A 144,179-nucleotide genomic window follows, 5' to 3' on the forward strand; every position below is an offset into this window, starting at 1 on the left:
GAGCTGAGGGGGATGGAACAGCACAAGCCTGGGCTCTAAGGTTGAGCAGTTATTTTAAAAATGGGCTCGGGGCATCCGTACACTTGCCTGGGCGGGCCAGAAGCAGGCACCATCCTCTGAGCTATAAAACACAAAAGCTACCATCCCGAGGAAAGGTGCCGGTGGCTCAGCGCCCTCCCAGGAAACCGCCCGCTGGCGATCTCTCGGCGCGGCGCCAGCTAACGGCCCGTTTCTTCAGTCCACCAAGCGGAACCTGCGGGAGGCTCCCGCACCTGCCCGGCCCAGAGCTGCAGCCCTCAGCTCCGGCGGCTGCAGCGGCGTTCCGGTGCGCGCGCGCGCTCAGCCAATAGCGTGCTCGCCCGCCCCCAGCCGCCGCGGTGAGGCTGGCGCCGGGAAGAGGAAGAGGAACATTCGCCCTCCTCCTCCCAGCGCGCGGGCGGCGGCGGCAGCGGCACCGGGGTCACGAACTCTGACCTTTCACTGACAAAAACAATAACAAAGCGCGGTCCCTCCACGACCCCGGCGGCGGTAGGGCCCAGCCCGCCGCCCCGTACCGCACCGGCCCGCCGCGGCGTCCCGGCCGCCCGAGCCCCCCCACCCCCTCGCCGGGCTCCTGCCCTCCGGCGCTGGCCCGGCCCGCGCCCTGCCCTCCGTGCCGGGGGCGCCCGCCGCAGACACGGGACCTGCTCCGCTGCTGTTGTGGCGTCCGACCCTGAGGTAAGAGCGAGCTGCCGGGGCCGGGCCGCGGGGAGGCGGCGCGGCGGAGGGCGGGCCTGCGCCGCCATGGAGGCCGCGGAGGCTGAACGCGGCCTTTTACCTTTGCCACGGGGCGGTGGCGGCGGCGGCGGCGGCGGCGGCGGCGGCGGGCGCTTTGCATAGTGGGCCGGGCCGCGCCCTCCCCTCCCCTCCCTTCCACTCCCCTCCCCGCCCGCGGCCGAGCCCGGAGAGCCGCTGTCCTGACCGGGCCGGCCGCGCGCCGCGGGGGCGGAGGGGGAATGTCCGCGGCCCCGCCTCACGCCTGGCCTTCCGCCAGCGCCGCCATCTTGTCCCCGCGGCGCCAGCCGGCCGGCCGGCCGGGCTCCCTTCCGCGCTCTTGGCCCGCTCGCTTCTTCCTGTGTTTCCCCCGCTCCTCACCCCCAGCATTCCCCGCCTGCCGTTGGCTGCCACCCCGGCCCAACCGCCGTTTTTCCTGACTGGAAGGGTGGAGGGGACAGGAGGGAGGCGTGGGCAGGGCGCGACCTCTTGAGTGACGTTCGGGCTGACCAATCGCCCCCCCGTATAGGAGGGCCGCGGCCTGCGGCGCCGCCCCCGGGGCTGTGCTGGTTGGTTCAGGCAGTAGAGGGAGGTCCCCGGGGGCCGCTAGTGCAGGGTGTGAGGCCGGGAGGGCGAGCCCGTGTGAGCAGCTTGGTAGGTCTCGGACCGGGAACTTGAGGATGCTTTTTGAGCCCATGGCGAGGCCTGGAGGCAAGAGCTCGTTGGCACGCGGAGGCTGCTCGGGGTTAGCGTTTTCCTCACGACGCTGGACGGAATCCCTCTCGCGGGCTCAGTGTCAGTCAATGATGTTGGGACGCCTGGCATTCTTGCCAAACCACGCTCCTCTCTTTGCTCAGCATTGTTTGATGGACTGTTCTCAGGAAATGGAGTCCGGGCTACTCTGCGAGCCTCAAAGTAATTTGCAAATGGTGCTGTTAGTTATTTTTTTCTTACTGTGGTGCTGGGGACGGCTCTACCATTGAGATACATCCCTAGCTCCCGAATGGTGATGTGGAGAAATACGATATGGAACCAGCTAAAGTGGAAAGCTTGTGAGGTGATTGTCTTCCCTTCGTTCATTAAACACAGATGTACTTAGTTTTAGGCACTTCCGGAGATTTAACTGGTCAAGGAGCCGTTCTCCCCCAGGGTGTTGGATGCTGAGTGGGTACGTAGGCTCAGAGAAGAAACGGCATTAGTTTAGATTGGAGGACGAGGAAGGCAGGCTTCGCTGAGAATGAGTTGCTTAAATAGAGTTCAGGGAAAGAGCAGGGGCCTAGATAGCAAGCCTGAAGATGGGAAGGGAAGGCTTTGGACATGAATGCCTGGGATATGGAAATGACCAAGACATGGATTCCCTGAAAATGTGCCTGTTGTCTATATGTGTGAATTCTAACACTGGAGGCACACAAAATGGAAACTAACCATTGAGATTGCTCAGTTGACTAAACACTTTGATTTGGGGCAAGTTACTTAGCTGATTTTGAGTCTTAGCATTTTCGTCTGAACAAAAAATAGAACTGTGCCTCCAGAATTGAGCGTTAAATGAGTAAGTATTGAATAATAATCATTATGAAGCAGTAGTTACCTGTTTAGGATATTGGCTTAGACAGCATAGTGTAGGAGCAAAGGCACTGGGATTTGACCCCTATCTTCAACTACTTGTTTAGCTCCCAATACAAAAGTTTATTTAGAAAACTATGGACCCAGCAGTATTAACACAAGTATGGTATGCTTTAGAACTTGCAAGTAACAGTAGTGGTAGAAGCCCTTTTCCAGAAACCGTTCTGATGCTTGCCATGGGTTTCTTATCCCTCGGCTTTCAAGTTTGCTGTGCTGTAGACACAGAAGCCCACCTTCGTCTTTGACAGTGTGACTTACTATATTTCCCAGGACTTTAAACCTGATAGCAAATGTCTGCCTCTCATATTCTTCTCCCCCCCCCCCCCCCCCCCCAACGCCCATCCTAGTTATGCAGTTTCCATCAGAGTCCTTTCTCAAAGATGTCCTCCTTGGTTCCTAATGCCAGTCTAGGGGAGCTTCTTTTTTTGGTTGTTGTTGTTTTTGTTTTTCGAGAGAGGGTTTCTCTGTGTAGCCTTGGCTGTCCTGGACTCAATTTGTAGACCAGGCTGGCCTCAAACTCACAGAGATCCATCTGCCTCTACCTCCTGAGTGCCTCTAGGGCAGATTCTTTATATTGTGTTCCTTTAGAGCTTTTAGCTCACTTTGTAGTTACTCCCTTATGTGATTCCTTGATTAATGTCTAGCCCCACAAGTACACTATCAGCTTTAGGCAGGCAGAATTATTTTGCAAATCACTATGCATCTAGTACTTAGAAGAATACCTGACACTTTTTGTTGAGTAAATTGTTAATTGGTGATACTGGTGATAACTAAGTGCTACATTTTTGTTTGGTGCCTTTTTACCTGCACTTAGCAGTTAGGTAAGCAGGACTATCGATAAAATATCCATTATACTTCGCAGGGAATTTGAATTGAACTTTAGTAGATAGTCCTTTAATATATTTATTTTTCCCAGAGATAAAACTGATTGATGCTATGAAGTTATTGAAAATCCCATCTTGTTTGCCAAAATGAAAAGCAAATTTTACAAAATAGAATGTCAGGCTTCCATTGGAAAGTCTGATAATTAAAATATTTGTATATAACATACTAGGAAGGACTGGCTAGCATGCAAGAAGCCTGAAGTTCCATCCCTAGCACTGCAAAAACTTGGTGTAGTGGTGCATATCTGTAATCCCAGCACTAGGTAGGTGAAGTCATGATCAGAAGTTTCAGTGTCATCCTGGCTACATAGAGTTTGAGGCCAGTCCTACATGATGAGATCCTTGCTGCCACCCTCCCCTCAAGTGCAAATATTTAAAATTAAACAACAGTATCTTTTAAAATAACATTAGCAGTCACAGTTTTAATTCTTTCTTTGAATGTTTCAAGGGACAGTTTAGGTTAAGACAAACATTTCCAAAAAGAGATTGGAATAGGCTATCTCAAAGTGACTTGCAACCCAATGCGTTCTACATTGCAATTTTAAAGTTCCTGAATATTTATGAGGTGATAGAATGTTCATGGAGCAAGGTGACCTTTTCCCCCTCCCCAAGCATGGTAGCTTTTCCTTTTGGGCTTTCTCTTTCCAAAAGCTGAAGGTGTCAAAAGCACAATGTAATTGATACTGTAATGATATTAGATCTTTTGAGGATGCAGACCCTTCTTTCATGCACTTAGTGAGAAAGTTACCTTAGTTTCTGATATAGCAAGGACAGCATAATTTCAGCTTCAAGGCTGTTTAACCACAAAGGGGTTATTCTAATAGGAGACACAGCTACCAAGATGCAGCTGCAGTTTTCCCCCAGTTACTTTGTATCTAACTCCTTGTCAGTCTGTACTCAGTCGCCTTAAGCAAGAGACCCATCCAGGTGTGGTGGTGCCTCAAGACTTTGATTCCTACACAAGGGAGGCGGAGGCAGGTGTATCTCTGAGTCCTAGGGTAGCCAGGGCTGCATAATGAGAACTCATGTTGAGTTTAGGAGTAGGGTCTGAGTCAACAGTCTTTTCATGAGATGTTGTCTGGGTTGGCCTTTTAACCCTGCCCCTAGTGATCCTCTTGTGTTAGCCTCTGAGCAGCTGGGACTACAGGCAGGTCTGTGTGCTACAGGTGGGGAAGTTTTTAATACAAGGAGCCAAGTGACCTGGTGTGGCAGAAGGAGCGTGGGCTGTAGAGTCAGAACAACTTGGCTCCAGAGTCTTGAGTAAGTAATCTTTGAGGTTCATACATTTGTAACTGGGGAATAGGGAGACAACACTAAGATGGTGAGAGAGTCAGGTGAAGGTTGTCCCAGTGACTTCAGACAACGAAGATGAGCCTGTGGTGAGATGGCCTGTATCTTGCTTTTGAGTGTCTCAACATACTGAGGCTCACATTTGGGTATTTGTCTTGAGTTCTGTGTGCCATTTGCCCCAAAGATTTCAAGCATCAGAGTGGCGCCTGTGTGGTCCTAATAAATACTGACAGGGGCCATCTATGAAGGGACCTTAGCACCTCAAGGGTGAGAAGTGAACAAGGAAACTGAAGCCAGTCTGGCCCCATAATGAGTTTTAGGCCTGCAACTCTTGTCTTGATAAAGTAGGAAATGGCCCTGAAGCTCATTGAAACTAGTTTCACACCTGATATAAATTCCTTCCATTTTAGTGAGTCTTCCTTTATTGCTGTCTATGAAGAGCTGATTTCTTATTTTTTGAGACAAGATTTCATTATGTAGCCCTGGTTAGCCTGAAACTATCAGAGATCCACTTGCCTTTGCCTCTTGAGTGCTGGGTAGGATCAAAAGTGCGTGTCACTATATCTCACTTAACTGCTGACCTTTTCTTCTATGTGTGATCATCTGAAATTCATTCATGTTCCTGTCACTGATGAAGATGGTTTTTCTTTGGTCTTTGGAGGTTTAGCTTGCTTAGAGGCTGATATTCTCTGTCATTCTTTGCTATCCTGTTGTTCCTTTCCCATAACCTTTGCTAGTTTCTTCAAATCCTGGTAGCTAGGATACTCCTCTTAATTACAGTTGCCCTGAATGGTTGTTTTGAAACAGGAAGAGCTTTTTACCTAAAGGCATGACAGCCAGGGAACACTTTCAAATAGCATAGCTCATAGTGATGAGAAGGAGGTGTATATAATGGGAACTGTGTGTAAAAATACGGGCTTTCTATGCTCGCTCTAGCTCCCAAATAATGACACGGAGACCTTTATATTTATTAATAATAGATTTCAGCACCATAGCTGGGCAGATTCTCAGTTAGCTTAATCTAAATTAACATGACTAATTCTGACACTGGCCTACTTCTCAGCTATGTGGCCTGTCGGCCTGCCATCTTAGTCTCACCCTGGCTGCTCCTGTTCTCATGGCAACTCCCTTATGGTGACTTCCAATCCCCACCTGAGACCCTTTCTGTCTCTCTGGGCCCCAGAAGTCCCACCCTATCCTCTCCTGCTCAGTTGTTGGCTATTTAGATCTTTATTAACCAATCAGAGGGTGAAGAAGAACAATTGAGACCGGAGATGCTTCATAGAAATGACAATGCCAACTTCCAGACCTCTGGGTACAGAAATCAGCATTTGAATACACGGTGCACAAAACATCCTTCAACAACCGAGGCCTAACTCAGGACGTTGGCGTGGACATTTGTTTAGGGATAGTTAACCAGGTTCACACCCTGCCATCTGAGCATCTTGGAGAGATGGGAAGTGAAATGTTATGGACAGGAAAAGAAAAAGTTAGTGCAGACTTTTAACTGGACTTGATGAAGCAGTCTTGGACTTTAGGAAGCGTATGTCAGTGAAAGTCAGTTTCAGGGCAAAGAATGATGTATAGGCAATATAAACTGCCTCCTCTATTATGATTAGAGGCTTAAAACCCATTAATAGGAAGTGACATCATCTATTTTGTATTTAGTGATAACTCCAAAGGTTTTTGGAGATGTTAGAATGTAAGAGGAATTTCATTGCAACATTGTAGTGTTCTCCAGTTTGGATTCAGGGGGGATGTGAAAGAAGATGCTGAGGTGTGGAGAAGAGGGCAGCTCTTAGGAGAAGTGAGACTGTACTCAAAGGGGAGAGCTCTCCAGGGAACCTCCGTGTTTACCTTTATTCCTCTGTGTAGTGATAACAGCTTTCCAGGAAGTAAGAAAAGGTTCCTACCAAGCTGACTATAGGTGCCATTTACATTCTAGCACTGGCTGATTGGCTGCCTCTTGAGTAATTGCTCAATGCTAGAAAGGTTCAACATGTATTTTCCCCCAGGGCCTTTTAATCTACAGTGAATCTGATTGTGTATTAATAGAACATTTCAGAAATGCCATTTGTATTGCTCACCCCCATTCTCTCCCACTTTCCCACACCCCCATTCTGCAGTAATACAAGATTTACTAGGTTGATAAGGTGAATACCTAGTAATTACTGTCTTGTTTACCAAGGTGAAAGATCCTCAGTTGAAAAAGCTGGTGACTATATATTTATTGACTTACCTAATACAAATTTTTAAAGAAATGAAATTACTATAATTATGCTTTTCTGAAGAAGTACAAGATAGCCCCTTACAGGGTGTGTGATTGAACCAGATTTAATAGTGCACACCTGTGATCCTAGCTCTGCTTCTAGTATGTGATAGGAGCATGAATGAATAAAAGATAGTGATCATACAGTGAATCAGTAATACTTACTGTAGCTGTCGACAAAGTACAAGACACTAAAATCTGGAGATACACAGAATGAGGGGCCTGCCTCAGGTGTGAGGCAGGAGGATAGCATGTTTGAAGCCAACCTGGGCTACCTAGTGAAATCCTGTCTCAGAACAGCAAAAACTAAAAGTAAATGAAAATAAATAAAAGGGTTTGGGAGTGGAAGACAGTGGTAGAGCTTGTACTTAGAAAGTAAGATCTGGGCATGGTGGCTTACACCCACTGATTCCAGGACAGACAATGAATAACTTGAGTTAAAGACAAGCCAGGGCAAGATCTGTTACTATAAGGCCTGAGTAAAACTATTCGCAGAAGCACTGGTCATAAAAGCTCCAGACACCTGCTGCAAATGAGTGGATTGTGGTGTAGTCATATGTTAGAATCCTAGACAGTAATGAAAATGGACTGCTCATGGTTTTCACAAAAATTATGATGAACACGAGAAGCTAGAAACATATAAAGCATAATACATATAGTTCAAAAACATACAAAAATCATCCTTGATAATAGATATTAGGAAAAGAAAGTTAATGACCACAGGGGAGGTGCACCAGGCACCTGGAATTGTATTCTGTTAGTAGTCAGTCATCACAGTGCTTAGTTTGAGCACTTTATATTTGCATGTTGTAGTTCAGTAAACTTTTTACTTAAAAGTGTTAAAAATTGCCAGGCAGTGCTGGCACTGCCTTTAATCCCAGCACTTCGGAGGCAGAGGCGGGGAATCTCTTGAGTTTGAGGGCAGCCTGGTCTACAAAGTTGTAGGACAGCCAGGGCTACACAAAGAAAACTTGTTTCAAAAAAGAAATAACAAAACAAAAAACCCCTCACTGTTCTACTTATTTTCTGTCTTTACAATTATGATCAGTATAATTACACTATAGCTAAAATATTAAAAGTATGTATGATAGAGCTGGAACATAAATCCAGTACTGAAGTGTGTAACATTTAGAGATTAGCAGTTGCTTAAATTATTTATTAAATGGTCTAGCCTAAGGGTGAAAGAGGTAAGAAATTGATACTGTTACTATTTTTCTTCCTTGACTTTTTTTTCCCCCTTGGGAAGTTATTTTGAAGAGTACTGTGATAGTTTAAGTTTTAAAGTCAGAGAGGTATGAATTGGAATACTAACATTTCATTAACAGCTTGATCACTTTAAACACTTGTGAGTTCTTCTGCCTTCCTTCTTGGAGTTTATGCTCCATGCTTCTATGCCAAGGATCAAAGCATACCTAATTTGACACAATATGACTTATGTGCTCAGAAGTCTGTCCTGCCTTTCTAGTTGACTTATACTAACAGAAACAGAATTGGCATCACCATTATTCCACTTGAGTGTTTGGTAAGATAAGGAAGTCACCCACAGTGTGAACATTTTAGGAGCAGTCTCCACAGTCTCCACACAGAGACCTGTAGCAGTGCTCCAGTAGCATATAAACAGCATGGCTGTGAAAGCTTCTGCTTTTCCCTGCTCTCCATTCCTTGTTCTCCCTCCCCCACAGGAATATTATTTCTCCTTTTTACTAGAAGAAACAAGTTTCCTTTGGATGGGCATGGTGGACAGGAAATCACATGACCTGTGATATTATCTTTGAGTCTTGAAAAGCAGGATTTTGATGATTGGATGTAGAGTTAAACTTGGCCTTAGAGACACCTAAGGAGCATGTTTTCTATTGAGGAACATTTGTAATATATTAAACCTTGACTTTTTTCATTACCTAATTTCAAATCCTAATCTGACATCTAACCTGTGGCTCTATGTTTCTCATATTCTTTTTAGGTCATCCAGATTTTTATTTTCCCATGAATATGAATAGGTTTCTACATGTGTCTGACCTAGGCCCTTTCCATATATATTATGGTTGTGTAGCTTGATCTTGTGGAACTCCTAACAGTGGGAGCTGGGCTGTCTCTGACTCTTTTGCCCACTTTTGGAACCCTTTTCTCCTACTGGGTTGCTTGTCCAGCCTTAATATGAGGGAGGTGCCTAGTTTCATTGCATTGATATTCCTGAGAGGCCTGCCCTTTTCTGAAGGAGAGTAGAGGACTGGAAAGGGAGGAGGGAGTGAAACTGTGCTTGGGATGTAAAATATGAGAGAATAAATAAAAAATTAAAATGTAATAAAGAATAAATAGGTTTCTAACAGAGCATACTTGAAAAACTATATCATGAAATTCTATCTAGTAGTATCCTTTCTTCTCTTTTCTTCCTCTTCCTCCTTTCTTTCTTTTTTTCCCCTCACTATGTAGATCAGGGTAGCCTTGAATTCATAGGCATTGGTCTACCTCTACCTCCTAAATGCTGGGATAAAGAAAGACGTGTGCCATCACATTGACCTGCCTTTTTCCCCCTCTTTCTCTGCCTCCCCCCTTTCTCTTTTTCTTTTTCAAATAGTCATAAGATAATGACATTTTATTTTTATTTTACAGTTTCTTATTTCAAACTCAGAGATCCACCTGCCTCTGCCTCCTAAGTACTGGGATCAAAGGCATGCACACTATGTCTGAATCTTTTTAATTATTTGAGATTATACCCTAATTCAAGCCCTTTCATTTTGCCCAGCTTGTATTTTAACGTTGTGACTTATAGTTGGCCTTTTGGCCATTTATACAGTGTACATGCAGTTCAATCTTGGGTAGATCTTAAGGTATGTCTCATAACTTTAGTTGTTTTTGTTTTTTGCTTTTGTTTTGAGAAGGTAAAAGCAGCACCTTCAACAAATAGTAGCTGCAACATATTGAGAGTTCTAGGTCAAATATAAATATATTTTATATCTAGATGTGGTTAGCATAGTCAGCTTAGTGCCTGAACCTCAGAACCAGGGATACTTGCTCAGGACAGTAGGTACTTAGATGTGAAGTTCTGGATAAGGCAGGCAGTGCATAAGCATGAGTGATTTGAATCACTTAATCATGGAAGGGAAATTAGGCTCCTAGACTCCTATTACTAAAGACAGTTTGTCTGTGGCTGAGTGGCATAGCTACACTCCTTGGTGCTGTGAGAGACCAGGTGACCCATCAAGAATGATTGATTGTGTTAGTCTTGTAAGCTTGCTTAACTGAAGACAGGGTCTCATCAGCTTCGGCCTTTGAGTCTGGAAGAGTTCGTTTGTGCTCTTTCTACCCTGTGGTCTGCACCACAATTTTTACTTACTGTTCTCTGCTGTCATTCATGTGCTGTCCAGGACAAACTCTTTAGTTTTAATTACATTTAAGGATCTATCTTTACTTCTTAACTGTTGTCATGGATTCCTTACTGGCCCCTGTCTGCAAAATTACTTTTTCTGTCACTTCTACCCTGCTATCAAAACAAAACAAAAGAAAACAAACAAACATGTTGAAAATCAGGTATGATCATGTTAAAATGCCTTTTATCCCAGCACTCGGGAGGCAGAGGCAGGTGGATCACTGAGTTGGAGGTCCACCTGGTCTGCAAAGGGAGTCCAGGACAACCAAGGCTACACAGAGAAATTGTCTCAAAAAACCATACCAAACCAAACCAACCCAAAACCCCAAAAACTATTGATTCCTCAGCATCCACAATGTCAGCTTCTAACCTCTCCCATGTGTTTTGGCATAGTGCATGCTGTTCCTCAAATACCCAATTCTATGTCAGACTTGATCATTTCCTTTCTGCTTAGAATAATCTCTGTTCTCCCTTTAACAAGTTTCCACTTTTCAAAACCTAGTTTAAATATATCTTTAAGATTTTAAATTTATTTATTTTGTATTTGTACAGAGGAGGGGAACATACATGTGGAAGACAACTTGAGGGAATTGATTCTCTCCTTTTACCATGTGGATCCTGGGGATCTAACTCAGGTTGTCAGGCTTGAGGGTAAGTGCCTTCACCCACTGAGGCATCTCACTCTCTCCTCTTTAAGGTCTTCATTAGCTCCCCCAGCAGAAGAAGTTACTTCTTCCTTGGGACACGCAACCATAGCCATGTTTTGTTAATTCTCAACCTTTAGCTCATTGTCTGGTCATAGCAGTTACTTAATAAGGGCTGGTGGGCTAGTTGGGACTTACCAAGTTTTTATTTACAGTGCTGTGTCTTTGTGGCTGTTTTGGCAAATAGTTGGGTTCTCTCCCATCAACATAGCTCTGGGTACAATCTGAAGATTAGCTAACTAAATGAGTCATCTTCAGGTGTCTATAGCCAGAACTAGCTGTGTTCCGTCCATAGTGCTTATTAATACAACACCAGCTGCTGGTTACTGTTGGTGTTGCCAACCTTATCTTCACAAGACTTTCTTTAAAAGCTATTATTTCTAGATTTCAATTATGAAGTTAGTGGCCATGAGTTCTCAAACTACCACTGTTCTTTGGAGCTTACCGTTTTGGGAAGGGAGATGCCCTCTAATTGAAAACTAATGTTCTGTGCTTGGTTCCAAGGGCTCTAACTTCTCTCCCCTGTGTGACTTTTGCATCTGTGGGATGTCCTGTGGTTGTATAGTGGTAAGAGAGTCTTGCCCACGTTATCTTTATTTCAGGAGCACTGAGTTAAAGGGACCCCACAGCCCTGCTTCTTGACATCACCTGAGATTTTGTTTTACTTTTAGCATTGTGATGTCCTGCAAGAAGAGGCTTCCTCTGTACACAAGAATAGGATTTGGTTTACAACAACATATTTTCTAGCATGGTTAAATGCAGTTTTGAAACCCCTTCTCATTTATATGCTCTTCTTGGATATAAATCTTTCTGTTGGAATCATAGTTATCTGCAAGTTTCTCTGCTTGTTCTTACTTTGATGGTCTCTGCTTGTCTTTTTAGAAGGCATACATTTCTCCTCTTTTATTTTTCTTTAGAAGTTGATGGCTGAAGCTGTTTGGGAGGTAGAAACCAACATTGAGATTAAGAATTACAGAATTCAAAAGATGGTCCAGGAAGTGGGCAAGGCCTATAAAGCTGTGACAGTGAAATAATGGTGGTAGCAAATAGAAAGGTAAATAGCCAGTAGAGTGATACAGAACCTGGCCGTATGTCCACACTCAGAAGGAAACCTGAGTTTTGGCAGAGATGACAACATAGATCAGTGATGAAAAGAATAAGTGGTTCAGTGCATGGTGTTGAAAAATTGATGTCTGTGAATGACTCATCAAACTAAAAAAAACTAATAGGCAGATGTATTAAGAGCTTATAATGTGAATGATAACACTTCAACATTTATAATAGTAAAATACGTACTATGGTATTTATAATTCTAGGGTCCTTAAAACAAATATGCAGGATGCCAGGGCTGGCAGGATGGCTTGGGGTAGATGCTTGCAAGCCTAATGATCTGAGTTCAGTCTTTAGAACCCTTGTAAAGGCAGAAAAAAATCAACTGCAAATTGTCCTCTAACCTCCATATGTGCACCACCACACAAACACCCATTGTATGCTAATAAGTGAAAAAATTAATAAAAAACTGTCCAAATATTGATCTATTCATCATTATTATACCACTCATAATCATCAAGACACGTTCAAGAATGTGCAAAGACATTTACAAATGTTACAGTCACATAGTATCCAGAATGTTTAGCTTTTAAAAAGCCTAACAGTTGTACTATTTTCTGACTTAATATTAATAGAAACAGTTATTAGAATTATATTCGAGACTCATAACTCTACCTTAAGTTGATTGGCCTTGCCGATTTAAAGTGATTCAGGGTAGGGGTGCAGTTCGGTGATAGAGTGCTTCCGATTCAGGTTTAAGGCTGTGCATTTGTTCCTTAACAATATAAAAGAAAAGCAAAAAGAAACCATAAAGTGGGGGGTGGAGAGATGGCTCAGAGGTTAAGCACCCTGCCTGCTCTTCCAAAGGTCCTGAGTTCAATTCCCAGCAACCACATGGTGCCTCACAACCATCTATAATGTGATCTGATGCCCTCTTCTGGCATATAAGCATAATGCAGGTAAAACACTGTATACTTAATAAATAAATCTTAAAAAAAAAAACAAAGTGTACCATTGCAGTAAGTTTTCTGGGTTACTAAACTTTAAATTCAAACAGTTGTCTAGAGGGTCTTCTCAGAAACCTTATGGAAAGATAAGTCTTTTAAAGAATGTTCTGATATTTCTATAGTATTAGGAATAATTCTCTACCAGTGTTCCAGTGTATTCAGAGTCACTTATTTATTTATTTATTTTTTAACTCAAACTATAGCTAGCAGCAGAAACACTGATAATGTTTCAGAGATGTAAATGATCAGTTGTGGCTGTCTGTCTGGATTTTAGTTCTTGCTATGTTACTTATTGACTCTCATTTACTCTGAGTTATTTTCTAGTTGAAGAGTGCAATTCTAGACCTCACACATGTAGTTGTGTGTCACAGCTCACTTTTCTGTATGTCATCTGATGTGCTGCTTTCCTTTTTCTGTTTCTCTTAAGTTGGAACCAATCATTGCAAAGATGAAAAAAAAAAAATCAAAAAATCCAGAACAACAATAATAAAAACCTGAAGAGTTCCATTGCATCTTGTTTCTTTAAAAAAAAAAAAAAAAAGATTTATTTATTTACTTTATGTATATGAGCACTTTATCTGCATTTACACTTGCATGTGAGAAGAGGTTGTGAGCCACCATGTGGTTGCTGGAAATTGAACCCAGGATCTCTGGAAGAGCAGATAGTGCTCTTAATTGCTGAGCCATCCATCTCTCCAGCCCCTCATCTTGTGTGTGTGTGTGTGATTTTTTTTAAACAAAAATTGTACCCACTTATTAAAAAATAAACAGTCTAGTAATGTAGCTCAATGGTAGAACATGTTTAACATGTGTGATAGGCTCTAAATTTGGTCCGCAGTCCCATATAGCCTGAATGAAAGAAAACACTTCAGAGTAAGAAGGCATTATGTTTAACAATTAAGGCAATAAGATATAAGGTAAGATAAGGTATAAGGTAATAAGGTATAGTAAGGTACTCGGCAGCAGATGTTATGTTGTAGAGGAGTTTATTAAACGAGCATGGGCGGGGAGAAGGAAAAAGGGGGAAGGGTACCCCAGAGAGAGACAGACAGAGACAGGAAGAGAGTGTAGAGAAAGAAAGTAAGAGTAGAGAGAAGAGAGGGCCACATGGATGGTTTGTCCTTTTATATGGCCCTGGGCAGGGCCAAGAGCCTTCCCCCGACACCCACACCCCGTGGCAGGTAAGCAATGACATCATAGGTAGGCGGACTGAAGCAGAATGCTAGCATTAGGAATGACTAACCCCTACAGCTTATGCTTGGCCATGTCGAGGTGAATTACTGATATATCTGTGACCTGGTATCATGCCTCTGTTGATGGCAGTACCTGCACTTACAGGTTCTAGGTCTTTCTATGTTGTCAACCAGTTTCATACTTCATTTGACACTGTTTAGGCAGCACAACAATCTTAATGGGAATTAAAGTAATAGAAGTGGCTACCTAATAGTGAGTAGAAAAATACATAAAATGGTTACAGTTAAAGCTTGGAGATATGTGCCCTGTAGGTAGGAATGCTATAGAAAGGTGCTTTGTGAAATTGTATTCATTGTATAATAGCCCAACCATGCAAATGAACTATGTGAATACATCTGTGTACATTACACACAGATACACTGTACAGTTTTAATATACAAATCTTGAACATAATTCTGCTAGAGCTTGTTTTCCTGTTTAGCCTGAGATCTGTCCAGATGATAATGAATCATCCCAAATAAACCCTAGCTTCTATGTAGTAAAGTTACTGAAAAGTGTTTAGAGAGTACTCAGGGAGCTGTCTTGTTTGTGATCAGAAGAGATGGAGAGTCGGCAGGGACTGTGTTTAAATGATTTTGACCTAGAAGGATAGCGGGTTTTTTGGTTTTCAGATGATCTTCCTCAAATTTTACAAATGATGGCCTCAAATATACTTTTATTTTTACTAGTGGAAAACTATAGACTTAAATATGTGTATAGCCAAGTGTGATGGTGTGCTCCTTTAATCCCAGCACTTGGGAGGCAGAGACATGTGTGGATCTCTAAGTTTGAGGCTAACTTGGTTTACATAGCAAGTTCCAGGTCAGCTAGAGCTATACAGTGAGACCCTGTCACAAATATATATTAATGAATTGATGGGTACCTTGTTATTATTAGCATATTCTTTTGTCTCTTTTTCTTGGTGATTACTGTTTGTCTTTCAGTATTGTTTGCTGGTAAGTGAGGTGTGTAACCCGGGCATGGTTTTGCTTCTCATATTGCCACTAGTAATAAAAGCTTAGTTGATAGCAATCTAGCAAGCTAGTAATCTATCACAAGTTGACCTCACACTTTTCTCAGATAGCTACCTTTTTACTCAGTGTATTGTGACTAAGAGTTACCCAAAAAGGTATGTGAGGTTCCCACCGCCCTGAGAGGGCAACCCAGTTGTCAAAATCAAGAAGATCTGATAGGTAAAGTCCTTCATTCCTCTGCATTTATATCTGCCAAGAGAAATTTTCCAATTGAAATGTTTCTACAAATTTTGGTACATTAATCTTATGGCATATCCAGATGCTCTGCTGGCTTTGTCTCCTGCAAAAGGCACAGCCCTTGTAAGACATATCAAAGATGAATTTTAATGAGTGATAATTTTCAAGTAGCCTGGTTTTCTACACCTGATAGAAGTTGCTGCATTTTTCCAAACAGGTTCTCTAATGATCTTGCTTCACCATGGCTACACAAATATGGAGGGGCTGGTTCAGCACAGAGTGGGGACCCAGCAGGTGGCTGAGGTGAGTGACAGGGGCTAGCACAATAGCTGGCACCCTTGCTTTTGAAAGGGTAGAAATCAGTGTGCTCTGTGGTTTTCAAAACAGTCCCAAGGAAGTCAGCACATGACTCAGATCCAAAGTAGGATGCTAACACTAAATAAAAATAAAAATGAGAAGAGCCTCTGTTGGTAAGATTTTTCTGCATGGGTAGGGTGATTGTGTACAATAAGGTGACTTGAAATTTTATCTCAGCCCCAAGTCAACAAATCTTATTCTTATTGTGCACTAGTTTTAACTCGTAGGCTGTGTCTTAGTTTCTTATATACATCTTGTTACTGTGCAATTGTAGACCAGATTGTTTAACTACTTGCTACTGTCCGTAGTACTGAAACACAGGTGTGCTCACCAGACCCAGTTAAGAGGTACCACTAAGTATAACAGCATGTGCACTAGATGGCTCTTCAATGACAAGCATTTTTCAGACAGGCCCAGGTAAGTGTAGTGAGGAATTTTGTGGCAGATTCTGGAGAGGTTAACATGAGGAAAAACTTAGGAAAAGGGATTGAGGCATGAAACAGCCTGATATCTGTAGGCAACATGAGGTGTATAGGGGCATCGTCAGGGCGAGACCTTGAAAAGTGTCATTACTCTGTCTATCATCACTAGGATCATGAATGAATATTCAGTAAACCAGACCCTATTCAAGAATAATTCTGATGATAACCTTTTGAGGTTGGTACTGTTATTGTTACCATTTTATAGATGAGAAACCAAGCCTCAAAAAAAGTTCTTGATGGTCAAGAACTTATTGTAGCAGAAATGAGATCCTGACCCAGGCCTTTGTACTTTTTATAAACCTCCCCAGTTTATACTATAACCACATACCCCTAGAAGAAACAAAGATGTGTATTTATTTTTCAGTTACATTCCAGAAACAAAGGCAAAATTACCAAAGAATGGACATTCAAAGAAAAGACATGTGTGAATGTATGTGTGTTTTGCTTGAATATATGTCTACAGCACATGTGTACAGTGCCTGTAGAGGTCAGAGGAGGGCATTGGATCCCCTGGAACTAGAGTTACAGGTGGTTGTGAGCTGTCATGTGGGTTCTAAGAATTGAACCCCAGTCCTGGAGAGCAGCCAGTGCTTTTAAACAGGGAGCCATTTCTCCAGCCCCTAGAAATGTATTTTTTAAAAAATAGTAGAACTATAAAAATAGTAAGGCTTAAATGCTTGTATTGCTTTAATTTGTGATAATTGTTGGTTTTTTCAAGTATTTAGGATTATTTTACATTTAATAAGGATTTTCTGTTGAGGCTGATTCTTTATGTATGTACACAATACTAAAAAGCCATCATGAATTCTTCAGGGGAAGAAACTGACATTAGTATCAATTCCATGTCTACATTCATTGAGCCATACATAAAAGCTAGGTAAAGTTTACTCCTAGGTACCATTCCTAGCCTCATAGTCCCTCTTTGATCAGTAAAGAAAGTCTGTCTTAACAACTTTCATTGTTCTTTTATCATCAGGGCTTATATCTTCATTGCATAAAACTTACTGTTTCCATGTAAGGGAATATTTGAAAATGGAGCTCTCCTAGCTCTGAAACAGTAGTTAGTACCAGCAAGGACACATCTTCAAAGGGAAGAAAGCAATCATTCCTCTGGTGTCAGGTTTCTCAGTCTTGGATTGTCCAAGTTTTATGAGTAAATTTTATTTTTCTGGCATCTTAGGAACTAGACATACAATTTCCCATGTCCTTGTCAAAGCAGTACATACATATCATATGAGTTTAGCCCAATATTACTATAGTTTTGAAGCAGCAAACATAGTAGGCTCCTGAGCCAGGCCTACATCACCATATCCCTACCCCTAAATTTGATATCTTAATTTACATTCTGGTTATAAAAATGTCTTTGCCCTGTTAGTTCTTCACTTATCAAGTGTAGACAATGTCTTTTTTTTTTTTTTAAAGAACTTTTTTCTTTGAGATAAAAATATACAGAACTTAATATTCTTATTTGAACCATTTTTATTACTGTAAAATAGATGTAGTAGGTTCCGTCTGAACTAGGAGTCCAGCTCAGTGGCTAGACTTAAGATTCTCATTTTAAGCCAGGCAGTTGTGGTGCACACCTTTAATCCCAACACTCATGGAGGCAGAGGCAGGTTTATCTCTGTGAGTTCAAGGCCAGCCTGGTCTACAAAGAACTCCAGGATAGCCAAGGCTACACAGAAAATCCTGTCTCGGACACCCCTCCCCCCCAAAAAAAGAAATTCTCATTTTAACCATTTTTATTACTTTAAAATAGACATAGTAGGTTCCATCTGAACCAGAAGTCTAGATCAGTGGTTCACATATTGTACAAACCCATTTCCAGAACTTTGTCATTACACCAAACAGAAACTCTGTTCCTGTTAAATACTGATATACTCCTCCCCACATACACGCTTATGTCTCTAGTAATGACTTATGTCTCTGTGAATTTGGTTATTCTAGGTACTTTGTATTAACAGAATCATGGATTTATCATTTTGTATCTGGCTTACTTGACCCAGCATAATATCCATATGATTGTTCTATATTGTCACATGTGTCATGATTTCTTTCCTTTTTAAGTCTGAATAATGTTTGGTTGCAGCTGTATACCATATTTTTGTTTTTTTGTTCACTCATCGATAGACATTTGGGTTGCTTGCTTTCTCCTCTTCACTACTGTAATGCTGCTATGAAATACCTAAGTCTTTGCTTCCAATTTTATTACAGTGAAATTACTGGATCATTCTGTGCTTCAAATTTTAGAGACCACCTTTACTGTTTTCCACAGTGATCACACCATTTTCATTTCCAGCAGGAGAACACAAATGTTGCCTTCATGTCCTCAGTAGCAGTTGTTTTCTGTTTGTTCTGGTGTTTTGATCAATGCCGTTCTAATAAATGTAATATGGTGTCTCACTGTGGTTTTCATTTGTGCTTCCCTAACAAGCAGCAACATCCAGCAGCATTCATGTGCTTATTGATCACATTATTGTTGTCTTTGGATAAATGCCTATTCACTCTCTTTGGCTGTATGATGATGATGATGATGATGATGATGATGATGATGCCTATTCACTCTCTTTGGCTGTATGATGATGATGATGATGATGATGATGATGATGATGATTATTATCAGCAGCAGCAGCATATATTTGATTTGCAAATAGTGGGTCCTGTTCTATAACTTGCTCTTTTATTCTCTCAATAGTGTCCCGTGATTTTAAAAAATCTTTTTTAAAGATTTATTTATTTTTATATATGGGTATGTGTGCCTGTGTGAGTTTATATGCTCACAGAGGCTCTGGAGCTGGATTTACAGGTGGTTGTGAGCCATTTGAATAATGCTCTATTAAGCTTTACACCATGCTTTGTTAATTAATTTAGTGCTCATCAACCCACATTTTCCATTCTTCTTACTTTCTCTACCTACCCTCACCAAAAGTTTATTTTTGGTGAATTCTAATTTTTTTTCCATTTGGTTCCTCGATTTTATATCATACCCAAGGATATATTGCAAAACTCAATGTCATGAAGGCTTTCCTGTGATTTTACAATTTGTCTATGGTATAAGGCATGGACCTGGCAACATTCTTTTTCTTTGTTTTGTTCTTAGCACAACTTTCTGGGAAAAAAAATTTTTTTTCTGCCATTGAATGGCTTATGATCCTTGTCAAGAAACATTTGATACTTCTGCAGAGATTTATTTCTGAGCTTTCCTTGCTCCACTACCCTTATTAGTAAAAACCACGTGGTGTGACATTTAGTAAACAGCAATACTTTGTTCTCAGCCCCGGCCGACAATATATCATCATACTGTGAACTTAATGGAGCTAGTACCTTTGTGGCTGGCTTAGTTCACTTAGCTTAATGTCCTTAAGGCTTAAGTTCTGTTTAGTTTCATCAGTTTGTCATTATGACAGTACCACACTGTTTTGGTAAAGTGCGAAACAATCCAACTTTCTCTTTTTCAGGACGGTCTCTTCCTTCTTGTTTTGGATTCTTTGATCCTTGAAGTCCCATTGGTTTTGTTTTTTGCCTTCATGCAAAAAGGATGCTTCATAGGTGGTTTTATCTAAAAAATGTGTTTTTATTTATGTTCCCATATTTAGTGATCATTTAGGGAGAAAATCTGTGTTAAATAGTTTTGTATCAAAATTTCAAAGGCATCATTTTAATGTCTATCTGCTTTTAATTTTGCTTTTGAAAAGGTCAATGTCAATGAAGAGGCCATTCTCATTCTTTTTTTTTTTAATTGATATTTTTCTTCCTTCTCTCTTCCCTTCCTTCTTTCTTTTTTCCTCCCTCCTTCTTTCTCTCTTTATTCCTTCCTCCCTCTCTCCTTCCCTCCCTCTCTGTCTCTCTTTCCTTCCTTCCTAACTTCCTTGACAGGTTCTTGCTGTATTGCCCATACTAGTCTTGAACTCTTGGACATAAATGATCCTCTCGCCTCGGCCTCCCAGGAGGCTGGCAAGCACTCTTGCACATGTTCCCCTTCCAATCCTTCCCTGTTTCTCTACCTCCCTCTCTTTGCCACACATTGTGGTACCAGGAAGGGACTGAATACTTTATTCATGCTTGGTAAGTAATTCAGCACTGAATTTTTATCTACCTTTTTCCCTTCATAATTTTGAGTCATGGTTCCACTATACAGCTCAAGATGGCCTGGAACTCAGGATTCTGCTGCCTCAGCATCTGCCTCCTTCCTGGGACCTACAGCCTCCTGCCACCAGCTACACCTGGTTTTATAGCATTTGTATTCTCCATCTTCATAGGTTACCTCTTCCTTTGCCTCTCCCAAGTTCTTAAGATCTTCCCTTTAGAGCCATTTATGGTAATGACCTTTAGTGTACATAGTATACATATGTGATACTGGGTATTCAGAGGGTCCTTTCAATTTGGTAGCCAAAGCTCTAGGAGATTGTTTTTTATTGGTTTTCTGGTTATTTCTTCCTTCAGTGTTTTCTAATCTCCGCAGAATTCCTACCTAGTTAGTTGGATGCTGGATCTCTTGAATCTCCTTTCTTCATCTTTTCTCTACTATTTTCCCCTGTTTGCTTCTTCTCTAATAGATGTTTTGGTGTGCATCTGTAGCACTTACTAGTGCTGATGCTTGAGCATATTGCTTTGTTTGTGCCTGTTTGTAAAATCTGCTTAAGAAAGTTTTGTCTCAAATTCTATTATGGAAGTTTAAAAGGTATGCTTTTTAAATTTAGGCCTTTACCTTCTGGAACTGACATTTGCTTGTAAGGTGAAGATTTAGAATGGTCAAGTTTCACTAATTTTTCTTCATTTTTAAATAATATTTTATATTTTCATGGTCCTGTGATTCTCAGTATAAAAATTTAAATTAGTTCTTTAGATTATATACATAAAGAAGTAAAAATTCCTGTCTTTTAAAAATTGGAATTGTGACATCCAAGGCTACACAGAGAAACCCTTTCTCAAAAAACCTAATCATAATAGTAGTAGTAGTAATAATAATAGATATTTAATGAATCTATTTAGAGAGAAGTGCCCCCTTTTTCTTTTGTTTCATTTTTCTGTTATGTAGCTCCTACCATCTTGGAATTCACTATGGACAGTAGGCTAGCCTCAAACTCCCAGAGATTCGCCTGCCTCTGCCTCCTGAATGTTGGGATTAAAGACATATGCCACCACATCTGGCAAGAATTGTCTTTTTGAATATTTAATTTTGAGTCTTGTGAGTCATCATGATAGCTCTCCATTTATTTAGACTTTTTAACTTTTTAAAATTTATTTTTATGTATATAAGTAGTTTGCCTTCATTGTGTTTCTGTGTATCATATATGTGCCTGGTGTGTAAGGAGGCCAGAAGAGGGCATCTAATCTCCGGGGTCTGGAGTTACAGACTTTTGAGAGCTGCCATGTAGGTTCTAGGAATGAAACCTGGGTCTCTGGTAAGAGCAGCCAGTGCTCTTGATCACTGAGCCATTTTTCAAGCCCTAGACTTTATTTTAAAGTAGTAAATTCTGGAGCTGGGGAGATGGCTCAGTTGGTAAAGTGCTTGCACACTACATAAGTTTGAGGACATGAGTTCAGATACCTCACACCCACATATAAAAGCAGGATGTGGCACTGAATACCTGTAATTCCAGCAACAGGGAGTTGGAGAAAGGGGCAAGCTCTTGAGGACTTCCTGGCTAGGCAATCTGAATCCATGAGCTCTAGGTTTAGTGAGAGACCCTATCTCAAAAAACTACAAAAACTAATGTGGGTGTCTGGGAGATGCCTGAGTTTCTAAGTTACTTTTTTGGGCGGGTAAAAATGCTCTGACAAAAGCCACTTAAGAAAGTATGGTAGTTTTGAATGGGAATTGTCCCCACTCTTGGTCCCCAGTTATGGTGCTGTGTGGTGAGATGATGCAGTCTTGGTATGGGCTTTGAGAGTTCTTTGCCTCCTTCACTTCCAGCCCACTCTCTCTGCTTTGTGTTTTTAGTTGAAGTTGTGATTTGTCAGTTTCTCCTCCAGCCGCCTGCTCTAATACCTCTCGCACTGTTATGGAATCTCTCTGGAACCATAAACCACAATAAACCACCTTCCTTAAGTTGCCTCTGGTCTTGGTATTTTATCCCAGAAACAGGAAAGTAACTAATACAGGAAGGAAGGTTCATTCTGGCTCACAATTGGAGGTACAGGTCATTATGGCATGGAGGTTAAGGCAGTAAGAGTTTGGAGCACTTGGTTACCTAGTAACCACAGTTAGGAAGCAGACTATGCTGGATCATGTGCTCAGCTCACTTTCTCTTTTTTATACAGTTGAGGATCCTAGCCCACAGAATAGTATCCAGAGAAGGCAGATCTTCCCACCCAGTTAACCTCATTAAGACAACGTGGAGCTAGAGAGATGGCTCAAAGGGGGAAATTTTTTTTCCAGAGGACAGGTTTAATTTCCACCACCCACATGGTTGTGTACAACCATTCAATATGATCTTCAAACTTTTGTGGGCACCAGGAATGTGTGTGGTGCATAGACATACATGCAGGCAAAACACTTATATACAGTAAAATAAAATAAATAAATTTGAGGGGGGAGGGAATGCTGGGCATGCTTTAATCTTAGCACTAGGGAAATAGAGGCAGTCCGATCACTTATAAGTTGGAGGTCAGCTTGATCCACATAGAGAGTTCCAGGATAGCCAAAGCTACATAGTGAGACTTCGTCTCAAAATAAAACAAAACAGGATAAGCTTCTACAAACATACCTAAAAGCCCATCTCCTAGATTATTCTAGAATGAAAGCTGACGATTGAGGTTACCAATCATAGTGGATCAGAGTGCTTGTTGTACAAGCAATGAAACCTAAGTTTAAATTTCAAGTAGCCAGCTAGGCAGTGATGGTACACACCTTTAATCTCAGGACTCAGGAGGCAGAGGCAAGTGAATCTCTCAGTTCAAGGCCAGCCTGGTCTACAGAGTGATTCCTGGACAGCCAAGGCCACACACAGAGAAATCTTTGTCTTGAAAAACCAACAATAAGAGCCATGGGTGGTGGTGCACACCTTTAATCCCACCGCTCAGGGAGGCAGAGGCAAGTGGATCTCTGTGAGTTCCAGGCCAGCCTGGTCTACAAAGTGAGTCCAGGATAGCCAAGGCTACACAGAGAAACCCTGTCTTTAAAACAACAACAATATAAAAATGAAAAGATTGCAAGTAGCCATGTAAAAGTTAGTCATGGCAGCCTCATACCTTTAACCTCAGAACTTTGAGGGATACAGATGGAAGGATTGCTGAGACATTTGACCACTAGCCTAGCTCTAGGATCAGTGAAAGACCATCTGAAGGGAGAATAGACGACACCCGATATCCTTTTCAGACTTCTGTATACAGAGACACGGATGCACACCACACACACAAAGAAAGTACGGATGGAAGGATATGTCTCAGGGTTTCTATTGCTGTGAAGAAACACCATGACCATGGCAACTTTTATCAAACAAACAAGCATATAATTGGGGCTAGCTTGCAGTTTCAGAGGTTTGTTAGTTCATTATCCTCTGGTGGAAAGCATGGTGGCATGTAGGCAGACATGCGGCTAAAGCTGCCAAATTCTGCTGCTTGCTGGGGCTGGAACATGGCCCTCTCATTTAAGGACATCTTCACCAGCTTTTGTTTTTAATGGTGTCCTTCATCACCTAAGCTTGGCTGTCCTCAAACGCTCTCTGTGAACTAGGCAGGCCTTGAACTCTGAAATCCACCAGTCCCTGCTTTCCCAGTGGTGGGATCAAAGGCCTGTGTGTCACCTTTACTAGCCCTAAACTTTTCCTTAATTATTCTTCACAAATTGGAAGCTTAGCTAGGTGGGATCTTGCCTTGAGGTCACCACTCCCTTTATTACATTTAACATCAGGCTTTTCTTTAATCCTCTTATCTCCTTGAACACAGGATTAAGATTTATTTCACATCCTGGCACACCTTATCTCCTCACATTGTACATTTTGTATTTTTCCTTGCTCAGCTTGCTCCTTTTCATTTGTATAAGGGTGAACACTAATAACCACACTACAGAGTCAATACTAAGCTGTTTTGAGATTTCCTTTGTTAAAGCAATTAGTCCATAACTTTTTAATTTAGCCACAAAAACAAAAACCAGAAAGCAGCCACATTCTTTACAAAATATCACAAGAATAGTTTGTAGCCCGCATATTAATGTTGTCCTTTGAAACCTCTTGAGCCTGGTCCCCACAGTTTAAATCACCCTCAGCACCACTGAATTCTATGTTCTTATTAAGTATTACTTAAAGCATTCCATAGCTTTCCTAACCTAAAGCCCACATTCCCCCAAACAAAAAGCATGGTCAGGCATCACAGCAATACTTAGGAGTCATTCTGCACAGGTAATTCATTGGTGTAGCATTCTGACCAGTGGTAAGCTGTCAGAAGCTTATTCTCTTATTCATTGATTTGTCATCATAAAGATAATACTTTCATAAGTATTTAAAAAAAAAAACTTTGCAGGGCATTTTGGTGCATGCTTTTAAAACAGCACTGAGGAGGTAGAGGAAGGCAGATCTCTGTGAGATTGAGGCCAGTCTGGTTTACAAATTGAGTCTAGGACAGCCAGGCCCCTGTTACAAAGAGGAAACCCTGTCTTACAAAAACAAAAACAAAACAAAAAACAAAACCACAAACCAAACAAACAAAAACCCCAAAACAGAACTCAAAACCCAAAAAACTTTAATTCCGTTATGCTGACACTTCTTGTTTTGTTTTGCTTTGAGACAGGATTTCTCTGTGTAGCCTGGACTCATTTTGTAGACTAGACTAGTGTTGAATTTACTGTTATACAACTATATTTGTTTCTCTTAGCTTATTTCTTAACCCAGCTATCACAAAAATTATGAGACTCTTTTATAATACGAGGCTTCACAACACAATCTGAGCAGCTTAAGTCTGTTCTTAACCCTTTATGCTATTTTGTCTTACTCCCAGTGATACTTGTACTTCTGTAGCTTTCCTTGGCTCCAGCTCCTTCCTCCTCAACTTCCTTCCTCTTCTCCTTGTGGCTCCTTCCCCAACTCCTCTCCTGGCTGCCAGGAAATCCAGCCCTATTCTCTCCCCTGCTCATTGATTGGCTGTAAACTGCTTTATTGACTTAACAGATGGACATTCGGGGAACAGAGTTTACACAACATTTAGACAGAAAATCAGAATTTAAACTACACAATAACCTTATGCCTACATTTCCCACTTTTAGTCTAATAAAAGGCTCGTTTTCTTACAGTAATGAACTATGGAACATAACAATTGTGAAAATTATTAGATAAGACTTGTATTTGTATAAAGTATTTTACTGTCTATCAATTTCTATCATCCTAAACAAATTAAATTTAACTGTGAGACTATAACTGTCTAGTCTCAACCCCATCAGAGACTCAAGAAGGAATAAATATTACCTAAGTATGTAGGTTGTGCAGGCAAGCAGCTTCCAAAAGTATAGACATGACAGAGATATTTAGCTGCCTGGATAGTCCCTCAAATTTTTTCTATAGCATTAGAGCATCATCTTCAGCCTTTTGGCCCAGAATATTTGATAGACTTTTCTGTGTAGCAGGGATTATAAAGGACTTGCCTACCTTGTCCTTACAAAGCACTCAGTCAACTCTCCTGCATCCAGTCTGTCCTGTTTGGACAGTATTCTGTACGTAATTGATACAATGGCATTCATATGTAGCTTGCCACATATGAAGAAGCCTTTGATGCCCTTTGAAGTAGAATGCCCGGAGCAGATCTGTCTCGTGCCAAACAAAAAAAGAAAACCTTTAAGTAACTACAATCTTTAAATGCCATATTCTGTAGATCTCTGAGGTTTTTGAAGACATCTATCTATCTATCTATCTCTCTATCTATCTATCTATCTGAATTGCTTGTTTCTAGGAAACACATTTCTGTAATTAAGCTAGTATCTAACATGAAAATGAGTTTGATTGTCTGACTAATATATATTTCTTATCCTAAACAGTTTGTAATAGTAGTTTTAAAAATGACTAGAACTTAGCATTGCAGTTTTAAGAATTACATAGATACAATACTTTAGCATGTTGTAACAAAAGATAATGCCAAGATCTATACCAATGTAAGAATTTTGGCTTATAAATGTTCTTTGGTCTAAAAGTAGATTCAATAATCTACCCTTTTACTTATTATTTCTATAACCAACCCCTTTAAACAATAACAAACATCTGTTATCCATAGAATAACCAAAAACCATCCACCACCACCCACTCCCGCATGTGAATGGCACATAGATTTTTTGGGGGGAGGGCTAAGAAAATTGGGATATTGTCTAGTCTCAAGAAAACTAGCTGAAACATTTGCTGTCCAGTCTTTGAATGCTGAGGAAGTTCAAAACTTAACTGACGTCCTGACTGGAGTCTGTGATGCTGGGTGATTTAGACAGCCATTTTGAAATTGTCCCAGATGAAGATTTTCAAGAAAACATTGTCATTGAGGCCATCTGTGAGGTAGGCTCACCTGGGCTACTTGTCTTGTCTTTTCTTGGTGTCTTGTTCTTTTGCTCTGTAAAATTCAACTTTGAAAGGTATTACACATTTTTGTATTAATATATGTATGGGCTGTTCACTGAGCACAGTTCAGTTTAAGATGATTCTTTGTAAAAACAAATTTTTATCTATGCCAGCTCAAAGAATGGCTTTATAAGTTCAGAGGATTTTATAGCCAGAAGCTTATTGCCGTGTATAAATGAAGTCTTGGCTGGAGACATTTTCATGTCTCAGTCAGTCTCAGAGCTGTTCCCATGTGGAGGGATCAACAAATTATGTTACCTGTATGGCAGTTTGAAGTCATATAAGTATAGACTGCTATAATTTAGCAGTCTCCTTTTTACCAAGGTCTGTTTTATTTTGACCACTCTCAAAGGGGATATATATTACCATTTATCATGTTGAAATCAAAGCAAGGTTGTATAGATCTAAATATACTCTCTGGGTTCTCGGGCCAAGCTGCTACCTGTCTCTCATAAGAAGGCCTCATGTTTAAAGAGACAAGCCAGTTGCCATGAGCAATAGAAAAGGCATATGTTTTAAATAAACCTTATATAAACTCTTTTTCAATTTTAGAGTTTAAGCATACCCTAGGAATCTTGTACCTGGGTTTTTACATTTGTTGTGGCTATTTTTGTCCCACCTCCTTTTTCCATATAGGATGGACGGTTCTGCCTTTTAAGGATATAAATTGTAGCCTTTGAGTTTTTTGGGACCTAACTAGACTGGTGTGTGCTTTGCCACCTGTATAGTCCCCTGTGTCTATTTGCATCAGGCGTGACCACCAACTGTCCACCATGAAAATGTCTCATGTTTAGAGGGATAAGCCAGCTGCCAGAGCAGTGACACCTCAACTTAGCATACAAACGCTTTTTGACTTGGGAGGTGTGCAGCTTGCATGTGTGTCTCCCAGCCCAACTTCGGGTCATTGCGTTGACTAATAGAACATATCTCTCAAATGCCCTTTGGCACCAGTTCTCCCCTGGAAGCCCCACTTTCTAAGGATATTGGCTGGCCTTTTTAGAGCAGTGTGACACCATTTCTCATTACATAAAGCTAAGATTAATGTGTATCTGTCCTTTAGATCAGTAAAGGCATGTCAAAAAGAACTTACATAGTAACTTTTAAGGAAAAGATTGTCATTTTGAATCCTAGGCTGTCTTTGTAAGTGACTTATCAGCAGGGAGTTCCCACCCAGATTTTGTTGTGTAAATCAGGCTGATCCAGAACTCCAAGATCTCTCAATTTCATATCATTGTAACTCAAACCTTAGACAAAAATCAAGCAAAGAAACAAACAAACAAATCTTAAGTTTTAGGTCGATTCAATAAGGGAAGCCCTGTTCATCATTTTTTGGAATGTAATTGTTAAAACATATAGGTGGACCCTTTCCAGAAATAGCTGACAAGCACCTTGTAGCTAGAGAGCCCTGAGCTCCATCTGCTGTCATTCTCTATCGGGAAGAGTTTGGTCTTCTTGATTTCTCTCTTGTGTGTGTGCATGATCTTCAAGAGGCCTTCCTCTATCATATCTGATTTTTATCAGTTTTGATGGAGCTCATAATTTCTCCTTTCCTGTATGAACATACACAAAACCTCTACCCCAGCGTAACCCACTTCCTGTTCTCCACTTTGAGGTCAGGGTGTCCTTGAAGTAGACAGGCTGATCTAACTCAGCAGATTGTTCTATCATCCAATGTCTCTCAGCAGCCATTGTTTTTGTTCATTAGCATTAAAAAAAATTAAGGTCAATAAGGCATTATGTAATCTATCTCTGGGGGATCACCTTTGAAACCCATCTTTGTTTGGTAAGCATTTCTTTTAAAGTATGATTGGATCTTTCAATGACTGCTTGTCCTATAGGATTATGTGGAATATCTGTAACATGGTTAAGTTATAATACGTTAAAAAATGTTTCATTCTATTAGAGACATATGATGGAGCATTATCAGTCTTAATTTGGTTAGGTGTACTCATAATTGCCATAACTTCTAATGTGTAATAACAGTATCAGCTTATTGAAATCTTGAATATGTGTCTATAGTACGGTGCACATACTGCATTTTCCGGTGTGTAAGATGACTCCCAACTTTAACTTTACCTTTAACTTTTCCAGTTAAAATATAGATTAAAAAATATGCATACATACATATATACATACATACATACACACTTGCCATATAAGACTACCCTCTTCCAACACACACCCTGTGCAGCAGAATCAGGCTGCAAACTCTGTTTTAACTGGAAAGTTAAGTTAAAGTTGGGGTTGTCTTATACACCAGTTTACCAAGCTCTGTAAAATGAAATGCATCCATTTACCAAATTTTATTTCTTTGACTACCTTTAAGGTTACTTCCTGAAGGTAATGGAGTTTGTTTATATAAAGAACAAGTAGGACATTATCTCATAATTTCCTTGGCTTGTTGTTAAATGATAGAAAATTCCTTCTTTAAACCTTTGCTATTAACATGGTGGTTGTTTTGTTTTAATGAAACTCTGAAGCTGCTAACACACTTTCTATCAATAGTTGATGAATTTCATCATTACCTTATATTAGAGGGCCTGGTAGACCTGTATGAGATCTTATATGTGTTAGATACAGTGGATGATTTCTATTTCTGATCACTTGTAATTGATTAATAGTGAAGTTAAATGGAAATCATCCTGAGGTAGATCGGCAGTTTCTATATGCAAAACAACTCTTTCAGCATACTGACAGTCTGTTACAATATTAGGAGATTCTTTAGACTCTGATAACATCATCAGAGTTGCATATAACTCAGATTTTTTAACAGAATCATAAGGACTCTCAACCACCTCTGTTTTCTGACTTATAACCTGCCTTTTTTTTTTTTTTAAACTTGCATCAGCGTAAGATGTAGGAGCATCAGAAATTGAAATTCTCTTTACTATGCAAGGAAGAATCTAATTAGTTCTTTTTTGAATTGAAGTCACTTGCTTTTGGGGTATCTGTTGTTAATTTCTCCCAAAAAAGATCACTGCAAGCTCTCTGCTAATGTTCATTGTTTGCTCAATGTAAAAGGTACTACAATCTCAGCTGGATCTATTCCAGCTAATTGACAAAGTCTCATTTTTCCCTTTATGATCAATTCAGAAACCTTTTCTATGTAGATTTAAAATTTTTTACTTTGTTTATGTGATAAAAATATCCATTCGAAGATACAATTTTGTCTCTGTGTAAGAATTCTTGTGAGAGAATGAATAGAAGGCAAGATAACCAAAATATAGTATGTGTTTGGATCAAGGCAGTCTATATGTGAGTGTTGTAATTTCCTTTCTACCAGAGCCAATTCCTTTTCAGCTTCAGCTGATAACTTTCTTGGGCTATTTAAGTATTTTAAGTCCTTAGCACCTTGTAAGGTTTCAAAGAAATTACTTAGCTCTTGGGTAGTCAAACCAATTGTAGGCTACAGCCAGTTAGTATCTCCTAGCAATTTTTGAAAGTTATTAAGAGTCATTAATTGGTCTCTCCTGATTTTTACTTTCTATGTTCTAATTTTCTGTAGGCCTATTTTGTATCCTAGATAAGAAACAGAATCTCCTCTTTGTATTTTTTTAGGGAACAATCTGTAATCCCCAATAAGGCAACGCTCTAGTTATTTCATCAAAAATCTTTTCTAATATACTCATACTCGCATCTGAATCAGCCAATAAGATATCATCCATATAGTGGTAAATTATGGGCTAAGGAAATTTCTTACAAATCATCTCCATGGCTGTTGCACGGAATATTGACACATGGTAGGACTATTTTAACATTCTGGTGAAACTTTTCAATGATATCTCTTTACTGGGCAGCTTCTATTAAAAGTAGATACTGAGTTCTCTATCGGGTTCATGTAAAAGAATTGTGAAAAAGCTATCCTTTAGATCAATCACTATAATAGGCCATTCCTTAGGTAACAAGGATTCTGGATTGTAAAGTTCTCTTTGGCTGAATAATTTTATTAATTGCTCTGAGATCTGTTAATGATCCTCCATTTGCCAGATTTCTTTTTGATGACCAATACAGGAGAATTCCAAGGGCTGTTAGACTCCTATATGTTGAGCCTCCAGCTGTTCTAGTGCCTGTAAATTTTCTTTAGGCATAGACCATTGTTCAATCCAAATAAGTTTGTCAGTCAACCACTTTAGTGGCAAGGCGGTAGGTGTTTTATCAGCAGTGGTTCACCAATATAAAGTAGAAGATTCAGCCCTTGTTGTATCTTGCTTATGGACAGCTTGGATAGTCTGTAACTGTCTTTAATAACCCTTTTTATAATCTTAACTTTTTTTAAAATCAGGAGTGTCACCTGTTTTCTGCCTTGTCTCCGAAATTAGAGGGATGTTAATCCAGGTTTTCCATTGTTGTAACAGATCTCTTCCCCATAAGTTTATGGCTATATCACCTCCGTATGGCCTTAATTTTCCTATTTGACCTTCTAGCTCTGTACATTTAAGTCATCTGACACTTTGTCTTATTTGAGACAATGTTCTAATCCCTAGGAACTGTGTAGATACTTTTTGAAGTGGCCAAACTGGATGCCCCATTATCCAGTAACCCCTCAAATTCAATGCCAGCTAACTGTAATTTTAACTTTGGCCTCTCATCATTTATAGTAGTTTGCCAAAATACTTGGGTTTTGGTATCTTCAGCACCTCTCATTTTACCCCTAGGAGCAGCCTTATCTCCATTAAATGGTTTTTCTTTTTCTTTGTTTGTTTTTTGTTTTTGTTTGTTTTGATTTTTTTTTTTTTTTTTTAAGGCAGAGTTTCTCTGTGTAGACTTGGCTGTCCTGGACTCGCTTTGTACATAGGCTGGCCTCAAACTCACAGCAATCCACATGCCTCTGTCTCCCAAGTGCTGGGATTACAGGTGTGCACCACTATGCTTGGCCCAAGGCTTGGAGTTTAAATGGCCTTTAAAAACTGCTAAATGGTTTTTCTAAGTCTTCAGTGGCCCTGTTTGTCCTATCAGACTGTGAATTGTCTTGTTCTTTAGGATAATCCTATTTTTGGTGGACAGGAAATGAGTGGCTCATCTTGGCCAGCCATAACTCTGCATTAATCATTGTTCACTACAAAAACAAGCATTTGACCAATGCCAGGGGCAGAACAATCTAAAGATATATGCTATCATGAATAACCAGAATTATGTGTTCTTCATCACAAATTACTTATGGAGATATCTTCTACCAATCTTTGGCTTAAATTAAAACAAAGATAGATAGATAGATAGAGTGTGTATGTATGCATGTGTGCACACAAGTGTAAGAGTATATATACACTTGCCATAGCACAAGGACAGAGCATAGGAGTTGGTTCTCTTTACCAGATAGGTCCTGGCAAGTGAACTCAGTTGTTAGGCTTGGCAGAAGTGCTTTTACTTGCAAGATGCCAGCCCCTGTCTTGTCTTTGAATTTTGACATATCTAAAGAACAAAATGTTTTTATTTTAGTGACAAGTTATTTTATGAATTAGACTTTTGATTTTATATCTAAAACCTTTACCTAACCTAAGGCCACAGGATCTTCTCTCCTTGGAAGTTTTATAGTTCTAGAGTTAACATTAATAATCTTTACATTTTATACTTAGTTACAATACAGTCAGCATCTGATGTGTCTGGGGAACTTCTTTGACATTTTAGTTTGATGTGTTCACTTCCAGCCTTCCCTGTATACATGAATGCTGTGTAATTTAGAAGCCTCCAGGTTTCCTTGTTGGGGTGTTGCTTTGCTTTAATGGTCATAGAGATGGAACCCAGGGCTTATATGTATGCAGATAAGTGTTCTACCACTGACTTGCCCTTCAAACCCAAGAAACAAAGTTTTTAAGTTCAACATAAGTGTATGCTCCACTGCTCATCAGGAGTAGCCAGTTAACTTGGTGTTGGTTTTTAGTGGCTTCAGATATGGACACCCTGGTTTTCCTTGCCATATTGTAATGTTCCATGGGGTTGGATCTTTATTTGTCCACTCCATTGTGATACACATTTAAGTTTTTTTTTCAAAGTTTCTCATGTAAATAGTGCTGCAAAGAACATCTTTGTATACTTCCTTGGGCTTACGTGTGGGAGTATTTCTTTAAGACTAAAAGTTGAGTTGCTAAATCAAGATCTATGAGAGTCAAATTGGATCTCTTGGGTGTTTATTCTTAATAGTTTAAAAAAAAATTATATAACTTTACCTGCAAGAAGTAGATAGACCACAATTTACCTCAAATTTAATATATAATTCATTGAGTATGAATTGTAATTGATTTCCTTCTAATCCAGTGCCCTCTTTATATACTGGTATTTTTTATTATCTAAAAATGATATTAATAGAAAATATAGCCATTTATAAACAAATAATAATATTGCAACTACCTTCAGAGAAGAAGTAAAAGGAAAAAAGTATTTTTATTGCATGTTTCATGTTAGTCAGGCCTAGGTATCATAGCTGATAGGATGGGAGAGGTCAGGTGATGCGCATCTTTAAAAAAGCTGTGTGACCTAAGAGCAGTAAGAAAATGAAAAGCATACTGTTGAACTGTAATAGAACTGAGGTTAGAAAAAGTAAGGCTAGATTTGTGTTATGAGAAATGAGTAGACTAGAGGAGTTGTCAGAAGGGAGAAAATGAGGAAGCTTGGTGCCCTTGCACAAGAGTTGTAGCTTATGTAGAAGTATGCCAAAAATCATGTCTGTGCTGTGTCTTGGCACAAAGAAATGCTGCTTTTTTTTTTTTTTTTTTGTAGAGAGTACCAGCTGTCTTGGATTTTCATTGCATTGGAGGTATGTGGTTAGTGTGCAATCCTTTAAAAAGATTTGAGAAATTGTACAATTTTACTTGCTACAGGAAATAGTGAATTTAGTCCTCTCAATGAAGCAAGGAGGCATTAAGCTCAGTTTTAGGCAGAGAGTTAGCATATCAAATGGGCCCAAAGCTTCCTACAAGGAAGCCATGATACTTAGTTTGGATGGTTTCAATGAACTAAGCTGCTCGTTGGATGGTTCTGTCTAACTTTGTAGGTAAAGAAACAGCCTAGTTTTTAAAAGTCTTCAGTGGCAACCCTTTAATAGTCACAAGGACAGAATACTTTTATACCTTATCTTAATAAAAATAAAAAGTTTTATTGCTTCCTAGATGGGCTACAAGACAAGTTTTTTGTTTTTGTTTTTTTCAACTCGTTGGGATGGTTCTGTCTAACTTTATAGGTAAAGAAACAGCCTAGTTTTTAAAAGTCTTCAGTGGCAACCCTTTAATAGTCACAAGGAGAGAATACTTTATCTTAATAATAATAAAAGGGTTTATTGCTTCCTAGATGGGCTACAAGTTTTTTTTCCAAATAAGGAAAAATATTTTAGATTTGTAAAAAATAAGGGTATTCAAAGTACCAAAGTTTAGCAATATATGTGGTTTGGGAGGGTAACCTTCATGGGAAGTTCTTTAATTATAAGAAGAACATCAGATATAAGATGGCCACTACCTGTATCCCCTCACCCACCTCCTCTACCCCAATTATGGTTGCTGTTTTCCTCTGTGAGTTTTTTTGTTTTTTGTTTTATCTACAGGCCTAGCCCTTTACCATATAAAAGATAAGCTTTAGGAAGGCCAGAGCCTTTGTTATGTTTGCTGCTGTGTTCCCTGGGCCCTGTATATTTTCTTGGAGTATAGTGAGCACTACTTTTTGCTTGTTGGGCTAGGCATACTAGTGCGCTTCTATCACTTGGGAAGCAGGTAAGGTATATTTGAGGCCAGCCTGATATTACATAGCTTCAGGCCAGCCAGAGCTGTGTAATGAGACCTGTCTCTAAAAGCAAAATAGAATTTGCTTATTGGATGAATAAATTTATATGCATTTATTCAATTGTAACCATAGTGTGCATACTACTTTGTGTTTCCATGATGCTGTTTCACAGAATATTCTATCTGCAGCTTCCTATATGGCCTGCAAGAACATAATTTCTCGTAGCTGTACTATACTGTATAATAGAATATAGCATACCATACCAACCCATTACCTGGCGTGGGGCATATACATTATTCTACCTTTCTCTGTCATAAATTAACACCAACACATGTATCCATTCTTTACTAGTCAAAGTGTCTAATAGCAAATAAGGGAAACCAACTGTTGCTATTTTTTAAGTAGTAACTCTTAAAGAATATTGAATTATGTGGAAGTGGATGGATGGACAGAAAGAGTGAGATAAGTGTTGCATAAATGAGGCAGAAAGAGCCAGTTTTAATTGCTTGAGTATCTGAAGGGCTGCCATGGAACTATAAATAATCTGGCATTTTCTGCTTCTGTAGCTGGTGGTATGCTTTTTCCCACCCGACCTTTAATGAGGAGTCCCTTTTTATATCTTTGAAAGATAATTGGGGCTAAAGCCATTTTTGTGCAGAAGTTTGGTCCTGGAGTTTCTTACCTCTCCTTGTCCCTCTTTTCTTTCATAGGCACTTACTGGCTATAACTAGTGGGTTCTTGGAACTATAAGTAATTGTTGATGGAGGGAATTTCAGTCCATTTTCTCTAAAAGAGACTTCATCTTCTTTCTGAAATATTCTTTTGGAGTATAGTATCTGAGTTTAACTTACATTGCTTTAAATTAATGCACATACAAACTTCTGAAATGGGAAAGTTTTTTTTGTTTTGTTGTTTTTTGTTTTGTTTTTTGAGGTGAAGCCTTATGTATGTATCACTCAAGCTGGAGCTAGAACTCACTATGTAGCCAAAGATGCCCTTGAACTTCTGATGGCCTTGTCTTTGCCTCTCCAAGTGCTGAGACCACAAGCCTTTGTTACCATGCCTGGTTTATGCAGTGCTGGGAATCTAACTAACCTAGGCCATACTGAATGCTAGGCAAGCAGTCTCTGGACTGTTCTACTTCCCTAGCTCAACTTGAACTTAAATTTTAAAATTTGCTATCTCCACTTCATCTCCAACCCATTTTTAAAAACAAAAACAGCTCACTGAACCTCTTTCTTCCTTTTCCTTAGACTTTTGTTTATATTTTAATGATTGTGACCATTAATTTGTACTAATTGTTTGTTGAAATGGTGTGTGCCTGGATTAAGCAGGAGACTACCCTTTGGCCTTATAGCAGATGCTTATGTCTCAAAGCCAAAGAGTCTTTTTTTTTTTTTTTTATTCTTGTTACATCTCAATGGTTATCCCATCCCTTGTATCCTCCCATTCTTCCCTCCCTCCCATTTTCCCCTATGACTGTTCCTGAGGGGGATTTCCTCCCCCTGTATATGCTCATAGGGTATCAAGTCTCTTCTTGGTAACCTGCTGTCCTTCCTTTGAGTGCCACCAGGTCTCCCCCTCCAGGGGACATGGTCAAATATGAGGCACCAGAGTTCCTGTGAAAGTCATACCCCACTCTCCACTCAACTGTGGAGAATGTTCTGTCCATTGGCTAGATCTGAGCCAAAGAGTCTTTGTGTTAGTGTTTGTAAAATTGCACCTCTAAACTTATTGGTGTCTCAGGAGCTCTCTTTCCTCAGTAGCCTTGGACAAAGAGTTGGCTAAACTTGAAGCAATCCTGTGCACCTCTGGCATCCTTTATGCAACTGACAAATTTGTTACCCATCTTCCTACCCAGACTTGAGACTGGGGCTTCAGCTCTGCCTTGTGTTTGTGTTCAGGGCATGTGTTTGGTGAATGTAGGTAATGTTAAATCTGAAAATTACAAGGAGAAAGGCCAAATCCATGAGCCAGACATGGTGGCACACACCTTTAATCCCAGCACTTTGGAGGCATAGGCAGGCGAATCGATGTGAGTTCGAGGCTAGCCTGGCTTACAAAGTGAGTCTAGGACAGCCAAGCTACACAGAGAAACCCTGTGTTAAATAACAAAAACAAACAAAAATCCATGGTTGTCCAATTGAAGCAAGCTTTATTAAATACTGGTCAGGAAGATGGACACTGGCCAGGTCTATAGCTAGGATTCCCAGAGAAATGCCAATGAGTTAGGTTAGTCTGGTCTTATATAGGCAGGACCCACAAAGCTATGGTACTTCCAGCTGTTGTGCAACCAGGGGCAAGCATACATCCTGACATCCTTCCTGCCTATATACCTCCCAACTGCACATCATGTGCAGTTCATGAACAACAGCCCCCAGCATTCCAGGAAGTTTTCTGCCCATGGGCAAATGAGGCTTACAGGTTAGTTAACCTTAGCTCTTGTAGACCGTAAACAAGTTCATTCTGTTCTTGGAGTGGTTTTTGTATGTAGTGCAGAACATTTGTTGTTGTCTGTGCTTCAAAGATTCTATATCTGTAGAAATATTAGCTCAGACATAGTAAAGTTACTACTGTATGCAAAACATCCGTGTTTTCCAAATCTGCTCGCTATTCCATGTAGTTTTAAAATTGCTTCTAGTTGTTTGTTCTCCATGGTAACATTCTGTGAGCTCACTAAAGAAAGGTGATCTGTAAAGGGAAAGGTGTTGGGGTTTAACAAAGGAAGGCTTGGTAATGTAGTATACATCTTTCCAGAAGCAGGCATGCAGTCAATAGACTGCTTCAGCAGCTGGCAGAACAGCAGGAACACTTCCAATTTTGCTTCCTTGGAAATGATAGTATGTCCTTGACCTTCAGTAAAGCGGGCTCACAGAAAGGGCATCATCTTTTTTTGTTTGTTTTTTGAGACAGGGTTTCACCATGTAGCCTTAAAAGAGCATTTTTAAACAGCTCTGTGTGGTATGGTAAATGGAATGTGCACAGGAGAGTTTGAAGGGACAGGTCTGCAGACTCTACTCGCCAACCCCTGGCTGGTTTGGTTATTATTTGGCTTGGGAAGTTGCTGAGGAAAAAAATGTAAATAAAGCTGCTGAGAACAATTGGCTGGGGTGTTTGTGTGTGTGTGTCTGTGTGTGTGTGTCTGTGTGTGTGTTTTGGTAGAGTAGGGAGGAGTAGAAGAAAGCAAACCTGTGGGGTAGCACAGGAAATCTTCTCTACTTGTGTGTCCTGTCTGTCTTCAAGTAAGACCATCTTTATGCTGCTTCTGACATTGTGATGTTTGGCCTTAATTGTCAACTTACCAGAATTGAGAAATGGACAATCAGTAAAAAGTACACAGCTATTGTATCAGTAGCATTTCATGAACCAGATAAGGAAGGCACTGACCTGACAAATTGATTCATCCCTTGATGGAGGCATAATATGAAGACATTGGTGGGAAGTGGTGAAATGTAGGAGGTGGTGGTTTGTTGCAGGAGTTAAGTCATAGGAGTGTGTTCTTGGGGCTGTAGTTCTGTGGCCCCTTTCCCTGTATTTTCCTGTTTCTTGCTTACCAAGTGAGAGCAGCTCTATGCTGCCTCATTGCCTCTATGATGATTGAAAGCTCTGAAACAGCGAGATAAAATAATTCCTCCATTTACATTATTTTTTTATTATTTGTTATAGCAGCACAAAAAGCATAGCACAGCTACTATATTCTATTTCCAAGGGCTCAGGAGTCTAGACTACTAGCCTTATCACTTCCAGAACTGTGCATCCCTACACTGATTCCCAAGGATGCTTGAAGCTATTTTCTCAACCTAAATTTAATACTGAACTCACTGCCAGTAAAAGAACAAATAATAGCAGGAAGATAGCATCAAACCAGTTTCTTATAAACATCTAGTAGAAACTAATTTAGGAAGCCCTTTAAGACAGACAGCTGGCTTTACCCCCACCAATTGTAGGCAGAACAGTGTGTCTCTCTGGGGTTAGGCTTCCAAGCACAAGAACACATAGCAACAAAGAGAGATGGCATCAAATTGGGTACTTACCACATCCAGCAGAAATAGACTGGAGAGAGAGGCAGAGACAGGTGGATCTCTGTGAGTTCGAGGCCAGCCTGGTCTACAAAGTGAGTCCAGGACAGCCAAGGCTACATAGAGAAACCCTGTCTCGAAAAGAAAAAAAAATAGACTGGAGAAGTTGGAGCATTCAGCCGAAATTCCACCTTGAGGGCTGAGCTTCCCCTTGGCTGAACTCCTTGCCTTGTCTTAACTTCTCCTAACTGTACTTTCTTTATCCATCATCTATTAATGGCACTTGGGTGAGCCCATAACTTGGTTGTCTTGAATACTATACTGAAATACAGACATCTCCCATAAATTGATTTCCTATCTCATGTAGATAAATACCAGGATTGAGAGTGGTGGATCGCCACATTGCTTTGATTACTATAGGTTTTAGAATGTTTAAAATGGAAGATTGTTTTGTTCTGGGTTCCTTGCATTTCACCTGAATGTTAGGAACAACAGATCAATTTGTGGAGGTGGAAAAACAGCACCTGGGTTTTCAGCAGGGATGACATTAAATCTGTCAGTTTAGGGAACAGTGCCTATTAGCATTCTGTTCTGGTCTGTGAACATGGATAAAACTTAGGCTGTTTTAATTCTTTCAGTGGTATTTTCTGGGTATTTTAAATTTTTCTTTGCTTGCTTTTTTGGAGAGGGGGATGGGGGCAAGTTCTCACTCTATAGCCCAATCTAGCCTGTATAGAGCTTATGTATCTCTGGTTGGCTTCAGACTAACAGCAATCCACCACTGCTTCAAGTTTCTGGGATTATATGTATGAACACATGACTTGTTTATACTTTGCTAAATTTATTCCCATGTTTTGTTCTTTTTTTTATATCATCAATGAGATTATTTTCTTAATTTTGTTCTCATATTGTGTATTGCCAATGTATAGAAATACAGTTGATCTTATACTTGTAACATTGGAACTCCAGCCAGTTATGAGGGAATTTTTGTGGATTCTGTAAGATTTTTATGTAAGAACATTTAATATGCATATGGAGATAGTTTTACTTTTTCTTTACAACCATGATATATGTCTTCTTTCTTGAGTTTTCATCCTTTCTTTCCCCTTCTCCTTCTTTTAGTTTTCTCCTCTCTCTAACTAATTTCCCTGCTAGCAGTTCCAGTACATTTACACAGTGGTGAAAACATACCTGATATTCTCATCTTGGGGAAAAGCTTTTGTCCTCTTTTATTAGATGAATGCCTTCCTAATTTCTAATTTATTGAGTTTTGTTTTTAAATCATGAAAGGGTGTTAGGTTTTGTCAAATGCCTTCTGTCTGTTCTGTCCATTAAGTGATCTTGCAGCTCTTGCCAAACTGATTTCCATGCACTGAACCAGCCTTGTGTTCCTTAGATAAGCTGCACTTAGGCATGCTACTGGATTCAATTTGCTTTGTTGTTGTTGTTTTTGTTTTTGTTGTTGAGGTTTTACATCTATATTTGTAAGGTAATTTTCATTACATCTTTAGGTGTTGAGCAATATTGGCCTCACAGAATAAATTAGTGAAGCATTTTTAGGGGGTGGGAGCCATGTCACCTTTGTATGGTTTATGATATGCTTTTAATTTAGGAAAATACTGTCTTTTTACTTCAGGTACCCAGGTGACCACTCAGCACGTTGATCTTCGCCTTTGGTAGGTATTGACTAAGTATGAGACCTGTGTTCACAGTAACCTTTGCCCAACTGCATTCTGCCTGAATTTAGGAAGTTGTTAAGACCCTTCCTTAAGTGCTGCTCCTAATAATTTTCAGGGCTGCACTGGCTCTGTTTGCCATCCATCTCTTGCAGCGATGGGAATGCCTTTCTATGAAAAATCATCACAAAAGAGGGTTTCACAGCTGGCTTTGGAAACAGTGGAAAAAATTCAAAGAGCCTCTCTAAAAAAGTTTCTTTTGATAGCTTTTTTAAAAAGGTCATGAAAAGCACTGATTTGGTTTGTCCTTGTGTTTTCAATGTCAGAAACAGCTATTTTAAGGTGTTATTTCCTTGGGACCATCATGGGCAGTATCTCACCATTTCCTTTGCTGTTGTCTTGTGTTGATACCTCAAAGTTTAAGTTTGTATTCAAGGCATAGCAAGAACAACAGGCATGCTCCTGCTGGGCATGGTAGTGCACACCTCTAATCCTGGTGCTTGGGAGATAGAAACAGGAGGGTCAGTAGTTCAATAGTTCAAGGCCAGCATGAACTTTATAAGACCCTTTAAGAAGGAAAAGAGAAGTCCATAGGAAATCACTGGGTAACTTCCTAAACCCTATGTTCTCACCCACAGGTACCACGTACACAGACCTCTCGGCCGGAATCTCCAGGGATGACCAGCCCCTCCCCGCGCATCCAGATAATTTCCACCGACTCTGCGGTAGCCTCACCTCAGCGCATTCAGGTACTCATGTCAATTCTAGTGGGTTTCTCCATTCTGTATAAAAGCAAACTTGCCTAAGAGTTCTACTACAGAATATATATACCACTTGGCACTGAGTGCAGGGTGAGCTCATTTACTTAGAAAGCAGCAGGTAAAAGTTTATATGTTTGTTACTTTTAAAGCAAAAGTATAAACTGTTGCTTCAAAATACCAGATGACATACCATTTATTATTTACTTGCTTCCAAATTGAGAGGCAATATGTATCCTACTAGGATCAGGCACCCCATGCTTGTAATCACATCCAGGCTTTTCAGTTGAAGCAATTACAATTTTAATGCTTCACTTTTCTATTTGTTAAGTATATATAATAATAGATCTTTCCCTGAATCAGCAAGTTTAATGCTTTTAAAATACTTAGAAAGGTATCTTGTACATAATCATGCTCAATTTGTGTTATCTACACATGGTAACTATTATTACTATTATTTTTATTACTACTATTATTATTAGCTACTGTTACTTAAGCAAGGTCAGGGCTGTGAATCCGCCTTTAATTCACGGAATATCTTTCTACTTTTTTGAACAAAAGATCTTTGGAAATTATGGCAAGAGACTGTGAGGAAAGAATAATGTATTGCTGTTTGATTGCCCAGCTGAATCAGAACTCATGAACAGAGATGAACACCTGGTACATGGGTGTGAAAAATAGCAACAGCAAGTAAAGTAAATAGCCTCAGCAAGTACAGACACCTGTCAAGGAACCATGGTGACTTGAGCTCAGTCCCTGAACCAACACTGGAAGGAGGAAAGAACAGACTCCCAAAAGATGACCTCAGATCTCTACATGGGCATTATAGCGTGCATGCACCTTCATTCATACATGCATCATATGCATGCACATGCGCACACGCGTGCGTGTGCGCATGCACACACACACACACACACAAACTCACAATGATAAAAAAAAAATTAAGAATTTTTTTTTTAAAGTAAAATAATTTCTGTGTTTTCAGTGTTAGTACAGATGGCCTCAGTGACATCCTTGTTCTTAGCCCATGTTTTGTCGTGAATGTTGCATCTCCTGGAGCCTGAAAAGAGAATGCACTTTTAACATTTTAGTGTATGACAGCAATGCTTAGAACCTAAATAGTGGCTTCTCAGGTAAGGTTAAGAGGGAAAGATGTCAGATTAGACAATGTTTAGCCTGAATTAAGAGACTTAGGATCCAGTCTTGTGACCAATCAGCTATATGACCCAGGCAGTTTCCAAAACCTTTGCTTCTGTACAGTGTCACTGTGGATACACACGTGCAGAAGGATGAAGTGTGGTAAGGACTGCAGCCCTTCCAATGAGCACCAAGAAAAGCTAGCAGCTATGCTGTAGGTGGTCTCCTATAGCTAAGGCTGACCTCAAACTTTCTTTGTTTCTTAGGTTGGCCTTGAACTTCTGATTCTTCTCCCTCCATATCCCCAGTACTGGAATTACAGGCTAGTGCTAACACACCTAGTTTTTGTACTATGGCTTTTAATGCCATATTTTTATACTGCTTCAAATATATAGATATAATAAATAAAATTCTGTTATAGCCTTTACTCAGATTCACTGTTTGCCATCCAATCCTGAATGTATGTTATATATATATATATTTTCTTATTGATTTGATCACAAACTATAGGCATCATTTCTTTGCACTGGGTCAATCACAGATTTCTTAAAAAAGATGATGTTCTCTTACATAATCATAATTATGTAAAGAAATACTAATACTGAAAAATGCCATTGTAGGATCCATAATTCTCATCGCACAACCTCCAGAGTTGTTTTTTATGAGTGTTCTGGGATTTTTTTGAAAGTCATTATTGGTTATGATAATTGTAATTAGATGCCAGGCAACACAGGGTAGCACAGGTGACTAGAAGCATTGCTGGTGTTCTTTGTGTGTATGGCCCTAATGGTGCAAAGATTTTAAGAAGGAAGAAGAACACAGTCTCTCAGTAGAGAAAGGGCTGGGCCTGAGAGCTGCTGTTTGGGGGATAGAAATGTAAGGCAGGAGTTGTGGAGATGATGGAGGACACAGGAAACATTAGGCACAATATTTTACCTTTTAATTCAGCTACTAAAAGGAAGATAAGTTAAAAGTGAAAAGGTATTGCATACCATTCCATTTTGGAGATGATTAAGATTTTTCTGCCTTGTTCATTCTTTAGTGGTAGACTTTGTAAGAATTCTGTGTTTTCATAACAGGGCCATATGCTCAACCATGTTCATAGCTGCTCTATACATAATAGCCAGAACATGGAAACAGCCTAAGTGTCCCTCAATAGAAGAATGGACTAAGAAACTGTGGTATATTTACACGATGGAATACTACTCAGCTATTAAAAACGAGGAATTCCCAAAATTTGTGGACAAATGGATTCATCTGGAAATTATCATAATGAGTGAGTTCACCCGAAGCAAAAAGAGACAAACGGTATATACTCACTTATATCAAGACACTAGTCCAAGGGATACGTACCATCAAAATCTTTACTTACCAAGAAAGTGGGTCAGAGGAGAGGATATCCGATTGAAACTTTAGGCAAGAGTAGCATGGAAGAATGGGGAAATAGTAGGACCCACAGGGTCCTGGAAATCTACAATAAGAACTTTATGACAGGCAGATCTGGATCCTGGGGTCCTCCTCAAACTAAGCACCAGCCAAGGAGAATATAGACAGTAAGCTTCGAACCCCTACCAAGACCTAGCCGACGAACATGATATTCTCCACCGTTGAGTGGAGAGTGAGCTCTGACTCTCACACGAACTCTGGTGCCCCTTTTCTGACCGTGTCCCCCGGATGGGGAGACCTGGTGGCACTCAGAGGAAGGATAGCTAGTTACCAAGAAGAGACTTGATATTCTGAGAGCATATATAGGGGGAGGAAGTCTCCCTCAGTCACAGACATAGGGGAGGGGAGAAGGGGAGAAATGGGAGGGAGGGAAGAATGGGAGGAAACAGGGGAAGGGCTAACAATCGAGATGTAATATGAATAAATTAATAAAAAAAAAAAGAATTCTGTGTTTTGAGCGTCTCCTGGGGTGATCTCCATCTTCCCTTTTTTCATTTGATGCTTTTCAAGAAAGCATTATTGTGACCATTGATGGACTTAAGTGTTTCTTTAAAAAAAAAAAAAAAAAAAAAAAAAAAAATATATATATATATATATATATATATATATATATATTATATTGACATTCATGTACAAATTTGGTAGGAAGCACTTTGTGCAGTTACATGTATTGTTTTTTTCCTTTTTGAAAGTTTAAGATCTTCCTTGTAGTCTGTAAGGCTTCTAGGGCTCTAACAGCCTTTCTATACCTGCTTCCCACTTTCCAGTGGCATTGTGTTTTGTGCTTTCTTTCCCACCACTTTCTGTTGTTTCTTTCTCACTCTGATATGCCAGTGATCCCTCTTATGTACTCAGAAGAGTTGTTGCTTGCCTGAGGGGGTTGGGTAGGTAATATGTACATGATGTACTAAAGTCCCACCAAGGCACAGGGTGGAAATAGGACTTTCTCAATAGAATGGTCTTTCTTTCTTCCCTTTTTCCATTTGAAGAAAATCTATATAAAAACTCATTGTGTAACTGAGGATACCTTGACTATCCACATCATGCCTCCTGATGTAATTACAAGTGTGTGGCAACACAGTGTTTGTGGTGCTTGAGGGTCAGTTGTAGGGCATGTGCATGTCAGGCACGCACTCTTTAATCAAGTGAGTCACATTTCTAGCCCTTCTTTAAAAAAAAATGCTTAAGGAATTTTATTTTTAATTTGATATTATAATTTGAGACGAGGACTCTCATAAAATCTGGAACTTGCAGTTTTGACTAACTTACCTGGGATCTACCTATCTCTACAGCCCAGTTCTCCAGTGCTGTGGTTACAGGTATTCTTTGCTATCCCCAGCTACTCCATGCGTGTTGGGAATCTGACCTCAGGTCCTGGTGCTTGCACTGGAGTCACTGCAGGGACTGAGCCATCTCCTCAGCTCTTTTTACTTTTTCAGAGAAGGATCAATGTTATGTGCGTCTTCTGTCCCTTGGTCTTCTTTTTTTTTTTTTTAAAGTGGTTTCATATTGTCTTGGTTAGGCTTCTCTTTCTATGATAGAACACAATGTGACCAAAAGCAACTTGGGAAGGAAATGGCTTTATTGGGCTTACACTTCCATGACAGTCTTATCATCTAAGGAAGTCAGGGCAGGAACCAAAGCAAATCAAGGAGGGACAGGTTTTACTGGCTTGCTTACCTTCACTATCCTGTACAGCCCAGGACACCTGCCCAGAGATGGCTGGACCCTCTTGTATAAATCATTAATAGAGAAAATGGTCCTCAGGCTTGTCTACAAGCCAATCTTATGAGGCATTTTTCTCAATTAAGGTTTCCACCTTCCTAGATAAGTGTAGGTTTGTGTTAAGTTGACAGAAAACCAGCTGTCACACATATGGTGCAAAGCAGATGCCTGTGTTTCTGTTGAGCAACTGGTTGATATCCCATTTATGTTCCCAACAATCAATCCATCCTAGAAGCATGCATCTGTTTCACCATACTTAATATCATATTGTACTTTTAAATGTCAGTTTGCTAAATGATATGTTAGTGATGTGTAGTTTTTATACTTGTAATGTCTATGTAAATGTACATAGTAAACAAAATGAACTATTGTTTTTGTGTATATTTTCAGTTTTGTTTTGTTTTGTTTGTTTGTTTTTGTTTTTCAAGACAGGGTTTCTCTGTGTAGCTTTGGCTGTCCTGGACTCCCTTTGTAGACCAGGCTGGCCTCGAACTCACAGCAATCTACCTGCCTCTGCCTCCTGATGCTGGGTATGTAACAAAAAAGTAGTGTTTTTCCCATCCTTTCCTGTACTACCACTTTTCAACCAATAGGCCTTTTGAAAATGATTCCTAATTTTGTTAAAAAGCATTTAAATATACTTTGTGATCCAAAGGGTAAGTGGCTATGCCTTTCCATAACTACTGCTCTGAAGTATCCCTGATCTTTTAGCTGAGTATACACCTTGCAGGAGAGACTAATACTTATATAGGAAATGGTATGGAGACCATCTGTAAAATGGGGAATAGTTCTGGTTTAATTGTAGTACTGGCTGTAGTCTTATTACTACCCTTCCTCTCTCCCTAATGGAAAATGTTGAAGTTCTAACAGAGTTATACTTTGGGGTGTTTGCTCCAACTGTTTGTATTGGCTGTAGCTGAGCAGATGGATTTAGGTGTCATTATTCATGTGACTAGCCATTGTCTTATTGCCTTCTCCTGTGATCCCCACTTAGGCTAAGGTAAAATTGCTCTTATGACTGTGCCTTCAGCCTGTGTTCTATTCAGAAGTATACTGTTTTGATTTCTGCTTCTATCTCATTAAATTTGAAAACATACTTCATATGCTTTCCACGCTATAAACTTTTTTACAGTGCATTTTAAGAGCCAGAATGTAGTTTCTGTTTGTGACTATCCTGTGCAAGTCTGAGAAGTAGAGGTATTGTGGGTATTAGAGGGATTGTCATATGAATGCCATTTATGTCAAGCTGATCATGCTGCTTAGCCTACTAGTTCCTTATTAGTTTGTATGCCTGCTTGCTGGTATTTACAGGAAGGCATCAGCATCTCCAGCCATAGCTCTGGACTTATGCCTCCCTCCCTATAGTTCTGTCTGGGTTTGTCTTGTTTGCCTGATTGTTTTGGGAGTTTGGTTCTAGTATGGAACCTAGGGTCTTGTACCTATGGATATGGATTTAGGATTATTACACCTTTCTTTGAGAACTGAATCTCATTATGCAGTCCCTTTTTTTTTTTTTTTTTTTCCCAGTCCCTTTTTATAGGGCCTGATAGTTTCCTTGTTTTGAAGCTTATTTTGTTTGAGATTAATGTATTTACTCCTTTTTTTATTGTTTTTCTGGTTTTTTTGTTTTGTTTTGTTTTGTTTTGTTTTTATGTACTAGGTACATCTTCATCTCTTCATCTGTGTCTTTGTATATGAAATGTGTTCAGTCTTGTTTTACCTAATAACCTCTATAGTTTATTGGGTGTATGAAAACTATTCATACTTATGAGATTATCAGTAATTTAAGATTAATATCACCCTTTTGTGTAAATTCTATGTTAATTGGCAGAGGTTTCTCTTTCTGGTTTTAATAGAGATGTTTATATGATTTCTTTTGTTGCCTATCAAATATCTTTTAAATGTGCTTTCAGTTAGCTGTGCAGTGGTGGTGCATGCCTTTAATCCCAGCACTTGGGAGGAAGAGGCAGGTAGATCTCTCCAAGTTTGAAGCCTGGTCTACAGAGCAAGTTTCAGGACAGCCAAAGCCACACAGGAAAAACCCTGTCACGAGGGGAGGGGATGCTTTCATTTGCTGCCCTAGTGCTCACAATTAATATTTTAATATGTTAAGACCACCTAAAAATGATACATAATTGTTAGTGAAATGCACATTACAAAAAAGAAAAAAAATTTTTAAGTGCACTTCAGTAGCATTGTGGTCTGTTTGCCATGTTGTGTCACCCCCACCTTATTTATTTTGTTCTACCCCACTGTACTCAAAAAGCAGTTTTCTACCCATTGTCTACCACCTTATTCCCTGGAACCAACATTCTGCAGAAAAACACTAGAGGTGAGTTGTGCTCAGCTCTTTCACTAATGTGCAATACGTACCTATCAGCTCTGAATGGGTAAAAAGTCTCAGAGAAAAGGATCTCTCCTCTTCAGTCATCTCCGCCTCAGTTCTGGTGGGCAGAGGGCATGGATGTTTGTTTCAAGTAGGGAAATTTAGACTTCTCTCTTTATTATAAGCTTCCTAAGACTGCAGTACAAGCTTCCCCAAACTTTGCGACTTAACAGAAATGAGTTTTGCCACTGCTCTGGGGCCAAGCATGTGAATAAGGTCGAGGTGCTATGGGGTCTGAGAAAGCCCCTTCTTAGCTTACCTGTTTACTTGTAGCTATTTCTAAGCTTGCTTCAGTTGTCTCGTGGTCTTTTGTAAACTTAAGTCAAGGGCAGGTGTGAGACTTGTGCAACACTCCAAGCTAAAAGTTGTGTTCTGTGTTTACTTAGTGTTCCTCATAGAATAAATGGTACATAAAAGCCAAGTGTGATGTAATCCCACCTGTAATGCCAGCCCTTGAGAGTCTAAGGGAAAAGAATTATGAGTTGAAGGAAGAAGAGACTTAGTCTTCAAGGAACTGGAGTCAGGCTTTCTCCTGAGTCAGTGCATCTCACAGTCTTTTATTATCTTCTCTCCATGTGCCAGGCCTCTAAGAAATCTCAGAGTCCAAAAATGGAGTGGGCTGGTGATGACTCACAACAGAAAGCTAAGTGAATTCTGCCACCCAATACAAGGTTCCTTACAGGACTTTCCCTTCAAAAGTATCACTTCTTTAAAACAACCGTCTCCAGATTTTTGAAGAGTTAGGACTGCCTTCTCTTTTGACTATTACAGGACTGGGGCTTTTGAGTTTTTTTTTCGAGACAAGGTGTCTCTGTGAAGGTAGCTTTAGTTGTCCTGGAAATCGCTCTGTAGACCAGGCTGGGCTCAAACTCAGAGATCTACTTATCTCTGCCTCCCAAGTGCTAGGATTAAAGGTGTGTACCACAACCACCCACCCCATCCCCCTTTAAAAAAATATTTATGCCTATTGTTTGATTGTCTTCATAAAGGGACTTTTAATTCTAAAAATAGTAAAAATAGGATACTAGAATAAAATAATTTATGAAAAACTCACTATATATTTTATCTTATTTTGCCATGGAACTTGTGTGTTACTTTTCTTAATGTTTTGGCAAAGCACCAGGCAAAGTAAACTTACAAAAGGAAGGGCTTTTATTTTGGTTCACAGATTTAGGGTAGAGTCATTATGGTACAAAAATTATGGCAGCAGAAAGAAAGACAAGATGGCTGGTCACATTACATCCATAGTGAGGAAGCAGAACAGACTGAGTGCTGGTGCTCAGTTCACTTTCTTTTTTATTCTGTTCCATCCAGGGTCCCAGTTCATGGTATGGCACTACTCACATTCAGGGTGGGTCTTCCTTGTATTGACACTCAGAGGTGTGTTTCATAGTGCTTTTAAACCCTAACAAGTTGACAATGAAGATCAGTCATCACAACTGGTGAAATACATCTTAGACCAATACTGATTCTAGTGATTGTCTCCTGAGTGCTGCCTACAAGTACACCGTGCAAAGGGGCTTCTGTGTTGTATCTTGTAGATTGTAACAGACCAGCAGACAGGACAGAAGATCCAGATAGTCACCGCAGTGGACACCTCTGGATCCTCCAAACAGCAGTTCATCCTGACCAGCCCAGATGGAGCTGGAACTGGGAAGGTGATCCTGGCTTCTCCGGAGACATCCAGTGCCAAGCAGCTCATATTCACCACCTCAGACAACCTTGTCCCTGGCAGGATCCAGGTAAAGCCTGGGTAACAGGTGGTTGTTTCTGTACTTGATACTGAAGCACTTCTCAGCTCTGTGTTGCCTGCCTTGGAAGCCAGATCCACCCTAGGGGATCCCTTTGGGGATTTTCAAGCATGGCAGGATTTTACAAGCTAAAGTAAAAACCAGTAAGTTAAATGGCCATAGCCAGTAGACAATATTCAGGAACAATAAGAAAGGATAGAAGCTAATCCAAGGAAAAGACACAGGCATAGGCTAGGTGATAATGAAACCACTGGAGAATTGCTCTTAAAAGGCTACATAGTGGAAACCATTAGCCTCTGATATCTTTAAAAGCACCTCCTAGAGGTCAGACTAGAACACCTGCTCTTACCTATGTCTCATGTAGGCCAAGTCTGGACCAGCTCTTCATTCTGATCTCACGTATTTCCAGGAACTGCTCTCTACTTCCTATCTCCAGCTCTGTCTTACTTTTCTCTGTTCTGAGAGGGAGAAGCAAGATGGGATTGGGAGCAGCCACAAAAAATGAGCAGACACTGAAGGAAAACAAATCAGGGCCAGTTGTGAAGTGTGGAGGCTCAATACCAGTGTCCTAGAGTGATCAGGCATGGACATGTTCTTGACAAGGTCAAGTGGGAATCTATGTTTTGTTTTAATTTTGAGACAGGGTCTCTATATAGCCCTGGCTATCCTAGAACTCATCACTTTGTAGACCATGCTGGCCTTGAACTCACAAAGATCTCCCAGCCTCTGCTTCCTGAATGCTGGGATTAAAGATACACATCACCATGCCTGGCTTGTTATTTATTTATTTATTTACTTACTTATTGGTTTTTCAAGGCAGGGTTTCTCTGCATTGCATTAGCTGTTCTAGACTCACTTTATAGACCACAGCAATCCTCCTGCCTCTGCCTCCTGAGCACTGGGATTAAAGGCGTGTGCCACCACACCTGGCCTGGTTTTTACTTTTTAATTTGTGGTAAATTGTACATAATATAAAATTTACCATATTAGCCATTATTGTACCTCTGTCTGTAACTTTTTTCATCTTCCCAAAGTGAATCTCTGTACCTATTGGGGCTCCCACACATAAGCCACAGGGAAGAGATGTAAGAAGTTAGTGTTCTGTTCTCTTTCCCTCAGGCCCCCTCCTCTGTCAACTTCCTGCCCCTTGCCTCACTCCCCCACCCATGTGAGTGTCTGTGTGGGGTATGTCAAAGTGATTATTTTTTGTATATTTAGATGCCCACAGAAGCCTGAGAGGTGTTTGGATCTCTCTAGAGCTAGAGTTGTAAGCAGTTGTGAACTGCTCAAATTTGAGTCCTCCACAAGAGCATTATTCACTGTTAACTGCTAAGCCATCTCTTTAGACTCATATTTGTTCAAAATCTTTTGATGTGTTTTTATATTGGACATATTTTTATATATTATATATGACATATTATTTTTTGAGATATCTCTCAGTGAACCTAGAATACATTAATTTGGAGAGGCTGCCTGGCTGGCCAGTAAGCCTGATGATGCAAGCTTAGGTCTTGTGCTTATACAGCTCTTTACTGACTGACCTATCTACTCAGCCCTGCTTGTATCATTTCATCTCTTGGTAGCTACCTGGATTAGTCCCACTGTTTGGCTGTTACTGTTGTGGAGCATTCTTTCTACTATAGAGAAACTTGGGAACTTATTTTTTCCCTGATGAGCTAGATTTAGACTGTCAGTGTGTTCTGCTTTCAGAAATGTCCTCTAAGACAGCTAGAAAGCATTATCTGTCTCATCCTCCCTCTCCCAGAGTGTGTTCTGATCTTATGATGTTAAACTATCCCAATTTGTTAAAAGCACAGATTTGTCAAAGACTGGTTTCTGATGTTGTCACATTTCACAGGTGATTTTACCTGATTTCTGTATATGGTCCCACCATGTGAGATTCATTTGAAGGTTTATTGTATGCACGAATTAAGTACATTTTAAATAACTGCTATTTAAGCTTTCTCAGGTTAATATTAGTTGTTTTCTCCTAGATAGACTACTGTTTGTCATTTAGAGAGTTACCTACAAGTGAGAGGAAACAGCAGGGCTGGTTCTGCTGTCATCTGTACTAGACCATCATCAGGTGCTTCAACACGCAGTCTAGTCAGGAAAGCCGAGGTATAACCGACAAACACACCAGAGTGCATATTTCCATGTTGTTTGATGGGATGACAAACATAGCTGAAGAACCTTGCCTGTCTTTACCTTAGAGAATCTGTTTGTGATTCCTCTGTGGCCTCCAGTCCTGGTGATGGTTACAAGATAGGAGAGCAATCACTGACATATGCAGACCACTGGGGAAGCAGAATTGCCTGGCTGTTGAATGAAGGTGTCAGTCAGAGTAATCTCAGTTCTGTTCAGAGTTATTTTGTTTAGATACCCAAGAATGTACGACTAGATGTTACTTTACTTAGTTATCTAGCTTTTAATTGGCACTGTTTGTTTGCCGACATCTTAGATCGTCACGGATTCTGCTTCTGTGGAGCGTTTGCTGGGGAAGGCAGACGTCCAGCGGCCCCAGGTGGTGGAATACTGTGTGGTCTGTGGCGACAAAGCCTCTGGTATGTGACTCCGGCTTCTCGCACGTATCATGGAGCAACAATATGACTTTTTATAGGGTAGGGAAATGGTTAGTTGAGAAAGAACTTATATATACATTTCAAACATGGACCCCACATAATAAGCAAAGTACTTTGTCAGATTATTCAAACTGATAGGAAAAGTCAAGAAACTGATTTGTTTCCAAGTGTTTATATGCTATTAAGTAAAACTTTGTTTCATCTTATTCAGTTCTCCTAAAGTGTGTTTTGTATATAATTCTCCTCATCCAAACTATCTCACTTTTCTTTTTATCCTTTCACTGTACCCTGTGTGATAAGCTTCTATAATGGAGAAGTAGGAACCATGCAGTTCCCCCTGGGAAAGTGTACACAGGTTCGCACGCACGCACGCACGCATACATGTTGAGTGAAGACCCAAGACCTCTAAGGAGTTTTTTAAATCTGTGCTTATGGTGTCCTTCAAGGAGAGCCCAAAAGTTTCCGCAATTAGATCTCTGGTGAAGGGAGACAGGAGGCTTGCTAGCACTGGGTAGTTATGGAGGGTAAGTGAGGCAGTAAAGGCATGTAGTGGGGTTGGAGACATTCAGCTCAGAGAATCTGGGGCATAGACTGGAGTTCTGAGGCAGCTTTGTTCCACTCACAGGAAGTCTGGAGGTTTTGTTGTCCTAGATTTTATTTTGTCTTTTTGAAAAGGAAGTTGGACCAAACTTAGGAAGATGCTTAATTAAGCATCTTCAGAAGCTCTTGATTTTTCCCTTTAAACTGGTGTACTATTTCTCTACCATTGATACCTGCTTCTGATGCTACCTTTTCTTTGTCTTGGTAAAGCCAGCTCATCCTACCATTTAAAGCCCCATCTTCCCTCTGGGAGCAGGCAGACAGTGCTGCTACTGGTCCTGATTGCCTTTCTCTAGACTGTTTTGGGCATCTTGCACAATCTCCTGTAATGGTTAGGACTTTGCCATTGGAGTGTTTGAGGGAAATGTATGCCTGCTAAAAACAAGGAGACACACTTTGCAAATTTTGTGTACATGAAGCAGGAACAGAAACAGCCAAAGACTGTCTGGTTTCCTTATTGATCAGGGCTCTTCTGAGCTCCAAGGAAAGGCCTCATCACATAGCCTTATAGTACCACTGTCTGCAGCTCTTAGAAGTCACTCAGAGATACCAAGTTCAAGGAGACACTGCAAGGAAGGTCAAGCCAAATGTTGACGAGGGGTCATTTCGGTACCATGGTGCATCAAAGGGAAAGGAAAATGAGATTCTGCAATTTACCTCTGTAGTCAGTGTGAAGAGTGATGCTGTGAAGTGTCCTAACAGTTGAGCTATAGTCTGGGGCTCTGGAAGCAAGAGAAGTCCAGTAATGGGCAATCTTAGCTGCAAGGTTCTCCTGATGTACAGCAGCACTTTATCAGCTTGGAAGGGTGAGCTGATATGCCATTTACTAAAGGCCACTATACTGAGTAGAGAAGTAAACTGTGATTTATAACCTGTTCCTTGAAGGGCCTGAGTAGTTCACTCAAGGGGATGCTTAGGGACAAGGACATGACTCAAAGAGAGTAAGAAAAATGTAGGAATCACATAGGCTGTTTAGTCTGGCAGTAAAGGTGGCACCAAGTGCTTCTATAGCCAAGGTGTGCACACTGGAGCAGTGTTGCCTGAGCTTCTCTATGTGTTAGGATGCTTGTGTGCCAAGGGCAGTCATGTTATTTATGAGCTTTGGGTTTCCGTCATGACCTTGTAAGGTTACTGTAGCAATATAGACACATGAGGTAGACATAATGTCAGGTTGCCATGATGAACCAGACCATGTGCTCACTCATTTCCCTTCAGGCCGTCACTATGGGGCTGTCAGTTGTGAAGGTTGCAAAGGTTTCTTCAAAAGGAGTGTAAGGAAGAATCTGACCTACAGCTGCCGGAGTAGCCAAGACTGCATCATCAACAAGCACCACCGCAACCGCTGCCAGTTCTGTCGGCTGAAGAAGTGCCTAGAGATGGGCATGAAGATGGAATGTGAGTAGCAGGCCCATCACACTTGTAAACGCTTGCTTAGTAAGGTGTTTACTTTTGACTTTAAATGAAGAAATACATAAGCTAGGTGTAGGTGTCTATGTGTACTGTGTACATGTGAATGCAAGTAAGTACCTATGGAGGCCTTGGATCTCCCTGGAGCTGAAGTTACAGGAAGTTGTCAGTTGTCTGAAATGAGTGCTAGGAATTGAATTCTAGTCCTCTTCAAGAGTAAGATGTTCTTAACTGCTGAGCCTTCTCCGCCTCCTATATACGCATTCTTACACTGGGTTGCTGGGAGAGAATTTGCTGTATACAATTAACAGCCTTCAGTTTGCTGAAGTTCTTCCGGCTTGAAGTGGACTCCAGGAAGATTGCTCTCCTATTTGTGACATGGGATAATGTATGTGAAGGTTCCACTTGAAAATAGGCATCTCTTAGGCTGAATCCAAGTGATCAGTGATAGAAGTTACAAACAAACAAAAACCCCAGCGGACCATGTTGGCCTTCTTAGGTGACACCAGAGTGCCAGTTTTTCAGCAGGCAACATCTGTCATCTTGAGCCCTCTGTATACCTTTAGGTTTGCATTGGGGTTATTTGATTTTGACTCTTTACATTGACTGGAAAGTCCTTGGTGACCAAACACCAGAGTTAGAGATTTTCTAAGAGACAACTTTACAGTGTTACGGTGTTTATTTGTTTGACTCTTTCTCTCTAAACGTGAATATATAATTTAAGCTGTACAGAGTGAACGAAAGCCTTTTGATGTGCAACGAGAGAAACCAAGCAATTGTGCTGCTTCAACTGAGAAGATCTATATCCGGAAAGACCTGAGAAGTCCTCTGATAGCCACTCCCACATTTGTGGCAGACAAAGATGGAACAAGGTCAGTCTCCTGTTCGAACAGAACAGAACAGAACAGCACTGGGATTGGCCTCCAAACTGGTCCAAGGAAGAGCAGATAACCCTGGGAAGGGCGCACACATGGCTCTCACCTGCCATAGCTCTGGCAAGTCTCTCTCTTTTGATCCATTCAACATTGCTGAGGGTCACTCCAGGGCTCAATTAATCCTGCAGTTTAGGCTTCATTCATATAGGAAAATAGCTGTCTATAACTGAAAGTACAGGGCTTTTATTTTATTTTTTTTACAGTATAGACAAAAGGCCCAAGGTGAAGAAAGGACCAGATAATGCCACCAACTAGCTTTTATATTCTTTTTAACACACTGTTGAACTGATTTTAAAGAGAGTAAATAAAAGGAAAAACAGAAATCAAAAATGTATTACACAAAGTTCTGTCCTCTCTCAGCCTGTAGCATGGCTTTATGAGGAGCCATAAGGGGCAGACCGCTGGCTACTCACCCTGCACTGAGTGTTAGAGCTCTTCTCTCGGTAGACAGCCTTGCAGATATGAAAGTCAAGTGAATGCAGTGTGAGTATACTGTGCAGAAAATGTTAAATGTCAGAAGCTACTCTGGGTTTCTTTGTGTCTTAAATAGACAAACAGGTCTTCTTGATCCAGGGATGCTTGTGAACATCCAGCAGCCTTTGATACGTGAGGATGGTACAGTTCTCCTGGCCACAGATTCCAAGGTAACATTCTTCTCTTCTCCTGTGTGTTGCAGTGTAGGCTGCTTTGCCTACTATACCTGCTCTCTTGGCCATCGGAGATGATGCTGAAAGCATAGCTTCCTGTAGCTCCATTAATTTCTTGTGGTAACAATCATCCTAGGATTTGTTCTAAAGATTGCTGGTGGCTTTTCTCCAGTCAGAACTGAATTGCCATAATCACTATCACATGGCAGCTTTGTGGACATTCTATGGTTCTATTCCCTATTAATTTATTTCCCTTATTATATGTATTGGTAGGCTACCAGCATGCTGGGATAGTAGCTATGTTTTGTTGTTGTTCTTGGTTTTTCAAGAAAGGGTTTCTCTATGTAGCCTTGACTGTCCTGGACTCACTTTGTGGATCAGGCTGGCCTCAAACTCACAGTGATCTGCCTGCCTCTGCCTCCTGAGTGCTGGGATTAAAGGTGTGTGCCACCATGCCCAGCAGTAGCTACTTTTTTTTTTTTTTTTTAAAGGCAGCTGTTTGCAGAAGCTCCAGTTCCTTTGCATTAGATAATCTGCAGTAGCCTGACAAATGAGCCAGAGAACAAACTTGTAGACTGAGATGTATGTTGGTTCAAAAGGTCCCATTGTGGTGACCTGCAGCACTCTGTGGTTCTACCATAATTTATTAATCAGTTCTGTGCTTAAAACTTTGGTTTTAGTGTTTATATTTCTCTAATCAAAACACAGGCGCACACACAGTTGGCTTTCTCTGTTCTAAGCATCTGAAGCATCATTGAGGTTGAAAACACTTATTGGCCATCTGTACATCTTTTCTGAAGAAGTGTCTTCAGATCCTTATCCCTTTTAAAATTAGTTTATCTTTGTATTGTGTTATTCAGAGCTTTCAGTACTCTGGCTATTAAACCATTATCAGACATGTGACTTGAAGGTATTTCCTCCCTGTTGTTGTTGTTGTTTCTTTTATACTTCTTTAATATCTTATGAAGCACAAAAGTTGTGGGTAAAGAAATGTATTTTATGTGTTTTTCTGTTATTGCATCACATGTGTGGATCTCTGTGTATGACCACAACCAAGATACAAAAACCAAAAAGCCTGACCCATTCTGATCCAGCGGATAAACAGAAAGATCTCTTTGGTGTGACCTTTTATTCACACCTATAAGCTGGCCTTGAATAAACATACCTCCTTCACTTCATTGCCCTTAAGTCATTCAAATGTGTGTGCTAATTTTTTAAATATTACTGTTTTTATATATATATATATTACTATTATTTAATAGGCTGAAACAAGCCAAGGAGCTCTGGGTACACTGGCAAATGTAGTGACCTCTCTGGCCAACCTCAGTGAATCTTTGAACAATGGTGACACTTCAGAAATGCCAGAGGACCAGTCTGCAAGTGAGATTACTCGGTATGAGCCCCAGGCACTGTGTTGTAAGGATGGATGCCAGCATTTGGCACATATGTTATAAGTCATTTAACTGTGGGCACCTACACTGGAAGAGGACCTGCTCATACCATGTGCCATAAGGCAGTCATAACTGCAGTTTATTCCCTACACCAGAGTCTTCATCAGACAAATGTTGTCTTGAGCACTGTGTATTACACCTGAACAGAACAGTGTACCTCTTTCCTGTTTTTCTGTTTGCTCACACCTGTTTTCTAAATGGTATGTGCTAGCTGTCAGTCCAGATAGGTGCTTGGTGGGAACTACACAGTCCTCTGCTTGGTCCTCCTGTTAATTTGCAATCTAATAGCAATATTCAGATCTGGGGGTAGGGGGAAGAGCATGGATCTAAGTAGAATCAGCTAGGGCGCTCTTACTGCACTTAACCATTGTTGGCTTCATTTTGCTCACAGGGCATTTGATACCTTAGCAAAAGCACTTAATACCACAGATAGTGCTTCACCTCCAAGCCTGGCAGATGGGATAGATGCTAGCGGAGGAGGGAGCATCCATGTCATCAGCAGAGATCAGTCAACACCCATCATTGAAGTCGAAGGCCCCCTCCTTTCAGACACACACGTCACATTTAAGGTGAGTACACATATGTTAACACATGCTACCTACCTGCCCAGTATGCTGGAGCCAGATACTGTGCCAATGCTAGTCTACAATTTCAAAAGTCAGACCTTGCAGCAAGTTCGTTTTTTAGTTGTGGCAGAATCTTGAATTCCAAAGCATTTTACTGTTGCTTCTTTATATAACTGTTTCCACAGTGCCATTTGGTTCTGAAAGTTACCCTTCAATAAGTGTGACACATCATTGTCAAGATACACTGCCATGGTGCTAGCCACTGAAGATCAGGGGCTGGCTTCTTTGCCTTTTCCTTCCTATGACAGTAACAGAGTTTTAGGTGGGCACCTTGTTGGCCTCTCTACTATGTAGAGAAGTAATCAAACTTGTTAGCAAGTAGGCAGCCAGGCTTTGATTTTAATGAAATTGCCCTCTAGAGCCACAGCCACTACCTTTGAAGAATACTAGTGAATCCCCAGTCTTTTCCATGCTCTTTCTGTGTCTGCCCTCCTGACAGGGCATCAGAATGCTTTCCAGTCTGTAGTCTCCAGAATAAATTCCCTGTCTCAGTGCTCTGTACTGGAGAGACCTAGTCAGTCACATGGGTAGATAGGGCCCTTGACTACAGTTGCCCAAGGCTTACTTCTCAGGTTGCTTCCAATGCCCTTGTGGACATTAGAGTGTCTGGAGCCCTGGCAAGCTGTTTTTCCAATGAGATATTATCTTCTCATATATGGGCTTTTGTCCAGCACCCTTTCATTATCATCTTGAAGCCACCCTTGAAAACACTTGGCCAGTGAATAGGACAAATAACACTATCAGCTGAGATAAGAGCTATTTAAGATATCTTTGTATGGATGAGCTGGAAAGAGTCCTATATGCCTCTGAACCCCTGTCCAGACTGCTGGACTTCAGTCAAGCAAGGACATGAAACCATGGGAGCTGGTGAAAGCCTTGGTTACAGGGACACATACTTTACTGACAGGCTTTTGGAAGTTCTTTGAGAGCTGAGACAGCTTTTTTGGCTATTACCATTGTTAACAGGAGAGATTGGTTGACAAGGGCACCTGTCCCTTCTTTAGCTCTTATGTCACAGTGCCTCCTATTTTCCAGCTTACAATGCCCAGTCCTATGCCAGAGTACCTCAATGTGCATTACATCTGCGAGTCTGCATCCCGCCTGCTTTTCCTTTCCATGCACTGGGCAAGGTCAATCCCAGCCTTCCAGGCACTTGGGTAAGTGGCTTTTATTCCTGGGTGTCCTTGAATAATGGGATTTGCTCCTCTAGAAATGGCCAGAGGCCTCTGAGGCCCTTTCCAGTGTGATGGTTCCAGTTCACCTCATTCACTGACCCAGTTTTATTAAATGTAATCAACAGGTTAAAGGAAACATTAGTTCTTGTATGTGCCGATGATTTGTTGCTAGGAGCTGTGTCTGGCCATTGATAGGATGAGTGCCAGCACTGGTTTGTGTCTAAATAACCCCTTGCCTCCTCAGTGTTGGCCAGCCTGTGTGGACTACTGGCCAGTGTCATATTTGCAGGGAAGCCCTTCCTGTTTGCTTGCTCATAAACATCACTGTTTCCCTGTCTGTCCCAATGCCAGTTCAGCTACTGTACTGATGTCCAGTTGGAGTAGGCCACCATTGTGGCTTATAGTCTGGCTGTAACATAAAAAGCCACATGAAACTGCATGCTGCAGGGTAACCCTAACAGTAGACATTAGGTTGTCCACTGCTTACCGTAGCAGTGGCCTACAGTAAGCAGATCTGGGTAGAGAATCATTAAGAACAGCATTTGATAGCTGTAAGACTGTAGGAAAGTCATCTCACTTCTCTGAGCCTTCAGTTTTTCTCTGTAGAATCCATGACAGAAATAAACCTCTTAACCCAGAGCTGAACATGAAAGGGGCTCTACAGATAGCAGTATGCTACTTACTGGGTTGGGTGCTGTGGCATATGTCCCGCATGTAATGGTGACAGTAGTTCACCATACTTCATTATTAAAGGAGAGATGGACAGGTTTGGTTCTTCATTCCAAGGGCAACTGGACAAGCAGTAATGGTTGAATAAACATTTGCAAATTCATGTGAACTTCTTAAGACAATGGCCTGCCCTTGCTGCCATCTGGGAGATAGTTGACATCTCAGGGTTATTAATACTGTTATGTGAAGATGCCCTGGTGTGGAGCTAAACAGTGATGCTACTACTTCCCTGAGTAGGTTTTTTTTTTTTTTTCCATCTGAACAAGTTGAAAGCTTCCAGAGTTTCTTTGTCGAGGCTAGCACATTTGAAGGGGTTTTTATTATACTACACATACTGTTCTATTTTTCTTTTTTTGTTTTTTTGAGACAGAGTTTTTCTATGTAGCCTTGGCTGTCCTGGACTAGCATTGTGGACCAGGTGGGCTGGCCTCAAACTCACCTCAATCCACCTGCCTCCGCCTCCCAAGTGCTGGGATTAAAGGCGTGGGCCACCATGCCCAGACACATACTGTTCTTAAACTAGTGGTCACAATAGTGATCCTAACAGAATAAAAGGCTGCACCTGGGACATGAGAATGGCTCCATGTAGCTGAGGCAACTAGATGATATAGCTCTGTCTAGAGAGGCTAGTTTCTCCAGCTCTCTGGCAGAGTGGGAAGTAAAAGGTTTCGCAGTGTACCATCTACAATCATTTTCCTCTTGTACTGACTACACAAGAGCTGTTTCAGTTCTAGCTTATTGTTTTAAAATTACACATATTATCTATATTATCTATAGGCCCGGCTAGCAATCAATTAAGACACAGACACTTGTTATATTTTAAAATATCCTTTAGTTAACCCGGGACAGGGCAGATATCAATCCTCTAAACTACCTCCCATAGTGAAACAGGCATGGGATCCCTGTCTCAATCCCATGCCATCTGCTTCCAATAACTTCTATCAAGCTACCTCCCATCCATAATCCCAAATACTTGTTAATGTTCTTCATCTGGGCTGGATTCTCCATCCACACCACCAGCCATGTTTTCCTCCAGCTAACCCATGGCGGCCTTCCTCTCTTCCCTTTAGGTCTCTCTCCTCCTTGTGGCAGTCTTTCTTCTTTCCAGAATTCCTCTTTCCCCTAGCCCCACCTATCTCCTGCCCTGCCCAGGTGGGATGGCTTTTTATTAAGCAAAAGGTGGGTCACATAGATCAGACTATTCCCCAACACTAGCTGTAGCTCCTCTGCCTACCAGGCTTGATACAGCGTCATACCCATATACCCAGAGCTGAGCTAGAACTATTAGGATTTAGAATGCCTTGAGAAACTTTAATGGGGGAACTGCGGATATGACTAAGTAGTAGAATGTTTGCTTTATGCATCCCCAATCCCACAAAAACAAATTTTAGGTAGGTAGGTGTGTGTGTGTGTGTGTGTGTGTGTGTGTGTGTGTGTGTGTGTGTGTGTGTGTGAGAAAAAGACAATCTCAGGTAAAAATACCTCAGGTACAAGGTCTCTCACTGGACTGGAACTCCCCAAATAGGCTCAGGGGAGCATGCCTCAGGAGACAGGTCTTCCCAATTAGCTAGGTTTAACAAAGCCAGAGTTAGGTGGAACTGGGCTGGAGCCCAGGAACTTGCCCCAGTGTAGCACACTCTCCTAAGGGACAGCAGGCCAGGAAGCCTGAAGCCAAGGTCCAGCAAGAGTCCTATGGATCTCCATCTGTGTGAGCCTTCCCAGAGTTAGGACTTTAAGTACTTCCATGTCTAGCTTAATATTAAGAAAACCAGAGGTAGTCTGGTCTACATAGTGAGACCCTACCTCATATAACCTAGGCTGGCCTCTGAGGAAAACCTTGTACTTCTGATCTTCATACCTCCACTTCCTGGGTGCTAGGATGACAAGTGTACCATCTGGTTTTATTCAGGGCTTTGAGCATTCTACTATCTGACTATCTCCTCAACCCCTAATAAAGTTTCTCATTACTGGGACTTAGGAGATGGTTTAGTAAAGAGCCTGTGCAGAAGTAAAAAGACCTGAGTTCAGATCTCCAGAACCCCATATAAAAGCAAGACATACAGGTGTATGTCTGAAAAACTCAAAACTGGGCAAGTAAACATAGAGTCCCTGGAGCTCAATGGCCAGCCTGTCTAGCCAAATCAGTAAGCACCAAATTCAGTAAAAGACCCTTTCTGAAAATGGAGTGTGGTTGAGAAAGACATGTGATGTTGACCTCTACCTAAATGCAAATATACACATGCACATATAACCATACAATCATGGCCATATACCACATACACATTTTTTTAAAAATGTTTTTCTTTCTTAACTATGTATGTCACAGCTTGCATATAGAGATCAAAGTTTGGGGGTATTGGTTCTCTCCACCATGTGCATTTGGGGACCAAACTCAGGTCAGTAGGCTTAATGGCAAGGACCTTTACCTGTTTGGACACCTTGTCACCATAAAAAAGTCTTATAATTTTGTCATCTAAGAGACTTTAGTTAAAACCTTCACAGACTTACTGAAGGACTTTGTCACAGTTTGTCACATTTTGTCAAAGACCATTGTCACATCTTTGCTAGATGGTAGATTGTGCTGATGCTTTAAGTCCATAAGGCCCATATGCTTAGTTAGAGTCAGCACCACATTCAGCCTTATCCTTGTGTTCCCAGACAGGACTGCAATACCAGCCTGGTACGGGCCTGCTGGAATGAGCTCTTCACTCTTGGTCTGGCTCAGTGCGCACAGGTCATGAGTCTCTCCACCATACTGGCAGCCATTGTCAACCACTTGCAGAACAGCATCCAGGAAGGTAGGTCCTAGGAATATGGGAATGGAGTGCATCTTGATCCAGTCTGAGCCTAGATAACAAAGCCCAGCCTGTGTCAGAGTTGACCCAACTGTTCTTTGTGAATGGACCAACTCTTCTCTTGTAAGATAAATTTTATTTCATGTGTATTTGTGTGTCCATAGATCAAGAGGGTATCAAATCCTCTAGAACTGGCATTACTTATTTTTTTTTGCTTTGAATCCTGTTGTTTATTTACATTATTATTTTATCCTAATAGTAGCCCTTGGCATTATAGATTATTATGAGCTACCATGTGGTGCTGGGAACTGAAACCAGGTCCTCGGCAAAAGCACTAAGTATTCTTAACTACTGAACCATCTCTAGGCACAAACACCTCTTACTACTTCACTTTTAACCTGGAAGTACAGCTCTTGACCAGCTTGAAATAACTTGGTTCTCTTTAGAAAGTGAACTTACCCTCCATTTGTCTGTGTGGCTCCTTAAAGAGTTTTCCTCAGAGGCTCTGTGATATTTTTTTCTAGATAAGCTTTCAGGTGACCGGATAAAGCAAGTCATGGAGCACATTTGGAAGCTGCAGGAGTTCTGTAACAGCATGGCGAAACTGGATATAGACGGCTATGAGTATGCATACCTTAAAGCTATAGTTCTCTTTAGCCCTGGTAAGATATGCAGTGGGGACTTTTGGCACTTTGGACTATGTCTACTGATGTTTCTGAATGCAGCAATGTTGTCATCAATTGTGTAGGACAGCCCTTCCGTGTTTTACATAACCCAGGGTGTTCATAATAAGTGCTTTGCTACCTAGCATTAATTCATCAGTTGTTAAATCCTTGCCTCTATAGCCCTGAAGAAGTGTGCGTGGGGATTCATGTTCTGAGTAGATTTAGGATAAAGATCCTAACCAAGCCATTGACCAAATAAAATTACTGTCCAGTGGTCGTCTTTCTTGTTTGGGCTCTGCTGGTTTCCAGCTTCTCTGAGCATATATAATCCAGACAGACTGAAACTCAGCTTTACTGTCTTTAGACAGCAACATGTCTGACTGTAGCAGCTGAAAAGGCAGAAGAATTCTTGGTGGAAACCAAAAGACACCCGGCTATCTTCACTTTCTTCCTCTCTAGCTGTTCTCAAAGCACTGGAGAAGTCACTTGGGCTGATTACTGACTTCAACAGCAAAGACTGAATGTAGCATAACCTTTTCTCTTCTTCCTCAGACTCCTTACTATACAACAAAAGTATCTGTTGAAAAGGAGTCATTATGTAATTAAACATCTGGAAGGAGAATATTCCTCATATATCTTTAGAAATCTGTGTTTCCTATAGTAGTAAAAAAAAAAGTTTAGAGCCAATCCAGGGGGACTCAACCTAGGAGCACACCTCTTGCAGCCTTGGAAAAATACAGAGGCAAAGGCAGCATTCTGACAACTTCCCAATTCACTGAGCTAGCTTTCAGAGGTCAATTGCTTATATTTAATAAGTTTATCAACAGACAAAAAAGATTAAGATGTCTGTGACACTTTCCAAATACAGAGAGAAACTTGAGGCTTACTTTTCTGTTTTCAGATCATCCGGGTTTGACAGGCACAAGCCAGATTGAAAAATTCCAGGAAAAGGCACAGATGGAGCTACAGGACTATGTACAGAAAACCTACTCAGAAGACACATACAGGTGAGGCACAAGGCTCTGCCCAACAGAGAAGGGTATGTATGCGTGGCTGGGTCAGATTCTAGCAACCTGGCAGGGCCTCTGTTAGATCACTGACAGCTCCAGGTGTAGAAGAAAGAGTGTGCAAAAATAAGGGAATGCTAGGTGGGAAGTTTACAACTGTTGGTGACAGAAAGGGAGCACTCTTCTGTAGCTGTGTCAAAAAACAAAAGGAAACTATTTTTACATTTATATTATATGTGTGTAGACATGCATGTGTGCAACTGTAGGACAATGTGGAGGAGTTGGTTCTTTCCTTGCACCATACGGATTCTGGAGATCAAGCTCAGGTTGTCAGGTGCCTTTGTCTACTGAGCCATCTCACCAATCCTGCACATACATCTCTTGTGCTTTTTGTTTGTTTGTTTTGTTTTTATGCTAAACTTTAGCAGATGTTTGTTTGCTTTAGTTCTAGGTGGTTCCAAAAGGACCTCTAAGAGCTGGCCACAGGCAGCCAGATACCTCATTACTCTAATGCCTGTTCTCTCTTTCAGATTGGCCAGGATCCTTGTCCGCCTGCCAGCACTGAGGCTCATGAGCTCCAACATAACAGAAGAACTTTTTTTTACTGGTCTCATTGGCAATGTTTCGATAGACAGCATAATACCTTACATCCTCAAGATGGAGACTGCAGAATACAATGGTCAGATCACTGGAGCTAGTCTATAGTGCACACCTGACAGCTGCCAACAGTGGGATGCCTCAAAGGACTGTGCAGGTGCAAGGGAAGGGAAGTAGCAGTGTCTTGGTGTGTGCAGGTGTCTCCAGCGTGTTAGCCACTTCTTCCTGTTCATCCCAGACAATAGCAACTAAAGAGGAGTAGAAAATACTTCCCTGCCCTAAGAAATGTTTTCACACCTTTTGGTGAAGCAGATTTTGGAACAATCTTTTAATCAATTTGTATTTAGAAATTCTCAAAGGGCAAAAACAATACTGAAGTTTTATAATGTCAGAGACTAGTATTAAAAGAACCTAAGAACAGTATGTGTAAATACATTAAAACGAGTCCTTGGAATTAATAGCTACTGATTACCAGGGTAATGCTAGCACTTTCTAAGCACTTCTTATCAAATCTGCAATGTTAAACATCTTGCCTGTGTACAGGGCAAATGGAAAACTGTTTCTTTTGTCAAAATGCTAATGATTTCTGTGAAAACTCACTAGGGTACAGGAGACAATCATTCACATTTAGATGAGGGGCAACACTCCTACCTGTGTGCAGTGGTGGTGCTGAGCTAAATTCCTGTGAATGAAATGTGGATTCCTGGCATTGTGTGGTGACACAACTGGCAGTGACTCACTAAGAGCTGCTGGCTGTACCAGGCAGAAATGTGTGTCAGAGTCTTTGCCCACATGGTCCTGATCCATGATGCCTGTCTGCAGACTCTTCCAGAACCTGGGCTTCACTATTTTCAGAATTAGACTGCAGCTTGTCAAGAGTACCTATGACTCAAAGTATGCCCAGCTCCCTCAAACTAACTCATAGGAACTGGAGCCTTTGACCAAAAAAGTTCAAAGTAGGTGATACACACCCTCTGATAACATGACCTGTAGTAGTTCATGGTGGCCTGATTGAGTGTGGCTTCTGCAGTGAGGGTTCTTATTACTGGTGTGCCTGGAGAGGGGCCAGTATCTGTGATCACTCAGAATCTGCAGTTGGGTGGGGGCTGTATTTCCTCACTGCCTGGTTAGATGACTGAACAAAAGGCATCAAGATAAATTCTTTCTGATCTTTAAGTATTAGTGATTTCAGTGTACTAGGACACTAGGCTTTTCAGTTCTCCCAGGTATGTTCTAGTCCAACAAAGCTTCCTGGGGCATTTAAAATAATAGCACACCACCCTCTTAAGAGGATCCAAAATCAATCCTCAGACAGGGCATATAGTGTAGGCCTGTAACGCCAGCACTTGGGAAGCTGAGGCATCAGGATTATAGATTCAAGGCCAACCTGAGCAACTGAATGAGGAAATACCATCTGAGTTTTAAAGGGGTCTGGGGAGTGCGGTTAGGGTGGTTGTTTTGTAGAGTGCTTGCCTAGTGTGCACTAGGTAGGTCCTGGGTTTCATCCCCAGCATCAAAATCAAAAAGAAAAACCCTTATTCACAAATTCTTTCAAATTATAATGACCATAGCTACTAATGAGTGCAGAATTCAGTTCCAAGAAAGATGGATCTGACTTAAAGCTCTCTGCATTCCCACAGGGACAAGAAGGCAGCAGCTGAAAAATGTGGAAGGTTGGGACAGGTACTTGGTTTTACTGTTTTATTAGCAGAAACTAAGAAAAATACCTCCTGTAAGGTTACCTGTAAGGTACCTGTTGATGGACAGGTACAGCTATGGAGCTCAAGGCTACATAAGCTGTTTTCTTTTGAGGAGTTAATGACACTTTATTCACTGCTAATAGGGCTTAAGTGCAGATAGTATCTCTAGCTTCTAAATTCCCAGCTAGATTTGGAAGCCAGTGTTGGAGAATAGCAGGGATGGCTAGTATAAAATGATGGAAAGGACTTAAGTTTGAATATACACATAAAAAAAAAATTAAGACAAAAGGAGTAGGCATAAGTATAGTTACAGTGAGTCTATCTAATACCTCTAGAGGTTTCCTACAGTACATATGTGAGCATACCAGTCATCTCTAGGCCCCTCAGACAGGGCCTGGGTATCCTGGCTCCCATTTAGACTATTTAGACCATGGCTGGATAAGTGCCAACCTCCAATAAGTTGGCACTAGAGGGGGCCAAAAACCACATACACAAAGATTTTGCTTAGAAATGAGTTGATGATTCTAATCTGGGCCTTTGTAAGTCCTGTTATTGGTAATGACCAGTTCACAGGGCCACTTTGAGGCCAAACTCCTTCACTGGTTGTCCAGATCTTCGTGGCCTTACCTTTAATGATTATATCTATAAGACGTTCTCACTAACTGAAATAATTTCAAACTTTGAGTGATGTTCCATTTTATCTCTTGTCAAATGAACGTAAGAAGGTTAGCCTGTTCCCACCCCTCTTCCCCATTTCTTATAGATAGCCCAGTGATGTCTGGACTTAAGCTTTCAAGGCTTTCCACCCTTGATTTATGAATCTGTGATACTCCAAGTCTGATGAAGCAGGACTGACCTGGCTAACTGGGCTCTTCCAGAAATATCTCAAATAATGTTTAGTTCCATGTTGAAATTTGGGATAAAACAGGACAGAAGATGTAGACAGAGACCAAATTCCCTAAGCAAGTCATCCTAGTTACTCCTCAGAGTGTCAGAGTTGTCACTGTCCTTCCAGTTTGCAGTGTGTATTGAAGGGGCTTATTTACTGCCTAGTCTCTTCCTGAGGCTACAGTTAAGGCTGTGTTGTCTTGAGTTTCTGTAACTAAAGTTCAAGTGGAGTCACTTATGCCCTTGGAATGATTTTCTAGTTTGTCAGTGTCAGTATTAGATGTGGACAGTGTTCTGAGGAAGTCATGGCATCAACCAGGGTGGTCAGTGTGGCCTCCAAGTGGAGCAGCATCACCCATACTACACACACTTGTTTCCTGAAGGATATAGTCTTGCTTATACACTTCCTCTGATCAGTATCCCTGACAGCTGGATCTATTGTCTGGGACCTGGTGTCACGGAGGTCTGGAAGCCTGTTTCTGCTTTCCAGTGGTTAGGTGCAGTGGGGCTATTGGTGCTGCTGAAACTCTCCTCCAAGTCCAAGCTATGAAAAGCACCACCTAACAGCTGCTTTTCTACAGGAGGAGGGTGCTGGGAACATCTCACACTGGCAAAATAAAACAAAAACAAAACAGATGCCCTACCTCTGGCTTGGCCTAACTTCCAGTCTCCAGATTATGTGGCTCTTTCCAAAAGTCTTAACTCTAATGTCAATTTCTAAAGCCAACTCCAGGATGAGATGGGGTTGCCCTAGGTGTTTTGTACAAGGTTCTGGACTTCCTCATTGAGTGCCTCCCATTAGTGTGCACTTCCAGTGCACAACCTGTCTCTTCAGCCGCACTGTGCATGTCCAGAGTTACAGGCCTAGATGACTGAATGAATGTACATGTGTTCATATTATTCTTTTTGTACAGTGTATATAATGTGTGTACATAGGTGTACATAATGTATACAGACATAGCCACATATTCAAACTTCTATGTTGTCAAGAGTTGATGCTAGTGTTGCAATGTGAATTGATGTGGGTGTTGTAAGGTTCCCTTAACAGGGACATTGTGCTGGTGAGTTTCTTACCAAGTTTATTTTCCTGAGACAGGGGACTGCCTGGGCCAGGTAATACTCATTCCTTCACAATAAAGCCTCAAGCCAGAAAGATCGTGACAGTAGGGAAATTCTCTTAAGTTTACAAGGGCCCAGAAGCTGGGAGAGATGTTAGCCTAATATCCAAAACTATGGATAAACCTGCTTTTCACAAACCAGTTTAGGCTAACTGGAAGGAACTTGGTGACTGAGACCCTCAGCCTTCTCCAGAGCCTGGAGCTTTGTGGTTCAGAGATGGGCACTTGGGATCCAAGGGGCTGCAGCAGTCTCCCTTATTTACCCTGTGCTCTTTCAGCAAGACTTGGGTACTGTGTGGTGGAAAATAACCAGCCTTCCAAACATTCTCTAAAAACAATGCTGATAGCCAACTTGTGGCATATAAGCCACAAATGGTAAATTGACCCTTTAACTAGAAGCAAGTGAGGCTTATCCTGACTTAAGTACATTCTGTAATAGTTATATTTAATAGTAAGGTTGACATATTTTGCTTACCCACCAGGTCTATTCTAGTGAAATTTGTCTCCTAGATTGGGACTTTAGGCTGAGATGTAAACTTGGGGAGACACGGCCCAGCCTGGGAGAGGCTGCTAGTGACCATGGTGAGCAGGCACCTGGTTTGGAGGAAGCCAAGTGCAAAAATTTGCCTGACCCACAGATTGCTCTTTGTGTTTTTGAAATAAACTACTGGAGTGTTTTAAAAAATAATTTGTTAAGACTGTAGTCCTCAGTGCCTTTGGTGAGATGTGGGTCATTTGGCATAAGCTTCCCACTTGTGTGCCTGGCCTCACCCCTTGTGGTTGTTCAATCTTGCCTGTGTCATTGCCTGTTATGACAATCACACTATTGAAAGTGGCTTTCCAAGTAAAACACAGGGAAGCTTGGCAGTCTCTAAATGAATCCTTCCATTTTCTTGGGGGCTATTGTCTTAGCAGCAACCTAACAGTAAACTTAAAAGTGGCTTAGAAAAGGGGGGGAAAAAAAAGACATTTCTAATGCTCAGCAATATGCACTTTCAGTTGATTTTCAATAATTTTGGTATTTATACATGGAATGTAGGAAAAAGGCTCAACATTATCACTGTTAAGTTTTACTGTTTGGGTAACGTTTGGTATAGACTGCACATTAAGAATGGCCTTTCTTCAGGAAGGCACCATCAGTTGTCATCCCAACAGTCCACTCATTCACAGATGTCAATGCTGCTGCACATACAACTCAAGTGCTGGAATATTTTTCTAGTCTGTTTTCCCAATTAACTTGTAAATCAGTGTTCAACTAGTTTTATAACTGAAAAGCTGCACATTTTTCATAGTACCAACTAGTTTGTACCTATAGTTTGGATTTCTCTGTTAAGATATATACAACTGAGTTATCTGCCTCCCTCTTTTTTTAATTTTTTTTTTTTTTTTTTTAAGGACATCTACTAAAGCAAAGTCCAGTGTGGAATTTTCTTGGGACCGGTTGTGTAACTTCTGCCCTTCACACTATAGAAAACGCCATGGATGCCATTACTTTTGATTCCAGGTTTAAAACCTGTGGAGAGCTGCCATTTTGTACAGCTTTTCTTCCCATGTAAATGAGCTATGTGATGGCATTTAAAAACCCGCATGTTCTTTTTAAACTGAATTTTCTATCTAATCAATGTCTTCAGTCCTGAAGGAGAATCTGCATCATTGTGTCTGTGTAGAGAGTTGCCGTGCATGGTTATGAGCGCCTTTTACTAAATATGTTCAATGTGGCTTTGTTGTTGTGGCTTAATACTACCTACATGAGGTTTATACTATTAAAATAAATTAAAGACTAGTGTGTGTGTGCTGTTCATCATTGTTTCCTCAAAATGGTAATGTGTGGCCTGAGCCTCTCCCCTTCCTGGGAACCTGGGACTATTCTCTGTCCTTCATCAGTTGGAAAGACCTTTGGTGGTAGAAAAACAGACTAAACTTTCTATGGCCATACAGCAGGAGGTAAGGACCCTACATAGGCAGATAGGTTTGCAGTTAGTTAGGTGTCAGCAGGTATTAAGCTCATGTATTGGGTGTTTGCTGTGAGTTTTTTTTTTAAAGTGTTCTCAGATTCAATAGTTGAATGAAACTGCTCTTATTTATATCTTCTGACCTTTACAATTGAGGGTTCAGAGGCCTGAATCAGATCCTTACAGAGCTCACAGCTGTCAGTAACACTTCAATATGAAAACTGTCCCTTCAGAGGACCATCATGTCATCTCAAGTCCTTGTGTAGTCAGTTTCATATGTGTAAAACCTGTCACTACTAAGTAGGAAAAGACAGATTTAAAGAGATGACTTGTGCCAGTGTCACTGGCTTCCATACCTGCATCTGCTGCTCACAGAAGTCTAGGCCATTAGTAATAGTGGCTCTGTAGAAGTTACCAGCTGCTCACATGTCGCTCCTGCAGCCTTGCCACAACTTTGGCAGGAACCAGTCAGTAAGTGAAGCTCAAGAACTAGGTCCCCTTGGGGCCTGGCCACATCTCTGCCATGGAGGGAAGCAGTCTATCACTAGTGCCAGCCAGTTACGGGGACACTGTGGGAATGGAAACTCAGAATTACAGTTGGGCATGGTGGCACATGTCATTAATCCCAGCACTAAAGAGGCAGAGGCAGGTGGATCTGAGTTTGAGGTCAGCCTAGTCTACAAAGTGAGTCCAAGGCAGCCAAGGCTACATAGAGCCTGTCTCAGAAAAACAAAAACAAAACTAGAATTACCTGTTTGGGAGCTGTATCAAATTCTAATCAAGAACTCCTCTTCCTTATACGTTTGAGCCACAAGCATCCATTCCACTGCAAGTCCTACCTGGTCTGCTGCAGAATCACAAACCAGAACCAGAGCAGGGGATGGAAAAGATACCATACTGCAAGTATAAGCATTCCAGCTGCACTGCCGTCCTAAGGCCCTTGCACACAGGAGCCAAGTGAGGGGCCAGGAGAATGGAGTGATCTATGTGTGTAGTAGCCCTGCTCTGTTGCTCTAAAGGGCCTTGGGTATTTAAACAGCCACTGTTTGGTTGGTTATATACCCCATAAACTTATACCTATATATAGCCAAATGCCAAAGGGTCTATGGTAAATATTAAGGTGACCCTGGAAGGGTTCTGCTGCCCACTGAAGGATGAAGTCTATGTAGCTAAAATGGCAGTGACAACTGGAAAAATAACTAGGAAGGCACTCAAAAGTCAGTCTCTTTCTCCTCCCTCTCTCTTTGAACCTAGTAAGCAAGAATTGACAGTTAGGTTAACTGGTCTCTTAAGTTACCACCCAGATGGTATCTTTGCTCTCAAGGCCAGAAAGATCCCTGCTTCAGCCACTACAGTGCCACTGGCACTCCTCCACCCACGTGGACTACCCAGGAAGCAAGGCTTTTAGTACATTGTCCACAGGTATGCTTTGGACTGTTAGGTACGTACATCTACTCTGCCAGCTACATTTGGCTCACCAGTAACAGTAGCCCTCAACAACTTCCAGAGTAGAGACTGGAGGAAGATTAAATGAAAGAACCAGGGGGCAGTTGTAGGACTGAGACAATCATTGACAGACTGCCTTACACTCTCTCAGCTAAAAGCTTTCTGCTTCAAATGGTCTTTGTACCAGCAGGACCAGACTTACCATATACAGGAAGACTCAATCTTTTATTGACATCTGTTCAGCAGCTGGCAACCCTGGACTTCTCTCCATATCCTTTAAATGGGCATGCAAGCTGGTCTTTCCATTGCAGAGCATTCCATCATTTGTGGTACAAATATAATCCATCTCCACCAGTCAGATGCCAGCAGTCCATCCCAAATGGCCTTACTTAGACCTAAGAATTAGCTTTCAGAGCAGCTTTGTACTTCCCTGTCATCTCCTTAGGTAAGGGCACCAGGCCAGGGCAGGGCACCTGACCTTCCACTTCACACATGCACTCCCGCAGGCAGTACTTCCGGGGGCCAAAGTTGGCTGGATGAGAGCGCTGCTGTTTCTCCAGCTCTTCCTCCCTGAGGGTCTCCCTGTCAAAGAACACACACAGTAGCAAAGCATGACCAGGGGCTCCAGATTACAGGCAGCCTCTTCCATATGAGGGGAAAGGCACTGGGAAGCAGACCACTGGAGCATCCCACAGGAACAAGGGCAAAGGAGCCTGGGTTTTCAGAGACTTTCTTGGCTTCACTTCCTTTCTTATCCTTACTCATTCAAGAAGCAGAAAAACTTAGGAACAGGAGTGAAGCTTCCCTTTAGCTGTATACATGTCAGGGCAGGGTAGCCCTTGTCCACTGTCAAAACTAGGGAGTGAACAAGAGATTTAATAACTCAGTGACTTAGGCCTGAACTGATCCTGCACAAGGTCTTGTTATGAACGGGCTGGAAAACCTTCCCTCTCCTACACCCTCCCTTACATCCCCTTAACTCTTAAATATTTTAGGTCTAATGTCAGGTCAACCCAGCAACTCACTCTTTCTTGCCCAAGATTTTCTTTATGTGCTCCATGATCTCCTTATTACTCTTGGTCTCCACGTCTACCAGGACCTGCTCCCCAGAATCTGCAAACAAGAGGTATAAGGGCAGGAGAGCTGAGGACTACTCGGTACTTCTCAGCCTCAAAAGGCTGGGACTGCCAGGTGTGACACATACCAGTAGCCTCATATAATAGGATGATTGACAAGTCAGAACGAGCACAGTCTCCAATTTGCTTTTAGTAGTAGAATTCAATACTTTTTTTTTTTTTAAGTTAGATTATATATATGTGCATCTGTACACAAAAGTGTAGGTACCTGAGGAGTCCAAAAGAGACTGTCATACCCCCAAAAGCTGGAGTTTAGGCCACTGTAACCAACACAGACATGCCCAACAGCAGACATACCACCAAATGGGACAGAACCATACCCAAGACCAAATAAACCCTCTAGGGCAACTTTTCAGCACTGATGGCAAGAAACTGTCAATGTAAGCTTTTTCAATCAAACACTACAACTGGCTACTCACATGCAAGTAAACATTAGGAAAAAATTAAAATGAACCAGAGCTGTAAAGCTGCTACTGTGTATGTTCATCCCTGTGGAGGACAGAATAAATCTCTGGAGTCATTCAGTGTCCTCAAGCACCAAGTCCTCTAGCTGGCCTCAGCTAAGATGTTTTATAAAACTTGAAGAGGAATGGAGCTCCTCAGACAGTGCTTTCCCTACATGTGGAGGTCCTAGGATCTGCCCCAGCATGGCAAAACACCACCACCACCACCACCACAGGAGAAAGTCTTAATAACCTTACCAAGGAACAAAACTTTTCAGGCATGATACTTAAAAGAGTAATCATAAAGTTACTTGAATGTAAAATTCCTTACTTTCTGTTGTAGAAATGATACTCTAAGCCAGGGGATAGAAGAAAATACTTGGAATGCACATATATCTGATAAAGGATTTCATCAGAATATTTATAAATTCACAACTCGTTTTTAAAATTAAAAAATAAAAACACAATAGCTAATGACAAGCACATTTTTAGAAAGCAATCAATATTATTAAGAAAATATACAGTGGCCAAATCTTTTAAGAGCAGACAAAAGAATGCACTTGTAAAGAGGCTGGTTAACTCAAACTCCAACACTATTTGTGGAGGTGCACAACGCTACTACTGCCTAGACCAGTGAACAGAGACAAAGGAAACTGCCAAGATTAGGGAAGAAATGTCATGCTTTGTTTGAAGATGATGTGTCTGTTAGTAAAATATTTAAGCAATCCATAAAATCATCAGAAACGATGTCAAATGTAAATACAAAACCCAATTGCACCAAAACACAAGAAATGAAATGTTGAGAATACTAAAAGCATCTTCATTACTGTAAAGATGGTTCATAATTCAGTGTGACAAAACCATAGCCAGCTGTGGAGGAATGTTGACTGTATCAACCATCAATTAAGCGCTGTTTAGCCAATCAGCTGGGCAGAAGGACAGGAAGTGAAAGGCGGGACTTCCAGGAGGGGAGGAGAAAGTTTGAGGGTTGAGGAAAAGACGGTTTTGTTTTGTTTTGTTTTTTTTATGGCTGGAGGAGGACAGTGGGGACTTGCCAAGGACCGGCCCAGGGGTCATAGTGCCAAGTGCTTGGAATATATGTATGTTATAAGGTTTAGAGTAGTTTGTTTAGTTTACGAGTAGATTAGAATCGGTTCAGGCTCTGCCTGGTGAAGTGCTGGCAGCTTTAAAGTGCGTTTCAGTATCCCAGTGTCAGTTATTTGCTTTGTAGGCTGAAAGGATACAAAATACTGTAACAGCCAGCCTTTTTCTAGAAACTGGGAAGCATCTTCAACTCTCAGCAGGCCAAGGCAAGAGAACCACAAATTTAAGGCTAGTAAAGGACCTAGCATAACTTGGGGATGGGGCATAAGATAAATTTGGCACCCAATTTCAATATAACGCTATGATACAAAGATAATGAAAGTTCAGAAATTTATATAATAAAGTAGCTTTTGTTTATGGTAAAACAAACAACTGGGATCTGGTGAGATCACTTAGTAGTTAAGGGCACTTGCTCTTCCAGAGGATGAGGATTTGGTTCCAGCACCAATACAAGAGCAAACAACCATCTGTAACTCCAGTTCCACACTCATACACATGCGATAAATCTTTTCAAAAAGAAGCATACAATTGACATTTTAACCAAAACTACTCAGTAGTTTAATAATGCAAACCCTGTTACCCACGCACTCACTATCCCCATTGCTGGCTATGGCTTCAATGCTACCTCTTTTGGAAGTTTACTGGTTTACCAGGTTGATTTTGGACAAAGATACTAAGGAAATCCAATGAAGTATAGCATGTGTGTTCAACAGCTGGGCATCCTCAATTCGGGAAAAACCCCAAAAACCTCAATTTGAACCTTGCCTTTAGCACACAGGAAAGAACTTGGTTGTGCATCACAGGCAGGGTGGAGAGAGGGCTCTGTGGTGGAGAGCACTACTGTACCATCAATCATGAAGACCCGAGTTAAGATCTCAGCACTTACAAGAGGGCCATGCCACACCTATAGTCCTAGTGGCAAGCAGGGTGGAAATGAGGATTACTGACACTTGTTGGCTTCCAGCCTAGCCAAAAACCCAAGCCCCAGGTTCATGAAGAGACCCTACCTTAAAGGAAAAGGCAGAGTGATAGAGGAAGACATCCAAAACCCTCTCTGGCCACTATATGTGCACACAAGCACTTGTGCCAGCACATACCAATAATACAATTTTAATAAATGTATCTCAGGCTGGGAAGATGGCTTAGCATTTACCATGCTTGCAGAGGACTTGGCTTTGATCCCCTGCATGCACATGACAACTCAAAAGTACCTACAACCCCACTTTTAGAGGATCTTGCCTTTGCTGGCTGCTGCATGCATCTGGTGTGTACACACACACACACACACACACACGCACACACACAAATCAAGCAAGCAAATCCACATAACATAAAATATCACAGGAGCATAAGAAGTAATAATACACCTCTAAGGAAAAAAATGAAGAGGGGCCTTGGGGTAAGCAGAAGCATCATAGACCAGCCACAAGTCTGCTAAACAAGAAAAAAAGTGAATGACCTAGAATTGATACAAATTAAAACCTTTTTCAAGCACCTGACATGGAGGTAGGGAGTTAAAAGGCCACAGACCTGGAAGTTACCATACACCCACTGTCTCACACAGAACTATACTCAAGAGACTATACACAAAGAACAAGACAGGTCTGGCGTGGTGGCACATTCCTTTAGTCCCAGCACTCCGGAGGCCAAGGCAGGTAGATCACTGTGAATTCAAGGTCAGCCTGATCTACAAAGTGAGTCCAGGACAGCCAAGGCTACACAGAGAAAGCCTGTCTTGAAAAAACCAAACCAAACCAAACCAAACCAAAACCAAAACCAAACAAACAAAATGCTGCTGGAAGTGAAAAGTGACTTTGCAGAGGTACTCAACTGAGTATGACTTGAAAACTGTGTTGCGAATTCCTGATGGTATTTGCAGGTGGGACCTCTAGGAGATGACTAGACTGAATGAGGTCATGAAGGTGAATCCCAGAATGGCAGCAGTAACTATGTGACAGTGAGAGGTAAGTCCCAGCTTGTTCTCTGGTCAGGTCACACCCTCTGCCCTGTTGTCACACAGCAAGAACATGCTGTGTAGTTGGGGCCTTTCAACCAATTCCCCCTCCCCAGCTTCTGTTATCTGTTGCCTGTGGCTGTTCATTCCCACTACAGAACCAAAGTGTTCCCCTGGAGTGAGCACACCTCTCTCAGTGCTCTATCACCATCTGCAGCTCTTTTCACCCAGATTCCCTTTTCTAGGTGTGGGTCTGGCATTTTCTCTTCCATCCTCAAATCTCTTTTTCAAGGTCTCATGCAAAAATTTAAGCCTCATGCAAAACTCAACAGAAGACTGGATGAGTTGAGAGACTAACATAGGGGAAGATGCTCAGCTGCAAGAAATCACAGAGATCTCCAGGCTAGGAATCCTAGCACTGAGGAAGCTGAAGCAGGAGCCGGGAGTTAGAGGTGCCTGGTAATATAATGAAACCCTATCTCTAAAAAGATAAACTGGATGGGATGTGGCTGGGTGGTAGAGCACATGCTTAGTACCCGAAAGACCCTGGGCTCTAACCTCAAATTGTCATAAAAAACAATAAGTAAAAGGTTTTTGGGGAAAAAAAATGTACTAGGCTCTTCTCAGCCCTCCCTGCATTGTGTTATGGTTCCTAGGGGCCAAGATACAGTCCTGTGGTATAATTGGTCCTTCCTACAGGATACATGGCTGGCAGAGGGACTACCAGCACAAGCAAATGTCCTTGCTATGTCATGGGCAGAATTTTGAGGGCAACTCCAAATTCCAGTTACCTACCCTGCTCCCAGCCAGGGACAGGCGCTTTCCTCCCACTGGCTCAACCATCCAGAAATGGAAAAGGAATTTTCAGATATTCAGAGGCAAAGCAGGCAGGCATACCCCGCCATATTGAAACCAAGCATTTGAGAGGCTCAGCCAAGACTGCCACAAATTTGAGGTCAGTCAGAACTACACAATCCCATCTCAAACAAAAAGTCCTAACCTACTGCCCCTGCAGAAAGAGACTGAATGCCAAAAGGAAATATCTTGGTTCTATCCATGTAATGGCTTCACCACATAGCCAGGGATAGCTGTGGCTCCAAGCTGCAACATTTGTCCAGCAAGCACATCCAAGCCCTAAACACAAAATCCTGTGACTGCCTTCCTTCACCACAGGACTATCATGCTGCTTTCCTGTGTATTCTATCTCTCTCACAAACAGAACAACCCTATGCCCCCCCCTCATACAACATGGACAGACAGAGCAAAGCTTTTTGCCCATGGTCTCCTTGCCTGCCCAGCACCTGGCCCAAAGCTGCCCCTCAGGACACTCCATATGTACCACACATACAGATGAATAACGGTCCTTCTACTTTCTGTGGCACTTTCTACCTATTTTATTCATGAACCAAGAAAGGGGTGCTAGTACCTGGCACCGGGACAAGCAAGTAGGGCACCAACAAGCATCTGGTGGAACCAGAAAAAAGATTGTGGTCAACATGATGGGTACTAGGTGCCTGAGGGCCAAATCCAGGCCTAAAGGATTCTTGGTTTGGGGTTTTTGCAGTACAATGCACACTCTACCTCTGAGTTATGGACAAACATCTCCAGCAGAAGACCCCAGCTTTCATTCTGTAAGCTCACAGGCAAAGAATGAAGACACAGAAGCACAGAGCTGCAAAGGAATGTGGATAAATTGGCCCACATGATAGGTAGAGGACAAAACGGGAGATAAGCTAGAGAAAGAGAGGTGAAGGAGCTGGGTCAGATCTCAGTAGCTGTTGGGTAACTAGCATGGGACGCTAAGGCCACAGCTGTTTAGATAGCTCAACTGCTACCTCCACACAAAGTAACAGGGAAAAGGACAGGCAGTCCTTCTATACCTCACTCACCTAGATAGAACCGCAGAAAAGGCGATGGTGTCATGTTCTTAAACAGCATTATCTGCACCCAAGGGTTCTTATACTGGATCTGAGGGATGTTGAAAAACACGAATTTCCTGCAAAAGGCAAGAAATGAACCCCTGTGCATCTCCATGTCTGATGTCAAAGAAGTACAGATCTCCAGCTCCTTTCAGCTCTGTTGATTCCAACACACTCCTTTCTCTTAGGCTGGCTCCACACCCTGTTAGCAGCTCTCCTTGGCTGGTATCTGCTGGCATCTCCAATATCTTAGGATCTGCCATGCAATCTAGGCTTCACCTTCACAGCTTCAAACAATGAGCTCTCAGAAACATGCAGGGACTGTCCTCCCAAATGTTTGGCCCCAATAGCTTTCCTTAACCCCATGCTGTGTCCTTCTCGACTAACCCAGAACCACGTGGCTGAAGCTGTCAAGTTCTGCTTGGTTAGGCAGAAACTTGGCCCGCTCCAAGACTTGCATTTGTAGAAGTCTTGACTGGCTGATGGTTTCTAAGCAGAGGAAATCCATCAGGCTTATTTCTTTTACAGAATTTGTTGCAGGATTAGCAGAGTGTCTTGACCTAAGGATCAAGTAGAAACTCCCTTTATTCCATTTACCCTAAGGCCTTTCTTTTGACTTTTTATCTCCTAGAGCACAAGATATGGCTCCATCATTACATTTCCTGGTGCTCTTTTTCTCCTCAAATTGTGCAACTTGTATTTCTCTTTGCCCCACTTGTTCCTTTTCATTGTAGATCTGTATAACACCACAAGAAGTCAATACTAGGCTGTCTTGAAATCTCCTCTGTCAATGCTAATCCAAACCACTTTAAGTAAGCTTCTGGAAGATTTTTCCAACAAGGGCAAAAAGCAGCCACATTTTTTCCCCCAAAATATCACAATGGTCTCTAGGCCAGCTACTAATATTTTTTCCCCTCTGAACTCTCTTGAGCTGGGCCCCCACAGTTCACATTATCCTCATTACCACTGTCTTCCATGTTCCTCCTAGGATAGCTCAGTAAGCCTCACTTAAAATGTTCAAATGTGTTTCTAATCCACATGGGCCTGGCATGGGCTTTTGAAACCTCAAAGACCACCTTCAGCAGCACACTTCCTCCAACAATGCCACACCTACTCCAACCAGGCCACACCTCCTAATCCTTCTCAAACAATGCCACTCCTGGCTCTGCATGCTGAACCCTCACTACCCCAAACCTGCCTACTATAAGAACCACTTTGCTGTTTGGCTTCACAGGGGGCTCAAAAGGCTGACAGGAAGTGCCCGTGATAGGTAAAAGCCAGCTATTTCTATTCCTGGTTCAGCCCTAGGATGTCCAGCCTGAAGACCCCTTGGCAGACCCCTTGGTCTTCAGGCTTCAACAGACATTCTTTCTCTTGTCCAGCCTAGGCTGAGGTCCATGCTTTCCCTCGCTCTAGGTTTCTTCTTCCCATTTTTATCCACACCTTTGCAAGCAATCCCTTAACTGAGGCTCCTCAAATGCCCTCACTCAAAGGCTTCCTGTTCAGATCCATGGAACAGAAGCTTGGCTTCAGACATTCTACCTGGCTATAGATCCAGGCTTTCTACTTCTAGTCACATGACCCAAGGCAGGAAACACCTGTTCACCTCATTGATCATGCCAAGAGGTTCCTACACCAGTAGTCCAGATTGAAGCATCTAAAATAATTTCAGGGATGAAACTGACTCAACGGAAAGCCTGCCTGAAACCATTTGAGACACTACTACAACTGGGACAGAATCTGCAATTAAATAAAGTGACAAAAATTAAATTATTAAACATGAATAAAACAAAAGGATTTGTTAAAGCCAAAAAGGAAAATTAATCATATATTCCCTTTGGTTTGAAGTCACAGTGAGTGAGTATTCTCAGTGTTTAAATTATCAGAGAACTCATGTTCTCTCTGAGCCTTCAGAAATAACCTTCTAGGGAAGACAGTGTAAACAGGATGCAGATGTGGGTGTGGGCCGTGGCAAGGACTATGAGAACTGATTTCTCTTCCAGCAATGTCTCTGCAAGCAATGTCCAATCCAAAAAACTAAAACAAGTGCTAGGGAGACGGCTCAATCACTAAGGTGCTTGCTACAGAAGCAAGAAGATCAAAGTTTGAGTCACAAAACTACTTAAAAACAAAAAAACCGCTAAGGGGGTAAGGAGACAGCTCAGCCGTTAAGAGGACTTGTTGCTCTTGCAGAGGGCCAGGGTTCAGTTCCCAGAACCCACACGGTGGCTCCCAACTGTCTCTAACTCCAGTTCCAGAGAACGTGACTCCCTCTTTTGACTTTTGTGGGCACCAGGCATGCATGTGGTGAACATGGATCTGAGAACAGTTCTCACTGAAGACAGATGACCAAAGTTCAGCACCTACTGCACTCTGCCAGGTACTTTACTCTCCAACACCCCACCAGCACCAGCACCAGCACCAGCACCAGCACCAGCACCAGCACCAGCACCAGCACCAGCCCAAGGCACTGATGTGGTGTTACAGCTAAGAAAAATGCGGTCAGAAGTTGAGGGAACTACGCCAAGGTCACACAACTAGTTAAGGAAGAGGCCTCAGCTGTGCTTGCTCAGGGCTTCTACCACACAGGCCTGTCACTCAAATGACCATGCTCTGCATCCTAAGAGATCCGTCTTAAGAGCATGAATCCCTGACAGAGGAGAGGAGAGCCTGAGCCCTCTGGTCCCCTGACACCCAGTCTTCCAGAAAGCCCTCACCTCAGCAGATCCCAGGCTAGCAGACTCTAGCTCTTGGGGTCACTGGACCAGAGAAAATATCTAGGAGGCAGCTTCTGGCTCTCCTAAAGTCAAGGCCTTTGCCACAGGGACCACACTCTCCACCAGAAACTACTTTGTTCTCTCATTCTGATCCGTCCCACAAATCCACTCGTATCTATAGTCCTCAGCTGGTTTCTCCCGCACTGTTGGAATCCCCAGTAGTGAACCCGGCGTTTCGGGTGCACAATAACTATTCAGTGAGTACTGAAGGGTCCAAGGCATTGCTCCTATCCTAAGCAGCAGCAAGCCATGCTGTGTGCAGATGCGGAAACTTACCACTCCGCACCCGACGCGTTTCCCGCGCCACACAGCGGCTGGCTTCACTGGAGATGCCAGCCTAAGAGTCGCAACTCTTCTCTCGGATGGAGTGGCGCTCGGGTTTCCAACGGAATGGCCTTCACCGCCTCAGCTTCTCTCACTGAATCCCGCAGGGCGTGACCCATACTTACCTGGCGCCTTCGCCCAGTTCCCCGTGCGTGTTGTAGTTCACGGTCATGACCTTCACCGAGCTCTTAAACACCACGTCCCCCCGGCCCAGGTACTGCAGCGTGCGGCGTATAGGGAACTGACCCTTCATCGGCATGGCGGCTACACAAGCTCCTCAAGCCGCGGACTCGCGCGGCTCCTGGACGCGAGGAGTCTTGGGAGACGCCTCCCGGCGGGCAGCGCAGCCGCGGAGCAGCCTGGGACTCGTAGTCTTGGCCTGGGCTCTCAGCCGCTTCTGCGCCGAAAGCCAACCGGCCTTTTTGCCCTCACAGAAATCTAGTATCCTCTCCCCAGACCTCCAATTCTGAAACGCAGAGCTGGGCTGAGAAGTCGCTATTCTTTCAAAGGAAAAACAGTTTTGCAAAGGAGGAAAGAACGTGTCTTGCTCTGGCGTGTCCAGGACGGCTCTGAAGGACACTACTCAGAGGAAGAGTCTTTCCTTTTCGCTTGTGAAGTGTCTCTGTGACAGCTACAGCGAGTCAGCAACCAATATGTCACTCCGAGCAGTAATTCCTTTTTTAAAAATTAATTATTAATTAATTAATTTTGGTTTTTCGAGACAGGGTTTCTCTGTTATCTTAGCGGGTCTGGACTCGCTTTGTAGACCAGGCTGGCCTTGAACTCACAGCGATCTGCCTGCCTTTGCCTCCCGAGTGCTGGGATTAAAGGTGTTCACCACCACAACGGACTCTCACCTTGCTCTCCTCCCATATGTCTGTGTCAGTAGGGGATCTCCTCCCACACGATATGATCACAACCTATCAAGTCTCATCCTGGTAGCCTGCTTATCCTTTCTCTGAGTGCCACCAGGCCTTCCCACCAAGTGGAAGTGGTCAATTATGGGGCACCAGAGTTCATGTCAGAGCCAGTCCCCGCTCTCCACTCAACTGTGGAAAATGTCCTGTCCATTGGCTAGATCTGTGTAGGGGTTCAAGGTTTACTGCATGCATTGTCCTTGGTTGGTGGAGTAGTTTGAGCAGACACCTCCGGGCCCAGATCTACCGTCATGATATTCTTGTAGGTCTCTAGGACCCTCTGGATCCTCCTATTTCCCCAAGATTTATTTTTATCTTAGTTCTGCCTGTGTATTGTCTGTATACTACATGCAGTACCCATAAAAACCAGAAGAGGGCGTGGGATTTTCCCCTGAAACTGACATTACAGATAGCTCTGAGCTGTGTGGGAGCAGGGAACTGAACCCAGAGCCCCTGCAAAGAGAAGCCAGTGCACTTAACTGCTGCTAAACCATTTCTCTAGTCCAATACCCTGCAATTTTAAAAAAACCATTGTTTATGGGTGAAATGGATTTTTCTTCGGGATTCTCAAGATTTTTTTCTTTGTGCTTGCTGAATGTAGTTTGACATGTAGAGTTATTTTAGTTATTTGTCCTGCTTTGTGTTCTCTGAGCTTCCTGGCTCCAAATGTAGCGGTTTTTTTTTTTTTTTTTGAAATAGGTTTTACATGTTTCTGCCCCCGCCCTCCCCCAGCTTCATGGATGACCTGATAAGCCCATTACAGAAATTTTCATGTTAATCTTTTCAGTATTTTCTTTCAATACTTAGTGGTTTTTTCTTTTTAAACCTCGACTCACATTATCCAACTCTTCTGGGGGTGTCCTGTGTGCACATTTGGAGGTTGGGGGAAGAACAGTGTCCTGCTCTATTTCTGCCTGTTTGCTTGAGACAAGGTCTCTCACTGACTCTGAAGCAAGGCTGGTGGCCAGCAAGCTCCAGCAATTGGGACTGTAATCCACACTTTTGGAGTTATAGGTATAGATGACCTCACCTACATTTTCACATGGGTGCTGGGATCCAAACCCAGACCCTCATGTTTATGCAGCAAGCATTCTTACCCACTGAGCCTTCTCCCCAGCTCCCAACTGTTTAATATTTACTTAATGAGTGTTATGCCTGCATGTATGTGCACCACTAATAAGCTTCAGCCAGGACTACATCTGTCTGAAAAGATGAAAAAAGTAAGCTTCTTGAACATACTGCAAGAGTGCAGCACGCACAACAGTCAAAGCACCTGCTATCCAACTGTTCTTACATGCTGTCTGCTTCTATTAGTCTCTGTAATACACAACTTGCAGTAAATTTCCCATTTAATTCAACATTAGTCTAATTGTGTTGCTTACCTTTTAGGATGCTTATAACCATTTGCAAGACACTGGCTATGTGGAGAGTAGAAAGTAAGGTACCTAAGTCTCTAGTGTGAGGACTGTCATAGCTGTAGGTTTTAGAAGCTTGGAGTTCTGGCTGCTCCTCTGCAGTTGTGATCCTCTTACTATTGACCCTGGATTGCTGGGGAAATACAAAGTATAGAGGGACGTGTTCCATGATCTTAGGATGTCTCAAGCTATGGCCTTCACATGTTTAATTCCCTACTTCTCCCTCAGACAAAGAAAGCTGCAGAAGATTGGGGTGCCAGGGCAGTATATTTGCCTCAGGTTTCTCCATTTGCAGCAGCCTCTGCTAGGATGCTTTGGTTACAAAGAAACTTTCCCTTCCTCTGCCACAGCTACAGGTGGAGCTTTCTTGGTGCTTTACCATTTGAAGCAATAAGGAACAGCTTTTGCAGAAAGGAGGGCTTCGCTGAGTCCTGAGTCACCCTCCAGGACTCACCAAGGCTATCATAGGTCATGCAGACCTGTGATTCCAGAAACTCTGTAGACTGAGGCAGAAGCATCACAAGTTCAAGACCTGCATGGGCTACAAAGTGAATTCAAACTCAGCCCTAGGAACTTAGCAAGACCCTGTCTGAAAAATAAAGGGCCTGGGATACAGCTCAGTAGGAGAGCATGCCTGGTACGTGCACAGCCCCATCCTGCAACAACGAACAGAAAAGCTACCACTGTCATGGCTTCTGCTGCAACCATCAGATCTTGGCTGACGCTGGACTCACCCTTGCAGGTGTTGGGAGGAAACTGAGCCCTGAAAATCAGTTTCCTAACGCTTCCAAGAAAGGTTACTGGTTTCATTCTATCTAGCTGCTCCTTGTGAGAAGACCTTCCAAAGGATGTCTCAACTAAAATCAGAAGGGGTATGCTAAAATTCTGCTAGGCTCCTGAAGAGGCTGCAGGTCTTGAAGCCTAGCCACTACATCCAAAAGAGAAATCCAGTGTCCCAAATAAGACAGCCCTGGGTAGGGTCCCAGAAGTCTGGCCCACAGTGAGCACTGGATACAAGGGCCCTCCTTGGCCTCCAGGCCCAGGTGAAGTCACTGTAGGAACCCACTTAGCTGTACACAGCTTCTTTCCAGATTGCTCATCTGCTGTCTTTTTGGTGACAACAGAGGCTGAGCCCTCCCCCTCTCCACCATTCCTGAGCCAGCCCAAACCTGCCTAGGTACTGATGGCAAAGTGAGTTCTGAGTTTCCAATCTGTCCTTTGTCAAGTAACACACCACAGGCCTGTTGGCAGAGCTGGAGGAAGTGTGGTATGTGCCAGTGTCTAGCACAAATGGAAGTCCCAGGTTCCCCCACCTCTCTTAGCCTGGTGGCAAGTGGGGTTAGGACTGCAAAGGGCCCTTAGTATGTTAGGAGGAGACACAGGCAAGGCTTCTAAGAGAAATGCCAGCTTCACATGACTGCCACTTACCTTCAGTTTCTATGGGAAACAGGGATGATGGGACTGGACAGAGATCTGAGCTGTGCTTTTGCACAGCAGCTCTAGTGCCTAATTTGCAACAGAAGGACATGAATTTGGTCCTCAAAACCCACAAAAAAAGTGGTGAGCATGGTGATATGTATTTGTAACCCCAGGCTGGGGAGGTGACTCACCTGATTGGAGAACTTTAGGATGAAAAACTCAGTCTAAAAGAAGGTGGATAGCTTTCCTAAGACTACTACCCAATACTGTCCTCTGGCCTCCATGTGCACATGCAAACATGCACGCATGCTCACTCGCTCTCTCTCTCTCTCTCTCTCTCTCTCTCTCTCTCTCTCTCTCTCTCTCTCTCAAAAGGGGATGGAGGGATAGTTTAGGCACACACAGCCACAAACATGTTATTTGTTTTAATAAAGGCCTCACATAATATTTTATTTTTTTAATAATAGCCTCTGATACAAGGTCCTAGTGTAGTGCAAGCGTGTCAATGACCATCTAGGAGACAGTCACCATGACTACAAGCACACCATGTTCCTCCAGTCTGACCTAGTACAGAGACCAATTCCACAATTTGCATCGCATGGCATAGCTATGCAACATGGCTCATGATGATTTAGAAAGACATTTTAGCATCTGACAATAAAGACATAATGAGTGGTAAGTGCAGTGAGTGAGGCTCCAGTTCCTAGTGTGTTAGAAGGGGACAAAGCCAGAAGCCCTTCCACATATGAATAGGACCTATATCTAGGGAGTCTGCCAACAGCCTATCAGGGGCATGCTCCTTCACTGGTGAGGTGGAGCTGTTTTCCCTGAAGGACCCCAGGAATCATGACTTACTCACCCGAGGTAAGAACCTGGCATTGTGGTTACCCTCACAGGCCAACACCCACTGGAAACCAACCTTGACCTACATGAATTGTGAGGATTGACACAGCCATGGGGTAGACAAGTTTCCCTTGTCATGTCTGACTTACATAACATGGCTGAAGAGGAGTTCAGTGAGAAACCAGTAAAACCTCTGGGATCTAAGTTTACTTGGCTTAATATTCAGTGAATTGGGATTTAAAAAGTAGCTGTCAAAAAGCATGTGTTTTCTCCATGTTCTCAGTCACAGACTGCTACCTGGGGGTGAGTTCAGGAAAGGAGTACATTTAGTGAGACACCAGCTAACTAAGAAACCTCGACTCATAAGAAAAGTAACATCTACACAGTCATATCACCCAGAACACCTGATCTGTGTCAGGAAAAGTGATGGTAGGAACCAGTATTCAACCTGATTCTATGTAGAGGGCTGCCTCCTCCTCTGTCAGACAAAAGCAGACCAAGCAGGGTAGATATGCTGGGCAGGCCTGGAACCTTAGAGTAACAGCATCTAGAGCCTGGGCCTTGGGAAGAAAAGAAGCCTTCTCCAGGTAACATGGATGCCAGGCTGCCTACCTCCCAGAACAGCCCATGACACCAACAGAGCTGGCAACAGACTGGCACTGGTAATCCATTCGTAGGCCAGTAAACATCTGTCAACAAAACCCAAAGTGTCTATTACCCTCCCTCTCCAACCCTTTCCATAGCCCCATACAGGCCTTTCTATCTAGCCAAAACCCCAACAGGTACTAATGAATTGGGATTAAAGCTGTCAAAATAGAGATCTTTGCACCCAGATGCCACCAAATGGATTTTCACTAGAATGGGACAAAAGAACTTCAGCTTGCATACCAGTAACCAACAGAAGCCATGGCCCAGAGTTAGCTAAGGGGTAAAGTGACTAGTGGTCAATTATTGTCCATTAACTAAAGGGTATCACTGAAGAAATAGCCCAGAGCTGAGCATAAATGCCATCTGTCCATCTATCTGTTCCTGTAAACCGATGCACTGAGCTACATAACTTCCCTTTCTGCCTTCTATCAGAGTTCAAGTACTTCAGGGCTGTGGAAGGATCTAAGACTGTGCCTCAAATATTTCCATTTCTCAGCACTCAAAGGAGTAAGAAAACATATCACCAGTTTCCCAGGTCAGGATGAACCACAGGGAAGAAGGCTGACTGGAGAGCCTTGGAAGTTACTAGAATTTACCTCCTGACGCAGAAGTATTCCATCTCCTGCCAATGCTCCACAGAAGCTTCCTGGTCACAATTCTCAAATCACACCACAGGCCTTTGAATGTGACCTACAGACTAGTCATTCTGCCAAAGCCCTGGAGGGAGGTTTCCAGAGAACAGATAACTGTTCAGGTAGAAACTTCTCCCAAACCATAACATCCACCAAAAAGTTGATCACCCTTATCTCATAATCAAGCTCACATTGACACCATCCTCTGCCCCCACCCACCCCTCCTCACATTTGGGACATTTACTTCCTTTAACTGGGAGGGGACAACACTAGCATTCCTGCCATCCATAAGAGTCATGGGTTCTCCTTGGGTCCAGACTTTTCTCTTCACAGCAGCATCTTCCTTCACGTCCAGGAGACAGCCCAAGCAGGAAGGAGGTGATGGGGAGCAGGCAAATCTGAACAGACTTCTGCCAAAGCCCCTGCCTGTCTTGGCTACAGGAAGGGGCCTGTCAAGGGCTGCCCTATAATACTGCATACTGACCAAGAACAGTCAGCAGGAAATGGACTAAGAGGTACCCAGGAGCCAACAGAGCTGCACTGAGCTGTTTCTCAGAAATAAAATGGTAAAGTCCCCTGAAAAGAGAACATTTCATTAAAAAAAAAAAAAAATACAGAAAACCAGCAAATGAATGCTGATTTTTTTTTCCTGTTCTTGTTCAGCTATAGTGGAAATGCCTCAAGGTGCACAGCAAGACACTACGGTTCCCAGCCCTCACCTGTGTGCATCCAGATGCCCACCCATCTGCTCCTCTTCCTCCTTGGTACCCTGCTGCTCAAAACTCTGCCTGGTCCCTACCCACTGCTGTCAGCTAGGGGCCCCCCTTCTGCTTAGCCAAGGTGCACTTTAGCTCCCGGAGGTTCTCCGTCAGCACCTCCACCTCATCCATTCGACCACACTGCTTGGCATCAAAGATGTAAGCCTTGATGTTGTCAATCTGCTGCAGGAGCAGCTCCTCTTCAATGTGTTCCTCAGCCTCCATGCCACTATCACTGTCCACCTCAAAGGGGTTTGTGCAGGGGTAATCTTCAAAAGGGTTTCCAGGGGCAGGTGGGCTGGAAGGCCTGGGACGGTCATCCTCATCAAAGGGGTTGGGTGCTGGACTGTCTGGGTCAGTAAAGGGATTCCCTGTCCCCAACTCTGCCACCTCCTCTTCCTCAGCATCTTCCTCAAAAGGATTGTATTCTCTGGTGACAGCAGCTGGACAGCCCAGGAAAGCTTCTGCAGCAGCAGGGCTTGCAGCACCCTCTGTAGGGCTGGAAAGGTCTTCTTCATCAAAGGGGTTGAGAGAGGTCTTATCACTTTGCTGTGACGTGGTGCCCTGGAGGAGTAAGTCCTGGCCAAGGGCTGGGGGCCCAGACCACAAGTGGATGGGTGCTAGCGCTGAGTCAGGTGAAAGGGTATCAGGAGCTGTGCTGTTCTGAACTGGGGAGGAGTCCCGATCCAAGGAATAGGCAAGATCAGGGTGAGGCCCTCGGCTGGGCTCCAACTGGAAGGGTATGACTTCTCGGAGCTCTAGAACACGAGTCCGTGTGTGCATGGATGCTGCCAGGATCTGCTCCTGTTCTCGGTCCAGCTCCCGCTTGCGGAGCATCTGTAGCTGCTCCCGCTGCAGCTCCTCCTCCTCAGCCTGCCTCCGGGACAACTCAATGGCCTTCTCAGTCTGCTGCTGGTCATACTCATCCTGCAGCAGCCGCAGGTTCTCTTGAAGTGTGCGCACCTCATCTGTGCGGCCTGCAGCCTTGGCCTGTCTGATGAAGGATGTAATGTTGTAGATCTGCTGGAGGAGAGGGTCAGGGTCTTCACTCTGTCCCTGACCTTCTGACAATGGGAGCCAGCCCTCAGCCTTTCTCAAGGGAGCAGGGATGCCTCGAAGAGACCTCACTTCCCCATTGGCTGCACGAGATGCCAAACCACTCTGCCTTTCTTCAAGCTTCCGCTGGGACTCCAGAGCAGCCTGCAGAGACAGCACACACCACCAGGGTCACCCATGGTCACCAGGCCAATAGTCCTCCCTGTTTGCCACCCTTTATGGTCTCAGAAACACTAAGATAGTTCAACTGCTGAAACAAGGGCAGGCTTAGATTTAAAAAAGAAAAATGAAACAATATAAGTTGAAAAGAGTTGGAGAACTTAAGTTTCACTGCTGTCTACTTTTCTTTAACTTCTCAAACTGTCTCCCTTACCTGCATAACGTTAGAATTTCAGACGATACTAAAATACACATTGTTTTCTGTTTTCATTTTGGGTTTTGTGGTGCTGGAAATAGAACACAGGGTCTCTATCACTGAACTATAAAATAGCACCCTCATTTTCTTGTGAAAGATACAGCCTCACTATGTAGCACAAGCTGGTCTGGAACTAACATCCTCTTGTCTCAGCCTCTCGAGGGCTGAGATACAGGCAGACATGTACCACTGTACCTACTGCGTTTTTAACAGTGCACATTCCAAGATTTTCTCCTGGAATGTGACTGCAAGCCTACCAGAGGGAAAATTGTCAATCCCTGTGGTGGTCTGGACAGGAAATCATCAGCAGAAATAATAACAAAACTAGGACCCAGTGAGAAAATAAGATTTTTCTAAGGCCATAACAGAAGCCAGCTTGAGGAGAGACTCAGCAGCAGAGGGGTGGGGTGTGACAGCAGGGAGGCAGAAGTCACTGGGTGCCTGGGCCTCATGCACCTGTCTCTCCATGGTCCTCTTCTGTTCCAGGTCCTGCTTCCTTTTCTTTTTCAGTTCTTCAAACTGTTCTTTGGTTGGCAATGACATCAAACCCAGTAACTTTTCCTATAGAAGAGTAACGGACAATGTTACACTTAAGTTTCTTTGGGGTGGGGGGAGACACGGACTGGGATTTAAGCTTTATACACTTAGGGTAAGCCACTCCACCCACTGACAGGAAGGACATGTTTATTGGTGGTCACTTTTCAGATGGACCTGCTTTTTCCTTATGAGATGGTCTCATCAGATCTCCAGGTGTCCCTCAGGCCTGTGCCAGCTTCGCCCCGAGGCTGTGCTCTGACCCCATCCACCATATCTACCAGGCCCCAGCACTCCCTGGCACCCTTTCTGCTTAATTACCATCTTCAGATCTCTCCCTGGAACTTCTCTAACACATCACATGTTTTAGGAATCTGCTGTCCTCCCCGTGCTTGTAGCCACATTCCACCAATGGAAATATTCCCTCCTGGAGAGAAGATGGAGGCTTAAAAGTCTTGAAACTTCAAGAAACTGACAAGACTCAAGAAACTAATGAAACTTCTAGGACTCCTGGCCATTCTAAGGTGATATGAGCAGGAACAACTACTAGGGGGAGGAGTCACCCAGCAGCCAGTTATCCAGGAAAGCCTACAATGCAGGGGATATCAGAGGTAGAAAAATGCAACTCAGATATAGTCATCTACATTTAGTCTGCTGCCCTTGAACCCTTAGTCAGTGACCCAGAAAGAGTCTCTGAGTAGGAAACATTACTTTACCACTTTACTTTAGCAAAAACTTAGAATCCATCAACTCTCCAATAAAATGTAATAGTCCAAACAAAGCATGGACAACTCAGTGATTAAAACAAGACACAAATTTGCAGGTGTGTTTGTGAGGGCTGATCTTCACACTTCTGGGCGTGCCCATAAGGGTCTTTCCAGAAAAGTTTGAGGTGGGAAGACCCACTCTGGTAAGGATGGGCCTGAACTGGGTTCCTGGACTGAATAAAAAGCAAAAAGCAGGTTGAGTACCAGTGTTCATCTCTCTTGGCTTCTTAACTGCAGATACACATGACCAGTTGCCTCAAGCTCTTTCCACCATGACCACTCCACCATGACAGACTTCAAACTGTGGCCCAAATAAAGTCTTCCTTAAGTTTATCAAGTATTTTATCATAGCAATGATATATGAACTAATGATAAATATTGCACATAAAAATGTAAATAGAGAAAAAGATATTAAGAAAAAAAAACATGCCAGAATGAAAAACAAGTGTATTGGAGACATAGGATTAGAAGCTATTTTAAACACAAGACCTAGAGCTGCAGAGATGGCTCAGGAGTGAAAAGGACCTGAATTCAGTTCCCAGCTCCCACATTAGGTGGCTCACAATTGTCTGTAACTTCAGATTCAATGCCCTTTTTGGATTCTGCATTCACACGTGCATCAACCTACCTCCAGACACACATATACACAATCTAAAAGAAAATCTAAAACAACCCAAAACAAACACACACACACACACAAATAAATAATAAAAGACATGAAGCAGGAGGAGACTAGCTGGGAAGAAGGAGTAAGCGGAAATGGAGGGGGATAAGAGTGGGTAATGGGAGTGAATATGACCGAAATAATTTGTATGCATGTACGAAGCTGTCAAAATGTTTAATAATTTTTAAAAAGTATCTTTACTTTTACCTAGGTTTTAGACTTTTCCCCAAATGTGGCAATAATAATTTTAAGAAATAAAAAATATATTAACATAAAACAAGAAAAAGCCACACACTTATGTCACCCCTGCATGGCTTTACCTGCACAAATAGTGTAGCTGAGTATCTAATCATTCTCTGTAGCCGCAAAGTGTTTGGATGTGGTGAAGGGTCTTGGTTCAAGCCCAAGGTTAAGATCTTCTTACTATATTGGAACAAAGGCATCAGTGTCATGAGTGCTGCCAGCCTCAGAAACAAGAGTGAGGTCTCTGGAGCTGCCAGGCTTTCATACCATGAGGATAGGGACCAACCCGGAAGAAACTAAGTGCCCCCTCATGGCAAGGCCCATTCCTTACCCTCTGATTACTCTAACAGAGCACAAGTTAGTACTTGGTCACAGAAGGGGCCACACAGGAAAGCCTGGTTTCACAGGTAAGCACAGGTAAGGTATGGCAGCAAAACCCATACCTTCGTGCCTTACTGTCACTGTCTTAAATGTTCAAGACGTCAGCCATGCAAAGAACCTGGGATCCTATCAAAGTTCCTCTTCTATGAAATGGAGGTGAGGACAGGCAATCTAGTAATTAAGGATACAGCAGCTAGCTCCTATTTCTTTATTACTAATAATCCTCAGACATCTTTTTCTTTGGTCCCCTGTGTGCTAGGGACAGGGCCTTGTACATGCTAGGAAAGTACTCTATCATTCACCAACACCCAAGCCCTAAGCACTCCAAATCCTTAACCACAAGTTAGACACCTTCCCTCCTCTAATGTTGCCACTGTCACTGGGACTCTACATAAGCCCAGATCTACTCTCCACTTCTCATTGTTTCATCAAAGCATCATCTCCTTCTCATTAGCCAACAGCAAACACATGAACTAGCAAACTTTACCTTAAAGCGTCTATTAGCTCGTACACTTTCTGCACTTCTACTCGAAGGTCATTGGCATGCTCCAGACTGTAGGTTGTCTCCCCGGCACTAAGGAGAAATCATAAGTGTTTGATTGAAGTTTTATTATGCTAACTGGAAAGCACAGTGTTTACGGTCTCAGAGACAGGTAGTTAATTCTATGGCATTTTAGACTCATTGAGGCAATGCAGTAATTTCACTGGGATGCAGTAATCAAGCAGAAGCCATTTTGCTGTGCAGACACATCAGAGACAGACTACTGCCCAGGCCTCTGAGGACCACCTTTTATTTTTTTAAGATTTATTTTACTATTTTTAGGTATGTGTATGGGTGTGGGTGTATATGCCTGTGGGAGCCAGGAGTGTCAAATCCCCAAGAGCTAGAGTTACAGGTGTTTGTGAGGTTATGAGCCATCTGACATAGGTGCTGGGAACCCAACTCTAATGCTCAGGAAAAGCAATACATGTTTTTAACTGCTGAGCCATTTCTCCAGCCCCCAACAAAACAAATGCAGCTGAATTCACTCTGACTCACATTTTCCAAGTGATCTCTATAGAATATATAGTAACTTAATAAATGAAACTATACAGGAACCAGAAGTAACGTGGCTTTTCACACTCAGCTACTGCTTAAGAACAGTAACTACGCAGTGAATAGGAGTCCCCTGAGCTATGTCAACTGCCCCACACTCTGCCTTCCCCGACACACACAACTGGCCCACACTTCACCTCCCCCCACACACAACTGGCCCACACTGCCTCTCACACATACACACACAACTGTCCCACACTCCATCTCACATACACAACTGCCCCACACTCCACCTCACACACACACACACACACAACTGCCCTAAACTCCATTGCCCCCACAACTGCCTAACACTCTATCTCCCCCTACACACAACTGCCCAACACTCTACTTCTCTCTCTCTCTCTCTCTCTCTCTCACACACACACACACACACACACACACACACACACACTGTCCCACACTCTGCATCTCACACAAACTGCCCCATACTCTATCTCCCCCCCACAAATGCCCCACACTCTGCCTCTCACACACAACTGCTCCACACTGACTCCCACAAACAACTTCTGATACAGGAGAGGAGTACCCAGACTCCAAATCCGACCGAATGTGACTAACTGGTCAAGGTGAAGAGGAGCTATCAGAAAGGACCAGAAGCAGCTTACTCTGAGGACAGCAGCAGCATCTTTTGCCATTATAGTTATTCATTTGCAAGCTTACAGAACCTCAAGTGCCATAATTATGGCTTTTCTTTTCTATATTCTTGTTGATGAACTTTTGGACCACAGGAACAGCTCAGCAGCTTTCTCAGCTGTAACCAGTCTTACCACCAGCTAGGTACACTCAACTCTTTATGGGAAGCAGCTGCAATTTTAGTCAAGTAAGCAATACCAGATGCATAAAACAGTTCTGGCTAAAAAAAAAATATGGGAGTATTCTATCATAAGGGGATTCAATATAGTGGTATCACCATCTTTCACTGCAAAATTTATATCAAATAGGAGATTGGAATTAGAAAATAGGCTCTGTTAGCCAGGCAATGGTGACACACACCTTTAATTCCCAAATTCAGGAGGCACAAGCAAGCCAATCTCTATGTTCAAGGCCAGCCTTGTCTACAGAGCAAGTTCCAGGGCAGCCAGGACTACACAGAGAAACCCTGTCTTGAAGGAAAAAAAAAAAAAAAAAAAGGAAGAGAGGGAGAGGATGAGAGGGAGCATCAGGCTTTGTCTGGTTTGGATTTTTTTTTTTAATTTATTTTTTTATTTTTTTTTATTAATTTATTCTTGTTACATCTCAATGTTTATCCCATCCCTTGTATCCTCCCATTCCTCCCCCCCCCCATTTTCCCATTATTCCCCTCCCCTATGACTGTTCCTGAGGGGGATTACCTCCCCCTATATATTCTCATAGGGTATCAAGTCTCTTCTTGGCTACCTGCTGTCCTTCCTCTGAGTGCCACCAGGTCTCCCCCTCCAGGGGACATTTCCCCCTTTTTAAGTGGAACCTTGCTTGCTATGCTAAACTCTTTGGCTCCAGGGACCCTGTCTCAGCCTCCTAAGCATCTAGGACTAAGGTATCTTCGTGTCTCATAAAAAGTCAAAAAGTTATCTGAGCCTGAATCCCTTTCATGGTCTTCATAACACCAGTTTTACTCCCTCAGAGCACTGCCATGGCTGGAGTTAGCCTGCTCAACACGTGCTTCTTTGATGATGGTCCATGAGATAGGCACCACTGTCTCTGTTTAATATCTCAGTCATAGAACTGGAGAACAGTGTTTGGTACAGAACCATTGCTCATGAAGCATCTGCTCAGTGAATGAATGACATGACATAAAACCCAGGAAAGCTAGTCTCTGGAGGAGTACTGGAAGTTAACCATTTGGAAATGTGCTCAGGATTGGCTGTCCCCAATGACCAGGGGAAAATCACAGAATGTAGAGGCAGCACTATCCATGGATGCATGAGCCTGCACTCATACACAAGAGCACACACACATTATACACACATGTACCACACACACTAAATAAATATAGGAGAAGCAGGTAACCACAAGTGCTAGCCAGGCTGTGAAGAAACAAATTATAAAATGCCAGAGGGAAGATAATACCCACACAGTTCTTTAGAATAATAATTTTGAAGTTCCTCTAAAAGTTAAATGCAGAGTTACCATAAAGCCCAGCAGAAGTTATACTCCTACACACACACACACACACACACACATACACACACACACACACACACACACACACACACAATTATAAAAGGTGCACTTTTCCTGGCCAGGCACATTGACATATGCCTGCAATCTCAATACTTGGAGGTGAAGACAGGAAGATCAGAAGTTCAAAGCCAGTTTCAGCCACAGAGTGAGTTTGAGACCAGCCTGGACCACATGAGAACTTATCTCAAAAACAGAAAGAAAAAACAAAAAGAAAAAAACAGTGTGTTATCCACAAAGTTAAAAGTACAGAGGGAACCCAAATAAACATCAATTGACAATTAATAAACAAATCTATCTTAATACAAGGGCAATAATACAGTGCATGCTACAACATGGGTGAATGTTGAAAACACTGATGTACATAAAAGCATCCAGACATGAAAGGCCATACAATTCCCTTTATATGAAATGTCACATACAGACAAATCCAGACAGATCAGCGATTGCTAGGAAGAGGGCAAGTTGCTTACAGTACTTGCCAGAGTGATAAAAATGTTTGGAATTAAGATGGAAGTGACAATTGAATAATCTTGTGACTACACTATCATAAATGTCACTGAACTGCACACTGAAAAGTATATGAACCACATCTTAATTTTAGAAAAGAAACCCAAGATAGGCTACATTTGCCCAGTGCCACTGTGTACCTATCTGTGCTCAAATGGAAGCACCTGTTGTAACCCTGGCATTACAATACACTGTTAAGAGGCACTGTGCAAGCTGGGCACCTGGTAGGCTGCCCCTCCTCACCTGCTTCCAAGTACTACACTGAGCAGTGGCACTTCCGGTCTGAGGCCCTTGCCAAATCCACTTCATCAGAATGGCCCTGACACCCGAACACGGTTATGTGTATTTACAAAAAAGCATGCAACAGTAACACGTGTTCACTGATATGCAAACATGAAAAGTCAGAGCTAATTTCTAATTTTTTTGGCAGGGGTGTATCCAGTGATAGAGCATGTGCTAAGCATGTACAAAGCTAGGTTCCATTCCTAACACCAAAGAGGTTAACACCAAAATCTATCTCCATTTTCAGCTAATGAAGAATCAGCCTTACCAGCCAGAGCATAGTCACCACTGATTCAGAAAAAGAGAGGGGAGTGGCTTACTTTAACGATGCTGCCATCTTGATGTATTCTGGAGCTTTCTGGTCAACTTTCTCCATGCAAAGTCGCAGTTTCTAAGAACAAAAGAGAAGAGATGAGTGCTGCATTGAAGACAGAAACTTTGACCTATAAGCCAAGCTATACCAGAGACAAATGTAAAAGGCCCCTTTTCAAAAACGCTTGTTTTTGTTTTGTTTTATTTTGCTTTTTACTCCCTTACTGTTAGTTTGCTTATGAATAGAACATAGGGTGAACGTTCGGACCAGATGTTTTTTGAAAGGCAGCCTTTCAAAGCACAATGTGTCTAGACAGGGAAGAAGAATCAGTCACTGCTCTCTGCCAGGTGATGCCAGGCAACAGCAAGATACCAGCCATGCACTTCCAGGGCTCTCCTCAAAACAGTAGGTCAATACACATAACGGCTAGTAACAAAAAAGAGAACCATCATGAACTCCGCGAAGGTTGGAGGAGAGCTACCGCTGCAGCTCAACACTGGCTGGACACCACCTCTGGTAGTGCCAATATTTATATGGTAGAACAGAAGCAGCTATCATGATCTGTGGAGTGTTGAGTAGCCATTCAGGGTTCACTGAGAAAACACATTTGTCCTTGGCTCGGAGTTTTGCTCAAGTAGCTTCCTCTGCCCAGGCTGATTCCCTACTCCCAGTGTCCTTCACTTCCCCACCTGTCTCCCAGACTAGTTCTCCTCAGCCCACACATCTCACCTGGTCATTACGAGGCTGACCTAGCCTCATTCTCAGGAGGTCCCCCCTCTTGTTTATTTTTGTGTTTTAGATAGCATCTACTATGTAGCTCTGGCTGGCCTGGAGCTTGATATGTAAACCAGGCTGCCATCAAAACTCAAGAGACCCACCAGCCTCTCCTCCTAAGTGCTGGAATTCAAGGGGATGCCACCCCACACCCAGCCCAGATGTTCTTTGCATGCTCTATTTCCTCTTGCATAACTGATTTTAGATGTGTACTGGAAACAGAACCTACAGCAAGAGGTCTACCACAGAGCCACACCCTTTCTCTTACTCTCCATGTGCTTCCGCTTATGTGCTCTGGGATCACTGGAGGCAACGGAAACTCAGATGACAGGCAAAAGCATACAAGCCCTGGAAATTCATAACAAGCTCAAACTGATGAAGACTGAAACTCCCAAGAGGGTTTCCTAGGACCTTTGCAGCCCATGGTTCACTACATGTTCAGCTTCTGTCTTCCCCACAGAACCTGGCCAATGCCAGGACAACTTCCCACTTGTCTTGGGCCTCCTTCCTTTCAAGTGAGTAAGGGAAGGTAGGAAAACAAGTTTGTTATCACACACCAAGGATCACTCTGTGACTCACCCAGGGCCCTAATTGGGAAATCACACCATGGCCCTTGGGCAGGAACAAAAAGTAATTCGAGGTAACAATTTCCCAGACCACTCTCAATAAGGCAAACAGCCGAATCTGCCCGGCATGCCTCACCTCGTAGAGTTTCACGATGTCAGGTGTGTGCTCCTTCTCGTCCATCTGCTGCTCTCTCTTGAGCAGCGTGTCCTTGCAATGTGTGCAGCAGCGGATGCGGTCATCATCCTTCTCGTCCAGGACTGAGCTGACACTGCTCACGCTACTGATGCTGCCCCGGCGGGAGCCGTGGACACTGTTAGGTGACTGGCTGGGGCTGGTGTGGGTGCTCAGGGAGTCCTTGCTGGCACTGGTGAGCTTATCTACAAACCACAACAGACAGGCAGCAGTGACCCCTCAGCAGCCATTTATCCCACCACCTGCAACTGCAGCGTTCAGGCCACAGATGTGACTTGGGAAGCAAGAAGAGCACGATTCACTTCTGGACAAGAATCACCTACTCCTCTGCTGTCAGGGGTCAGACTCTAGTGGGAAAAGAATGCTGCTGCTGAGTAGATCAGGTCCAGACAGCCTGTGGTAACCTATCACAGGGGCTCAGAAGCCTAATCCTAACCTGGCCATCCCACACCCACTTCTTCTGTTTGCTCCATGTCTCCACTCAATCTCTGCTCTCCAGAGTCTTTCCTCTACAAAGGACTCCTACCAGTCCCTAACATCTGGTGCTCACCCTTTCCATGCTCAGCTCAAATGCATACCCTCTAGGAAGCCTTTCCAAGTTCCCCCAAGCAAAGATCATTTCTTCAGATCATTTGTCATTACCCATTTAGAGCACATTCCTTTTTCTTTTTTCTTATTTTGGTTTTTCAAGACAGGATTTCTCTGTGTAGTCCTGGCTGTCCTGGACTCGTTTTGTAGACCAGGCTGGCCTTGAACTCACAGTGACCCGCCTGCATCTGCTTCCCGAGTGCTGGGACTAAAGGCACACATTCCTTTTTCTCCCAGTCCAACAGCTCTATGTACAAAGCTACCGAGGAATCTGCAACTGTTAGGTAGAAGCTGTGTCTTGCACTCATAGCCTTTAGCACAACCATCAATGCTACCCGACAGCATCTGCCCAGGAGCAGAAAGGTAAAGTGTCCTGAAAGGAGGTAGGTCTCAGGGAGAAAGGAAAGCATCAGGGTAAAGTAAGCAGACACAAGAACAAGGCAGAGAAAAAGTGACTTTGCCCCTATGTTGTCCACAGGCCCCATAGCCAAGTGTGTACAAATAATAGAACTCTTTGGTGTTGCTAATCTGTGCTGGGATGGAACTCAGAGCCTTAAGCATACCAGGCAGGTGCTCTCTCATTGAGCTGCACCCCAGCCTTCCTTCAGCGTGTCTAAGCAGCTGATTCACAAGGTAATGGAGCATCTGGTCCAGTTGTACTTTACAGCCTTGCTCTCTAGGTTTCACCCACGCCCTGCACCCTCACCCAGCAAGTTTCCCTCCTTACTACTCAGCTCCCTGGGACTGAGTGACAGGATTTCTTTATGTTCTTTACTGCCTAGAATGTCATTCCTCTCTACCTCCCTTACAGTCCCATTCTCTTTCAAGGTACATCTCTGACATTACTTGTAGACCCCATACATCCACGCTTCCTTTCACTGGAACATCCATGGCACTTAGTATTTCCCATGTGACACTAGTATTTCTATATGATACTGAGATGTTTGAAGTTTCTATAAGGAGGCCCACTGCTCGTTTTTCAAATCCTCTTCCCAAAAGCCTCACTTGTACTTCTAGGCAAAGCTCTCCTTTATGAAGCAGTTGTATGTATCTCTCTTGTTAGCTACTAAGTTCCTGGGGGAAAGAGGCAATGCCTTACAGACCAGAAATGTCCAAATAACTACTTGTAAGCCAATCTAGTCTCCACTCTGTTTTTGCATAGCTCTTCAACTGAGTATATTTTTTATTCCTTTTTACTTTTGTTCTGAGACAGGATCATCTCACTCTGCACCCCAGATACAAACTTAGGATAGTTCTCCAGCCTCAGCATCCCATGTGCTAAAGCAGGAGCCACTACCCCAGGCTTGTTTACATTTGCTTGTTTGGTTTTCCTTTGAGACTAAGCTTCAGGGTGTAGCTAATATTAACCTTGCGGGGACCGTGTAATTCTGCCTCCCAAGTGTGTACCCACCCAGATAATTTTTAAGAAGTTGTTCCTTTTTTTAACTAAGAAAGAGAAGAGACCATGTATGCCCCCACCAAACCTAAAATAGTTACTATCTGATTTTTTATTTTAAAAAAATCTCAGGGTCAGGCAGTGGTGGTGCACACCTTTAATCCCAACATTTGAGAGGAAAGAAAGGCGAATCTCTGAGTTTGAGGATAGCCTGGTCTACAGAGCCAGTCCAGGAAACCCTGTCTTGAAAAATAAAAACAAAATCTCAGGGATGGAGAGATAGATCATCAGTTAAGAGTGCTTGCTGGTCTTGCAGAGGACCCAGGTTCAGTTCCCAGAACCCATATAGTGGCTTACAACCGTCTGTAACTCCAGTTCCAGAGGATTCAACACTCTTTTCTGAAAAAAAGAAAAAAAGCTCACCAGCCTGTTTCAGGCCACTATATCCCTGGCCCTAGCATAGTGTCTAGCGTGTAGTGGGCTTCATAAACTCAACAAGTGGACAAAGGAAAATTCTGTGGGCCATTAATTAAACAAGTGCTCCCAAGGGCCTAGGTACACTCACTAGCTCCCAAAAAGATCAGGGCCCAGAGTCCATAGCCACATCACCTACTTGCCAAGGGCAGCCCAATGAGCTCCATACATTTCTTGCACATGATAGACCCACAGAGGCGGCAGTGGTGACGTCGGTTCCGGATGCTGAACTTATTCCCACAATCCGGACAGAAAGGAACATCCTGGTCATTGACCCAAGGCACCACGGACTTTTCTATTGCTTTGGAAGAACAAAAGAAAAAAAGCAGTGCAGCATTCTGAAGTTGTTCTCAGGAAGAAAGTAAAAATGCAATGATCATGAGCAAAGGTCTGGACTTACCTCTAATCTTTGAAGTCTCAGTATTTGTTCTGTCAAATGCAGTGAGCTAAACAGGAAAGCACAATGCCAAATGGAGTTACCCAGTTGAGGGACACTCTCAACAACTTGTCACTCACACTCAGCAGGCAATGCATGCTTGTATTTCTCAAGGCTCACTGGTCAACCCCAACCCAAGTAATACAAACAATTGCACAAAGAACATGTTAATTTCATATCCAGAGGAACCTCCATACCTATAGCTCACTTCTAATCTCTTGTCATTTACCAGTTTCACCAATAACTAGGTAAACAGGGTTGGTATAGGAACTACTGAAAGCAATGTGAACTTCCGACTTTCCAATCTTCCTGGAAAATAAGACCGTCCACAAAATCCATATCCAGAATGTTCCTGGTCTGGGTCTTAGTCCGTGGTAGTGTGCCTGCTAGGGCATCACAAAAGTATAAATGGGGACTATACCTGTAATTGCTATCACACGCCCCACACACAATCCAGATACATCCCAAGTGTATCTAGGGTCAGAATCCAACTCAATCATGGTAGTGCTGCAAGTACACTCTAGCACTACAGGACAGGAAAGGCTACCTAAGATGCCCCCACAACACATGCTAGCCCTAACCTGAGTGAGTAGTCACTGAGCTGAACACTTCTTGTGTTCGCTATCAAATGATGTTACACTCTATGTCCCACTGAGTGACTACCCCGGACAATCCCAGAAGTTTTTAAAGCAGCAGAAGAGGAGCTGGGCACACAGCAAGTCTATCAGTGGGAGCCATTCACTTCAGAAGGCCAGCCCAGGCCAAGCCTGTCCTCCATGTCCTCTGTAGCTCTCTCAGAATCAGATATACATCACTCACGTAACACATGCTACAGAAATTGAGACTTCTACAAAATTTGTACTTGCATACTAAAACTACAAAATTTACCTTTTCCAACCTGATTATTAATTTATTGACTTCAACTACATAGTGGTCAATTCTTGCAGCACGATGTTTTTTGAAGTCAGAAAGATGGCTTCTCACAGCACCTAAGGGGGAAGCAAAGATAAATGACTTGTTAATGATTCTGATGGAGCCTCTCTAGATCCTCAATGAATTATTTTTTTAAAAATTCAGGGTTTTAGGCCTTACAAAAATGTTAATAACTAGGAAGTAGATAGATGGAATTTCATTACAATGCTAACTCTGGCCCTTGGAGACAACATGAGAGGCCTCAAAGCATAGCAGATGTGTTCTTATTAGAGTTAGCCTGAGCTCAAATTTCAATTCTGCTACATGCTATGTCACCTTAGACAAGTTACTTGACTACTTTGTGACTTGCACAATGTAGCTTTTTATTAAAATAAAAGTAATCCCTTTTCAAAAGCTGGGGTGGGGGGGGGGGATGGCAGTGCATGCCTTTTATCCTAGCACTCAGGGGGCAGACACAGACAGATCTCTGAGTTTGACGGCAGCCTGACTGACACAGTGAGTTCCAGGACAGCCAATAGAAATCCTGTTTTGAGGCAGGAGTGGTGGTGCATGCCTTTAATCCCAGCACTCGGGAGGCAGTGCTGGTCTACAAAGTGAGTCCAGGATCGCCCAAAGCTACACAGAGAGAGACCCTGTCTCGAAAAAAAAAAGAGAAAGAAAAAAGAAATCCTGTCTTGAAAAACCAAATTAACTAACAATGATAATCCCTTCTCAAAATGGGGGAGGAAGGGGGCATGCCAGTGAGTGGTACTTCGGACCTTAGTACAGTTAAATGGCTAATTCCCTCAGTTTAGGATGTACGGCCCAGCAGAAATGTTCCCAATACAAGTGGAGCCAGGTAATATCTGACCTCAGTGTATCTGAAACGTCTGCTCCGCCTGGTCTGCTCCGCCTGGTCTGCTCCCAGTGCTGCCCTCTGACCTGCCAGCACCTAGTGTTCTTCTCAGCGACTACCTCTTTACTCACATACTGACCATGGTTAGTATTTGACATGATACACCTTTTTTAAAAATTGGCAAGTAAAAATTATGTCCCACCCCCTACAAATATGTAGCAGATGTGTAATTTGTTCTTCATGTGGGTCCCCTAACAATTGGAGTGGGGGTTGTCTCTGACTCTGTTGCCTGACTGCAGATCTCCTTCCCACAGCTGGGTTCCCTTGTCTGGCCTCAGTGGGAGAGGATATGCTTAGTCCTGTTGTAACTTAATGCACCTGGGTGGGCTGGTACCTATGTTGGGGGGAGGGTTCCCCTTCCTTGAGAAGGGGAATCAGGGGGTTGGAGGAAGAGGATATGAGGGTGGGACCGGAAAGAGAGGAGGGAGAGGGCTACCATTAGGCTGTAAATTGATTAAATAAATTAATTAATTTTTAAAAATATGGTCAAGTGCTGGTTACACGTGCCTTTAATCCTAGCACTGAGGACGTGGAGGCAGGTGGATCTCCGAGTTCCAATCCAGCCTGGTCTGTGGAACACAATTTCCAGGACAGCCAAGACTACACAGAGAAACCCCAGCTCAAAACAAAATAAAACAAAAGCTGGACACTGTGGTGCACACCTGTAATCCCAGCACTTAGGGAAGCTGAGGCAAATGGGTCTCTGTGAGTTCAAGGCCAGCCTGGTCTACAAAGTGAGTCTAGGACAGTCAGGGCTACACAGAGAAACCCTGTCTCAACAAAACAAAACAAAATAAATATTATAGCTGAACATGGTTACACATACTTTTAGTCTCAGGACTAGGGATACAGAGTCAAATATGGAATGGCTAAATAAAACATACATTACCTCACTCATTTTTTGTAGCAAGGTCACTTAAATCCTACTCACCTGGCAATTTAAAGAGTACAGTACATTTTCACATATGATTACCATAGCTATCTTGCACTTGTTTGGAGCCCCTAAGAACTGTCTCCACACTATACTTACTCATTTGTGTCTTTCTTTCCTAATCATACACTAGTATCTAGATTCTAGTCTAGAAGTCTTAGGGGTAATTACAAATAACAATTTCTAAAACTTCCATTCACTTGACCTTCCGTAATTTGTAAATCCTTCCATTGTTGAAGTAGACAGGATAACCAAAAAAATACTCTAACAATTAAGACTATGGCAACTAGGAATAAGCTACTTCCTATCACAAAGTATTAAAATTCACTTGTCTGAAAATTCTCTTTTATGCTTCTAATCAGCTTTCATAACTGCTAGTATATGTCTGTAATGGAATCAGACCTCTGAATCCTGGCGGTTTTAACTCCATTTTGCAGTAAGCCACTGTATGCCTGACTGCAGCAAATCAAGCCATCCTTCCTATGGCTGGACACTGCTTGCTGAGACCAGCAGAATCTTATCAGAGCAAGGACACAGGACACATAAACTTGGTACCTTATCAGTCTAGTTTTGTCTGTGCCTTATGTGGTCTGAGCCTACACCCACCACTACAGCTTTGACACTAGACAGTGCTCTGAGTCCTGCTTTGCATTAACTCTGCTGTAGACTAAGAGGCATACAAACAGGAGCTTGGGGCTGGACAGAGGGTTCAGCAGTTTAGAGCACATAGTGATCTTGCAGGACTCAAGTTCAGTACCCAAGTCAGATAGCTCACAAACACTTATAACTCCAGATAATCTGATACTCTCTTCTGGATTCCACAGGCAACCACATACATGTGTGTACACACTCATATACAGACACACACAATTTTTAAAAAGACAATCTTTAAAAATTAAAAAATAAAACAGTAACAGCCAGGCAGTGGTGGCACACACCTTTAATCCCAGCACTTGGGAGGCAGAGGCAGGTGGATCGCTGTGAGTTCGAGGTCAACCTGGTCTACAAAGTGAGTCCAGGACAGTCAAGGCTACACAGAGAAACTCTGTCTCGAAAAAACGAAAAATGGAAAGAAAAAAGAAAAAGAAAAAGAAAAAAGAAATAAAATAAAACAGTATCTTGGTGGGCAGGGGGTTGGGACTTTTTGGTGGCACAGCTGTGAGTCACCCATGCTCTTGTAAATAACGCCCAATTAGCTCATTTATATAAAAAAAACTGGACTGGTAGGAACTTTTCTTTGCTCAGTCTGTACTCTTCCAATTTGAAGTGAACAGATGGTTCTTCTACAGGTCCCAGGAATGTCATGTAACAATAGCATTATTTGGTTTTTGTTTTGTTTTGATTTTTGGGTTTTTCCAGACAGGGTTTCTCTGTGTAGCCTTGTCTATCCTGGAATCACTTTGTAGACCAGGCTGGCTTCCAACTCACAGTGATCTTCCTGCCTCAGCCTTCCCGAGTGCTGGGATTAAAGGTGTGTGTTACTATACCCGGCCCAATAGCATTATCTGTAAAGCCATTTTCTCCTGCAGTGATAAAAGTGTTTGTGGCCACTGACCATAGAGGAATATTGCACAACTGAAGTGAGCATAGAGGAAACAACCATTAGATTTTATTGGATTCATTTCAATAGCCACTTATGGCTAGTGGCTACAGAAGTGGACTGCACAGTTCTAGGACTTAATGCCACCTTCCCCCATAGTATTAATAAAGATGCAATCAGTGATCCTGTTAAATATACTTAGGGTCTTAGCTCTCGTGTTTTCTCCCTCTTCTGTATCATTTTTTCTGTTTTTGTTTTTATGTTTTGTTTTGTTCCCGAGACAGGGTTTCTCTGTGTAGTCTTGTCTGTCCTGGACTCGCTTTGTAGCCTAGGTTGGCATCGAACTCATAGAGATCCACCTGCCTCTGCCTCCCAAGTGCTGGGATTAAAGGCATGCGCTACCACACCCAGCTCTTCTATCTTGGTTTTTTGAGATAGGGTTTCTCTGTGTTGTCTTGGCTCTCCTGGACTCCATTTATGGACCAGGCTGGCCTCAAACTCACAGAGGTCCACCTGTCTTTGCCTCCCTGAGTACTGGGATTTCAGGAGTGTGCCACTGTGCCCGGCTTACTCATGTATATTTAGAGGTTAGTTTTCATTAATTTTATTTATATGTACACGTATATATCTATGCTGCGGGTGTGGGTGTTGTGGCAGTCAGAGTAGGCTATCTCACATAGGTTTTGAATATGGAAGTAAAGTAGACCACTATGAAAGAACCATTACTTATCCACTTCATGGACAGAAAGTCTTTTATTGGACTGGGTGTGTAGCTCAGTGTCGGAGCACAGACTCAGCATGGATTAGGCACGTGGATGCTCAATAAGCACTTAATGAATAAGTAAATGAATGTTCTCACCAAGCTTCTGACTGAGACTCAATCCCAGAAAACAAAATTAGTGATTATTATTATCCCACAGCTTTATAAACAATGTGTAAAATGAGACACTTTAGTTCAGCATATGTAACATATTTTTATTAACAGCTTTACTGATATGTAATTCCTATACATGTACCAGGCATAGAGTATATGCCATTAATCCCAGCTTTGAGAGACAGAGGCAGGCAGAACTCTGAGTTCAAGGCCAGCATGTTCTACAAAGGGAGTTCCATGACAGGTTTTCATAGTGAGGTCCAGTCTCAATTTAAAAAAAGAAAAGTCATTCCAAGTATTAGTTTAATTTAATGGTTTGAGTTTTGTTGGGGAGTGATGGGAAAAGTTGCTTGGTATAGTCACAAGACTGAATAATCATAAGAAGAAATTTTAGGGGCTGGGAGATGGCTCAGAGGTTAAGAGCACTGTCTGCTCTTCCAGAGGTCCTGGGTTTAATTCCCAGCCACCACATGGTGGCTCACAACCATCTATAATGAGATATGGTGCCTTCTTCTGGTGTACCGGCATATATGCAGGCAGAACACTATAATAAATAAATCTTTTTAAAAAATAAATTTTAGAGTATTTTAAAATTTTGAAAGTAAAGTAGAAGCTGAGCACAGTGGCCACATTTTTATGCCAGTGCTCAGGAGGCAGAGGCAGGAGGTTCTAAGACAGCCTGATCTACACAGTGAGTTCCAGGACAGCAAGGGCGAGTTTGTCTCAAAAGCCAAAAACAAAAATGGAAAAAATTAAAAATAAAAAGAAAGTAGCGCTGGGGATGTAGCTCTGTAGCACAGCACTTGCCAAGGCCTCAGGTTCTATTCCCAGCACTTTCAGTTTAAAAAATAAATATGCAGATGATGCCATAATTATGTGCATCAGAAAAGCTGCACATGCCTCTCACTTGTCAGGTAACCTGAAAGCAGAGAGGTCTGTCAATGGGGGTCTGTGGCTAGGCTGACATAAGAAACACCGAGTTTAGCAGCTGTTTGATCCTCAGCAGGTTCCTAGAGAAGACAGGGACACCTGAAGAAAGCCACACATACAAAACATTGAACAGTGCCTAACTTAGTAGAAACCTCAACTCACTCCCTTCCATCTTCTCTCCCTACTAGGAGGTAGGCCAACAAGACACTTAGCCCTGAGGGTCAGCTCCTAGAACATTACCTAAAACAGTCAAAGTAGGAAGCTGACTTGTATGGGATAGAGAAGGGTGTCAGAGAGGGTGACAGAAGGGGGACATGATGACCCACCTTGGTTGTCAACTTGACAGTATCTGAATCAACTAAAATCCAAGGGGCTAGGCACTCCTTGTGAGAGATTTTCTTTTCTTTCTTTTTTTTTTTTTTCCAAAGACACGGTTTCTCTGTGTAACCCTGCTGTCCTGAAACTTACTTTGTAGACCATGCTGGCCTCAAACTCTCAGAGCTCTGCCTGCTTCTGCCTCCCAGAGTGCTGGGATTAAAGGCATGTGCTACCACACCCAGCCTGTGAGGGATTTTCTTAATTAGATTACTTAAAACAAGATCTGTCCTAAACCTGGCCACACCTACTGGTGGCAGCCCACATAAAAGACAGTGGAAGAAAGAAACTTTGCTGTTAGTCTGCTTGCCCTCATTCTCCTTTGCAAGCTCATCTATCCTGTTGCTGCAGCTGGTAATAAGTCCAAATTCTTGAGGGTTCCAACAGACTGAAGACCAGCATCTCTCCAGGAATCCTCCAGGGCATAGCTCCAGATTGTGACTACCGAGACTTAACAACTACCAGACTCTCAGCCTTTCAGTCTTAAGACAGCCATTTTTGAACTACCAGGACCACCATATTCTGTTTCTTTAGAGAACTCTGACTAATACTTGTTTGAGTGAGTGAGTGAGTGAGTGAGTGTGTGTGTGTGTGTGTGTGTGTGTATTCCCAAAACAGGATAGATATCCCCTAAGCACTGAATGAATTAATGAGTTTTCTTACCAAGCTCCTGGGGTTCCCACATGTAAGGATCAACCCCTCCATAGCTGAATGATTCATATCCTTGGGTCCCTGGTTCCACTCGATCATCCCCTTCTCGTTTCAACAACTTGTTCTTTGCTTTCCTTGCCTTCTGGACAAGATCTTGAATAAATAAAATACCACAAATGACCCCAAGATTATATAAAAATAATTCTTATTTTAAAATGCACAACAATATTCAGATCTCAAGAGAAATACAACAGTAAGACAAAGACCTTATTACTAACCCCACAGAAGACAGAATGCTGTTCATGTTTCCAACATACAGGCTAAGTTACGGCTTACAGCCAAGTTTAATAGTCCATCTAAATAAAAAGAGCCAAATAAAATTCAATGAGGGAACCAGGATGGTGGATTCTTGTTTGTTTTGAGACAGCGTCTCTCTAGGTAGTGCTGACTATCCTGGAAGCTGCTATATAGACTGCACATGCCTTGAATTAGCAGAGCTCTCCCTAACTCTGCCACCCAGGTCTGAGATTAAAGGTATGTGCTATCATGCCTGGCACACTTCTTCACTTTGCAAACAAGACTGAACAATGACAAGCAAAAAATCGGTCCATGCCATTTAACCACTTTGGGCAATAAGGAGAACTGTCTGGCAGAGTAGATGTACCCCTCCCAAAGGGACCCAGTTAACTACGCCATGCATCTTTGAAAACAAACCAGAAGCTACAGTCAATTTTCAACCACCTTTTCCTCTGTCTACTGTAAAAGGGCTTAACTACAGCTGGACCAGGGCCAGAATTCAAACCCACAGACCATTTTCCATATAGCGAGTTGATCATGTCTGTTTAAAACTACCTCCAACAGCTGGTGTGGTAGTTCTTTTGGTGTAATCCCAGCACTGGGGGAGGCAGAAGCTGAGTGTTGGTTCTTTTGAGGTAGAAATGGAAAAAATAAAAACTGTTGGGAGTATGGTCTGGTGCTTTGTTATTTGTTAATTGTTTGCCAGCAGAGATCTTAATGTTTAAGAGCAAACTGTCATGCACTCCAAATACTACTGTTAATCTTGCCTAGAAATTATTTGTGATTGGCTGATTAAAAAGCTGATACCTACCAAGTGGTGGTGGCGCACGCCTTTAACTCAGCACTCGGGAGGCAGAGGCAGGTGGATCCCTGTGAGTTCGAGGCCAGCCTGGTCTACAAAGTGAGTCCAGGACAGCCAAGGCTACACAGAGAAACCCTGTCTCAAAAAAACAAACCAAAAAAAAAAAAAAAAAAAAAAAACAAAACCCAAACAAACAAAATACAAAAACAAAAGCACCCTGACACCTGGCCAGGGCAGAAGAAAGGGTCAGAGCAAAAGTTCGAGGACTTGAGGGACAGAGAGGATCTTGGGAAGAAGAGGAGGAGGAGGATGCCATAGGATAGGAAGCGGCCATGTGGGCGTAGAGGAGGAACTCTGAAGTTCAATATGAAAGAAATGGCCCAGGTGAACAACCTTAGCACCTATTTTGGGATTACGGATGGGAGGTAGCTAAAACAGAATTTATTAGAAGCAGATGGCATGGGATGGAGGCTGGGAGATAATGGAAGGTAGCTTAGGAGGTAATATCTGCCATGCCCCAGGTGAATTAAGCTATTCTAAAATATATCAGGTGTTTATGTCTTTATTGATTGTGAAAGTGGATAAAATAATACCACCATAATAATTAGAAGCCTAATAATAAACATTTCTTAGGCCATACCACTAAACTAACAACAACAAAAAACAGATGGATTTTTTTTTTTTCCTTCTGCATGGAAGCCAGAGCCTAACAAGTGCTCTATGAGCAAAGCCCTACTCTGCAGACGGCCCACCATTGAAGATCTTCGTAACTTTCTTATCAAGAAACATTTTCATGATGTCTGTATTGCCAGATTCACATCTCTAACATTCTTTAAACAGTCTTGACATTTTTCCTCTTTTAAGAAGGTTCCTGTAAGAGGCTAGAGAAATGGCTCAGTAGTTAAGAGTATTTGCTGCCCTTTAGAGGAGCTGGATACAATTCACAGCATCATTCACATCAAGGCTCACAACTATCTGTAACACCAGCTCCAAGGCATCCAATGTTCTCTCCTAGCCTCCGTGGTCACCAGGCATACAAGCAGCGCATAGACATACATACAGGCTAAACACCCATATCCATAAAAAAAAAAAAATTAGCTGGGCAGGTTGGAACATGCTTGTAATCTCAGTACTTTGGGAGGTAGAGGCAAGTGGACCTCTGTGAGTTCGATACCAGCCTGGCTTACAAAGTGAGTCCAGGGCAGCCAAAGCCACATAGAGAAACCCTGTCTTGAAAAACAAAACAAAAAATAAAATAAAATAAACAAATAAAGTAATAAAAACTTAAAAGGTAAAAGATTAGCATGGAAGTCTGAGGACACCTTTAACCTTTCTACAAACTGGATTAACCAGGCGTGTGTATGACTGAGGTCATCAATGCAAGATACAAAGCTCTCTGAAAACCCTTTGGTTGTCTACAGGAAGTTTAGACAATCTCGTTTGGGGCTTTTTCTTCCCCTTTTTACCTTGGTTATTTTTTGTTTTTGTTTTTTGTTGTTTGTTTGTTATTTTGTCTTTTTTTTTTTCCCCCAGAGCTGAGGACCAAACCCAGGGCCACTGAGCTAAATCCCCAACTTTTCTTCCCCCTTTTTCCCCCTGGAAGTTGCAATATATGCTGTGATGAGAATAGAGGGCTTTTCACTATCAGCAATGCCCTGTAGAAAAAGCTGCACTGGACTTCCATGTTGCTGAAGATCTGGGTGCCAGGCCTATTCCTGCCAATTGCTGGGTGACTTTGGAAACATTACAGGATATCTCTGAACCATGCTTATCTATAAAATGACACCAAGTCTTTTGACGTCCTCTTGATGGGGAGACCTGGTGGCACTCAGGGGAAGGATAGCAGGCTACGAAGAAGAGACTTGATACCCTATGAGCATATACAGGGGGAGGAGGTCCCCCTCAGTCACAGTCATAGGGGAGGGGAGTAGGGGGAAAGTGGGAGGGAGGGAGGAATGGGAGGATACAAGGGATGGGATAACAATTGAGATGTAATACGAATAAATTAATAAAATATTTTTTAAAAATGACACCAAGCGCTCTCTAGCAGGATTCCTGCGAAAGTCAAGTGACATGACAAAGCATATAAAAGAAACTGCAAACATTCATTACAAAGCACCACCCTTTCCTGTACTCGCCTTAGCAGTTCTTGGTTCTGCTTCAGTGGTTTCCTGGACGATTACAGCCCTGAGGATTCTGAAAACGTCTGATTTCATCGTGGTTTTTTTTTTTGTGTGTGAAAGTTGTAACTAATACTATGTTGATATTCCCAACACTTTTTTCTTTTCTTTTCCTTTTTTCTTTTTGGTTTCTCAAGACAGGACCTTTTCTGTGTAGCCTTGGCTGTCCTGGAACTCACTCTGTAAACCAGGGTGGCCTTGAGCTCAGAAATCTGAGTGCCTCTGTCTCCCTAGTGCTGAGATTAAAGGCATGCGCCACCACTATCCATCCAGCTCCTTTTTTTTTTTTTTTTTTTTAAATAAAGGAAAAATGGAGACTGGAAATCCAAGGACAAGTATTTGATAAGGAGCATGTGAATCACATGTCTAGAGAACAGAGTCCACTAGAAATGACATCTAGTGGTCACAGATTATATATAAATCCAGTGTCCACACTCTGTGACTCTTGTGGCCTCCAGAAATACTGCCAAGTAGAAGAGGCAACTTAGTTCACCCAGGAAGTGAGAGATGTGACTTAACTTACTAGGGAAGAGAGCTCCAGAGGAGGAGCAGCTTATTTGGAAGTTAGAATATTAGGTACAGTCAAAATTACCTTTGAAGAGCTGGGCATGGTGGCGCACACCTTTAATCCCAGCACTCCGGAGGCAGAGGCAGGTGGATTGCTCTGAGTTTGAGGCCAGCCTCGTCTACAAATCGAGTCCAGGACAGCCAAGGCTACACAAAGAAACCCTGTCTCGGAAAAAATAAAACAAAACAAAACAAAAAAACAAACCTTTGAAGATTTCTCTCCACAACTGGAAGTTTTTTAAAAACTTAACTTTGGAGGCTGTTTCTCTTTGCTTTCAACTGTTATATTCCTTTTCCTGGACTGCAGAGGGCAGGGTATAGCTAGGGAAGAAGGGACGGTAGGAAGGCTTAAATTAGTGACAGGCAAGTGGTATGTACTGGGCCTCCACTTTTACGGCAAAGAATAAGCACATTCGTATCCAAACCATTCCAGGAGGAAGGTAAGATAATCTGAGTAATCTAGTGAGAGAGGACCACACTGGTTATGTTTATTAGCTTGAAGCCAGGCTTCCTCCCTTTGTGTGACTTTAGGTAGGCTATCTAATCTCTCTGAGTCTGCCACCCTAGCCAGCCAAATGGAACTCAGAGTAGCATAGCTGCCATGTAGATAAAATAAAATAAATAAGGGCGGGGCCTGGTGGTAAATGCCCCAGCACTCAGGAGGCAAAACTGGATAGATCTCTATGAGGTCAGCTTAGTCTACATACTGAGTTCCAGGACAGCCAGGACTACATGGAGAGAGACCCTGTCACCAAAACTAACAAACAAACAAATGTGCAGAGAGAATCGACAAAGCAAGCACTAGATATCATATCGGCTTGCTACTGTTATTACTAACATCATAAGCCAGTGGGAGTACGACACCCTGTAAATCTATTCCATTAAGTAAGGTCTCTTTAATAGAATGCAATCAGCAAGACCCTTGCTTCTTACTTTTAATTTGCCCTTTGACATCACGATCTTCTGAATGTTCTTCCTCATAATGTGACTGAAGTTGATAGAAAGACTGAAGGTCCTTCAGGCACAAAGGGCATAGGAAGCCTTCCCTCACTTCCCCTGGGTCATCAAGAGAAGCCATAGTTGTGCTTCTCTCAACCCCAGGAAGGCAGGAAGCTCATGCCACGTCAGCTTGATTCCTCCCAAGGGAGCAGGATTCTGGCAGTGTTAGCTTAAGCAGGCAGCACTTGGATAATTGGGAAATGACATTGTGGCCTTGGATGAGATTTCCTCTCTTCAGCAGGAGGAATCTAAGAAAAACAAAAGTCAATTGAAGCAAATTAGCAGCAACAAAAGGTTTCTTTCCTCTTCCCACAGTTCAACAGACGTACAAGTTTGTAACAAGAAGATTAATGTTTGGTACAAGTTTTTGAAAAAAACTTTCTCAAATCCTTAGACCAAGACAAAACTCAAGAGAGGAGAGCAGCACAGGACATACTGGCAAACCAATGAAGTGGGAAGCCGAGTCTCACAGAGAAGCAAACACGATCCCAGGGCTTTTCCCGTCAGTTCATTTTAAATGGTCCAGCCTCATTATTTGAAGTCTTTCCCCTCAGCACTAAGAATATGATCTAGAACTAGCGCATGATAGGCAAGTCGCCTACCACTAAGCACACCTCAGCCCTTTTTGTTGTTCTTGTTTAAGACAAGGTCTTTGCTTAAAGTGCCTGGGCTGGTTTGGACTCACTATGTAGCCCAGGTAGGCCCTTAACTTGCTACTCTCTTGCTTTAGACTTGTGGAATTACAGGCCTAAACCATCAGCATGGTCAACATCATTTCCATGTCATTTTAGTCACTGAGGGAAATCTGTAACATACTTATCAATGAATAGTACTTTTACTCTGCCATATATATTGAGTTACTGATACTTGTTAGGCACATGTGCTAGAAATACAAAGGCTCTAGTGGCTCATTACTATAACATCAGCATTCTGAAGGCAGAGACAGAAGGAACCTTAATTGGAGACTAGCCTGGACTACACAGTGAGATTCTGTTTCAAGAAACCAAAACAAGAGCTGGCAAGGTAGGTAAAGTGGCAAGATTTATGCCACTCAGTGGGTAAAATATCTTACTCTAAGTTTGATTGCTAGAACCCCCATGGAGGTAGAATAAACAGCCGACTCCCAAAGGTTGTCCTCTGACCTTCTTACATATACTACACCTAAGCACACACATCATACACACACAAAACAATAACTTAAAAAGAAAAGGAAGTGATATCATACACAAAGTTATATCTATATATTGGCTTTTCAAGACAGAGTTCTCTGTGTAGCTTTGGTTATCCTGAATCTCCCTTCGTAGAGTAGATCCACCTGCCTCTGCCTCCCAAGTGCTGGGATTAAAGGCATGTACCACCACAGCCTGGTCAAAATAATATATTTTTTAAATATTTTATTTAATTTATGTGTGCTGGTGTCAGATCTTGGAGTTACAGACAGTTGTGAGCTGCCATGTGGGTGCTGAGAATTGAACCTGGGTCCTTTGGAAGAGCAGGTGGTGCTCTTAACCACTGAATCATCTCTCCAGCCCCCAAAATAATATTTTTAAAAAGAAAAAGTTAGTGCTATTTTCTTTTCTTTTAAATATTTTATTTTTATATTTTTTATTTTTAATTTTATTAATTTATTCATATTACATCTCAAGCCCATCCCTTGTATCCTCCGATTCCTCCCTCCCTCCCGCTTTTCCTCTACTCCCCTCCCCTATGACTGTGACTGAGGGGGACCTCCTCCCCCTGTATATGTTCATAGGGTATCAAGTCTCTTCTTGGTAACCTGCTATCCTTCTTCTGGGTGCCACCAAGCCTCCCCATCCAGGGGACATGGTCAAAAATGGGGAACCAGAGTTCGTGTGAAAGTCAGTCCCCACTCTCCACTCAACTGTGGAGAATGTCCTGTCCATCAGCTAGATCTGGGTAGGGGTTCGAAGTTTACTTCCCGTATTGTCCTTGGCTGGTGTCATAGTTTGAGCAAGACCCCTGGGCCCAGATCCACCCACCATAATGTTCTTCTTGTAGGTTTCTAGGACCCTCTGGATCCTTCTATTTCCCCATTCTCCCAAGCTTCTCTCACCTAAAGTCCCAATAGGATGTCCTTCCCTCTGACCCACTTTCCTGGTAAGTGAAGACTTTCATGGGAAATGCCCCTTGGGCTAGTGTCTAGATATAAGTGAGTATATACCATTTGACTCTTTCTGCTTCTAGGTTAACTCACTCACTATGATCATTTCTAGTTCAATCCATTTTCCACAAATTTAGGGATTTCCTTGTTTTTAATAGCTGAGTAGTATTCCACAGTGTAAATGTACCACAGTTTCTTTATCCATTCTTCTACTGAGGGACGTTTAGGCTGTTTCTATATTCTGGCTATTATGAATAAGGCTGCTATGAACATGGTTGAGCATATGTCCCTGTTGTGTGGTGGAGCATTTTCCGGGTATATTCCAAGGAGTGGAATAGCTGGGTCTTGAGGAAGCCCTATTCCCATTTTTCTGAGATAGCACCAGATAGATTTCCAAAGTGGTTGTACCAGTTTGCATTCCCACCATTAATGAAGGAGTGTTCCTCTTTCTCCACATCCTCGCCAGCATGTGGTGTCACTTGAATTTTTGATCTTAGCCATTCTGATGGGTGTAAGATGCAATCTCAGAGTGGTTTTGATTTGCATTTCCCTGATGACTAAGGAGGTTGAGCATTTCTTTAAGTGTTTCTCAGCCATTTGATATTCCTCTGTTGAGAATTCTCTCTTTAGTTCTGAGCCCCATTTCTTAATTGGGTTATTTGATTTGGTGGTGTTTAATTTCTTGAGCTCTTTATATATTTTGGATATTAGACCTTTGTCAGATGTAGGGTTGGTGAAGATCTTTTTCCAGTCTGTAGGCTATCACTTTGTTCTGTTGACAGTGTCTCCTGCCTTACAGAAGCTTCTCAGCCTCATAAGGTCCCATGTGTTAATTGTTGACATTAAGGCCTGGGCTGTTGGTATTCTGTTCAGGAAGTTGTCTCCTGTGCCAATGTGTCCCAGGCTCTTCCCCACTTTTTACTCTAACCAATTTAATGTCTTTGGTTTTACTTTGAGGTCTTTAATCCACTTGAATCTGAGTTTTGTGCATGGTGACAAATATGGGTCTAACTGCATTTTTCTACATGTAGATAGTGCTATTTTCTTAAACACCAAAAGGTAAACTAACAACAACAACAACAACAGCAAACCTTTCAAGCTTCCATTAAAGAGGAATTAAAAAAAAAAAAAAAAAAGGCAAGAGCCAGAGAGATGGCCCAGTGTAAAAGCACTTGCCACTCCACTGGAGTTTGATCACCAGAAGGTAAATAAAAGGAGAGAATATATTTCTGAAAGTTGTTCTCTAGCCTCCACATACTATGCATGCCTCATATAAAATATTTTTATTAAGATTTAAAAAAGTGAAAAGAAAAATAATAAAAGCCAGTCCAGCTTGGTGATATGTGCATGCAGTTCCAGCAGTCAGAAAGGCTGAGGCAGAAGGATCTTCACTTGAAGCTAGGAATTCAAAACCAGCCTGGCCAACATACCAAGAAATAGTCTCTTAGTTTAGATAGATAAAGTTAATGAAAATTGTATTTTGCATTTGCAGTGAATTGAACTTACTAGATTTCATAAGTTACAAACAGTGGGGTAGCAAGTGTAATAGTCTCTGTGCTTAAGTAGAAAAATTTGGTATTTAAATATTTAAACATTTCAGGGCTTACTAACTTACATTTTCTTTCTTACTGGTCCATGGCAAAGTCACTGTTAACGTGACCTTGAAAGAATCCTAACCATTGAGAGCAAGGACAACAACAACAAGAACAACAACAAAAAACAAAAACCAAAAAACATCACAGCAACAATGAAATTTGTCTCCAAAAAAATTAGAGCACAGAGTTTAAGAGAGTTTGTGTAGCTAGGTTTGTGGTGTGCTGCAGAGTGCATTGAGGAGGGCACCCTCTGATCCTCAAAGCTGACCAGTGACCACAACTCAGAAAATTAGTAGATGGGACACCAGGTGCCCGTTGTTTCCCTTAATTTGAAACAAACAAACAAACAAACAAAAAACAATCAAGGCCGGGGTGGTGGCGCTCGCCTTTAACCCCAGCACTTGGGAGGCAGCGGCAGACGGATCACTGTAAGTTCGAGGCCAGCCTGATCTACAAAGTGAGTCTAGGACAGCCAAGGCTACACAGAGAGACCCTGTCTCGAAAAACAAAATCAACCAAAACAAACTCGGACAGGCGTCGTAGTGCAGACCTTTAATCTCAGCACTCTGAGAAGCAGGGGCTGCCAGATACCTGAGAGTTTGAGGCCAGCCTGGTTTACACGGCAAGTTCCAAGTCCAGACAGTGTCTTGAGAATAAATAAATAAATCTGGCGACTCCACACATACAGACCCACCCCAAAAGGCATCTGAGGCATCACTGAAACAGCCAGCGCCAGGTCCGACCTGTTCTCTCCCCAGCCGGTGGCCTGACAGGATCCTCTGAGGGGGATGGCCTCCTTTTCCTCTCCTGCACTCATCTTTTAAGAACATTTCCAACAAGCCACCCCTGTCCACCCTGGCAGCTCAAATCTGGGAATAGACCCTTTACCCAAGATGCCTTCACAACAGCGGCCTGGGGTGGGTGCCATGGTTTGCACACAACTCAAGCGACTAAATAATACAAGACCGCAGCCATTGAGGGTAGCCTGTGACTTTCGCCATCACCGCCAGAACTCGGTGGTCTGGCGCAACGTCTGACACAAACACGGCGGCATTAATAGGGCTCCATGAATGAACCAAGTCGGGGGGGGGGGGGCTTCCACATGGAGTCACTTAATTACGCGCCACCACAAACCACCGAAACCGATGCTGCAACCCAGAAGACCGCTCGTGCAAACCCTCGCAAGCCGACTGGCGTGAGGTACCCAGCCGAGACACCGCAGAGGTCCGCACGGTCACGCGCACCCGCAGGGACCGCGACTGTGCGGGCGCCACGCAACACGTCGCGGGCAGAGACCGGCCGCTGAGGCCGGCAGAGCCTTTCATCTTCCCCACCGCCTCCTCGCCTCAAACTACACGTCACACCCACCTCAGCCACTGCCGCGCTCCCGGTGGCGGCTCGGAGCAGTACGACACTCTCCTTTACGTCCTGCCGCTTCCGACAGGCTGCTGGCTGTCTGCTGTCAACCTCTGGCCCCGACTCCGGGGCTCCGAGTTCCCTCAGAGACTTGCGGCAGCCATCACCATCGGCAGCTCGGAGCTCGGCAGGCGCGCCAGGCGGAAACCGGAAGGCAGACTGACACATGGCGATCGAGTGCCGAATCCTCGAGCGCTCACCGCCGACCTGGATTGTACTGAAACTGGAAGGCAGAGGACTCCGCGCAAGCGCTGTCGCAACAGGGCCGGCCCAAGGTGGAGTGTTTTAACCGAAGTTCTCTCAAGCCCCAGCAACACGCTATAGGCTTTGTGAAGTCTACCACTCCCGTTACACCTATTCTATAGGTGGGGAAACTGAGGCTTTGGCTCCTAAATAATGTGCCTGCTGTGCTTTGTCAGAAACCATTAAGAAGTTCCTGAGGATTTTGGAGAGACGGCTTAATAGTACGGTGGTTAACAGCACTAGCTGCTCTTCCAAAGGACACGGCGTTGAAAAGCCTGTCTGTAATTTCAGCTCCAGAATATCCTATGCCCTCTTTTGGCCTTCATGGTTCTGCACAAATACGGCGCACAGACATATATGCAGGCAAAACAGACAAATTCTTGTTAGCCAGGCATGGTGGCGCACGCCTTTAACCTCAGCACTCGGGAGGCAGAGGCAGTTCTGTGTCTGTGAGTTCGAGACCAGCCTGGTCTACAAAGTGAGTCCAGCACAGCCAAGGTTACACAGATAGAAAGTTTCTTGGTTAGGTTTTCAAGACAGGGTTTCTTTGTGGGTTTTCGAGACAGGCTTTCTTAGAGTTTTTTAAGTGAAGGACCAAGGTATGTTCAGCACACTGAGGAGACAGAAAGATATGGGATCGGGTCACAGGAGAGTAGAGACAGGTTGAGAAGGGGTGTCAAGAATTGGGCATTTGCTCAGTTGATCCTGGTTGTGGCTCAATCTCCACCACATGGCCATGCCTATGACCCCAACGCTCTAGGGATTGAGCCAGGAGGACCTGAAGTTTAAGGTAAATTTTAACTACATAGCAAGTTCAAGGCCAGACTGGGATACATGAGACACCATCTCAAAAGCAAAAGATAAATAAAAAATTAAAAATAAAAAAGATGTGGGGTTGGCTAGATCTCCGCAAAATAAGTGGCATTTATAAAAAACAGTATGGCGGATCAGTTGTCTCTGCACCATGTGGTGCAACAATCACAGGGTAGAACCACATCTGTTACTGAGGTCCAGTTTGCTTTATGGCCAGCACACCGCGTAGACTTTGCAGTAACCTGGGCTCCAGAAGCTGGAGTCTCAGGGAAGATCTGGGGCTTTGGAACCAGAAAGTGGCCTCCATCCCTCCTGCCTCCACCCTAGGCCATCATGGCTGTGGCTCTTGACCCGTTTGACTCTGGGAAATTACTGTCTGAAGGGGGCCTGTTGTCACGAGCTCTACCTTGTGCAAATGAAGTGAAGTGACCCCTCTCCAGCAGGTCTCTGGCCTAGGCTGGTTGGTACCCCCCTCAGCTCAACATTTATGCATTTCATTTGGGGCTCCCAACTTGGAGACAGACAGCATTGGGTGAGTATGGAGAGGACAACTGCTGGGAAAGGGGTGAGAATTAGAGCTCCACAGACCCAAGTTCCTGCCCCAAGAGAACTTTACTTTGTAACTCTGAAGACGTCCCTTTCCTCCTGCTCTTCAGTTCTCCCACAGGCACATGTAAAGTGGGCTTCAAGATGGACAGTCCATTTCTATTTCCAAATCGGTGGCTAATTTTGTCTGTTTGGTGTTATTTTCCAGGGCTGGAGTTGGAACTCCAGAGTCTCACACAGGCTAGATAAATGCTATACCACTGAGCTATGGCTCACACCTACTTTCTCTAAAACTTTGCTCTCTGCAGAGGTGTTGACTTTTGCCAACATGCCAGAGGCGAGCCTAGCTTTGCCTGTTACCAACCTATGCGTTGGCAGCCACCCACCCACAGGCCCAGAATGAGGCAGAATCTGATGGGCAGGACTATTTGAGGCCAGAGAAGACCTCTTAACTCAACCATGATTTAGCCTGTTAGCATTCATAAAACCAACATCACATTCGTGCCTCATTTACTTCAAAAGCACTGGCAGCATGCCAGGCAGTTGGCTATTAATTATGGAAGTCAGTGGGTAGGCTACTACTGTTGTATTGATTTTCATTTCTTAAGTACTAGGAATGAAACTGCACACACTAGGCAGACACTGAGCTGCACCTCCAGCCCTCTACTGATGTTTTAAGAATTCTAGTGTCATTCTAGGCGTGGTAGAACACACTGCCAATCTGAGTGCTTGAGAGGCACAGGCAGCAGAATCAGGAGTTTAAGCAAGCCCAGTTATATAGTGAGGTCAGGGCCAGTCTGGGCTACTTGAGACCCTATCTCAAACACACACACACACACACACACACACACACACACACACACGTCTGAGCATCAGACATGTACATGGTGCACAGACATACATGCAGACAAAACACCCACACATAAAAATGTTTAAAACATGATAGTGGAATAAACCAGCACAGGTGCGTTATAGTTTATAGACAGTGTTTTCCTTACTTTGTCTTTGGGCAATTCTATTACACTGTCTCCTTCGTAATTATAATAATGACTAATATTTATCTACTGAGTTACACATGCTCACTGCTCTATGGGTTTAAATATTTCAACACATTGAATCTTCATGCAATCTTATGAAGAAGCTGCAAAAATTACATCCTGCTGCAGGGCGTGGCTGGCATGGCCTGCCTTCTACCTAGGGACGGAGCTTCCTCTCTCCCAGAGATTCCCTATATAAACCAGACATTTTGGTTCTGGGAGGGAGGGCCCTTTTTTCCCCACCTCCCTACCCTGTCTCTCACCCCCCCCCCCCAGCACATGCTCCCCCATCTCCTCCCCCTTCTATGCTGCTTCCAATAAACCTGCACTTATATATTATAGCTTCGTCACCAATTAGCTCATTCTGTTTATTTACTCAGTCAGAAGTTAGACGCCTTGCCCAAGACCCACTTGGTGTGAGTGCAGAGTCCTGCCATCTTTCTTTGAGGCCTTCCTCTGTGAAGGCCTGACCTCTGAGACTTTCCGTATTGGTCAGCATCTTGCAGGCATCCACCATAGGCCAGGCATGAAGACAGAAGCCAAACTGATAGTGTGGGGTAAACTGACATCAGAGGAAATTGAGCACATCATGTAACTTCCCAGAGGGCCAGCTGTACCCAACATCCAGCACAGACCTCTGCACAATGCTGTGGTTCTCAGAATTGAGGTTGGTACACCCTGCTGACGGCACAAGGAAACAGGGGTGATTATGGAAGGCCCTGACTTTGGCCTATGGAACAGGCAGATGGGATGTTGGGCTAGACTGTGCCCAGAAGAAGTATAGGGAGGCTGCACAGGATAGCTAATGAAATAAGCAGAGAGGGGCTCTCAATCTGAGTAGGCAAGGAAAAGACTCTTCTGGCACAGGGTGCTGGGACACTCAGTCCTAGGAATCCTCAAAAGTGTTACAGAGCTCAGTTCAAGGTGTTTAAACCCTCAGTTGTCAGCAGCAGCAAGTCTTAACACTGCTCAGTCCAAGAGATTGGAACCTTGAACTGGTCCAAGATGCGGGGGTCAAAGTGGCAAGGGTGAGGCAGATGTGATGGCACAAGCCTGTATCTAGCACTTGGGAAGTGGGAGAAGAAAAGAAGTTCAGGCGCAGCCACACTTTGAGCTCAGCTTATAGCACAGCAGACCTTATCTCAAACCCACCAACCAACCAACCAACCAACCAGCAAGAGCAGTTTAGCCAACTAAACAACTCGCCAGGGACATAGATAAGTCAGTAAAGCACTTGTTCCTCAAGCCTGGGGACCTGAGTTTGGATCCCTAGCACCCACCCCACATTAAAGTCAGGTGTGCCGGGCATGCCTGTAATAAAGTGGGTATGGAGAAAGTGCTCACTCCTACTTCTCCCTAAGGAAGAGACAGACAGATCCCTGGAGCTCGATTGACAGTCAGTCTAGCCAAACTGTCAAGCTTTGGGGACAGTGAAAGGCCCTATCTCAAAAAGCAATGTGGATGGCATAGGAAAGTAAACGTGTGGGGTTTTTTGTTTTGGTTTATTTTTGTTTTTTGAGACAAGGTCTCTCTGTGTTAGCCTTGGCTGACCCGGAGTAGCTTTGTAGACCAGGCTGGCTGGCCTCAAACTCACAGTGATCCTCCTGCCTCTGCCTCCCAGGTGTTGGGGTTAAAGCCGTTGGCCACTAGACCCAGCTTCATGTTTTTGTTTTGATCCCAAGTGTGAGATGGAGAAGAGAGCAGGATGTTTATCCACTTAGATGTGAGAGAACAGGATGTTTATCCACTCAGAAGCCGAACCACTTTGTTGGGGAGCTTGATTGTTGCCAGCTGAAAAACATTGTTGAACAGACTGAGAGGAATATATATATATATATATATATATATATATATATATATGCCCAAACCAGGAAGCTGGGCTTTTGGTTGGGACTTGGTATTGTTTGACTGTTCATCACTCCACTTCCAGTGGATCCTAGAGAGAACTGCTCCAGGGAAGGCTTCAATGCTTTGGGCTCCAGCTGAGGCTCCATGTTCTGGTTGCTCCAGGTTCCAACAGGAGAATCGTTCCTAGGAACTGATACTGAGCTGTCACTCTTGTTTTCCTTAATCTCCTTTTCCTCTTATTTAGGCTAGTCGGATTATAAGGGAGGTATGCTCATTTAGTAAGTTCATAATAAAGTATAATTGATAAGGAAATTGAGCCTACAGGATGGCGAATAAAGCCTTCACATACAAACACATGCATGCACACACGTGTATGCACACACACACCTGCACACATAAACATGGGCACATACACGTAAATAATTTTAACAGCAAGAGCATTTAGCAGAGTTAAAGGGTGCACACTGGGTCTCTGGCCTGAAACATCACTCACCATCCTATTGCCCCTAGGTCTGAGAGAACAAGACCAGAGTGAGACTTACTCCTCACAGTGGACATTGTTTGTTTCTTCCATGTGCATTTTTCTCAAGTGTACTGAAAGCAGAAATACTTAAAAGATAAGAAAGAAAGATTAAAAAGTGAGCAGAAAGCTGAACATGGAAACAGGCCCCTTGAGCTCCCAGACTTTTCGGCCCCAGGTGCACACATCCATTTGATTGATTGAGACTCAGATTCACTATCTCTCCCTGGTCCACTCAGCAAGCCAGGCTGTGGGGAGGCCTCCATATTCCAGGCTCACAAGCCTTTCTTCTGCCTGCAGAGCAGTTTGCCCAAGCACCACTGTGTCTAGGGTAATTAAGAGGGCAGCCGGGAGCCATACCAGCCACCAGAGGGTGCCATATAGCCATTTAAGACCCAGGCAAAAGGCCCAGTCCACCTTTTCAGTCAGAGGCCTGACTCCAGTAGAGAAAAGCAACTCCCAGCAGCTGTATTGCTGGCCTGAAATAAGCTCCCTCCTCCTGAGCAGCCGATACATGGTATGCCACCCACCGAGGATACACCTTCCAGTTCTGGACTGGCCTAGGGCTTTCAACTGAGCCTGGACGTCTGTTTCTGTCCAGAGCCGTAGCCCAGCCTGCTAGGCCTGCGGCCAGGAGAGTTTGTGAGCATCTCCGCCCACCCAGATGCTCTGGGTGGAAACCTTGGCCATCTTGATCCCTTCGCTCATTTCAACATCCAGTCCATCAGCAGGTGCCGCCACCTCACTTTGAATAGACCTGGATGATGTCTGGTCTCACAGCCGCACAGCCACCCTGTCATCTCTCATGGGACAACTGCAGCACCCTCCTGGCTGCCCTTCCCCTCTGACCTCTCCTTGTGCCACCTCAGTCAGACGTACTCCTCCTCTGCTCAGCAGCCCCAGAGGACCTGAGTGGCCTCTGTGGATCTCAGCAGGCTCTTGCAGGCTTAGGGTCCTGGCTGAGACAAACGGTTTCTTTCCCACTCTTTCTCACCTGTTCCAGCAGACAGACACAGGCTTGTTCACAAAAAGGCGCGCGCGCGCGCGCACACACACACACACACACACACACACACACACACAGTAGAAGCAGATGAGGTCCCTGAGGCCACACTTAAGAGCTACCGCTTCTGCCAGCCAAAGTAAGTCACAAGGCCAGGCTCATTTCAGACACTGAGAAATATAGACTGACTTCCTTCTGAGTACTACAAAGGGTGGTGTGTCAGTCAGCATCAGCCATAGAAGCTCAGGGGACTTAAAACTGCTGCTTTCTAGAAGGTGGGTCCAAGACCAAGATAGCAATGGGGTTCCTTCTGAGCCTCTCTCCTTCGCTTGTAGGCAGCATGGCAACATCCATCTGTTTGCATGGTTGCTTTTCTATAAATATTCCTATGGAGATTTTCTCTTAAGAAGGATTAGGACACACTCACAACTTTCTTTTAATTACCTCTTTTTTTATATTTATTTTTCTTTCAAAATATTATTAATGAATTCTTTGAGAATTTCATATACTGTTTTTGGTTTCTTTTATCTCTCTCTCTCTCTCTCTCTCTCTCTCTCTCTCTCTCTCTCTCTCTCTCTCTCTCTCTCTCTCTCTCTTTTTATTTGAGACAAGGTCTCAATGTATAGCCCTGGCTACCCTGGAGCTCACTATATAGAGCAGGCTGACCTCAAATTCAGAGATCTGTCTGTCTTTGCCTCCCAAATTAAAGATGTATGCCACAATGCCCAGATTCATACAATGTGTTTTGCTCATGATCACCCTAATTACACCTCTAATTCTTTCCAGATACCATCTCCTCCCCTAAAGCTTCATGTCCTCTTTTTATTTGTTTGTTTTTGTTTTTGTTTTTGTTTAAGACAATGTTTCTTTGTATAGCCCTGCCTGTCCTGAAACTTGTGCTATGCACCAGGCTGGCATTGAACTCACAGAGACCCACCTACCTCTGCCTGGGATTAAAAGTAGGCCAGAAGAGGGCACCAGATCTCATTATAGATGGTTGTGAACCACCATGTGGTTGCTTGGAATTGAACTCAGGACGTTTGGGAGAGCAGGCCATGCTCGTAACCTCTGAGTCATCTCTCCAGCCCTATTTTTATTTTTATATAATCTATTCAGTCCAATTTGTGCTATCTATAAGCTCCTGGGTTGGGGGTACCATGCACTGGAGCATAATTGATCTATCAGTGGCTGCACCCTTAAAGAAAACTGACTCTCCCCCCCCTAGAAAGAATTCATAGCTCCTCAAGTTAGAGAGGCGACTTTTGAAACCCTTCCTTCTCCTTGAGCCTTGGTCATGCTGTGCAGGCAGACCCTCTACCAACCAATCTCTACCTCTCTCTTGGTGGGTCCCCAGCTCTAGGATGGACACCAGCTGATATGAGGAATGGGTCTGGGCCCGTATCCCTCTTGTGAGGAGACAGAAACAGGGATCACCCAGGACTCCTTCCTTTGTTCTGAAAACCCTGGGTTGTTTCTAGTAGCTAGGACCGTTGAAGTGCTAGCCTCCCCTTGGGCACCACTCTGAGCCTAGCTCAGGCCCATTCCTTCCAGGCTATATCTTGTTTCCTTTGCTTGGTCTTTTTATTTGTTGCAGTATTGGAGTTGAGATCCATAGCCTTGCAAATGCCAGCCAGGACTCTTCATTGACTTGCGCCCTGGCCAACAAACAGTTCCTCATTTGTGTGCTGTTCTCCATTCCCCTGTCTTCCTGCAAGCCCTTTCTCTGCCCCGGCATCCCTCCCCATCCTCCTGCTCGCTGTCCAGACCCATTTCCAATCTCCATTCTCCCTGCCCCTTTCCAGAGGTGCTCCTTCATGCGTTGTGAATTCCCAAGATAAATGTATATTTTTCTGGATCGGCCTGGTGGCCAGGAAACTAGAAACCTCTGCAAGACCCTCGCTACTCCACTACCGTCCCAGCTACAAATGTTTGAGGGAGTTACTGAACCTGGTACATTTTCCTCCCCTTTAAAATCGGACTCTGAGGACCCAAGTGAAGACTAAACTATTGTAGACGGGGCCACTGTGCCTGATGCACAGTGAGCTATTCTTATCTCGGCACGCCCCTCTCCTTCATTTTGTTGTTTCGTGCTTGCACAGGGCCTGACTGGCCACGGGAATTAATCTGCTGAACTCAAAAAGTTATGAATGACCCTTGCTTGTTATTAGTGGGGACTCTGGATGGGGACGAGTGAGACTTCAGTCAAGAAAAAAAAAAATAGAAACACTGCTGAGTGCATTAAGCACTTTAATTAAAGCCGCCTACACGCCCCCATGTTGTCTGGCTGATGCCTTCCACCTCTATTTCTATTTGAGACCCGGTGACACTTTTGATGACCAGAATTGGGGGCCTGCCCGTTTCTGCCTGAGTCTTGCACCCATGTGCTAGACCTAGTGGCTTCCCACATGTCTCTTGACTGCTTCCTTTAAATAGCATCCTCTAGTTAAGTGTTAATGTACATCGGGGAGCATGCCTTATGTAAGTTGACTGGCCTTCTCAGCCCTCGACTCAGTGCCAGTGCTGTGTCACCCAGTGAAAGAACTGCGACTACTATCAGGTGCCAGCAGAGGGTGCTCAGTCAGAGCAGTCATTCTCCTTGGTGCAATGCAGAGAACTCTAATGCTGGTATCAACTGCTTAGCTGGTTTTGGAAGTTAGACAGCTGGGCCTGGGAGGTTGCAAACTCTCTCATGTGGCTCCACTGGGCAGCAACCGTCAGAGGTAGTAGCCACTGAGTGATTCTCGCAGCCTCCCTCCATCTCTCACAAGCCTCAGAGGTTCCAGTCTTGAGCTGTCGCTGGACCTCTGGTCCAGTCTTGCAAGATCTGTAAGTTGCCTGTTACTTCCCTTGAAAACAATTTACTTCCAAAAATTTTAACCCTACTCTAGATGTGAAATCCTGGGTTAGATATATTCATTTTCTTTATTTGTTGAGATTGTATTTGTTTTCTTTTGTTTTTCCCTTTTAGAAATTAATGTGTTTAATTTATTTATTATTTTAATTTTAGTTATGGTGTTGGATATCAAACCCAGGGCTTTCTTTTGGAAGCAAGTACTCTACCTCCAAGCTATACCCACAAGCCCTCCCATGCCAGAGAATTCAGGCCTGTCTAGAGAGAAGCCAAAGTAGAAAGAAGAGTGTCCCAGAATGTTGGTGACCCTAGCCCTGCTGCTCTCTGCTGTGGACACAGCTTTCTCTAAACCCAGGCACACTGAAGTGGTGGCTTATACGTGTTGACTCTCCCGTGGCCCCGGGTGCTGGGCCTTGTGAGAATGATAGGCTGTGGGCAAGCTGGAGAGGGCACTTTAGAGGCTCCTCAGCAGGGAGCTCAGAGTCCGGGGCCCAGAGGGCACAGCAAGGGCTCACAGAATATCCCTAAGAGATCAATTAAGACCTGCTCTGGACCCAAGGAGAGCCAATCCTTTCTAGCAGAGCAGGGCTGTATTTAGAAAGGTTGGTCCTGAAGAATGCAGTACCCATCCCCAAACATGAGAAAATGTGAGCTAGGGAAAGTAGGGAGTGGTGGCTAGCCTGCCCTCCCAGTTCAAGGGGGGCTTCAACTCATCTACAAGTTCAAAACCAGCCCAAAATTCAGCTCTAAATTTTCTAAATGTTTATTTCTATTTTTAATTATGTGTAGGTGTGTGCGACCGCATTTGGGTACACATACTGCAGGTACTGCAGAAAGCCAGTAGCATTGGCTCCCTGGAGTTGGAGCTACACATGGCTGTGAGCAGCCTGTAATGGGTGCTGAGAGTCAAACTTGGTCCTCTGGAAGAATAGCCAAGTGCTCTTAACTCCTGAGCTCTCTCTCTAGTCCCAAATAAATACAATTTTAAGTAAGTATGATTTTAAAATGGAATATTCTACCTAGTCTAATTTCTGCTCACCTGAATACTCTGATTCCAACTTCCTGAAATCTGCTTGAAGGGAGATGTGAAGGGAGGTGGAAGGCATCCCCCTACATCAACACCAACCCTTTACCTCCTCCCCTAAGAAGACAATTGGTTTCCGGGCATGGTGGTGCATGCCTGTAATCTCAGCACTCAGGCAGAGGCAGGCAGTAGTACTCTGTGAGTTCGAAGCCAGCCTGGTCTACAAAGTGAGTCCAGGACAGCCAAGGCTACACAGAGAAACCCTGTCACAAATAAATAAATAAATAACAAAAAAGAAAAAGAAAAATAAAACAAAAAGCCAAACCATTGGTTCATCAGAAGCACTACAGAGGGGTGACTGGAGACATCTTAGGGGGCCATCTTCACCAAAGGACTGTTTCACATTGGTTCAAAAACAAATCGTTTCTCAAAGGCCTTGAGCAATGTGGAAGGGGTGGCTGGCTTCCTTCTGTGACACTCTTGATCTTTGGAATAGAAGATAAGATATTTAATTCTTAATGGGATAAGATAAAAGATAAGATTTTATTCTAAGAGATAAAAGTATGCAGACAATTTAGATCAGTTCAAAATACATGTAAAAGTATTTTGTTTTGAGGCAGGTAAAACATGTGGTACAAACTGAAAGGCTGGCAAGGCTACATAGCGACAAGTGAGTCTCCCTCCCATACATTTTCATCCTGGGCCTCTCCATGGCAACCATCTACCTTCCAATCCTCCCAGAAATAGTCTGTAGACTTTCAAGCAAATGACTGATTGAGCCTGATTGATCCCAGCCTGGGAGTCAGAGGGCTGGGTTCCCAGACCAACTAGTGATATCTGCTATGTCTTATGTGCTGACTGTAAATGTGTCCCTCCCTGGGAGTAGACACGGAGCCTAAATCTTGCTGTGTGACCATGTCTTCACCTCTCACTGCATGTCAGCAGCAATGTCTCTGAAAAGCAGACACCAGTGTGAGTTAGCTGTGATCGACTGGGAAAAACATCCCTTCAGAAAACTGGGGAAGGCCCTGCACTAAGGGTACCAAAATTGACGGAGGAAAATACGGGACCTAACTAGTTAAATTCTAAATCATATTTGGGCAAGGTGACACATTCCTGCTAATCCCAGCTGAGGCAGGAAGATCAGGGGTTTGAAGCTAGCCTGGGCTATTTTGTGAGACTCCATCTCAGAAAGAACTAACCAGGGCTGAAGAAATGGCTCAGCAGTTAAGAGCACAGGCGCCTGGTGTCCAGAACTGTAAGTGAATAGACTTAGGTTGTTTTAAAGCCAGTAACTTGTTATAGCAACAAAAGAAAACCCATACAGACAGGAAATGTTTTATATGGGGCAAGGGAGCTTCTGAGAAGGTGTCTGTAAAGCCAACAAAGCGTCCTGAGTCGCAGGGGAAGAGACTTACATTGTGACTCCAAGGCACTCAGTCACTGGCTTGTAGCAACTAGTGGAAACCTGGTCTTGGAATTACAGTGTAGAAAGGGAGTATATGGCTGCCACAAACCACCACTCTACCGTTCTCATTACATCATGAAGAAACAAATACACTAAGAAGTTTTAAAAAAACTTGCCAAGGTCACACAGCTCTTACGTTGATGTGGGACTTTGAATCAAAGGAGTTGGACTCTAAGATACACATAATCTAGTCACAATTTCAGAATGCGTTCTTTGAATATCTGTGGATAAAAGCTGCTTCAAGTCTTCTTTTGAATTAGATACAATGTGTGTATAAGGCCAACTTCAAAAAGATTAAGGGATAAAACTATTTGGTGTTAAAAATGCTGTGGGAGAAATTAGCTAGCTCAAATCTCATGAGTTAGTGGTAAAAATATAAATCAAATACATACAACCTGTAATATTTGTAAACATCTGGGGATGGGAGTGTAATTTAGTGGACGAGCACTTGCTTAGCATGCATGAGGCCCTAGTTTCATCCCTGACATGTGCATGTGTGTGCACAACACTAAGCACTATGCTAGTCAGCTTTCAATTACTGCATCCATATGCATGAGACATATCAATTTAAGAAGACAAAAAGTTTGTTTCAGCAAATAGTTCTGGAGATTTCAGTCCACGGCCAAGGTCAGCACAAAATGCACCATGGGTGTGTGTGGAGGTGGAGGCCTATTTACTTCATATTCAGGAATTGGGGAAAAAGAGAGAGGAAGAGACCAATGTCTCCCAGTCCTTTTTGAGGGTATGCACCCAGTGAGCTAAAGTGTCCTAGAGACTCCATCACCCTCTGATAGGACCAGGACCTGGGGCCCAGCAAGACTTCAACACATGAGTCTCTGGAGAACATTCCAGATTCCACATGATAGCACTGCCCTTATACCTGGTCCTGGAGGTATCTCTTTTAAGGCTTTCATCTTAGAAAAACTTTCATATCTCCATCAGGCGTCATCACCAGGATGCGCTGAGAATAGCCAGATGATCCACGTATAGGGATTGTGTAGATGAATTCTGCTGTATCCAGACAGCCTCCATCAGTGAAGAAATACGATAGTGACTGGAGCCAGTTTTTACTGCTTTGTGGGTTCTTTTTCCCATCACTTATTCCCCCAAGGTTTCACCCCCTACCACTAGGTAGGAGAGAAATAATGATAGAGGGGAGAGAGATACATCCCTGAATCTAATTTCTCTCTTCTTGTTTGTTCTTTGACCATGACTACTAACAAAACACAAACAAGCCCCTGAACAATCAACAGCCACCAACCCCGCCTTTCAGGGCCCTAGCATTTATATACCCTCTGAAAAGTTCCTAGAATTCCAAATGTCACACAATTGCAGAAACTATGTGCAGCTAGCCAAACTAGGCCTCTGCTAGAGCATGAGGCAAATCATAGTCAGCTGCTTCTGAAGCAGCCCCATATCCCCACACCTGGGATTAAAATGAAAACACAGTCTTACAATATTTCTGTGGTTTTTAAAGAAACCCAAATTCCAGGATTGTCACTACAAAAGACATGCTAGGGAGCGAAGGGAAGTGGCAAGGTATAGAGGTGGGTTTACAGAGTCTTGTGGATGGGGCTGGAGACATGGATCAATGGTTAATAACATTGGACATTCTTCCCAGGGAACCCAGGGTTCAGTTCTCAGCATCCATATGGTAGCTCACAACCATCTCTTAAGTCCAGTCTCAGAGATTCCAGGGACTCCAACCCTCCTCTTCTGGCCTCCTTGGGTACAAAGCATACACATGATACTCAGACATGCATGCATGCAAAATATCCACACAGATTTACAAACAGACAGACAAATAATTAGAGCCAAGAGAATCCCACAAGCGCTGAGGCCAGTTAGCCTGGCTTATGCAGTGGCAAAGAGACCCTGTCTCAAACAAGGTGGAAAGATGAGGACTGACATCCTAAGGTTGTCCTCTGACGGCCACACTCACCGCCCCCATACACTAAATAATTAACAGTATTGAAACAACATATGCAAAAGAAGGCAGCATGTGTATACTGAGACAAGTGTGCAGGCCACACTCCTGTGAGTGTGCCCAAGTGTGGTCAGAGGTCTAGAGGGTCTCATTTGAGTCTGTTACCTGGCCTATTCTAGAAACAGTCCAGAGATTTGGTAGAGTTGTGAGAAGAGCGGCCACAGCAGGCAGACAAACCATGTCCCTTGGGGAGGTTGCTTGGCCAGTCTACTGCACTGGCCACTAGAGTGTACTGCTGTGGCCAGCACAAAGGCCATGTGGTTCCTAGTGAGTCGACTGCCTTTTCAGCCCGTGTTCCTAATGCTTTGCTCTGTGGAGATTCTGGATCTGGGCAGGCTGCTCTTCCAGAGAAGGGTAGAGGACCAGCTGTAAGCAAGCCTTCCTCATGTGATGCCCATAGCAGCCCTGTAGCTGCAGGCCATGGGTATTTTGACCTTAATCCAAAGCTTCTAGCCTAGCTGGCTTGAGATCTGATCCATGGCCTTTCCCTTCCTGACCCACACTCAAACCCTCCTAATGAAGACACGAGAGCCCTGGCATGCACCAACGGTGTCAGAAGGACCCGAAGGCCTATCTCCGTGGAACATAGATGAACAAGGGGAGGGGCCAGAGTGACTTGTCCCTTCCTCTTCCACTCCCCTCGGCCACTCCAGGTAAGTTTCTTCTGGGACCCATCTAGCATGCACCGTATGTCAGGGATGAGCAAGGATAACCATGAGGCAGTGATCGCAGGGAAGCACCCCCTTATGATTTCACTGCTCCCCCCACCAAGTCACCTCTCACCAGCCCTGTCCAAACTGTCAAGCTCAGAGCAAGGCTAGGTGGGAGTCTAATTTTGGCTTTAGAAAGCTAATATAAGGGATTTTGTAGAATGAATCAGCATCAATTTATTATTGAGTAAACTTAAGATATTAAATAGCCGTCCATCCCGCCCTCACAGTTTCTGGGCACCTCTCTGGCAGCTGGTTACATGGTGAGGGGTGGGGTAAGGGGGCCTCTCTAGCTTGCTGCCTGTGTCTATGGTGTGACCCATAGCGTCCAGCTGCCCCAGAGTGATCCCAGGTATATGGCGCTGCAGGGACCAGCTCCTGGGCCCAGATAAAGGACCAGCTCCCCAGATCTTGGTCAGACATAAGGAAATCCTCTGCTCCGAGAATTGGCCACCTCTTGATACGCACCAGTGGCTAAAATTGGTGTCGGTGCCTGAGATCCCCACAGTGGCCACTTTGTGGCCCTCAAGAGTGTGAGAGTTCCTAATGGAGGAGGAGCTGAAAGGGGCCTTCCTGTTGGCACAGCTCATGAGATGGCTTTAGTGAGGCGGCAGGAAGCCTCTGGGCACCGCAATGTTGTACAGCTGATGAATGTCTGTGCTACTTCCCGTGACATCAAGGTCACCCTAGTGTTTGAGCATATAGACCAGGACCTAAGGACAGCCCTGGACAAAGCACCCTGCCAGGCTTGGCACTTGAGACCCTCAGAGATCTGATGTGTCGATTTCTTTTTTGTTTTGTTTTGTTTTGGGTTGTTTTGTTTTTGAAACAGAGTCTCTTTGTGTAACCTTGGTTGTCCTGGACTCATTTTGTAGACCAGGCTGGCCTCAAACTCACAGTGATCCTCCTGCCTCTGCCTCCCGAGTGCTGGAATTAAAGATGTGCGCTGCCACAGCTGGCTTGAACAGTCTTTTCTTACTGGTTTCCTTTGTTTCCCTGTTCGTGCTCCTGCTTCTGCTTCCCCCCAACCCCACCCCCACCCCCACCCCTACACTGCAGCAGCTTCAGCCTTTTATGAAAGATCCACCAAGACTTCTCCGTGCTCTCACCTCTCATACACCTCCCAGAGCTGGGAGCTGCTTCCTGCCACAGTCACCCTCTCAGAAGGTAGCAGCAGGTAGCCAGCCCTCAACAGGACATCATTAGGTCACAGAAGCTGGCTGAGCAGGCACAGCCTCGAGAAGTGTAACAATTCTTGCCGGCCAGAGCAGCAGACTTCTGAAGCAGTGCGTCTCACGCCCAGAAGTTGGAAAAGGGCTACAGGAACAAATTCCCTTCCACAAACCAAGTATGGTGGTTGCTTCCGTCTGTGGCAATTCAAAGGCAGCCTACCTTCTCCTCCTCCTCCACTGAGTTCATGGTTATCTTGTGCTCTGAGTCTCCAATTTATATCCACAACCAACGAATGGGGCCCCAAATGGCTAGATGTTGATATGCAAATAGAATGAAAAAAATAGGACCACCCATTGAGGAATGATCAAACCAACAGGTGGGTGGGGAGGGAATAACCCTGGGCCCACCAAAAGTTGCTAAAAGCTCACAATCAGGTCACGGGTCTCCTGTGTCTGCAGAAGTAGAAAAACTTTTTTAAAAATTCAAGCCAGGCATAGTGGAGCCCACCTTTAATCCTAGTGCGTGGGAAGCAGAAACAGGTAGATCTCTGTGAATCTGAAGCCAGCCTGATGTACAGAGCGATTCCAGGACTGCATAGAGAGACCCTGACTCAACAACAAACAACAACAGTAATTCAGTGACCTGCCCTTCTCCTTTGTGTTCACCCCCTTTTGGTAGGGCGGGAGGAGTAGGGAGTTGTGAAATGTGTGTGTTTCTGTTTTCTTTTTCAGCTGCCGTATTATCAGCAGTCCCTAGTGAAAGCTTCTCGAGGGGCGGTACACCTACCCCCAACATCTGAACATAACCAAGAAACCAAATCCTCAAAATGAATGGTCACTTCCAAATTGTCAGTTTTGGTTTTTATTAATACCATTTATTCATCCACATACTAAACTAATGTGTGTGGGGGGTGTAACTTGGAGTTTTGTTTTTTGAGAAGGGTCTCACTGTGTAGACCAGGCTGACTGGTCTTCCTCCATCATCATCATCCTCCTGAGTGCTATGATTACCAACAGACACCCCCATACCCAGTTTCTAAATCTATATGTATTAGGTGCCTACTGTGTGCTTAGCCTTTTCTAGTTTCCAGAGTTATAAAGTAGCGATGAAGAATGCCTGTGTCACAGGCGAATTTGAAGCCAGTGGCAGCAAGAAACAGACTAGGCACCAAGAAGAACTTCGGAGTGTGACAGGCTAGTGGAGGGAGGGAGGCTGAGGGAAAGCCTACTCCTTCACCAGGGGTACAGATGGTACAGAGAACATCTGGCCTGCAGAGACACTTACTACAGGTTTGGTACAACAGTGGAGTGGGAGCAAGAGAGGCAGGAAGTTGTATTTTTCCCGATCATGTTTGGTGTGCTTCGCAAGAGCCCCATAAAATTTACAACCTGCCGATAAGTAGTACTTTGATTCTTCATCCCAGCAGGTCCCCGCTTGACAGGATTGGGACCAAGAGAGGCTGATGAGAAATAAATGAGACAGGTGCCGAACCATCGTCTTTGCCAATAAAAGAAAACAACACTTTGAAATTGGTTGTGCGCCTGCAGGAGTTGGAAGAAGAACCTGGGGTGAAGGCAATTTGTTCCTGCCTCAACCCCATTAGCAGAAGGCCCCAGAAGGCAGGGTGGCCAGACTCTAGGGCACTCACAGTGCAGCAAAGTGCTGGGCCTACATTGGCAGGTGACTTAGTGGAGCCTTGTAAACTGGCCTTCACAAGCCTGGACCAGCTCAGTGCTTCTCAACCTCTGGTGCTCTCTTTTTTCAATTACTTCCTTCTCCCACAGGGGGCCTGGGGATTTGATGTCTTGTGAGTGAGTGTCCAGAGGATGCTGGCTCATGCTTGGACATGTGCAGCTCGCAATTAAAGTTTAAGGGTCCTTCTGACTCCAGAACCCTGCAACTCTAGCAGGAAGGAATACTGTGGAGGCCTTGGTGCTATGCAGAAGGTCAGGGAGGGCTTCCTGGAGAAGGAGGTGCCTTATGATAATTGTGAATCTGGGATTTTCCAAGTGAAAAAGGAAGAGTCCTGTGGGTGAGGGGAGTGAAGACTGGGCAATGGATGGGTCTAGGTCACAGAAGACCGAGCTTGGCCTTCCTGAGGTGCTGAGAATCCTAATGAAGGATGGTAGGGAACTGCCTCGACCTTCAAGATGAATCTCTTCCCCCCAAAAATCATGTTTATCCCCTGCTACCCTCTCCCCCTTCCCCCTAGTCTCTTCCAAGGTGAAGAAAAGACAAACCAAACCCAGACCATAAGAGGAGCCAGCTGGCTGGCATGTCAAATATACAAAGTTTTGGGGACAGCGTATAACCCCAGCTGCTCCTCATTGTCGATATCACTGTCTGCATCATGCCATAAGGAGGGCCAGAGGAAGCTGGGCGATGGTGGCGCACGCCTTTAATCCCAGCACTTGGGAGGCAGAGGCAAGCGAATTGCTGTGAGTTCGAGGCCAGCCTGGTCTACAAAGCGAGTCCAGGACAGCCAAAGCTAACACAGAGAAACCCTGTTTCAAAAAAAAAAAAAAAAAAAAAAAAAGAAGGGCCAGAGGAGGGACCCATTGAAGATAAAGGCTGGTGCTGCTGGTGTCTTTGGCATAGAACTGAGCCTGGCCTGGGGATCCCAGTGGTAGTCCCTGAGGAAACCCATTCCTGAGCTGCTGTTTCTCCTTGAGAACTGCAGTGTTCCGTGAGTCACCCACTTCTCCTGGCTCTGCTCTTAAGGTTAACAGCATGAGGCTGGAGACAGCTCAGGAGGTCTAAAGGAGCCAGGCCTGGATGAAGCAGTGAAGAAACTAGAAATCAAGTGTGAAAGATCAGGACACTGTCACGCCGACCCTCAGAAGAGCATTGCCTCATACATGCCCTGTAGATGGGTGGATGTTCATTGTGACATCCTCAGCCAGCCTAGAGCCTCCAGCAGCTCCTGTGACCCCTCCCCCCAAGTCGTCATTCTTGACCTGATTTTATACTCTTTTGAGAATTTATTGAAAGCTCTAAATCCTTACCCAGCAAAAGTTAAACACAAATTGACCACATTGAACAGACTCTTTCAGTAACATTACACATCTGGCAGCGCAATTAATTAATCTTCCACAGGTTCTATTGACCCCAATTTATAAGTGGAGGGACCAAGACAAGGAGTTGCTGCTCTACTGGCACAGTCTAGTGATTGGGGGTCAGGAACAGAGTGTAGGTTGACTTGCTTCTGGTTGGTCCCAACTGCAAATATGGAGCTGGTAGCACAGAGACTGGCATCCCTAGGGTGTGAGGAAAAGCTCAGCCCAACATGACTTAAAACTTCAAACATTCTGATAAGGAGACCCTGTCTCTAAATAAATAACATCATGAGATTTAATTTTTCTTTCTTTTTTGGTAACTGGATCACATAGTTCTCAAGCATAACAAAGTGTGTCACAATGTCAAAACATTAGACAACCCTGTTGTAGCTCACTACATGTATACATGCAGACCTTGTGCAATACGCAGTGAATTCTGAATAGCTTAAACCAGCCAGAGAAAAAGTAAGTTCAAAATAGTATCAAAGAAGACTTGATGCTTGCTGAAAACACGGCATACTTTGGTTTCAGGATATAGAGAAGTTGAGCTAAAAGTGACCTATTTTTCATAGTACTGGAAAATGCTATGCAGGCCACTGAGGGCAAAAAGTTATCCATGCTACAGTACTAATCTGCCAGACAAGAAGTACCCACTGGTGCAATAATGGCATGAAGGTTTGGGGGCTAACCAACTATTTTTGTATTGGACTTGAGTCCTGCTGCACAGGAGAGAACTCATGCTGGCTACTGTAAACCTGGCCAAAACCCATGGCTTTAGAAGTCATAGGCCCTAGGGAGGAACCCACTCTCTTGTCTTACTTATTGGACATGTGGCCAAACTGACTTCTAAATATTTATAGCTATACCCATAGATTAGTACTGCCCTTAACCTTGGGCAGAAAAGTTTCTCTCTGCAGTGGGCAGCAGTTACTGCAGAGACTCCTAACTGGTTAAAGTGATGAGAATAAGTGACAACTGAATGTTCATCACTAGATGGAACATCTGCCTATGTCAAGTCCCTCTACCCTTGCCAAGGCTCAGGGCACATCATAGAAGAGGAGAAGAAAGAATGTGAAGAGCTGGAAGCTGGGGAGGAGTGTTGTGCTACGCTGTCTTCTGAACACGACATAGCTGTGGTACTCATGGACACACAGCAGCTATGGTCTCCCACAAAACATCCAGCCAACAAGACCAGTCAACATTCTAGAAGACAGCACTAATATATTCATTACAAATAAAAAGAAAGAACATGAAGATGGAGGGGAGTGTTGGGGTGCCTGGGGAGAGTGAAAGGGGTGTTTTGGGGGGTGGGTATGATCAAGATACACTATACACATGTATGAAGCTATCAATGGATAGCTAAAAGACATCCTATTTAAAATTGTCACTTTATATTACATAATGGGTATTTTGTCTCATGTATGTGTGTGGACTACATATACATATATATGTATATATATATATATATATATATATATATATATATATATATATATATATATATATATATTGTGTGTGGGGTGTGTGTGTGTGTGTGTGCGTGCTTGGAACTGAACCTAGGACCTCTGGAAGAATAGCCAGTGCTTTTAATTGCTGAGCCAATCCTCCAGCCTCTCTGTATTATTAGCCAGGGTGCTCTAGAATATAACAGTACTTATGGAATGAATCTCTACATATATTTAAAAAGAGAATTCATTGAAACAACTTACAGGCAGCAGTGCAACTAATCCAACAATGACTAGCTACGGAACGAAAGTCCAAGAATGCAGCATTTTCTTAGTCCCACAAGGCAATGTGTCTCAGCTGGTCTTCTGTATAAGCTGGAATCCCAAAGAAGCAGGCTCCAATGCCAGTGAAGGAATGGATGTGCTGGCAAAGTAAGGGCAAGCAGTCAAAGAATGAATGAACCCTTCCTTCGTCCACTGTCCTTATATAGGCCTCCAGCATAAGGTATGGCCCAGATTAAAGGTGTGCCTCAAGATTTGAATTAAAGGTGTGTGTCATTCCACCTCAAGATATAGATCAAGGGCTGGGCATAGTGGCATAGCACTTGGGAGGCAGAGGCAAGAGGATCACTATGAGTTCGAGGCCTGCTTGGTCTACAAATGAGTCCAGGACAGCCAAGGTTACACAGAGAACCCCTGTCTTGAACCCCCTGGCCCCCCAAAAAAAGATATGGGTCAAAACCCTGTGTCCTACAGCTTCAAGATCAGGATCACAGGATTTCTGGACTATAGGTCATTCCAGATGTAGTCAAGTTGACAGCCAAGAATAGCTACCTTATCGTCTTACATAATTTGTAATCTTTTCATGTTGTGCTGGGGGCAGAATAGGGAATTTCATTCATATTGAGCAAACACTTTTCCAATGAGCCACATTCTCAATCTTTTAATCATTAAAATATTTTTATTACATTTATCTATTTATTTGGGGGAGGAATGCACCACAGCATACTATGGAGATCAGAGGACAGTTTGGGGGAGCTGGTTCTCTCCTTCTACCATGTAAGTTTCAGGGACTGAATTCAGGGATCAGGCTTGGTGGCGAGCACCTTCACTAGCTAGGCCATGTCACTGGCTGTCCCCCTTAATCATTTTTAAAATTTCATTTCCGTGTCAGTTGTTTGATAGGCTTCTTACTGGTAACTAGCTATGTAAATTTTATGCTTGGGCTCTGATGAGCCCTTGATTCTAAATTAAGCACAAGAGAAAGTGATTTGGTTGGGACAAAGCACACATGGGTTGTTCGAGGCTACCCTGGTGACTGTCACTTATTCATCCCATCATGGACTGAAATGTCATTACAGGGCAGGTGACAGACTGTAATATACTTAGAACAGTGACTAACACAGGGGTTATAGAACACAAGCTCTTAAGACAGATAATGTCACAGCTCAGTCTTTCTGCCCTCAAGACTGTAACTCTCTTCAAAATAAATAAATAAACAAACATAAATTATGTATGTTTATGAAAATACTTGTATTTCTCAAAAGAAAACAATTTACTGAGTGGCATTATGCCCTGTTAGAGCATCTGACTTTGTACAGGGTGGGACTTCTTTGAGGTCACCAGCCTTTTATCGTTGCTTTGGCTGGATTAAAAAAAAAAAAACAAAAGCAAAAACAAAAACAAACAAACAAACAAACAAAAACCTCCTTAGTCATCAGGGAAATGCAAATCAAAACAACTCTGAGATTCCATCTTACATCCATCAGAATGGCTAAGATCAAAAATTCAAGCGACACCACATACTGGCGAGGATGTGGGGAGAGAAGAACACTCCTTCATTGCTGGTGGGAATGCAAACTAGTACAGCCACTTTGGAAATCTATCTGGTGTTATCTCAGAAAAATGGGAATAGGGCTTCCTCAAGACCCAGCTATTCCACTCCTTGGAATATACACAGAAGATGCTCCAGCACACAACAGGGACATATGCTCAACCATGTTCATAGCAGCCTTATTCACAATAACCAGAACATGGAAACAGCCTAAGTGTCCCTCAGTAGAAGAATAGATAAAGAAACTGTGGTATATATACACTATGGAATACTACTCAGCCATTAAAAACAAGGAATTCCTGAAATTTGTGGATAAATGGATTGAGCTAGAAATGATCATAATGAGTGAGTTAACCCAGAAGCAGAAAGACTCAAATGGTATATACTCACTTATATCTGCATACTAGCCCAAGGGGCATGTCCCACGAAAGCCTTCACTTACCAGGAAACTGGGACAGAGGGGAGGGCATCCTATTGGGACTCTAAATGAGAGAAGCATGGGAGAATAGCAAAGTAGAAGGATCCAGAGGGTCCTAGAAACCTACAAGTAGAACATTATGATAGGCAGATTTGGGCCCAGGGGTCCTGCTCAAACTAAGGCACCAGCCAAGGACAATACAGGCGGTAAACTTTAAACCCCTACCCAGATCTAGCCAATGGTCAGAACATTCTCCACAGTTGAGTGGAGAGTGGGATATGACTTTCTCACGTAATCTGGTGCCTCACATTTGACCATGTCCCCTGGAGGAGGAGACCTGGTGGCACTCAGAGGAAGGACAGCAGGTTACCAAGAAGAGATTTGATACCCTATGAGCATATACAGGGGGAGGTAATCCCCCTCAGGAACAGTCATAGGGGAGGAGAATAATGGGAAAATGGGAGGGAGGGAAGAATGGGAGGATACAAGGGATGGGATAACCATTGAGATATAACAAGAATAAATTAACAATAAAAAAAAAAAAGAACCTGGCTTCCACTAATCAAGGGAAGTGGAGGCAGTGAGGAACCCCAAGGGTCCTGGAGCAAACTCTGGAATTGCTGTCTCCATGTAAAGCAAGAGGTCCAGAGCTCTGCAGCTGTGTGCTTCAGTTTCCCTCAGAGTGCCTAGCACTCAGTAAGCATGCTTGGTCAGGTGACTATGTCTCCAGGAATGCCTCACTGGAAGATTTGCCATTGTGAGAACATCATGGCTACATCATGTCTACAACACCATTGCTAGGTGACATAGTCATTCTTTAAAGTTTTTTTTTTTTTTTAATGTGTATGTGGTGGATGTACATAGGAGTGCAGTGCCCCCAGAGGTCAGAAAAGGGTACCAGATCCCTGCTAGAACTGGAGTTACAGGCAGTTGTAAGCAGCTTGACATCTGAGCTTGGAACCCTATTTGAGTCCTCTGCAAGAGCATCACCATTAGCACGGAGCCATCTCTCCAGCCATGATATAATCTTTTACATTTTTCTTTTTCCCTTTATTTAGTAATTCTAAGGATGGGACCCAGAACCTCATACTTGTTAGACAAGTGCTCTGAGACGGAACCACACCTCTATCCTGTAGGTTACATAACCTGAAGGGATGAAAGCAGAACCTGCAGCTACAACCTGCATCTGTTTACATGGCCCATGGATGTTTCCAGCTCAGTGCCTGACACTGCCATACAGTTTTCTTCCCAGGCCAGCATCAGTTGACAGCATCTGCAACCTTCCAGGAATGGCTCCAGGATTCTGTGCCCTCTGGGGCCTCCTCAGCCCCTTGAGCTCCTCCCAAGGGTGCCTATCTGAGTCATGAATGTGCTCTGTGCCCCCCCCTCCACTACCCTTGGCCCATAGTCTCAAAGCAGTGTAGGAGCCATGCCAGCCTCCAACACGTCACATGGGTGTACCTGCATGTGCCTGGACACTCTTCTCCCCAGCATCTGGCAATTAGGAAGTCACTCTCCATGTGGGACGAAGTCTAATCAACCTGCCGATAATCAACAGGCCCAGAACGTGGCCGCAATTCAGGAAAGATGATCCCCGAAGACAAGTGCCACTTAAATCCTGGCACTGGCCACAGTCCCCTTGGTAACCCGTGCTTCTGAGCACGATTTAGCTAGTGAACTAATTGATGTTCTGCTGGGCAGTCAGCTCGTGCCTAGCGATCAAAATGGACACTAATTGCTGACATCCTTCAGGTAAGAAGCCCTTCATGTTCTCAGGCCACCCAAGAGGCCCGGAGCAGGAACTGAGTCTCTCAGCAAATCAGTGCCATGATTGCAAATAATTAATCGAAACAAGGTTTGCAGAAAGAATTAATTATAAAGTCTATCAGAGGAAATGGTGGCTTCACTGGACCAGAGCGGCTGCCTCCTTATGGCTTCTCAAAGAAGCTTAAAGCAAAGATATAGGTAATACAAAAATAAACATTTTAAAAGGACTTTCTATACTTGAAGTTTTACGGAACTTAAAGTTTTAGACTTATTTAAAAATAACAATTACATTTATTTGGTGTGTGTGCTGTTACACTCATGCCAAGGTGCAATGATGGTCAAAGGGGAACTTTTGGATGTCAGTTTTCTACTTCTACCATGTGGGTCCTGGGGATGAAACAGGTCATCAGACTTGAGAGAAAGCTTCCCTACCCTCTGAACCATCTCACTGGCCTGGGACTGTGCCTTTTATAAGTCATATCACATCTCTGGGACAGACATTTGTCATTTTTAGAGGAGGGGTTGACATTCTGTCATGGTAATAAAATGCTTGAGATAATCAATTTATAAGAGAAAAGGTTTGTTTGGCTTAGTTTTTGAGGTTGTGGTCCATGATCCCTTGGCCCCGGTTGTTTTGCTCTCGTGGTGAGGCAGACCCATGGCATAGAGCATCACAAAGCCCAAGAAGTAACGAGAGAGGAGGAGGGCGCCTGGACCCAGAATCCTCTTAGAAGGTGCACCCTCAATGACTAAGGACCTGCTACTGGGACCAATAGTTCTGCAATCTCTCTATAGCACCACTGTGGGGACCATGCCTTTAACGTGTACTCTTTGGGACATTTGAGATGAAGGAGGCTTATGAGGTGGCTCAGCAGGTAAAGGCACTTCCTGCGAAGCCTGACAACCTGAGTTTGATCCCTGGTCCCCACTCCCAAAAATTGTTCTCTAACCTCTACAAGCATGCGGTAGTGTGGCATGAACAGCCTTTCCCCTACACACACACACACACACACACACCTAAGATTCTAATCACTCAAGATTTAAACTACTATATGAAGGTATAAATGGAAGCTGGAAAGAGCTTTGCATAAGCTCCAGATCACTGTAGCTTCCACAGGGCAGAGGAGAAGCTAGTGCCCATCGTAGGGCCTTTGGTATCCTATCCTCTGAGGTGGTGTGTGTGTGTGTGTGTGTGTGTGTGTGTGTGTGTGTGTGTTTGCATGGGTGTGTGTGTATGTGTACATGTATGTGTGTTACTCATGTGTGTGTATTTGTGTGTTATGCATGTGTGTGTGCATTTGCACATGCACACTCACTGTGCCTCGATACCCTTGGGCCTTCTGAAAGCAGCTTCATAGGGCCAGCTGGTTGTGGCCAGAAAGGCATCTCCAGAGAGGAGCCCTCAGCTCGGACTGGAGCAAACTAGGAAGCACATTCCCAACTTCTTCAGCCTATCAATTTGGACAACTCTGAGGTGTGGTCCATGTCTCCCAAGGGTCACTAATAAGATGGAATCCCATTGCCAACCCTATTCACCAATATATCCTGCACCCTTCCCTTCCCTTCCCTTCCCTTCCCTTCCCTTCCCTTCCCTTCCTTTCCCTTCCCTTTCCTTCCTCTCCCTGTATCTGTCCCCAGTTCCAGACCACTGCTTCCTGGGATTGATGTCCACACACATAAACTGCATTCAAATCCTTGTCTCAGGGCTGGTGCTGGGGACTCCCAGTCTCAGGCAGGTAAACTATAGACTGTGACAACTGTGAGGAAGGAGAGGGCCTCAGGGCTGCAGTGGCACATTCTGACAAAGTGATGACTGATGTGACAGCTAAGGAGGAGCAGGCAGATCATTAGGGTAGCTGACTGAAGCATGGTAACCTGCCAGCAGGAAGTGGAATTCAGCCTGACAAAGCTCAGCTCTTCCACCACCTTACACCTTACAGGTGTAAGGAGTCAGAATCTGAACATTCTGATTGGCCAGGGCTTGTGTGCTGATTGACTAATGTCTATTGAATGATTTGAATATTGCTCTTAGTATTGGATGCTTGCAATCCCCCCCCCCAAGGCTGACAAGGGAAAGGGGGGCAACACTGGCAGGTGGGCTGATGGAACTATGATTCATGGGAATGGAGAGATCCAGAAGCCATTACTGTATTCATGTATAATTGACTGTCAGTGACTGTGCCACTTAGTAAAACCATTTTTAAAATTACTAAGGCGGCCGGGCATGGAAGCAGAGGCTGGTGGATCACTGTGAGTTTGAGGTCTACAAAGAGAGTGCAGACCAACCAAGGCTTCACAAAGAAACCCTGTCTTGAACTGCCCCTCCTCACCCCCAATAACTAAGGCTAGAGAAGACAGCTCAGTAGTGAAGACCACTTGCTGCTCTTGCAGAGGCCCTGGGTTTGGTTCCCAGTACCCACAAGCTCCAAAGAACCTGATGCCCTCTTCTGATTTCTGTGGGAAGCAGGCAAGTACACGGTACACAAACACACATGCAGGAAA

The 144,179-nt window shown here is 43.2% G+C and overlaps 3 protein-coding genes across 7 annotated transcripts; 1 reads left to right on the forward strand and 2 right to left on the reverse strand.

Moving 5' to 3' along the window:
• Positions 1–605: 605 nt before the first annotated feature.
• On the forward strand, positions 606–65,778 carry Nr2c2 (nuclear receptor subfamily 2 group C member 2). 4 transcript variants are annotated; one of them, XM_051154929.1, is made up of 16 exons: positions 635–717; positions 15,609–15,694; positions 40,125–40,164; positions 40,803–40,913; positions 49,158–49,358; positions 51,829–51,931; positions 53,765–53,944; positions 54,681–54,828; positions 55,442–55,535; positions 56,801–56,931; positions 57,381–57,558; positions 58,651–58,772; positions 62,178–62,317; positions 62,839–62,976; positions 63,881–63,986; positions 64,517–65,778. In XM_051154929.1, the coding sequence occupies exons 4-16, from the start codon at positions 40,842–40,844 to the stop codon at positions 64,689–64,691; spliced, it is 1,788 nt and encodes a 595-aa protein (XP_051010886.1). In that variant the 5' UTR covers positions 635–717; positions 15,609–15,694; positions 40,125–40,164; positions 40,803–40,841; the 3' UTR covers positions 64,692–65,778. The 4 variants fall into 4 exon arrangements, with proteins under 4 accessions (XP_051010887.1, XP_051010886.1, XP_051010885.1 ...); XM_051154928.1 differs by lacking the exon at positions 635–717 and adding an exon at positions 10,739–10,837; XM_051154930.1 differs by lacking the exon at positions 15,609–15,694 and having other exon boundaries at positions 606–717.
• Positions 62,316–81,644, reverse strand: Mrps25 (mitochondrial ribosomal protein S25). 2 transcript variants are annotated; one of them, XR_007831617.1, is made up of 5 exons: positions 81,470–81,644; positions 78,214–78,320; positions 72,713–72,800; positions 71,890–72,269; positions 62,316–62,366 (listed from the first exon to the last, which is right to left on the reverse strand). XR_007831617.1 is itself a non-coding variant. In XM_051154932.1 (4 exons), exons 1-4 carry the CDS (start codon positions 81,601–81,603, stop codon positions 72,083–72,085), a joined length of 516 nt encoding a protein of 171 aa, XP_051010889.1. In that variant the 5' UTR covers positions 81,604–81,644; the 3' UTR covers positions 71,795–72,082. The 2 variants fall into 2 exon arrangements, 1 of the variants encoding a protein (XP_051010889.1); XM_051154932.1 differs by lacking the exon at positions 62,316–62,366 and having other exon boundaries at positions 71,795–72,269.
• Positions 81,645–87,088: 5,444 nt separating this feature from the next.
• Rbsn (rabenosyn, RAB effector) lies at positions 87,089–118,080 on the reverse strand. Its single transcript, XM_051154933.1, has 12 exons — positions 117,887–118,080; positions 112,736–113,049; positions 107,969–108,109; positions 101,716–101,816; positions 100,792–100,837; positions 100,531–100,692; positions 97,877–98,118; positions 96,408–96,478; positions 92,524–92,610; positions 91,733–91,835; positions 89,904–90,008; positions 87,089–89,176 (listed from the first exon to the last, which is right to left on the reverse strand). Exons 2-12 carry the CDS (start codon positions 112,878–112,880, stop codon positions 88,031–88,033), a joined length of 2,349 nt encoding a protein of 782 aa, XP_051010890.1. The 5' UTR covers positions 112,881–113,049; positions 117,887–118,080; the 3' UTR covers positions 87,089–88,030.
• Positions 118,081–144,179: the final 26,099 nt, after the last annotated feature.

Source organism: Acomys russatus, chromosome 13, assembly GCF_903995435.1.
Source record: "Acomys russatus chromosome 13, mAcoRus1.1, whole genome shotgun sequence".
Lineage (NCBI taxonomy): Eukaryota > Metazoa > Chordata > Mammalia > Rodentia > Muridae > Acomys > Acomys russatus.

Excerpts from the sequence above, each read along its gene's own strand:
- Rbsn (XM_051154933.1), bottom strand. The coding sequence starts at position 112,880 with ATGGCTTCTCTTGATGACCCAGGGGAAGTGAGGGAAGGCTTCCTATGC. Across the intron at positions 100,693-100,791 it reads TGAGACTTCAAAGATTAGAG|CAATAGAAAAGTCCGTGGTG; the intron begins GTAAGTCCAGAC and ends GTTCTTCCAAAG. Across the intron at positions 91,836-92,523 it reads GAGCTAATAGACGCTTTAAG|TAAGAAGATCTTAACCTTGG; the intron begins GTAAAGTTTGCT and ends GTTCCAATATAG.
- Nr2c2 (XM_051154930.1), top strand. The coding sequence starts at position 40,842 with ATGACCAGCCCCTCCCCGCGCATCCAGATAATTTCCACCGACTCTGCG. Across the intron at positions 40,914-49,157 it reads CCTCACCTCAGCGCATTCAG|ATTGTAACAGACCAGCAGAC; the intron begins GTACTCATGTCA and ends TGTATCTTGTAG. Across the intron at positions 55,536-56,800 it reads TCCTGGCCACAGATTCCAAG|GCTGAAACAAGCCAAGGAGC; the intron begins GTAACATTCTTC and ends ATTATTTAATAG.
- Mrps25 (XM_051154932.1), bottom strand. The coding sequence starts at position 81,603 with ATGCCGATGAAGGGTCAGTTCCCTATACGCCGCACGCTGCAGTACCTG. Across the intron at positions 78,321-81,469 it reads GAACTGGGCGAAGGCGCCAG|GAAATTCGTGTTTTTCAACA; the intron begins GTAAGTATGGGT and ends TGCCTTTTGCAG. Across the intron at positions 72,801-78,213 it reads TTTTCTGCGGTTCTATCTAG|ATTCTGGGGAGCAGGTCCTG; the intron begins GTGAGTGAGGTA and ends TCTTGTTTGCAG.